This window comes from Equus przewalskii, chromosome 3 (assembly GCF_037783145.1).
Source record: "Equus przewalskii isolate Varuska chromosome 3, EquPr2, whole genome shotgun sequence".
Taxonomy (NCBI): domain Eukaryota; kingdom Metazoa; phylum Chordata; class Mammalia; order Perissodactyla; family Equidae; genus Equus; species Equus przewalskii.
Genome location: NC_091833.1, coordinates 33,626,467 through 33,769,011, shown reverse-complemented (window position 1 = coordinate 33,769,011; position 142,545 = coordinate 33,626,467). Strand labels below are relative to the sequence as shown.

At 52.0% G+C, this 142,545-nt stretch overlaps 2 long non-coding RNA genes across 9 annotated transcripts; one reads left to right on the top strand and one right to left on the bottom strand.

The window, feature by feature from the left end:
- Window positions 1-30,815: 30,815 nt before the first annotated feature.
- On the top strand, window positions 30,816-124,321 carry LOC139082254 (uncharacterized). Of its 8 annotated transcripts, none has more exons than XR_011538066.1 (8): window positions 109,802-112,017; window positions 112,180-112,316; window positions 112,897-113,000; window positions 114,084-114,144; window positions 114,543-115,382; window positions 120,500-120,666; window positions 121,477-121,970; window positions 122,804-124,321. It is a non-coding gene; the product is annotated as an uncharacterized lncRNA (long non-coding RNA). The 8 variants fall into 8 exon arrangements; XR_011538064.1 differs by having other exon boundaries at window positions 109,806-112,017; window positions 114,543-114,819; window positions 115,273-115,382; window positions 121,477-124,321; XR_011538067.1 differs by having other exon boundaries at window positions 110,578-112,017; window positions 121,477-123,020; window positions 123,332-124,321.
- Window positions 32,017-38,313, bottom strand: LOC139082255 (uncharacterized). Its single transcript, XR_011538070.1, has 2 exons — window positions 38,169-38,313; window positions 32,017-35,533 (listed from the first exon to the last, which is right to left on the bottom strand). It is a non-coding gene; the product is annotated as an uncharacterized lncRNA (long non-coding RNA).
- Window positions 124,322-142,545: the final 18,224 nt, after the last annotated feature.

Below are 142,545 nucleotides of genomic sequence, written 5' to 3'. Positions count from 1 at the left end.
TCATCTCACAGGGCTGTGATGAGTCTCAAATGAGTTTAATCTGAATAAGCTCCTAGAACAGCGGCTGGCCTGCAGTAGATGTTAGCTGCTTTTTAAGGTGGCCGAAAGCTTTTCTCACAGAAGGGTGGTCTTGCGAACGTGAGCTGACCCCAGTTTTCATAGCTTGACCATCACTTGTCAGTTCCTGCATTTTCTTGGAGGAGGAGCGTTGAGAATTGGGGCACCCTTCAGGAGGAGACCAAGATATTTTAGCTCCTGCTCTGTGTTCAAAAGAGGACTGAGTCAGTGCACTTCGGGCCCGGCAACCAGTGCCTAACGGCAGTGACTGCACATTTTACCACCTAATCCTCCTGCTGGAATTTCCTAAAGGGTTTCCTAGATTCTATCCTGATCATTAAGTTTGCAGTGTTTAAGAACAGAGGTGTAGGAGACGCAGGCGCAGCCTATAAAACACCCTCGCGCGGCCTTCAAATGGGAACGAGCCCGTTCACCGGGGCTCCAGCTGAGTTTATCTTGTGTGTGTGTGTGTTTTAATATCAAAAGAGCTGTAGAAATAGGTAATTGAGCAGGAAGTTGGCCAGGCCAGCGCTCCATACCACGCGGGCACTTGTGAGCGCTGGCACAGCCTCCGGAATTTGATCTCGATTGAAATATAGTCATTTTTCCACCTGCAAAAACAGTTTTCTCCAGCAAACCCGGGAGTGGGGAGAGGTGTATTCCCTCCTGCCCTCTCCGGCCGGCTTGGATCCTTCACTCTCCATTAGGCCCCGTGCCCTCATGTCGATGCTCGTGTGATGGAACTCCTGGAAAAGGGTCCGTCTGTCTGTGTTTGCCCCGGCATTTCCCGTCAGTCTGCGATGAAACGAGCCATGTGAAATGGAACTCAACATCGCTGCCGTCTTGCAGAATCACCAGGACCTAGGCGGTCTTAGCGAACTCTGGGCAACGCACACGTGAATCTATTTCAGTCCGTGTAAGAGGAGGATGGACTTAGGGCGGCAGGATGAAGACACCTGGAGAGCTCAGCATCACAGGTGTGAGCCAGGACCTAAACAGGCGGGACACAGGACATGGACATGGGCTAGCCTGGCACCAAACCCATGCCTTCCCAGCTGTGGGACAAGGGACAGGTCTCATAACCTCTCTGAGCCTCAGCTTTCTCATCTACAAAATGGGAACAATGATTTTTCCTATGCCTCTGAGGGTTTTCATAAGAATAAATTAGAAAATGCCGATAGAATGTGGAAGATTAAATGTGTGTGGTCAGTGCTCGGTATGTGTTAGTCATTGATGATGATGACGATGATGATGGCGTTGATGGCGGTGATGTTGATGACAATGGTCATGGTGGTGGTGGTGGTGGTGATGACGGTCATGATGGTGATGATGGAGGTGATGATGGTGGTGATGGTGGCGATGATGGTGATGAGGATGGTGATGTTGATGATGATGGTTATGGTTGTGGTGATGGTGATGATGGTGATGATGGTGATGATGGTGATGATGGTGATGGTGGTGATGATGGTGATGAGGATGGTGGTGATGACGTTGATGATGATGGTGATGATGGTGGTGATGCTGTTGATGATGATGGTGACGGTGGTGATGATGGTGGTGGTGATGGTGGTGATGTTGGTGGTGGTGATGATGATGCTGTTGATGATGATGGTGACGGTGGTGATGATGGTAGTGGTGATGATGCTGGTGATGTTGGTGGTGGTGATGATGATGGTGGTGATGATGATGGTGATGATGATGATGATGATGATAAGTATTCCTTGCTGGTCTGGATACTTTGACTGAATAGATGGTTGCCTTCTAGGATGATCTGAAGGAACTCAGCCACTCCCAAATGTTTTTTCTGCTTATCACTGAAATCCCGCCATTGATGAGCTGTTCACTGGGACTCCGCCTTGCACCCTCTCCATCACTGCCAAATTTACCAGCTGTCCCTTTATGATTTGTATCTTTACCTGTTGTTTAAGAAATTCTTCTCAAAATTCATAAAGCTCTTCTCCTATATTTCCTTCCAAATGTTTTAACAGTTTGCTTTTCATATTTAGCTATTTAATGCATCTGGAATTTATTGTTGTCTGTGAGGAGAGGTGGGGGACTTAATTTTTGTTACCTCGTAATAGGATTCCCGCATGGCCGCCTGTCCAAGAAGTCCCTCAGTTTTTCGTAGTTGGAATGATTGTCTGAGTATCAGATCTCTTTCCGTGTTCTGAGACATGAACCAGGCAGTGAGATGGGTTAGGGATTTATTGTTTGATCCTAGGCTGAGGGAGTCATTTCACAGTTTGTCATTATTCAGCTACACTGCTGGCTTCTTCCCCCATCCATCCATCCACCCCACGCTCCCTGGGAGTCAGTGAGCTCCTTCAGTCTGAATAGTCACCTCCACGTTTGATTTTAGAAAAATTCTAGGTGTTGTTTCACCTAAAAGTGCTTCTCTCTCCTTCTCAATTTTCTTCTTTAGGAACCTCGTTAAATATTTATGGAAACTTCTCATTCTGTATTCCATGTCTCTTAACTCTCCTTCACGTTTCCATCTCTTGAGTTCTGTGAATTGCGCTCTGTGTGATGTTTTAGCTCTATCTTATAACTCACTAATTTTCTTTTTCACTGGGTCTAACCTACTAGGCCAACAGAACAGGGATGGTCATGTGGGGGACAATGATATGAAGCATAAGTGGAAAACTTCAGCGCAAGCAAGAGCTTGGAGCCAGGCATGACCTGGAAAAAGAAAGAAGCTATGCCCACTTCCCAGAATCCTGGAGAGAGGTCAGACATGGGGCCCCAGGCACACGTGTGATGGGAGCTGAGCCAGGGTCAGTTGAGTGGAATCTGGTTACCCTGGTGTTTTCCAGAATTCTGTGATGTTTGACCGAATGTTAATATCCAGATGTTCATTTTTCATTCATGGTTCTTTGGAATTTTCTCAGGAAATTTAAAAAAATGATGGTTTAGAATATTTCTGTGTTTAAGTAGTGGATTGTTCTTGGAGAGCTTGTTGACAAAAGCACTTCCTTTGAATTTCAGACTGGAACATCAGCTTCAGAGATGTTTGGGACCAAGGATTCTTGCTCAATACACCTTTGTGCTCTACAACCTTCCTTGTGGTGTCCAGTGCAGGAAAGGCAGAAAACTTCCCTTGGGCTCTGCTGTGTGACTTGTTTGAGTAACTCTACCTCTCTGAGCCTCAGTTTCCTCATCTGTAGAATGGGGAGACTAATGGAACTTTGCCTGCCTTCCAGGAGTACACTGAGGGTCACCTGACATAGTCGATTTGAACGTGCTTTGCAAACTGTGAAGTGTTCTGGATGCTTGTAAGTCACGTGTGAGCAAGCTGTGGGGAATCGTCTCTCCATCAGACGCGTGTGTTTGATGTTGGCTTTTAATCTCAAACGGCCAAGAGAGGGGAGCCTTGAATGCCAATGGGATTTGAAACTCCTTCAAGGGTTCCGTATACTTTCTAAGTTCCAGGTTGGCCGAGATTATGCAACGGCTGTGATGAACCCTCCTCCTTTCTGGACTCATCAAGGGCTCATCACTTGTCCCATAGGCTGGGCAAAATCTTGAAGTGACACCATGTTGGGGGTTGCGGGAAAGATGCCTTACAAGTGACAGAATCTAATCCTTCGTTCCCACGAGGAATAATGATAATGGTACCAGCTTCTGCTTGCCGAGTCCCATCGATGTACTAGTCGCTCTACATGTGATGACTGCAGAGTAGGCACCTGGTGCCCACTTTACAGATGGGGAACTTGTGGCTTGGACAGCTCAATAAGAAGGAAACTTCTCTACGTCACAAAATTTGGAGGTGGCAGAATTGAGAGTGGGATCCATGCTCTTTCACCCAAAGTCCATGTTCCCTTTAGGACGCCATGCTGGTTTTTGCTTTCCGCCAGACAACCAATCAGCTCACCAATCAACAAATGAACAACCATCCACCCAACCAATAAAAACCAACCAATAATTAATCAATCAACTAACCATCCATCCATCCAACCAACCAACCAACCAGCTAATGAACAACCATTCACAACTAATCAATAATTAGTGAACCAACCAACCAACTGGTTAACAACCAGCCACCATCCAAGCAACAACATGCGTTGCTACCAGTCGTGTGCTCAGCACTGAGCTTTGGGACGGAGAGAACCCCCTGTCCCATCCTCAGGGAACTGCCGGCCTGTGGGAAAGCAAGGACCACGGTCCTGCTCACAGCACCAGCCCCAATTGTCTGTTCCGCATCTGCCTCCTCAGCTGGGTGGGACTTCCCCAAGGCGAGGGTGACACCTTGGTCGTCCTTGTAGAGTTAGAGCCCAGAACAGGAGCAGCACATGCATGCACACATTCACACATGCATGCACACACACACAACATGGAATAACTCAGAACACTATGGAATGAATGAAGGAGTCTTATCAGAAGTGGCTCGGAGGGTCAGATCCATCTCAGAGGGTTTGTGCGAAAGGAAGGTTAGACGATGCTCTGGTCTGGAGAATTCCCTGCTGGGTGGAGCAAAACAAATACTTCCAGGGACGCTGCCTTCTGCTGAAGAGCTCTCACTGGGCCCTGTCCTGGACGGGGAGCACGCCGTGGCGGAAAGAGCCCCAGATTGGGGTCAGGGGTCTGAGCCCAGCTGAGCCACTAACACCTTGGGTGGCCTTGGACGCCTAGCCTCAGTCACCCCCCCTCCACCGCCGCTCCCACATTTTATGGACGAGGCCACTGAGGCCCCAAGACCTGAGTTCGCCCCTCTCCAAGGCCCCTTCCAGCTCTGGCATTTCCAGCCTTTTCTGGCTGCTCATTAACGGAGTATTTTCGTTTTCCAATCCGCATTCCAGCCTCCTCCCGCGAGCCTCGACCCCTCTGGCAGGGGAGCGGGCACTGTGCGCAGTTCTCTGGAACGCTCCGGGGACCCTCGCCCGTCTCCCACCGGAGCGGCCAGAGGCTAACTGGCAGGCACGGTCGCCTCCCGTACGGGCCCCGCAGACGTGCGCTCGGGGCCGGGGAGCCGGCGCTGCCGGGAAGCACGCGCTCCATCTCTCTGTCTCTGTTACAGGCCCCGCGGTTCACCGTCTGCTCGGAAATTGGGTAAGTGTTTTCTTACCCAAACTTGAGTAACCGCCGCTGAAATGTATGGTTGGAAAGTCTTGGCTCTCAGAACAGACCACACAGTGACTCGCCCGGTGAAACCCAACGCCCTGGGCTTACTCGGTTTTACCTAAGACACCGCTACAGGAAGAAATGGGTTTGGAGGCGATGGAAGTCTTTCCATCCATTTCTGAGGGGTTTTATTAGCAGGAGGAAGGCAGAGGGGTGTCGGTGTGGCTCTGCTTCTCAGCCTGGGCTGGGCGTGGGGGCAGGAAAGCAGGTCCGAGAGGGGGCGAAGGGTGCTCCCCAGGAGCCTGTGGGCCCTGGAGGCTGGCGGCGGCTGCCTGCTGCGTGTGTTCCGTGGGATCCGGAGCCAGCGAGGATTCCAGCCCCGGCCCACCGTGTCTTGTGCCACATTCTGGCAGGCTGTTCGACATTCAGTGCGGGCCCCATTTTTAATCAGCCTCTTTCACCCACACAAGCCAAGAAAAAGCTGTAAAGTCAGAAGGAACGCTGGCATCTGTTCCAGGCCTCAGAACAGAGCAGATATTGTCCCGGCCGCGCAGTTCTCGGCCGCCCTCATTCTTGTCGACCACACAAATGGTTCCAGTCAGCTTCCAGAGGCTGTCCGTGGCGTTTCAAGATGTTTGCTCGCTGCCTTCGCAGGTCAATTCTCCTCCAGCCTTGGAAGTCACCTTCCCACCCACGCTCTCTGCCTGACACAGAAGGGAAGATGAGGCGGGAATTGCTCGTGTGTGTGTGTGTGTGTGTGTGTGTGTGTGTGCCATTGACAGATTTCAATTTTCTAAGTGAGCTGAAATGCCCTCCTGAGCAGCCGCCACCCCTGACCAAGGAGATGCCCAAGGAGAGGCCACGGGGCCTCTGCATTATGTGGGGAGTGCTGGTGTGGGCGGTTCTCTCCTCGGAACTCGGGAAACACGGCTGCAAGACCACGCCCCACCTCTCACGTGACCCTCACCTGTTGATGGGGCCATGCCCGCCTTTCCACCCTGTCCCCGGGGGCTTGGGGCTATCCCGTCTGAAACCCCTTTTTGGGGCTGACAGTGGCTGTGTCATTCACCTTCTGCAGAGGACACAGGGCCTCAAGGCCATGGGGGACTTAAGACGTTTTCCTCTTTCATCAGATTGTGTGGAAGCTGAAGGCCTTTTATGCCGACCTTCCAGGGAGCAGGTTAACAAGGCAGAAAGGACAAGGGTCTCGTTGCTACTGAACAAAGTCAGGTTTGTTGACACAGCAGCAGCCGGGACTCGGAAATCAAGTCCCACGACAGAGGACTGGCCTCCCCACCCCCACCCCCCGCAGAAAGAGCTGTCTGTGCAAGAAGGTAATCATTCCCAGTGGAACTTTCTAGATTGGAGGCTTCACGTCTGATCTGTTTCTGTTGAGTGATGGGAACAAATCTGGAGAAGCCCTCGTGGTGGGACAAACACGTCGTGCTGTGCTGAAAGCTGCCGCTGGCCAGGCGTGGTGCTGGAGACCTCCGTGTGATGTCTTTTCATAGCCTTTAAGGCCCTTCCTTTCCTGTGGGGAAAGGAACGATAAACTTCGATTTCCCACCGTGCGTTCGGCCAGGAGGGTAAGGTGTTGGCTCCCTCCCTCCCCCCGGGCTCTGTCGTCAGCCCGCTGCTCTGACTCAGAGACCAGGGTGTCTGATGTAGGCCTGGGGTGTCCAGCAGACATGCCCGTGACCCCCAGCCTAGAGATTGCATAATGAGGGAGAAAGGTCGAAACCCTCCCCTGCCTCTGTCGTAGGCTGGCCTTCTGGAACTGGACACTGAGACAGAGGTTGGGAACAGGATTGTTTGTGTGGTTTTTCTTTTGGATTAATTCTTTGGCGGGAAGGCAGAGGACGCAGGACTGGGCAGAGGGAGACGGTGAACTGCTCTGTGGCCTGGCACAGCCCGGGACGGTGTGATGGGGCAGTCGACGTGAAGGCTTCGTCAGAGTCCACACGGCCTAAATGCCCAGGTAGACATGCCGGCAAGGGCTGGCTTGGGCCAGGCGGCTCTCTGCAGCCGGGACAGACCTCGAAGGGGCTGTCAGCTAGCTGACCACACTCCCCGCAGCGGGCGACCTGAAGGCAGTTTAATTCTAGACCAGTGCTCTCTAACTGTGCCCTCGGACCCTGGGAGTTCTGTGATAAAGAAAGACCCGTGAATGGTTTCCAAATTGCAAAACATATGTCTTTATACCTGAAATAAAGCCACAGCCGAAGGTTGCCCTTGTCCGTTCTAGACGTGATGAGCAAACGTTAGCAGTGCGGGCTGCACGATGGCAGACGTGTCGAGGACGGAATCGCAGACACGTCTCCAGCCGGGGACTTGGGGCCAGTCACGTAGCTACTTACCCACTGTCCCTTGACCAAACTCTGGTCAGGCCCCTCTGGGCTCTTTCTCAGCCGGGCTTTGACCTTGCGCAGGCCCTCAAGAGCCAAGTCTTAGCAAGAACCCTGCTAAGTCAGTTTAGCCAGAATCGCCCAGCCTCCATATCAGGCTGCCTCTACATCCGCCCAGTCCTCGTCGCTCCCCCACCCCGGCCGGTCTGACCCCCCGGCCCGCCTGCAGCAGGAACCCTGTTCCGTCGGTTTGGCCGGGACCCTCTCCCTCACCCCTGAGGTTTCTCCTATTAATTTTCCATCCATGGACCCCCACCTGCGCCTTGGCTATAAATTCTCACTTTTCCTTGTTGAATTCAGAGTCGAACCCCATCTCTCTTTCCTCCTGCAAAATCTCCTTGCAGTGAGCCCTAACCGATTGTGACAGTCCTGAATAAATCTGCCTTACCATTTTAACAAGGGTCCTGCATCGTTTTTTCTTTAACCTCATCATCCTCACCATCATCCTCCCTACCATTCTCGTCGTCACCACCACCCTCCTTTCCATCATGGGAGGATGGATCGGACAGCTTCCGTGTACAGAGGGTGGAACTCCATCAAGCAGGGCCGAGGCCAGAGCTCACCGGACACAGAGCCGTCTGACAGTCAGACCGTGACAGTGGGTGACTCACTCAGCTGCCTATTGTTGGCGGCAGGTAACGTCCACGATTGGAATTGGGGGTGTGAGGAAATACGGCGTGGTGAGCTGTGACGGAATGCCTGAAGATAAGCAAATCCAAATTTTTACAGAACAAAGTTTGGCCAAACAAAACCCACACGAGGGGCGAATCCAGACCCCGGCCCCCACATTTGCACCCACCGGCCTGGAGGGCTGCGTTCTTCAGATTCAGTGAGTTTCCTCATCCCGGACAGGGAGACACAGACGGTCGCCTGTCACGGTGGGGAGGTCATGGGCTCTGGGGGGAAGGTCATGGTTTGGGAATCAGACGGATTTGGGTTTGAGACCCAGACCGCGACATTGGCCGTGTCAGTCAGTCAACTTCTCTGAGCTGCCGTCCTCTCCTCTGAAAAGCGGCAGCTGCGTTCGTGGTCTGTCCCTCCCTGCCTTCACCTGCCCCCAGCGGAGGACACAGCTGTGGAGAGCATCGGCCGCGCCAGCGCGGGAGGCACGCTCTGTGGGGGCTTCCTGGTCTTGTAATCGGCTTTACAGGATTCGTTGCCGAGACAAATTGCAGTCTCTATGCTCTTTCTCCTCCCGCTCGTCAATGCCACACACACTCATCTCTTTCTCCTCCTACAGCACACGCACACATTCACACACACACACCACCGTCCGTCCTGCAGCTCCCGTCATCTGCCTAATTCCAGAAACGCCCTCTAGCTCATCCTTACGCACATTCCTGGGGAATCGTTTCCTGCCTCCTCTGGAAGATGCCTCATAACATCAGTTGAGAAGAATGAACTTGACCCAGTGGCTCTCAGGGGCCCAACTTTGACCCCGTGGTTTGCCGGCTCCGGGCCTTTCTGAGGAATCAGACTCACCCCAGCACCTAGCCTGCAGGCCACCCAGTGTTCACCTCCTCTGCAGGAAGCCTGTGGGTGGGCTCCCTCCCATCGGGCTGCTCCTGCTCGTCCTTGTTAACCCCTTGTTCCTGTAAGGGAAGAACCGAGGAGGGAGTGTCTTCTCTCACCCAAGGCTGCGTGCACCCCAGCCTCTCTCCTGGGGGCTTGGCAAGAAGCCCAGCTTCTCCAGCTCCGCCTGGGTCTCCTGCAGGAGAAGCTCAGCCTGCAGCCTGGCCTGGTGCATCGCAAGCCCTCCATAGATACCAGCTGAATAGATGTCTTCCCCTAAGGAGCGGGCTTGTCCACGCCTGTGCTTCTCAGTGTCACGGGCATGCAGCGGTCATCTGCTGATCTCGCTCACACTGCCTCCATCTCTCCTTTGTTCCCTTTGAAGGAATCACCTTCCCTCCACCGCCAGCCCACCTGGCTCCCGTGGGCACGAGACCCGGGGTCAGCGGTGAGAATGCTGCATCCTTTGGGACCACAGTGATCGATTTGGAGATGTCTTGTGACACAAACGTGTCTGGTGAAAGCCCTCGATGAGGGCTCTTCTGCTGGAACATGGCGGAGGAGACACTCCCTGTGTCCTGGGATTGCCAAGCCGTGAGGATGTGAACTTGAGGCTGCCCGAAGCTCCTTGCCAGCCCCGTGGGAGAACCTGCCCCAAATGGAACCAGTGCGGAGGAAACAGCCGAGGGAAGGAGAGAGCAGGACCTGGGGACGCTGCTGAGCCTCTTGGTCCGTGTGAACCACAGCACGGTCTCTCTAGTTAGGAGAAGCAAGTAATTCCGTGATGGACACGAGCCAGCTTGAAACGGGCCTTTGTGATGTGTGACCTGAAGAGTCTTAACTAATGCAGGTCACGGGTTGAGGGATGCTTGCAAATCGACTTAAATTTCTTTAAAAAGTCAGATTTCAAACCAGAAGTTTATGACAATAGCAACAACAGTCGCAATAGCCGGCATTCCCCAAGGGCTTTATCATATGCGAGGAATTATACACAGGGGTTTAAATGTTTTTCCTGAATAGATCATTACTGTGCTGTGCACACCACTCCCATCTCTGTCATCGTCCTCATCATCGTTATCCTCACTGTTAGGACTGAACATTTGTGTTCCCCAGATTCACGTGTTGAAGCCGTAACCCCCAGTGTGATGGTGTCAGGAGGTGGGAGAGAATTAGGTTTAGATAAAGTTGTGAGAGTGGCCCCCCCATGATGGGATTAGGGTCCTTATGAGAAGAGGGAGAGAGAGCAGAGCTCTTTTTCTGTCTGCCAAATGAGGACACAGCAAGAAGGCAGCCGTCTGCAAGCCAGGAAGAGGGCCCTCACCAGAAACCGACCACGCTGCTGCCTGATCTTGGACTTCTCAGCCTCCAGAACTGTGAGGCGTATGTTGTCTATGCCACCCAGCTGATGGTGTTTTGTTATAGCCATTCTTACTGGCTAAGACAATCACCATAAGCAGCAGCAGCAGTATCATCACCACCATCGCCATCATCATCGTCATCATCATCATCACCATCACTACCACCACCATCGTCATCACCACCACCATCATCATCATCGTCATCACCATCGTCATCACCACCACCATCGTCATCATCACCACACCTTCATCATCATCATCACCATCATCATCACCACCACCGCCATCACCATCATCACCATCATCATTACCACCACCATCGCTGTCATCTCCATCATCACCTCCATGATTCAGGCTTTGCATATTCCCACAAACACGCATTCTCTTTCACCTCTCTGCTCCTTTGCTCAGTGGCCTCTTTAGCCTGATGACCTCTCTTCATGTGGGAGGTGGTGGAGGGAGTAGGTCCAGGCTGGGGCTCTGGGGTCAGGCTGCCCAGGTCCACGTATTTTGTATTAGCTGTGTGCGCCGGGAAGGTGGGTTAGCCACCCACCTTGGTGGGTGTCCTTGTCCTCACAGCGGGATGATAACAGGAGTCTAATCCAAGTGCAGACGTTAACATTCACAATTATGAATTATTTCAGGTGTGCACACCTGTGTCTTTCCTTATTTCTCTATACTTCAGACTTGTCTCTTGAGACTCCACTTCCACTGAGCACCTGGAGATCCGATCTGCCTGTTCCAAGGAACTCTGTCACATCTGGTCCAACATTCTCATTTTGGAGAGTCCATTTCCTCTGCATCCCTTCTCTTTTTTCCCTTTTCCCCTGGGGAATCTAAGTTCCTGCCAGAGCTTATGCATCCTTCTAGCATCAGAGGTGGGCACCTGGACCGTGTCTCATTCTCTGTCCTTGTTGCCTTTTCCTAAATGTAACTGCTGAAGTATTTTAAAAGTTGAGATGACATTCACGTAACATGAAATTAACCATTCAAAAGTGTTAATTCAGTAGAATTTGGTATATTCACAGGGCTGTGCATCTACCTCTATCAAGTTCCAGAACATTTCGTCACCCAAAAAGGAGACCCAGCACCCTTTAAGCAGTCACTCCCTATTTCCCCTCTCCCCAGGCTCTGGCAATCATTGGTCTGCTTTGTCTCCATGGATTTACTGATTCTGGACATTTCACATAAATGGAACTGTGCTGATTGGTGACCTGCTTCTGTTATTTAGCATAATGTTTTCGAGGCTCTTCCACATTGTAGCATGTGTCAGTGCTTCCTTCCTTTTCATGACTGACTAATATTCCACTGTGTGGATAAACACATTTTGTGTATCCATTCTTCTCCTAATAGACATTTGGGCTGTTGCCACCTTTTAGCTCTTGTGAGTAATGCTGCCATGAACATCCGTGTACAATTTTCCTTTCAATTCTTTTTGGGTCTGTATCTAGGCGTGAATTGCTAGATTACGTGGAACTGCTATATTTAACTTTCTGAGGGACTGCCAAACTGTTTCCACAGCGACTAAGTCATTTTACATTCCCACCAGTAATGTACACCAGTCATGTTCCCTTTCTCCACATCTCCTGAGATCCTTTTGCATGTTCTGTTTTGTAACCATTTTAAATCCACATTATCTGTGCTCAGCTGATTTCCTGAAGTCTTACTGGGTGTGTGGGCTCCTGGGGCTGCCAAAAACAATCACACAGGTTGTGCACTGCACAATCCCAGACACCATTCAAATATTAGTCATTGCAGATTTGTATACACATTATGTCAGCTTTGTAGAAAATGGCAACAAAATGTCTTGGGGAAGGGAATGTCGTTTTCAAATTTGCACAGGGGTGCCCTCTGGGCCAGCTGTGGTGCTATACAGCTGGATCCCACAGATGCCCAGCCCCATCTCCCCTTCTCCCCTTCCTACTCCCGCTGACCTAGAGCTGGCACTGTCAGCCAGCTCTCCCTCTTGCTGTTCCAAGACTCCATGGCAATGACTGCCATGGCACCTTCCCCCGCATTGCCCCAGCTCCAGGTTCTTGGCTCAGATTAAAAGTTCAGGAGAGGTGCCATCTCCCCAGCTTTTGCTTAAATAAAAAATGCTTCTAAACCTCGTTAGCCCCTCTCTAATTCCTCTCAGGTCTGCAAGGAGAGAGCCAGACCACGCATCCCTGGGGAAGCAGCACACTCCCGGGTAGGGCCTGATCTGACTGTCTCAGCAGGCTTGCAAGCAGGAAGGGATGTCCGTGCCTACCTGCAGACTAGGAGCTGGGGCTCAGAAGGGGAAACGGCTCGCTCAGAGCCTGCCGGCGAGGAATGCCGGTCAGTCTTGTTTATTGTTACCTCGGGCACTAGATGCTGTTGTAACGACAGGTTCTCACGCATCTCTTCACATGGTGAGCGTCACCCCCGTTTCACCAGCGAGGAGGGTTGAGGCACTGGGAGGGAAGGGGACACACCTGGGGCCCGGCCCGTACAAAGTGCTGACTCTGCTCTTCTAACCTGAACGGCGGCCAACGGGTCGCCCTCGGGCCGTGGGGCACTGGGACACCCCGGAGAAGTTCACTTGCATTTTAGGTGCTAAGCTTAGTGTCCAGAGGTAACCGAAGTTCAAGTGCGGAGCCCTGGGCTTGGTTCTTGTATTGAGAGAATGTTGAAAGGTGATTCCTGAAGGGCTGGCGACGTAATTGATGTGGAGGAGAAGACGCATCTGGCCTGGCGAATAAACTGGGGCTCGTACTGGCTCTGAATTTTGTGGCAATATTGTAGCTTTTTATTCCCTAGCAACACTGCACTCTGGCAGGCATTCAGAATCTTGTCATTTCAGGCTTTTTACACCAAACTGCTGCTCTCAGTTTCCCAGGGAGTGTTGGTCCATGTCGCTAAGATCTACTTGGTGAGACCTGCCAGCTCCACGGTGCAGACTTCTTGCTCCCCCAGGCTCGCCCTGAGCCTGGAAGCAGCCCACGTACTATGTCCGTGGCCCTGGTGGAGGTGCGGGGTACAGAGCAGAGGCGGGGGGCCCAGCATCCGGCCTCACGGTACTTGCATTCTCATCTGGAACAGCAGGACAACCAAGAAGGGGACAGAGACAACTAGGGTAGTGATAAAGGTGTGGTGGAGTCAGCAGGACACCGTGATGCAAAGTGACTGGGGTGGAGTCTACTTTGGGTGGGAAGGCACCTCTGAGGAGATGGCATTTTCCAGAAAACTTCTGGGACAGGAAGGAATCAGCCGTAAGGGAGAGTCTGGGAAGAGCATTCCCAGAAGAGGGAACAGCATGTGCAAAACACTGTGACGTGGGAAAGAGGTTGATCTGTTATCCTCATTTCACAGATGAGGAAACTGAGGCTCAGAGAGGTAAGGTGGTAAGGTCCAGGTCTGGAATTAGGTTTTCTGTTTCCAAATCTGGGGCATTCTCTGCGATCCCAGGCTGCCTTGCTGATGGTCCGAACCACAAGTTAGAAGGTCCAGATGCAGCCTTCCTGTAGGCTTGGCCCATGCGGTTCAGTCCGATGGTTACAGATCAGTCCTCAGAGGGCACCAAGAAAGGGAAGGCGCCGTGTGGTCAGAACCAGGACCCCTTCTTACACGTGGGGGATCCAAGCTACTGAGCATGTTTGTACAGGAACAGTTTGTATCTCATCACACGGCATTGCCTTGTCCCCCAGGACTCCAGGATGCTCTTCCATGTCAGGGTAAAGGGGGCAGTTGCTTCCAACTAGACATCACTTTCTTTTCCTGACCCCTTGAACACGGTCAATTAGGGCTGGTACCACCCCAAGCGTTGCCTGGACATACACGGTGTGGATGTTTCCGGCTGTCACAGTGACTGGGAGGAGCTATTGCATTTAGGGGCTGGGGACCAGGAATGGAAAATGTCCTGCAATGTGGGTGGCAACCCTGCACCATCCGGGACGGTCCCACCCACGATGGCGGGGTGCCATAGGATTTTACCCACAATGCCTGCCCTTGCAGCACACGCGGCTGCAGACTCGGAGGCTCAGAGCCTGCCTCCAGGGGCTTCACAGAACTCTCAATCCCGCGAGATGGGCAGCCCTGAGGCCTCTGTCAGGCTCGAGCGGCCCATTTCTGGGAGAACTTCTCCCTCGCTGGCTTTGCTTGGGTTTCTCCTCCATGCTGTTAAGATTCCTCAGGCTGTATAATTATTACCACATTCTAGGCTCAGCACTAAACTGGCTGAGCAGGAGAATTATGGTTATGCAATTTCCAGCAAACGTGAATTGTCTCCATTTTGAACAGGGAGGATCTCTCCCCTTTCCCTGGATGTCGACTGATGCAGTCAGGGTCATACTGCCCTGAGTCGGAGTCACATGGCTCGGGGGACGTTTCTCTTCATTGGCACAGGGTCTAGGATGGGGGGCCACAGAGCTCTAACACTGGTCACGCCTTCCTCCCTTATTATTTTTAAAAAATTAACATCCACTACAATTGACTTTGTTTTTGTTGTCCAGTTCTGTGAATGCTAACACACGTATAGATTTGTGTAGACATCATCAGAATCAGGATACAGAAGAGCCGCATCACTCTGAAAATCTCCCTCTTGCTACCCCTGCGCAGTCACGCCCTCCTCGCATCACTAGCCCCTGGGACGTCCTGTCATCCCCATCATGATAACTGTGTCTCCTCCAGAGCATCGTGTCAATGGGATCACAGAGTATGCAACCTTTTGAGCGTCGCTTCTCTCACCCAGCGTAATGCCCTTGAGGTCCAACCAACTTGTCGTGTGTACCAGTCGTTCATTCTTTCTTCTTTCTGGGTAGTATCCCACTGTTTGGATGGACACGTTTGGTTTATCCATTCACCAGCTGAAGGACATTTGGGTTGTGTCCAGTTTTTGGTGATTATGAATGAAGCTGCTATGAACATTTGTGTGCAGATTTCGTGTGGACGTATGTCTTGATTTCTCTTGGGTACACACCGGGAGTGAGATTGCTGGGGCATACGGTAGGTGAACGTTTATGTTTTTAAGAAACTGCCAAACTATCTGCCAGGGTGACAGCACTGCTTTACGCTCCCGCCAGCGATGGGCGCGTGTTCCCAATTCTCCCCGTCTCCACCGGCGCTTGGCATTGTGAGTGTTTAGAATGTTAACTGTTTTAGTGAGTGTGAGGTGGGATCTCAGTGTGGGCTTGATTTGCATGTCCCTAGTGGCTAGTGACGTTAGACACCTTGTCACGCATCTATTTGTCATCCATGTGTCCTCTTTAGTGAAGCATCTGTTAAAGTCTTTTGTTCATTTGTGATTGGGTTGTTTGCTCCAAAGATAAAAATGTCTTTGAGTTTAGCTGACATTCAATGAACTGCATACATTTAAATCGCGCACTCTGATGTTTTGACACACATTTCCACCTATGAAAAGTGCACCACCATCAAAATAATGAAAATGTCATCCTCCCCCGCCCACCCTGCCCAAAAGTTTGCTAGTGTCCTTTGTCGTCTCCCTCCCACTCCCCCTGCCTCATCCTCAGGCAACTACTGATCCGCTTTCTGTCACACACCTGTGTGAATTTCCCAGTTCTATGTTAACGTGCTCATCTTTTGCCTGGCTTACTGCCCTCAGCCTGATCGTTTCCAGACTGGTGCTGGTTGTACAGTGCATCAGTTGTTCACTCTCTTTATCACTGAGCAGTATTCTAGCATGTGGATATACCACAGGTTGTCTGTCTGCTCATCTGTTGACGAGTATTTGGGTTGTTTACAGCTGGGGGCTGTGACAGATGAAGATGCTGGCGACATTGTGTATACACCTTTGCGTGGAAATACGTATTCCTTTCCCTCAGGCAATTACCTAGGAGTGGTGTGGTCGGATCACATGGTAGACGAGTCTTTATATTTTTAAGAAGCTGCCAAACTGTTTTCCAAAGTAGTTACACCATCTTGCATTCCCACCACCAGTGCAAGAGAGCTCCCCTTTCTCCACATTCCTGCCAACACTTGGCGTGATTGGACTTTTTGTTTTAGCCATATTGTGAATACAGTGAGTTTTCTTTCTTTCTTTCTGGTTTGTATGATCTTGTCTTATTGCACTGGCTGAAACTTCCAGGACGATGTTCAATATGGGTGTTGAGAGTAGATATTGTTGCCTTATTCTCAATCTCAGGAGGAAAGTGCCCAGTCTTTCAGCATCATAAGTACGATGCTAACTGGAGGGTTGTTTTTTGGGGGAGGGAGATAGATTCCTTTTATCAAATTGAGATGGTTCTCTTGTATTTCTAGTTTGCAGAGAGTTTTTAAAAAATCATGAATAGATTTTGAATTTTGTCAGATGACTTGTCTCTATCAATTCACATGATCGTATAGTTTTTCTTCTTCAGACTGTTAATAAGGTAGATTATATTGATTGATTTTTGAGTAGTGAACCAGTCTCGCATTTCTGGGGTAAACTCCACCAAGTTGTGGTGTATTATTCCTTCTCTATATTGATTGATTCAATTTTTTAGTATTTTGTTAAGGATTTTTGTGTCTATGTTCGTGAAGGATATTGGTCTGTAGATTTTTTTCTTGTTAACTTGCGTTGTCTTTGATGTTGATATCAAGGTAATGCCAAACTCATAAAATTAATTGGCAAATATTTCCTCCTCCTCTATTTTTTTGAATAAATTGTATAGAATGGTCTTATTTCTTCTTTAAACGTTTGATAAAATGCATCGGTGAAACGCCCTGGACAAGGAGACTCCCTTTTTGAAAGGTCTTAAACCATGAATTCAATTTTTAAAATAGTTTTAAAGCTATTCATGTTATCTATTCATCTTGGGAGAATTTTGGTAGTTTCCAGTTTTTGTGAAATTTTTCCATTTTATCTAAATTGTCAAATTTATAGGCATAGAATTGTCATAGTATTCCTTTATTACACCTGTGATGTCTGAGGGTCTGTACTGACACACTTTCTCATCTTCCTGATATTAATGATTCGTGTCTTCTCTCTATTTTGCCTCATAACTCTTGCTAGAGTTTTATCAATTTTATTATTTTGGAGAACCGGCTTTTCATTTCATTGATTTTTTCCCTCTTATTTTTCTCTTTTCAATGTCCTTGATTTCTGTTCTTATTATTTATTTTCTTCTGCTTGCTTTGGTTTATTTTTCTCTTCTTTTTCCAGTTTCTAAAGACAGAAACTTTGATAACTGGTTTAAGCCCTTTCTTCTTTTTTTTAATATAAGCATTAATGCTATAAATTCCTCTCTCAGCACTGCTTTAGCTGAATTCCACTAACTTTATGTCTTGATTTTATTCTCATTCAATTAAAAACATTTTCTAATTTGCCTTGAGAGCTCCTCTTTGACTCATGGATTATTTAGCTGTGTATTAATTTCCATGATTTTGGATATTTTCCTGTTATCGTTCTGTAATTGATTTCCACTTTAATTTCATTATTATCAGAGAACATACTTTGTATGATTTCAATTCTTTTAAATTTGTTAAGGTTTGTTTTTGATGCAGGAAATGGTTGTCTATCCTTGTGTTCTGTGTGCACTCAAAAAAAAAGTTCCTTCTGCTCTCGGTGGAGTTTTATAAATTAGATTCAATTCCTGACGGTGCTGTTTAGTTCCCCTGCATCCTGGCAGATTTCCGGTCTGTTTCTTCCCTGGAACAGAGAGAGGAGTGTTCAATCTGAACTGCAATTGCCAATTTGTTTCTCCTTTCAGTTCTGTCAGGTTTGGCTTCATTGTTTTCCTGTAAGTCGTGTGTTGTTTTTCTCTAGCCGCTTTCTGGATTTTCTCTTTGTCTTTTTCTTCGAGCATTTTGATTATAATGTATATGGGTTTCTTTGAGTTTATCCTTTGGGGTTTCACTGAGCTTCTTGAATCCATAGGTTTTGCTGTTTGACAAATGTGAGACGTTTTCAGCCATTATGTCCTCAGATATTTCCCTGCACTGCCTTCTTTCTCCTTTCTTTCTCCATTCCTAGGACATGACTGCTAGACCTTCTGGCACAGGTCCCTGAGTCCCTGCTCATTTGTTCTTTCTGTTTTTAAAATTTTGTTTCTTTTTCTTTTTGTTTCTCAGACAGGATGCTTTCTATTAATCTAGCCTCACATTCAGTGGCGCCCTCTTCTGCTGCCTTGATTCTGTAATGGAGCCCATCCAGCGAGCTTTGAAATTTTGGTTATTGTACTTTTGAGTTCTCAAATTTCAGTTTGGTTCTTCTTTACACCTTTTCTTTCTTTGCTGAGACCTCCTGTCTTTCCATTCACTCGAAGAGTCTTTGCCCTTACTCCTTGGAGCCTTATTGTAATAGCTGCTGCATCTTTTTCTGATCCTGCTAGCATCTATGTCATCTTGCTGTGGGTGTCTGCTCCTTGTCTGTGCTGATACAAGTTGAGATTTTCCTGTTTTTTTTTTTGATGCTGAGTAATTTTCATTTGTGTCTGGGACATTTTGAGTACTATATCATGAGGCTCCAGGTCTTGTTTAAATGCCACAGATGACTCTGCTAGTTTTGTTTTATTGGGCGAACGATCTGGTCGGGTTCAGGCACAAGTTCCCACCCGCCTCTGCGAACTGTGGTCCTAAGGGCAGTTCAGTTCCCAAAGCTTCTGCCATGCCAGTCAGTGCTGCCCCGTGTGTGCACCAGCCGGTGGCCCGTCTTGGACCTGGGCAGTGCTTTATTCTGTGTCCAGTCCTCAAGGTCTTAGGGATGCTGTTCAGGGTCAGATACATATGTGGGCACACAGTTTAGGGGTGAGCCCAGGAGCTCATGAGCAGCTTTAAATGGTCCCTTTCGTGACCTCTTCCCTCTCTATGATCTCCTTGGCATCTTCTGGTTCCCTGGCTCCCTGCGGGCCCTGCATTCAGAAGCTGGGACTTCAGTTACTCCGCTCTGCACACACTGCTCATGACTGCCAGGTCTGGGCCAGGAGGAGCAGCACAGAGAGGTTAAAAAGTTCCTGGAATTCGCCCTGATCTCCTGGGACCATGGCTTTTTTGATCAGTGAGTCAGGTTCTGCTCCTTCTTAAGTTTTAGTGGCTGGTGGGTCACTCCAGTGGCTGCTGTCATTACCTAAGCCACAGGATTGTCCTAGAACCAAGTGCAAGGGAACAGAGGAAAATAAAGAGAGAAATGGGATTTTCCCAGCTGTCCCCCATCCCCGCTGGGGTGTTTGTGCTGTCTCCCTGTCTCGCTCTCCCTCTCTGAGCCCGGTACCTGTGTCCAGGTGTCAGGCCACTTTGAGTCCAGACTGGGGATGTTGGAGGAAAAAACAGGAGATTTTCTGCCAGTCTGGGGATACTTTGAATTTTTCTCTAATCTGCCTGCTTCTTTTTACTCGTTGTGGCCCTCGCGTGGCTGCCCCACACGTTCTGGCCAAATGTCATAGCTGGACGAGTTAGCGCATGGCTCCGTCACCGCAGGACCCCTCGTGTTGACCTCTTACAGCCGCGCCCACCTCCCTCCTGCCCCACCCCCCCCCGTCCCGCCCCCGGTAACCACTGCCCTGCCCTCTATTTCTAAAATTCTATCATAAATGGAATCGCATTGGCTTTTTCCACTCAGCAAATTCCCTGGAGATCCGTCCAGGTGTTGCTGTGCCGGTGGCTCCCTCTTTTCTCTCGCAGGGTGGTGATCCATGGCGTGGGTGTTCCATGATCCGTCTGTCCACTCACCTGTCAAAGGGCACCTGGGCTGGTTCTGCCTCTTGCTGTTACAGATAAAGCTGCTGTGAACATACCTGGACAGACTGTATGTGAACCTGTTGGCATTTCTCTGGGATAACTGCCCAGGAGTGCACAGACCCACGTGGCAAACATCATCATTCTTTCCACCTTACAGGTGAGGGAGCTGAGATTAGGGGAGGTGACCTGCCCAAGAGCACTCGGTGAATGCATGGCAGGTCAGTCTGGCATGCGGGTCTGTCTGATCTGGTTGAACTCCTAGTGTCCACTCATTGCCCCCTCTATGCCTATCTTAGCCCAGATCTGGCCCTGAGGGGAGGCAGGAGATGAAAGCCTCAATCACAGATGGCTGTAGCACCCTCTCAGGGTCTCCTCCTCCATCTCAGCTCAGGTCATCATCCATGCATCCTTCTCTCATTCAGGTTGCAACTCAAAAGTCTCCTCCTCCGAGAAACCCTCCTGGTGATTCTGGCTCAAGGACCACGTGGGCATATGAAACAAGGGGCCTCGTTTCAATGGTGTCCACAGTGCTAACCGACCCGTCCTAGTTATGTGTGGATGGGCCTTTGTCTCCCCTCCCTGACGGGAGCATGAGTTCTTTGCAGGCTGAGTCTCATGCGCTCATGTGTCCCCCATGCTTAGAGCAGTGCCTGGCACACAGGAAGTGCTTAATAACTGAATCCTGACTGACAAGGTGGTCTAGAGAGAGGAGTTCTGATGCCATGAAGTCTGGAGCGGCTGCTCGGGACTCTGAGAGGGTTTATTTCTGAGATTGAGCCCAGGAGTGACCTTTCAGTAATGTGGCCCCAAGGGTGAGACTCAGGGCCCTGGGAACCCCTCACTTTGTGCAAAACGTCATGTGTGGTCCCACGCGGTCAATACCCAGTATTTTAACCATATCTCATCATTTGCAAGCCTCCCCAACCCACCAGGGTCCTCTTTCATTTTCATTTTCACCTCAAAGCTCTGAGAAGTACCATTCTAGCCGAAATTGCATCAATGTCAGGCCTTTGGGCTTTGGAAGGGCCGTTCTCTGTAGTAATTGAGCCATGATTGGTGCTTCATTTCCAACACATCGTCTTCGTCCCGGCATCTGTTGCTAATGGTCTTGGAGAGACAATAAACCGAAGGATCCCTCGCTTGGGTCCTAAAAGGTGGCCCACAGCTCAGCAATGCTGCCAGCACTGAGGGGGCCTCGTCTACCCCCGAATGGCGGGCTTGGGGGGAGACTCCCTTCCCAAGGCCAGTTTAATCGACAGGAAACAAGCCGGATACAGCATTTCAGTTCATTGGGAAGAGACAGGAGTCCGTGCTGGCCCAGGGGTTAGGCAACGAATGCCTCCACGGTCAGAACAGGCTGGGCTCTGCTGCGGTGAGAAACAACCCCGAGCTCCCGGCCGCTGAGGACAACGTGTTGATTTCCTGCCTCTGCAAAGTCGACCGTGGCTGGAGGGGGCGCCCCAGGACACTGCCCCCTGCAAATTTGCTCAGCGTCCGGGCTGCTTTGACCCAGAGGTACCTCCAAACCAGCACATGCTTCCTCGCTGCTGAGGCTGGGCAAGGGAGGGCTGAGGAGTGGGGAGATGAAATGCTGTCACCCAGAAGGGACAGCATCACTTCCACTCCCATCTTACGGCCAGCTCAGGCGGTGTGGCCACACTTAGCATCAAGGCAGTTCTGGCCCATGGTGAAGCCCACCTGCAAAGCCAGCTGAAGGTCGAGGAGCACAGAGGCCTGGGTTCAAATCCTGCCTCTGCCAGTTGTTGGTTTTGTGCCCCGGGTGAGCTGTGAACTCTGCAGGCCTGTGGCCTTGGAGGAGGGGTCCCGTGGGCCTGAACGAGTTAAACCAAGTGCAGCACTGAGAACACACCGAGTGGACTCAAGAAGTGGGAGCGGTGAGAATTCTTACTGAGACGGTGAAGGCAAAGCAAGGGGATTTGTTGACTCCTGGGAAGAGCGGGTGGGGAGCTGGCTTAGAGGCACCCAGCGCTGGAGACACGACCCCCCATTGGATCTCTGCCTCTCCCTCCCATTTCTGCTTCTGGGGATTGGTTAATTCTCTCAGGATGGCTGTCCCCACGAGGCTCAGTGTGAGACTGCAGCCTTGTTACCAAAGAGGACTCTCCTCTTCTCCAGACCCACATAGAAAAATCCTGGGGAATACCATGACAGCTTTGTCACACGCCCATCACTCCACCAATCACAATGGCCAGGGGGCAAAGTCCTACAGTTGGCAGCCCTGCCACCTGTTGGGAGGGGCCACTCCTCAAAGGAAGCAGTGGGTTGGAAGAAGGAGGAGAAGAGGTGCTTGGCCCTTAAGAGGACCCCAGATTCAGTGAGTTTGGTTCAGCTAATAGGCCCACCTCCCATTGGTGGCTCTCTTGGACCCCCCATCTTGTCAGAAGTGCCCTGAGGAAGGGTGGGGCTCTCCCTGGTCATGTCATCCCTGTCAGTACCTCACAGATGTAGATTCAAATTGCAGCCTGCCCTTGCAAGCTGTAAAGGGGATGCTGGAGCCCAGCCCAGGCATCCATGATGATCTGTGAGATTCTGTAGCAGCCGAGACCACGTGGTGCTGTGGCCCCTCATCCTGGACCCGCCCGGCTGGGTCATGGGTCAGGGCTGGGGCTGCTGGAGCATCTCTCGGAATCCATGCTGTCAGCTCCACGCCCGGTACCCGCTGAGCCCAGGAGGAGAGGAGGTTGTGTGCAGCCCCACCCAGCCATCGACGCCCGGCCCGTGGTGCAGGTCAGACCTCGGCGCTGGGAGGGGAGCAGAGCCGCTGAGCGGGGTCCGGGCAGCCTCTGAGCCCCCTGCTGCTGAGCAGCATTCCAGGACGGGGAGAGGCTCTTCAGCAGAAGTGGCAAGAGGAGGCTCCGGCAGGAACGGGAGTCAGGACCCGGGGCTGTCCTGGAAGAGCAGGGCCTGGGGACTCCCGGCCCCCAGAGGGGGGTGTTGGGAAGACGGCCTTTTGGGAGTACTTGTTGAGCGTTGACTCCATTCAAAGCCACTTCTGGATCTACCAGTACCGGCTGCGGGACCTCAAGTATGCTGCATCGTCGCTCTGAAACTCCATTTTCTCGTCTGTAAAATGGAACCACAACACTGACATTTGCAAGTTGCTGTGAAGCACAAAATGGAGAGTGTGTGTGCTGAGAGAGGCTTTGTCAGGACCCGTTCGAGTGCACAGTGCAATCAATGGCTTGGCTCCCTCTGCCTTCTCCTGTTTCCTTAGGGCTGTGGAAAGTACTCAGATCGTCTCTTGAACTCTGATCATTAGGGGTTTGTTATCACTAACGATAAGTTGTAACAGACACCTGACACCCTGAAAAAAAATACAATCTCGCTTTTTCGAGAACCAGTGGGATATGAGACTCACCAGCCCTGAGCAGGTAGCTGGTGGGAGATGGTCCTGGTTATTTTTCCCAGTTTTCTATATTTAGGCATTAACACCCCATCCTCAGGAAGGGTGCCTGGAGAGGACTGTGGGCCCTGGCACCAATCCTCCCTCAGCCCCGCTGGGACCGCCTTCTGAGCAGGGCGCCCAGGGAAGCTAGCAGACACTGCGAGGCCACAGAGGCGTCCCCATGACAACTCTTTAGCTGTTGTGTCCTCATGGTTTCTGCTTTCCATTTGTGGCCCCCTCGATGCCAGGCTGCCCTGTGGGTGTGAGGTGTGAGAATTCGACCCAGGAGTTCCAGCAGAAGTGTTTGTGGGGTGTTCGTATTCTGTGCCTTGAGCCAGCACAGTGGGGCTTATGGGAAGGATAGAGAACCTGCCAACTAGGAGCTTCCACTCCAGTTGTGGAACAAGCCACACCTGCAAGTGGCAGAATCCACCCCCACATGCCACAAGAGGCATCAGGAAAGTAGGGGGACAAGCCCAGGAAACGGAGTCAGCTGGGCCTGGATTCGCATCCTGGTTTTGCACTTACTTGCTTTGTAACCCTGGGCAAGTTCCTTAACCTCTCTGAGTCTATTTCCTCATCTGGAAAATGGAGGTAGGAATATACATCTCAAGAGCAAATTGAAACCCCAGCGAAGTGTATGCATTTCTCACCTCTCAGACTGGCCAAGATCCCGAAACGGCATAACTCACCATATTGATGAGGTGCAGAAATGGGCATCTTCATCCATTGCTGCTGAGAGGTTAAACTGAGACCATCTCTAGAGAAAGCATCTTGGACATACCAATTGAAGTGTGAAAAACACATATCCTTTGATCCAGCCATTCTAGTCCTAGAAATTTGTATTAAGGGTGTGTTTACACACAGAGGGAATGACTGCAAAGATATATCAGTTTCAGCATTGTTTGTCATGGCAAAAAAAAGGGGAAGCATTGTAAATATCTGTCAATAGAAAACGTATTAGATAATTGATGGTCTAGCCGTACAATGGGATATTGTGTGGCTGTGCAATAAAATGAGGCAGAAATTTATGTACCGATGTGAAAGGTTTCCCCATCTTCCCCCTTCGAGGTCTTCGTGCTGCATCCCGCAGACTCTCATTTTGGCGGAGGGCTCCCTTGTACGCCAATTACATTCCTTCTCAGGACCCTGCACGCCTCCTCATTCTGCCTCAGGGATTTCTCCAAAGCTGCAGCCGGGGAGGGGGGGGAGGATCACCTCCTAGCAGGCGTCCCTCCACCTGAGAGGGGATGGAGTCAGTCCTCACCGGAGTCCTCGCCGGCTGTCTTTTGGTAACTCAGGTGACTCAGAAAGTTTCTCAGAAGCTCCCAGGGGCCTTGAGTCCCAGCCGCCTGACTGGGTCGTGGGAGGAGCTCAACACGAGTTCGCTGAATTGCACAGTTTGGCGATGTGTTAGTTGTTATGGTCATTTTTTATCTATGGCAGGTGATCCAGATCTTCTGTTGTTGATAATCATACAAAGTTTCCTTTTAAAAGATACACTTACTTCAGTTTAAAAAGTAACGGGTGAAAGAAGTGAGACACAAAGGGCCACACTGTATCTGATTCCATGTATATGGAATGTCCAGAGCAGCAAACTGGTGAGACAGAAGGCAGATCGGTGGTGGTTGGGGCTGGGAGAGGGGAACGGGGTGACTGCTGATGGGTACAAGGTTTCCTTCTGGGGTGATGAAAAGCTCAGGAACCAGACAGAGTTGATGGTTGCATGCTATCATGAATGCATGTAAGGCCACTGAGTTGTACACTTTAAAATGGTTAAAATGGTAAATTTTATACGATGTGTATTTTACGACAGTAAAACAGCAACGACAACAAAGCGGTGGGTGGATTCAGAGATGTTAAGTAAATAGCAGTACAGCTGCGCTCGTGTAGGTGTGATCCCAGTGGGGTGAGAGGACGGCTGAGGTTGGGCGGACTCGGCAGGCCATCTCTGGCGGGTGTGCCAGCTTCGAGATGCTCCCGCCCCGCTGTGCCTGGCCGTGCCAGCTCCGTCCTGTGGTTTCTAACTGGACTTGCTTTGATCTCCGTTCACGGTTTCTTGTTGATGTTCCGACACGGCAGCCCTGAGCGGGGAGCCCTCTCTGTGAAGCCCAGTCTTGAAAGCTGGCCCTGCCTCAAGCCAAAGGAAGGTCAAAGCAAACAAGATTTATTTGCACGGAGGAGCCAGAACCATGTTTGCTGTAACATCAGGCATCAAATGATGATGTGGTCCCCCCCACCGTGGAAAAATACTTCCATCTAGTTTCTTCTATTAATAACGGCGGTCAGCCCGTAAAAATTAATGTGTCAACCGCCCGAGCATGGAGCCATCTCAGGGGGCTTTGATCGCCATCCTCGTGGCTGCTGGCCCTCAAAAATGTTTTCACTCCATATTTTCCCTTGATGGGTTTGCAGGAAGGTAATTAAATTATTAAAACTTTAATTGCCTTCCTGTATATAATTATCGCCTGTTAAAGGACACTTTTTATTCACAGGCTGAAAAGCCCTATTTTTTTTTCACTTTTTCTCTCCAGAAATGACCTTGCTATGCGTGTTCAGAACCTCAATGTGTTGTGGGATTTTTTTCTTCTCTGTCTTTCATATTGGTCAGTTTGAAAGGGTGCTTTTTGATTCTGAGGATGAAGACGGATGTTCCTTCTTTCCCCTCCTGGTCCCCAGGCCCTTCCTCACCCGGCCCATGTACGGAAGAACCAGTCATGGCAGATGGGCCATCTTCCAGGGGGTCCCCAGGCAGAGAGGCATGATCGCTTCTTGCTAGGGACTCTGTGTTCCTTCAAGGTATTTTTTGATGGCCTCGCTCAATTCCTTCATTTTACAGACAAGAAAACTGAAGCTCACAGAGGGAGCCTGACTTGCCCTGGATCACACAGGAGTTAGGCAACAGGGAACGCAGCCCAGGTCTGCTCTGGGGGAGTCAAAGACACATTTTGCCAGCTAATTTTGACCTGTGCATAAACATCTCTGTTCATTTTGCTTGTCCTTGATACCCAGCAAAGTGCTACTCTCCCTCTTCTAACTATCTCTTCGTGTCGCCCTTGCCATCTTCACAGTCCTTTGGCAGGAGGAGCAAGCAAAAGGGATCACAGCAGCCACAGGGTCCTATGACTCTTTCAAGAAACTTCTGCCCTTCCTGGCTGGCTCCAGGGACCCAGGTCCACTTAGTACAATGGTTCTCACCCTGTCAGACCCAATGCCTCCTTTTTTATGATGAGTATTCTACAACACCTCCTTTCTTATCCTGAAATGGAAGTCACGTCGCATAACCCATCTACAAACACAATTTCAAAAACAATGCCGCAACTCTTATACAAAGGAGGGATGGAGGGGAAGTTATTTATTTAAAATACATGTTCCAATACGAGAGTGCTCGGGCTCGCCTCTCCCGGAAGGCTTGACCAAGTGTCCAATGCTTCTCCCCACTTAGCATTAATGCGTTTGGGTTTTAGAGAAGATACTGTTCCCTGGCATGTTGTCAAGCTCTTCTTTTCATTCTTGAGACTTTTGAAATCTGGACCAAGTCTGTTTTCTTACGGACTCAAAGACTTGTCAGGAGGACGAGAGCCCCTGAAGGAGCCGCTCTGAGGGCCGTGTGGATGGCTCAGACACCACCTGGGCTCGCCAGCCCCCGCTGGGATCGGCTAAAATAATTTTTAGTAAGGTTTTGAATCATGCACATTGTAGTCTTCCCTTGATTTATATGGTGGTTGCATTCTTGGAAGATTCAGGAGATGTGAAAACCATTAAAAAGTGCCTTATATCTGTATGTAAAAGAGTCATGTTCCAGGCTGGGAAAATTATAAAATCGACTTTTGTCGCTATGACTGTCAGAGCTGTACAGGACAGGGGCAGTTCTCGGTTGAACGAGGCTTTCCGGCCCATTGCAGGAGGCCGGCCATCCCTTGCCCGCACCCCTCCCATCAGTGCTACTAGCGCCCCATGCACGTCTCAACCAAATACACCCTGAGTTTTCAAACGCCCTCAAGGCAGCAGCCTCACCCTCACTGAGAATTTCTGGTGTAATATTACACAGTGCCAGGAATTTGGGTAGCAGGAATTAAGATGACAATGTTTTATTTTATCTCATGATTTTGTGGGTCGGGAATCGGGAAGGGCTCAGCTGGGTGGTTCTTCTGCTCTGTGTGGCATCCGTGGAGGTCACCTAGTGATATTCAGCCAATGGATGGGCTGTTCTGGGATCCAAGGCAGCTCTGCTCACATGTCTGGCACCTTGGCGGGGGTGGCTGGAAGGCTGGCTCAGCTGAAACTGTCACCTCTGGTGGCCTCCTCAGTGTGGTGGTCTCAGAGTGGTCGTATGAGCTCAGGGCTCCCAGAGGGCATGTCTCTAGAGAAAACACAGTAGCAGAAAGCCTTCTTAGATCTAGGCTTGGGCTTCCAACGTGTCTCCCTGCCATGTCCTGTTGGCAACCAGGTCCCCAGGGCTGGCCTAGATTTGGGAGGAGAGGAGTTAGACTGGCTCTCAGTGGGAGGAGCAGCAAAGCCCACATCTGTCTCTGACGGGTCACGGCCCCTCCTTTTAGGCTTTCGTCTATAGCATGTGGCTGATTTTCTCACTATGGCCATCACATTCTAGCTCATCCTTTATAACAGAGTTAACAGCCACCTGCACGTCTGCCTTTAAACCAAGCCCGAACACATGCATTCGCACTGCAATGTTGCAAGCTGGCAGCACCAGCCAGCTTTGTCCCACAGGCTCACTGAGCAGCCAGTCTGGCACCCAGTGAAAGCAAGTCTCACCGCAGAGTGACAGCTACAAGGGGATCCAGCCGGGTCCAGGTGACTTTCCTGGGGACCCCTGAAAAATGAATACCCAGCATGCGTCACTCTGCAGGAACCTGTCACACTTTGGGTTGTCTCTGTTGGGAATCAGATGTGTCTGTCATGGGGTCATGGCCACCCAGGAAGCTTCACTGACCCAGGGCCACCCAGGCAGGGGCTGGAGACGCTGCGACACAATAGGAGGCATTTTCTTGTTTCAACAGCTTTACTGGGATGAAATTCACCTACCATAAAATTTACCCATCTCAAATGTACAATTCAGTGGATTTTAGTAGGTTCACAATGTTGTGCAACCATCCCCACCATCTAATTCCAGAACATTTTCATCACCCCCGCAAAAAAACCCCTGTGCCCATTAGCAGTTACTCCTTATTCCCCCTACTCCAGCCCCCAGGAGCCACGAACTCCTATATCTATGAATTGACATATTCTGGACATTTCATGTAAGTGGAGTCGTGCAATATGCAGCCTTTTGTGACCAGCTTCTTTCACTCAGCATAATGTTTTCAGGTTCCTCCATGTTGTGGCCTGGATCACTGTTCGATTCCTTTTCATGGCTGAATAATATTCCATCATATGGAAATGCTGCCATTCATCCAATGATGGACTGAGGCATTTTGAGGGATGACCCGCCACTAAAATGGGTGCTGGTGACCAGCTTGCTGTGGACCCCGTGTGTGGGGCCGACGTGCTGAGGCCAGGAGTGAGAAAGGACATCTGGTCCAAGTGGTCCATGCGCCCACCACAGCCTCCATACCTCTGCACTTTTCCCTGAAGCATGGAGGGAGGGGTAAAAACCAGCACGCAAACCCAGTCTTTATTATTTCCCGCCTGTTCTCCACTTATGAAAACCTGTGCCTGGGCCCCTCGGTTCAAAAATCAGGACTGAGTGTTTAATTTCAGAGGATGTGGGCCCCAAAAGGAAGAATAATATAGATTTCGGTTTTTTCCCCATTAGTCTTCCATATAGGTATATATAAAGGAAGATGTAATTCATGAAAGTTATTTTGAGAACCAGAAGGTCATGAGATCTCTCTCTGTCCTCTGTCTCTCTCACACACACACATATACACGCTTATGCACTCACACACACATGCACACACACCCATGTGCACACATAGACCCTGCCACATGTCCAGATCACGCACACATGGGAAATAATGATGCAGCTGACAATCCGTCCAGACGTGCCAGGCTCAGAAAGCTCCATGAGGCGCATTGCTGATGGTGGTGTCACAGGGCTGGCAGTTTCGTGTGGGGCCTCTGTGTGCCCTCAGCTCACGACAGTGAAGGCCACCCACGTCACTGCTGGTCTGTTACCCTCGGCCGTGATGTCATGCTCTGTCCCAGTGAGCAGTGCGATGTGTCCTGCCCCCACGGGCGCCCTCCCAGAGGCCCCTGGCCTCATACAGGGCTCTGTTTCTCCAGGAAGATGATTTGTGTCACAGGCCCGGAGCCTCGGCTTGCCCCGCACGAATGTGGGGTGGAAAACCCTGTCACAATGGGCAATGGGCCGGACCGGGCCGGGAGGGAGGAAGCGTCCTCCGCAGGCCCGTTTGCTCTCGGGGTATGATTTCAAAGGTCCCTGTTTTGAAATTATGAGACCACCGAAAAAGCATGCCCAGGCCAAAAATGACTGTAAAAGGTAATAATTGTTAATAACTTGGCGTCTGCCTCGTCATCCGAGCAGCGTGGTTTTGGCAGACATAAAGGACAACATTGTCAGCAAATAGGAACGCAACAGCCAGCCCATAAAACCGTTAACCACACCATAACTAAATATTAAATGTGAGTTTTTAATTCAATTTGTAGCTTAAATAAGGATCTTTGCACCAACGTAGAGGGGAGGCGGGCATGCGAGGCTCGTGAGAGACATGAGCCACAGAGCTCCCAGCCTTCTGGCAGCAACCTTGACCCCACGATCCTAGAGGTTAGCCCCTGGCGTTTGCTGGACGTGGCAGGACACTTTTAATGAGGAGCCATGTGGTCAGAGGCCAGGGTGCCCAGTAGGGTCCCTGCTGCAGGTCGGCTGGCAGAGCCGTCCTCGCCGCCCCACTTTTGGCTCCTCAGGGCCTCCAGGTCAGCTGTCCCTCCTAGGTGGGCCCGCCTGGTGCCAACCATAGCGGGGCTTTCTCTTTACATGGGTTTGTGGCCTTGACCTTCAAGCTTCCCCAGAAGACCCCACACGGTTTCCTGGGGCGGGCTTCCAGGCGTTATGGAAAGAAGGCTTTTGCGCTGGGGGTGCCGGCAGCCTGCATGTGTTGCTGGTCTCAGGGGGCCTCGGAGGGGCAGCCTGCAGATCCAGCCCGCCCTGACCGCACCCCTCCAGGCCAGCCATGGGGAGGACTGCCAGACGCGGCGAGCTTCTGCTTAAGAAAACAACTCGCCTCTTTTTCTCCCATCAAAACTACATCTTTATAGTACAAAATCTCGACAACTCAGAACATTACCTCTAAGAAAATAAAAATTGTGTGTGACCCCAACACTCAGGGCTAAATCCTGTTGATGCTTTGGTCTGCCAGCTTTCATTCTTTTTAAGCACAGATATATCCTTATTTTGCAGCAACTATAGGTGCCACGGACGGGCTGCCCTCTGCTCACCGGGGCTGTGTGACTGCCTCGTGTGACGGGACTCCTCGGCCATGGGGACCGCCGTGCGGGCACACGTTTAAGGACCCACTAACCGGCGCACCGGGCGGCTACTCAAGGTCGCACAAGGAGCATGCGGTGAGGTCGGGCTTCGAGCCCAGGTTCCCGGATCCCGAAATTCGTCCAGTGTCGCGTCTGCCGATCCCTTAATCCCACGGCTTGTTCAGGCCGGCCCAGCCCTTAGTCATGCACGTGCTGTATTTACTTGCGAATTTGTCCCTGCGGCTTCACGGGACCAGCGAGCAGATGGATGGGGGGGCGGACAGACGGATGGACAGAAGCAAGGGTGCGTGAGTGGCATTTTCCAGCCGAGCCTCCATGGGGAGCCGCACGGGTGGGCATTTATCACGTCAGGCCTTCACCCTGGACAGCCAAGGGGGCACTCATTGGAGGAGGCCTCTGTCTGGAGAGGCCCTTCCACACCCACTGGTCAGGGAGACTGACCCCGCTCCTCCAAGGCCACCTCGTCCTGGCCCTGCTGGCTCATCCACCACTGCCCCGAGGGGTATGAGGAATCCTCCCAAGGTGCACGCCCTCCCTCCCCAGGGCTGGGACCCACAGACCCTCCAGCCTGAGACCCTGTGTGTGTGTCTTTATCCATCCTCTATGCGTGTACCTACCCCAGTCCTTTACATCCTGTGATCAGAGAGTTGTATTTGTGTTTTTCTTTTTTATGCGTTAGTGACAATTGAAACAAAGAGGGCTTTCTAATTAACCCTCAGTTCACTAGAAAATCACTTCTCTGAAGCCAGACAGCCTGGATTTGAATCTCGGCCCTGCCATTCAATAGCTGTGGGACCTTGGGCAAGTCACTCAACCTCTCTGAGCCTCAGCTTCCTCATCTGTACCGTGAGGATAAGAATTGTTCCTACCTCACAGGGTGGTTGTGAGGACTAAATGTGGAGCATGTAGAACAGCTCTCACTATTAATTAGCAGTTGCTTGTTAGTTACAGTATTAATTATCTGTCAGTTCAGTAACGATTACTGATGTTGCTAACGACTGTGATGACTAACATTGCTCTGTGACAGTAGTGTTCTTATCCAGCTGCGTTACCCTCCAGACTTTACTGTATCCTACGTTCTTCCCAGCACTGGCTTGAAATGAATTTCTGATACAGAAAAGGTGCCTCAAGTTTTATTGTTTGAATACGTAATTCGAAATAAGGAAGAGGCAGTGTCCTGCTCTTGCCCTGGGTCCCCCCAGTGTAGACCCTTCCCAGGCCTCAGGCCTCCATCCCAAGGTGAGAGCGCCCCCAGGCCTTCTGGTCCCAGGCCTTCCCCAGGCCTCGGGCATCATGACTCATCTCCCAGGGCTTTCGCAGAAATAGAAGCGAGTGTTTTCTGACGACCACTTTCTGAAATCTGTGACCTCTGTCCAGGCCTGAGACTTTGCTTTCTCACATCTGTGCAGGATATTCATGAGGAAGGTTCCAGATCGGAGACAGAATTCTCCAAGTGGGGAGCGAGCGCAGGATAGGAGCCCTCGGCCTGGCTGTTCCCTCTGGCTGCTGGGGCTGGGGACCAGGTGCTCGCTGAGCAGATGGCTTGTTCTTTTGGCACACGGGGTCCTGGGAGGCTGGCTCCCAGCTCCTGCCCCCACGGCCATCTCTGCTTCCTCCCCCGTCGGCTCTGCCTCTCCACATGGCTTGCTTTTCCAGGCCAGGACTTTTGGTGACACACCGAACATTGAATCACGTGGTCAGTTATGATGGCGTCTTTCCTCCTCCTCCCCAGACAATCCTGACATTCCAGCTCCCAACTCCTCTCGGCTCTGTCGTCCCCCTGCATTGCTGCCACGCTGGCCCCGGCCACCACCGCTTCCAGCCTGTGCCGTGTCAAGGCCTCCAGTCCTGTCGGCCCGTCAGGCAGCCAGAGAGGCCGGGGAGGTTTACAACCCATAGTGGAACACATCACCCTCCCACCCCAGCAAAGTCTTTCCCTGGCTTCCTCTTGCCCTTAGGAGAAAGTCCAAATGCCGCCAGTCTCCCCACTTTCATCCCGTGCACCCCCCGCCTTGCCCACAGCCTCTGCAGGGCCCTCCGTCCCCCCTTGGACCCGCCACACACCCGTCCCTTCTGCCTGGGATGCCGCCCCAGCTCTTCCCACAGTGGGTTCAATTTATCCTTCACGCTTCAGCTTCAAGGATGCCTTTCCTCGTCGCCCTGTGTGGGCCAATCCTCCCCTTTCTTGGAGCTTCCCTGTCTCACCTCCACTCAGTTTCTTGGTGGCATCCATAGCGCTTTGCATCAGAAGTTTTTATTTGTGTAATATCCGGCTTCCCCGCCAGACTGTGAACCCTGCAAAAGCAGGGATTTCTGTCTTTCGCCGCTGGTGCCTCTTCACCGCCTGGCACGTGACTCATGATATTTGTTGGATGAATGAACCAATGAATGAATGGACGTTTGTGGGGCTCACCCTTCCGTATGGGGCTGATCTTTGGATTGGATTCTAGCTGCCCAGAATGTTCTTGTGGATACTCAAGAGGAAAAGCTCTGGGTGTCCCGTCAACCACACGTCTTGGCTCCGACCTCTCACCTGTAGCGAGTTCACCTGGGTCTGTTGCAGGATTCCTCGGGCAGACCCCATAGCCAGGGCTATGTCGTGGTTGATGGACATCAAGCAGGAGAGCTGGGAAGGGCGTAGAGCACAGTGGCGCTTGTAGCTGGTGCCCTGAGAGCCCCTCCCTCCACACAGAGTCGCCAGTGGTCTGGGGCTGTGTGGGTGCCCACCGTGGGGTTTTGGCTCACACTGTGCCTCCTTTCTAGAAAGCTCCTGGACCTCTCAGACTCTGCTCTCCCAGTGCCCCCACCTCACAAGGCCCAGAGGATGCCCACCACTCAGAATGCCACCTGGATTCTTGACTCCTGGAGCCCTCCCTGCCTGAGTGCCCCTTGCCCATCTCGGTGGGGGCAGTCCCCGCCCCCTTCCTGTGGTTGAGATGTGGGTGGAAAAGTGTCTTTCCTAGAAGGGAACACCAGCCTTCAGACGAGACTTCATTTCCCCCGCCATTCCATGCCTAGGTATACATCCAAGAGAAATGAAAACACGTGTCCACACAAGGACACGTCCAGGGATGTTCCGAGCAGCGGTGTTCGTAATGGCCAGAGTGGAAGCAACTCAGACACCCATTAGTGAAGAATGGAGAAACAAAGTGTTGTCTGTCCATACGATGGAATATTATTTGACTATGACAAAGAAGGAAGTCCCAATTCACGTCACAGCATGGATGTGCTTCCAAACATTATACAGAGTGAAGGAAGCCAGACACAAAAGGTCACAGAAATGTCCAGAATAGGCAAATCCACGGAGACAGAAAGTAGCTTGCTGGTTGCCAAGGGCTGTGGGGGAGGGGACTGGCAACTGCCTGCTTAATGGGTGCAGGATTTCTTTTTGGGGGTTGAAAATATTCTGGCCTTAGGTAGTGGTGATGGTCGCACAGTTTTGTGAATACACTAACAAACCACTGAATTGCATATTTTAAAGAATTTTACGGTATGTGAATTTTCCCTTAAAAACCAGAATCCAGTTTTTCTTATTTTAGCCTGACCTCGCCCCCACCCCCGCTTCCCCCAATCTTTGCTGGGCACCGTGTGAACTGTGAGGCTTTTGTTTTTGCTGGTGAAACACGTCCGAGGTGTTTTCTCAAGACTTGGCAAGGAGGTTAAAACCTTACACTGTGAGTCCGAGGGCCCTGGGAAGGCAATGCCGGCAGAAGGAAAGGGGACCAGCTTTTACTGTGGCGGAGGAAGACACAGGCGCAGGCTGCCTCTGACCACGGGGATCCGGCCACAGTGTCCCCACCAGGTGCAGGGCAGGAGGACAGCCTGGGGATGTCCCAGTCTCTTGCTGGTTCCTGCAGGAGGACTACGTAAAGGGGCCCGCTGGCTGTTTCCGTGGTGGGGAGCAGAGCGTGGGTAGGGGGATCTGAGTCTAGTTATCTGTGCCTGTGGCCTCTGCAAGAAGGCCCATGACCCCTGGGCTTCCTTCAGAAGCAGCTGAAAATGTGAACAGGGAGACAAGTTGCCAGCCTGGTTCTCTGCTCCACCTTTCAGGAGCTCGGAGAAATCCTGGGCCTCAGTTTCCCCTTCTTTCAAATGGGGATGAAAATGATGATGGTGATGCTCCCCCATGGGGCTGTAATGAGTTGAGACGAATCAAGCCCTCCCCGCAAGGTGCTCTGGCCATGGCGGCTGTGACGGTCCCACCGCGTAGAGGCTCTCGGTGCATGGAGAGCAGCCGCCAGGGCAGTGATGGTTAGCTCCCTGGGACGAAGGTCAGGAGGATGCCACTCGGTTCCCATAATTTCATCACCTCCTGGTCACTCAGCCATGAGCCCTGGAAGGGCTTGGACCTGGGCTCAGGTGACCCGGGGTCCACTCTTCCATCAGCCTGGAGGAGCGAAGTGGAGTGCTTCTCTGCCCGGAGTCTGGGGGCAGGCAGACCCCTCAAATGGACATTGGTTTATTTTTGTATTAAATTAACACATTTGAGCAGGCAAATACTCCCCTGGTTCGAAAATCCAGCTGAGTTGAATTCCCGAGCGCATGCCTCCTGTCCCTGTCCATCAGCTGGCCCCTCCGCCTCTTTGAGAATGAGTGTCCATCTCTCTGCATCCTTCCAGCGCCCCCGCAGGTGCCTGCAAGACACAGCGTTTAAGGAAGCAGAGCCTAATTAAAAACAGCTTTATTGAGGTCTATTTTACACATCATAGAGTTTGCCCGTTTCAGATATACAACGCAAAGATTTTAGTCACTTCACGTCTTCCGAGATCAGTTTTCGAACACTTCCCCCCCGCAGTGAGACCCCTCATGCCCATTTGCAGTTAATGTCCCAGCCCCTGGCAACCACTAATCCACTTTCTCTCCACCAGTTTGCCTTTTCTGGGCATTTCATCTAAATGGAATCATGCAATGTGTGGTCTTTTGTGCCTGGCTTCTTATCACAATGTTTTCAAGGTCAAGCTTATTGTAGTGCGTGTCAGCGCTTCACTCCTTCTGATGGCTGAATAATTTTCCATTGTGTGGATGGACCACATTTTGTCTATCTGTTCATCTGCTGATGGACACGGGTCATTCCTTGCAAACAGATTCTTATTTTCTTCTCTTTCTTATACAAAGGATAGCATTATTTTTATATTTATGTATGACCATATACAAGAAGACACGCGTGTGTATATCTATATGTATACATATGTGTGTGTGGATACATGTGCACATGTACATATGTGTGTGCATGCACAGATACATGCACACCTATGGTCTTGCATCCCGCTTGCTTCCTTTAACAATACACACAAGGTTCTCCTTTCATTCCTGCTTTGATGTTGATTTCATGCTGCATTGCCCAGCTGTGGGCACGGCTCAGGGAAGTGTCCTCTGTCTTGATCCCTGGGGAGGGCACACAGCATCCGTCCTACTCACTGGCCTGGGTAACACACGAGGTAGTGTTGTCTTGTGGATATGACACCCCAAGCAGATGGCGAGCCCGGGAGGGCAGGACCCAGGAGCCCGCCTGGCACACGGAAGGAGCTCGGGGGCTTGTCCACCACCGATTAAAGGAAAAATACTCCCCAGCCCCCAAGCACGCCCCTGAGAGCTTTCCCTGTGCCGGCTCTTGGCTTCTTCGCGGGTGAAGGCAGTAGAAGGCCTTTGTCTAGTCGGCAGCTCCCAACCCCGCTCCCGGCCTCCTCGCCTGGCTGTGCTGCAGACGTGGGTGATTCCCGGAGAACGGACTCAATAGAACCAGCTTCGCAATGCTGTGAGTTTCCACTTGAGGTCAGAGTCAGTCCTGGAAGCCCCCAGAAACTCGGTGGGGAAGGAAGCAGAAACAGGCCCTCGGTCCAGTGGGTGCTCCTTAGGCCTGCTCATAACCAGGATGGCGATGAGGACGAGGATAGGAGCTCCATTGGCCGAGCACTGGCTGTGCCAGATGCTGTTCTAAGAGCTGTGTGTGAACCGACCCGTCTCTCCTGCCCCAGGACTGGTGAGGAGGGTGTCAGTGTGAACCCGTTGTCCAGGGAGGGAGACTGGATGCTCAGCGAGCCCAGAGCTCAGGCTCCTCCCCACCCGCTCGCTCCTCCAGAGATGGGGCTCCTGTCCCTGGGCCTCTGTGCTTTGAAGTAACAACAAGAAGAAGCATGATGCCCAACACCATGGTGCCACCCACATGCCCATCTGGCGTCGAAGGCTTTGCTGCAGACCAGACAGTGCCGCACGTGCCCATTGCATAGAGAGACAAATGAGGCTGGGCTGGGGGGAGCACGAGGCAGGATTTGAACTCAGCGTGGGTCAGAGGTCAGCCATGCCCCGCCATGAACTTTCGGGGGCAGCACAGATGGAGGGTGGCCGTGCCGCAGCTCAGCCCCTGGAAAGCTCCGGTTCCTGCGGGGGCTCTGGTCAGCGAGGGGGCAGGCTCCTGGCCCTGCCCTCCTGCCCTCCCTCCTGGCCCGGGGCCCAGCACTCCTGTCTGTTTCCCAGACAGGAAATATGAATCAAAATAACATGACATACTCAGCCACAATTAGAGCTGTGCTGTGAAGCTGGGCGAGCGCTAACGAGGAGCAGGCCTCTGCCGCCAAACCTGCCAGCATGCCCTCCTTGCTCCCCCTCCTGCCCCCGAGGCTGGCCATCAGCGGCTCGGAGGAGGGTTGAGGAGGGGGGGTGGGAGGCCCTGGGCGCCTCACTTGGCTTTGATGCAAGGTGAGCTCTGCGAACACCTGGCTTGCCCTGGCTTTTGCTGGGATCCTGTACTCTTTGGAGTCCATCAGAAGGTTTCCTGTGAAGGTCTCTGGCCGTAAGAAGGGGGCTGGCCCTGGCCCCTTCCAGCTCAGAGGCTTGCTGAGATCCGGCCCCCCCACCCGGCCTCGTCTCTGTTGTGTGTTTTTCTAGGTCTGTCGCCTCATCTGCTGCTTCTCTCTTGGTCAACTCGAGTCTCTCTGTCCCTTTCTCTCGTCTCTGCCGCTCTTTCTTTCCTGTCTTCATCTTCATGTCTCTCGTTCTTGTCTCTATTCGTCTCTTCGTCTTTCTCACCTCCCCCTACCCCATTTCTCTCAAAGGAAAGGACTCCTGAGAGAGGAGGAAGCTTACAGCGACTGCGAGGACGTCCCCTTCAGAGCCCGCCCCTTCCTGTGACCTCCCAGCTTGCACCCCCTCCCTGCACCCCTCTCTCCCCTCTCCGTGCTCTCAGCCCGCCCCTCCCTCCCAGGGACCCCCCAGAAGCTCCCCTCCTGGAGGTGCTCTCGCCCTCCCTGCGACCACCCCTTGCCGGCTGACCTCCGCTTCCCTGGTGGTCTTCCCTTTGGTCAGCTGGGTGGAAGGTCACGGCTGTAGGAGGAGGGCCCGGGGTCTTTGAGGGCATCTAACTGGGTGTTCCCCACATGAGGGCCTTGGACCCCTAAGGACCCAGAGGCCGCCCAGCCCTGGGGGGTGGGGTCTGAGCAATTCCCTCCTCCACTTACTTTCCACATTCCCTCTCACACGCGTCATTCGTGCTCCGGGGGAACACAGGCACGCCAAGCATGAAGCGCAGCCCAGCGGCCCCTCGCAGAGGAGCGCACTGCTGGTGTCCGATGCAGCCAGCAGGAGACGTGTCTGACCCGAGTCATCCTGCTTCCCTCACTCGGCAGCAGAGTTTGTGATGAAAAGCATGGTTCTTTGTGATCAGACGTGGGCCAAGTCACTCAGCACTGTTCCGCCTCAGTCTCTTCATCTGTTAAATGGGTACAGTGACAGTGTTGAGGCCTCGCAGGGTTCGAGAGCGCGTCAGGCTCTGGTCCAGGTCTGTAGAAGGGGCCCAGGGAATAGTCACCATGGTGTGCGTGTGAGGCCCGGGGCTGGCTGTGTGCACACACATTAGCTCACGGGATTGTCACAACAGCCCCCAGTGCAGATGATACACTATCCTCTCCTGGAAATAAGAGATCAGGCTCAGAGAGGTTGAGTAACTTGGCCAAACTCTACCATTGTGAGCTCGTATGCTCACTCATGCTTTTACGCAGTTATTTCATGAAGGGTGCTAGACACCGACGGCACCACGGTGAGTGGGGCAGGTGTGTTCCCTAACTCGAGCACTTTCAGTCCAGTGGGGGACAGATATTTCACACCCTCACGCAGAGGACTTAAATCATATGACACAGGGCTGCGAGCTCATCTGACCTGGCCTGGGAGTGACCAGGACTTCCCTGAGCACATGGCCATTGTGGTGAGATTTGCCAACTGAGAAGGGGTTTAGAGGTGAGAGAAGGAAGCACCCCAGGCAGAGGCGATAGCATGTGCAAAGGCCCTGGGGCAAGATAGAGCTTACAGTGCTTGTGGGAATGAGACAAGCTCTTGGGACTAAACAGTGAAACATGGAAGGTCAAGGCTGAGGAGCTTGGCTGAGGGGCTTGCAGGCCACCAAGAGGAGGTGGTCTTCCCAGGCCAGAGTGCCCCGGCCTTGTGCCGTGGCTCACAGCAGTACCAGCACAGACACTACCACAGGGAGCATGGCACACCCCCAAGCTAGTTGGGGAGGGACTCGCCAGAATCTCTGTCTTCACAGATATTTCCTGGGGGAAACCCGGCTCGCTCAGGGTGCCTGGATCGGGGATACTCGCACACTTTATAGGTCAGAGCTTCACCTTTATTGACTTTTAAATGGCTTCACTGAGTTGTAATTTACACTCGATGAAAGACACCCATTTTAGGTGTATGATGGAGTTCAACTCAGCAACGAAAAAGAACAGCTTACCTACGTGCCACTACATGGCTAAACCTCAAAAACATTATGCTAAGTGAAAGAAGCCAGATGCAAAAGGGCAGGTGTGCGATGATTCCATTCGTATGAAATCTCTAGAAAAGGCTACATCCTTAATTTGAAAGATCTGATATGGAAAAAAATCAACTGGGTTTGCAATCCATTCTTTTTAGCCGAAGACCTTTTTTCTTTTTTTAAAGTATTTGTCCACAATATAAAATGATGTGCAATGAGATTCTTTAAAGCAGTTTCAATTATTATGCATATTAAAATAGTCATAAAAATTGGTTACAAGTTTATTTATTTATTTTGGTGAGGAAGACTGGCCCTGAGCTAACATCTGTGTCAATCTTCCTCTATTTTGTATGTGGGACACTGCCACGGTGTGGCTTGATGAGCAGTGCTAGGTCTGGATCTGGGATCCGAACCCATGAACTCTAGGCTGCCAAAGTGGAGCGTGTGAACTTAACCACTATGCCACTGCGCCAGCTCCTGGTTGCAAGTGTTTTTAAACCACCTGCTTCTGCAAACAAAACGTCTCTTTGACAGTGATTATTAAGAGCTTGAAGAAATCATCATTAAAATGTCTCGACCAGTGGTGCGTGCTGTGGACACCTTGTCTGGTATCCCCTCGGCCCCTCAGTTCACATGAAGCTCTGGCAGAGGAGCTTCAGGGAGCTGGCAGCCCCCCACCTCAAGCACCTGAGTTTCTCTTCTGTTCTGCTTGGGAACTTTCTGTGGCACACGGGAGCTTGCTTCACTTTCACCCAGGTGTGACTTGGAAGTAAAGAGATGGCACATCTTTCTCCCATGGGAGGGGGGAGGGTGGCAGCGGGGCATGGGAGAGTGATGAGGGTTGGTGGAGAAATGCCCCTGATTCCATGCCCTCCAGAGGGGCAGTTCTGTGTATAGGTTCATGTTGTCTGCAAATAGAGATAGTGTTACTTCTTCCTTTAAAATTTAGATGCCTTTTCTTTCTTTTTCTTGTCTGATTGCTCTGGCTACGACTTCCAGTAGGATGTTGAATAGCGGTGGTGAAATCAGACATCCGAGTTTGCTGCTGATCTTAGGGGGAAGGATTTCAGTCTTTCACCATTACGGTGTTAGCTGGGGGGTTTTCATAAACATCATTTACCCTGTTGAGGAAGTTACCTTCCCTTCCTAGTTTTCTGAGTGGGTTTTTTTTTTTTTTCATGAAAGGGTGTTGGATTTTGTCAAACGCCTTTTCTGTGTCAGTTGAGATGAGCATGTATTGCCCCCTGCCCTGTTCTATTAATGTGGTGCATTACACTGATCGCACTCCATATGTTGAACCATCCTTGCCTTCCTAGGACAAACCCATTTGGAAATGGTGTATAATCTTTTTAGTATGCCGTCAGATTCTGTTGGTTGGTATTCTCTTCAGGACTTTTGCATTACTATTCCTCAAGGACATTGGTCTGCAGTTTTCTTTTGGTGGCAGTGGGACGATTCTGGAGCACGTTCCACCTGGTTTCTCAGAGATCTCCAGTGGGACTGAGTCCCATGTGCCCACAGTGGTCCCCATTTTTGATGCACCCCTTATTGCTTGTCTCCTTCCTCTGTTTCGCTCTCTTCTTTTCTGACTTGTGCTTCCCGGGGTCACCCCCTCATAAATTACTTCCTTTCAAGTCCTCACATCAGATATGCTTTGGGAAGAAAACTAAGAGAACCCAGGCTGGTGTGTAGCCATTTCAAGCATAAAACCTAATTCAAAAAATTATGTTCTCAAAAGCAAGATCAAGAGCTTACTTTAAAAAAGTGACACTGCCTTTATTTGTAAGTTTTATACTCTTTGAATATTTAAACATATTCCCCAGCTTTGAGTTTTATTATTTTTTTCCTTAGCATAAATAGAAAATAAAAAGAAAACACGGTAGTTTTTTTTTTACACCAAATCCAACATAGATGTTGCCCACCTCCTCTTGATGGTCCCTTGTGGGCTGCACAAATGTTACCATGTTTGATGGATGCTGAGATGGCAAAGAGCTGGGCAGGAAGCCCTGCTTTGGGCAGGGGAGGGCCAGGGGGTGGTGGGAGCTGCCTGGTGTCTGTGTGGAAGGAGTCACAGGGGACTTTGACCTTGTTTTCTGTTTGAAGGTGGGAGACAAGAGTAGCTCAGGGCTAGACTCCCAGTGCTGTCCCAGAGGCACCCCAAAGGAATGAATAACAGCCCCTCTCTGCTCATCCACCTGACAGCCCAGGAAGTCCCACTTTTCCCCTTAATGAAACTGCCACTCACCACAGGTAAGAGAGCTGATGGTTGGGCTCAGTTCATGGGAGACCCTTTCCCCTCCCTTCAGGTTAGCCCTGGAGAAAGCCAGTGAGCGAGAAAGCCGCCATTGCCCCAGTTATCCAGAACTGCCTCTGACTGTCTTATACACAGGCACGGACGCGCACGCAGAACCTGTCCTCAGCTTTGCTATGCAATTCCTGTATTTTGTAGCCATTAGAAGCCTGGGTCTGGGAGCCAGCCAGGCCTGGGTTTGACTCCCGCCACTTAACTTGCTGTGTTTCCTTGGGTAAGTCCTTTAGTGGCCTGAGGCTCGCTTTCCTCTTCTGTGAAATGGGTGTACTTAGTTGCTGGGGGAATTATGGGGAGGAAGCCATCGGGCACTCTGCCCGGCACCCAGGAAGCACACGGTTCGTGGACTGACTGACTAACCCAGCACACATTTGTCGGACACCTATTCCATGTCTGGGTCTACTTCAGGTGCTGGGGACACAGCTGTGAACAGAGCCTCACTCCAGTGTGAGATGCAGAGGGTGAACCAGCTTGTCATAGAACATCAGTCTAATTGCCCATTTAACCTTCGCGGGAGCTTAATTAAGGATGTTTAGTCTGGGCTGCTGCACTTGACTCGTTAGGTCAAGCTCATGGCCTTCCCTCCAGCCCATCAGCCGCCCAGACAGACAGGCTTTCCCAGGTGTCCCCCGAGAGGAAGGGGAAATGGTGGGTTTGCTCGGTGCTGCCCAGCCCATGGTGGCTGTGGGCTGACCAGAGGGCACTTGTGGGGGCGGGGGTGGGGAGGACAGCTGCCCCCAGATAGGGGCACAGGGCCCAGGATGGGGCAGAGCTGGACACAGGCTCGGATGGTTTCCTAGAGACAGTCTGACTGTGGTGTGTGCGTGTGTGAGCGTGTGCCAGGCCCCGTCCTTGCTCATGCAGTCGGGGATCAGAACTAGGGTTTACTCAGCGCTGTTTTAGCAAATCGAGGTAGGGAAGATGGCACACCCAGTGAGATCCCAGAGACCCTCACATACAGGTGTTGGCAAATGTTCTCTGTAAAGCACCAGAGAGTAAATATTTTAGGCTTTGCTGGCCTGGGTTACAACCACTCGTCTCTGTCGTGTAGCGTGAAAGCAGCCACAGACAATATGCAAATGAATGGGTGTGGCGGTGTTCCAATAATACTTTATTTACCAAAAGAGATAGCGGGCCAAACTGGCCTGAGAACTGAAGTTTGCTGATCCCAGATCTAGCAGAACTTTCTAGATGAGGCATTCAGACAACTCTCTTTCCACCACTCATGATAGCTCACAAGCTGCAACCCTTCTGGGGCCTCCTTCCCCAGCAAACTTGAGGTCTTTTTCAAAGCCAAGTGTCATATTTACTGTAGCATTTGTGTATTTCTTAACCATTTCACATGTGTAAACCGAGGAACCATTTTTGTTAGCTTCCTATTGTTTGTTTTTTGACACGTCACTGATGAAGTTTCTCAGCCTGGTGCTCCTGAATCCATTTTTTCTCATAAGCCCTGCGGTTTTTATTCGGCAGTTTGGCCCAGCACAGGATTTCAAGGAATACATACGCCGTGTTATAGAAGAGCTGGATGTATTTGTAACCCGGGCCTCTTGCGTTCTAGGCCAGTGTTTTTCCACCTGCATTACTGTGTCAGGTAGGGTTGGCTTGGCTTTGCTGCAGTCACAAATAAACCCTGAAATCTCAATGGCTCTTCCCATAAGGGTCTGCTACTCTCTCGCACAAAGTCCAGTTTAGGTTGGTGACTCTCCAGGGTGGCTGCCTCTGTGCTGCGACACAGGGATCCAGGCTGCTTTCTGTGGCCCCGCCCCCTTGTCATGTGGCCTCCATCATCACTGATAAAGTGGAGGAGAGACTGGAGGATCTGGGGGCATGTTTCCTGGGAGTAAGTGCTGGGATTGGCTTAGAACACTGCTGCCCACTTCCCATTGGTCAGAAATCAGTCACATGCCCCCACTCAGCTGCAAGGGAGGCTGGGAAATGTAGTCTTCTTGTGTGTCCAGGAAGAGGAACAGGATTTGATGAGCCCATCACAGTGTCTTGGTCACATCACCTCACCCCAATTCACTCACCTTTCAATAATTCACTGGCACTTTATGCCAGACACTGTTCTGGGCTCTGGGGATATAGCAGAGAAGAGTAAAAACAAAATAAAACAAAACTACAGAAACAAACCCTGCCTTCATGGAGGTTGCATTCCAGGGGTAAACAGATAATACACAAATAAACCAGTTAATGTAATGTATGTCCGCTAGTGACATGTAGCTATGGAGCAAAAAGAAAGCATCAATGTGGAAGAGAGAGTGTTGAGGGTGTGGGTGGCGTTACAACCTTAGATAGGATGGTTGGTCCGGAGCCATCTCTGAGGAGGTGGCATTTGAGAAAAATCTTGAAAGAGGTTTGACAGGGAGCCGTGTAGAAACCTGGGTGAGAGAATTGCAGCCAGACTAACAGTCAGGGCAAAGGCCCTGAGGTAGGAACATACCTGGAATGTTCCATGAACTGCAAGGGGGTCCGTGTGGCTGGGAGTGGCTGGAGGGGCAGGGGGAGGGGGAGGCAGGAGCAGATGAGATTAGGGAGCTATCAAAGGGTGGGTTGCCGACTATTCTCAAGACTTTCAGTTTGAGACCCTGGAAACTCGTGAGATTGCTGTACTTGAACCCAGGATACTCTGTTCCACCTCCGGGTTCCACCACTGACCTCTGGCACCAGGCCGTTTGATAGATGAGGAGAGCGGGCTCAGGAGGTCAAGGACTCCCATCTCCCAGAACCTTTACAACTCTGACACGAGAAATCAGTGGTTATGCGCTGGGAACTGCAGTTCACTTGACGGTCACGTGTAGTGAATAGCGAGGTTGTCTAGGAGGTGGACCCAGGAACCATGGGGTCCGCGGGTGACCCCTTGAACCCTTGCTCTGGCCGGAAGTTCTGTGGTTCGGATGCTCTATCTGAAGACAGCATCCTGCACGCTCATCTAGCGGTCCTGGATGGCGCTGTGGGCCAGGTGAAAACACTCTGCTGTTTTTCCCTCTGTGGAAAGGGGGCAGGCCGGGAAGCAGCAAATAATTAAATTGATGTCGACATTTATTGCTGTGAAGGCAGTAAAAGCATCACATGGCTTCCTCATAAAAAGTCATAAGGCCTATTTACAGTCCCACATTATTTTTCTCGTAATCTAAACCAGCAACTTTCTCTGAGGCTCCTACATGTTTAGCTGAGAGCTTTATGACATGAAGAACTGGCTGGGGAGCATCAAACCCTCCCTCTTCTGACGGGGTTGGAGGGAACTTGGTTTGTTTGCGTTCATGGGTTTTATTGATTCAGGGCAAATATCTTTTTTTTTTTTTCCTGAGGACGATTCGCCCTGAGCTAACATCTACAGCCAATCCTCTTCTATTTTTTCGTATGTGGGGCACTTCCATGGCGTGACTGGTCAGTGGAGTAAGTCTGTGCCCAGGATCTGAACCCACAAATCTGGGCCACTGAAGTGGACTGCAAGGAACTTGAACCACTCTGCCATGAGGCCGGGCCCAGGGCAAATATCTTTAGGCCATTACCCAAAGGGTCAAAAGCCACAATCTTGGCATTTCATGGGCAAAAGGCAGCCATGAACCCAGCAACTCTGAACCAACAACATTCCTTCAGTTGTCTACAATGCTATCTCATAGTTTGAGGCCACTTGTCAACTTTCTTGAGATGTGTTTGCATAGGGTATGAATTAGGGTTGTTTCTTGGGAGGACAAGTAGATTACATGTATCAAAATTTAAATTTCATGTGCCTTTTGATCCAGCAATTTTCTGTCTAGGAATCCACTCTGCAGATGAACTCAAACATGTGCCCAAAGACCCATGAATATTGAAATGAGTATATTTCATTTGAAATAGTCAAATAAATATGTGAAGTCAATATTGGATATTGAAAGGGTGAAACTGCTGAAAGCCAGTGAAATGTCTATTGGTAGATGATTATCGATAAATACTGGTACATATCTAACAGCAAGACTAGGTAGCCACTAAACAATTGGGCGTGGTTTGTGTTCTTCGAGCACAGCATGATCCCCAAGGTGCAAGGTTAAGAAGTAAGATACAGAAGACTGTGTTTAGAATAAGCCCATTTATCTAGATTTAAAAATACATATCTACACTGGTATATGCATAGAAAAATTCTGGAATGATGCACAAGTTACTATTAAAAGTGGTTCTGGTGATAAGGGAAATTGAAGGTCTTTAAATATGTACATGCATTACTTTTTCATAGCATAGTGGAAAATGCATCCACTTCCTGTGAAGGTGACCACCAGAGGGAATCCTGGACCTGGAGTCAGACCTTCTAAATCAGGCTGCCCCACTTGCTGCCTGTGTGATCTTGAGCAAATGATGTTTCTTGGGGTCTCAGTCTCACTGATTATAAAACGTTATCACCTCCTTGGCAGGGTGGGTGTGGTTTAAGTAAGGCGATATTTTCTGAAACTTAGGTGAGTTGTGACGCACCACCCCACGTTAGGCAACCCTTTTATTATTTCATTTTTATAATGTATGAATTTGGGGTGTTTTTGGTTGTTTTCATTGTTGTTGTGAGAAATAGAAATGGATTTGGCAAACAAGAAAACAAAGACACAAAAGAAGAAAATTTAATTGGAGGGCTATAGCAGGAGCACAGAGGAGGAGCTTGACAACTAGGTCTTGGAAAAGACTGGAAGGAGAGCAGGTCTCTTACTTGGGCACCAAGGAGCAGGATCCACTGATGAGATGAGCAACCTGCAACCACTTCTCTTCGTTTTCTCTGCTCAGAATCCAAAGGCCCAGGACAGAGACTGTGATTGGCTGACGTTGGGTCCTGTGCCCACCCCCAGGCTTATGGAGGGTGGGGCAACTTGATTGACAGTAGGATTAACTAATGAAGGAGGAGGAAAATAGAAAAGCAATAACCAAAAGGAAGAAAGATGGATTCTGGGTGGGCAAAAAGCCACAATGAAACATATAAAATAGTAGCTATTCTTTCACAGTATTGAATTGGTCACACAGGCTAACCGCTGTAATAAACAACCAGTGTTTCAACGGCTTCATAAATGGAAGTTTATTTCGCACTCACCCTCCCCTCTGCTGTTATTGCGTCTTGGTGGGTGGCTCTCCTGGTCTCTGCTCCACAGTCACTCGGGGACTCGGGCTCCTTCCTGCAGGCTCTGCGTCTTTCACCACATCCTCTGGGTCTGGACAGCAGACAAGGGAAAAGCTGAGGGAGGGTAGGTGCACTTATGGACCAGAGTCTGGTCGTGTGGCCGTACCCAACAACAGCTGGGAAACTGTCTAATTGTGTGTTCAGGAGGAAAAGGGAAAAACCTGGTGACGAACTTGCCCGGGTCTGCCATATGTAACACAACATAGAACAAGTCACGTTATTGTCCTTCCAGCCCCGAGGGCCTGTGCGTCTAACACTCTGACCTACGTGCAGTCCTTTCTCCTCCCTGGACCTCATTTTCTTCATCTGAAAAATGAGAATGTTGGAGAAGCGACAAGGTTTTTAAACTTTCTTTGTCCCGGATAAACTTCTTCTGTTGAGAGCCACTGCAGAACCCAATCTTCACATCAAACAGACAGCTGCAGCGGTGGGGTGCAGGCGAGGGCCCAGAGCCCCATGTCTTCTTCCCCGCTCCCTTGCTCCTAGGGCTCGATCGTAGATCCTGGGGCTCTGGGGATCACGCGCAGGCTGTTGTTGGCCTACATATCCTCCAGTTAGGACGTGACCCAGCCGATCTCTGGACGCTTTAGGGAACTTTCAAAACTTCACTGTGTTCTCACTTTGGAAACATCTGAAGACATTTGAAACCAGGGCCACTTGGCCTCCCTCCCTGGCTGGCCCTGCGATGTGCCTGCTCCCTGCTTAGAACCACCTGCTTGGCGCTCCAAACCTCCCTCTACCACAATTTATTTTCTTACCGAAGGGAAATGTTTAGCATAATAAATCGTGCGGTTCCAGCGTTCGTTGCCTGAGCCATTTCCATGAAAAGGGGCTCCTGAGCTGGTCTTCAGACCGGGCCTCACTGCTGGCAGAAGCATCCATCCCTGCGGTGGAAAGGGGAGCCCTTCTCTAGGACTTTCCAAAGCCAGAGGCACCGAGCAGGCACATCTGCTTTGATTAAAAAGGAAAAGCATCGAGGACGAAGGGGTGCTATCGCCTTACAGGGTGGGGAGACAGTTCCAAACCACGTTACAGATTTTGTACGACAATGATTTTGAAAGGGAATTCATATAATCCTGGCGATTTAAACATTAACGTTTCAAAGCTCTAATGGGCCCAAAATAAATATATACATATTTTCCACCAATTTCAAAAATAATCATCCTAAACCTGAAACGACTTTAGTCTCATTTCTTGAACTGGTTCACTTCCTTCCCGAAGCGGAGTAGGGTGAAAGAATCAGAGCCGAGAAGGGCGAGAACGCCTCGCGGCCCGCACTCGCTCCAGGAGCCTCTGACCTTCCACTTGAGTTGGATTCAAAACAAAAGTTTTACTTCATTTAAAACTGCTTAAGTCAACGTTTTATCCTCCTGGAGATGGCATAAACAGTAAGCGAGTTCCAAAGGACCCAGGAAATGGCTCTTTTGGGGTTATTATCTTTAAAATGGGCCAAGAATTTCCCAAATCTTGTATTCTCAAGTTCCCTTAGAAATAAATGCCTCCATAAACAGGCAATATCTGCACCACCCGGGCTTGTCTTAAACCCAGCTGGGACCGGACTTCGCACTTTGTCAACTGACCTATCTCCAGGTCTGGAGGGAGGGAAGGAGATGCCAATTAAACAAACGAAGGATGCAGTCTTCTCCCAGGTCCTCTGGGACCCTTATTCCTGGTGGTGTGTCTCTGCAGACACGTCCACACTCTCTGGGTTTGTAGAGAAAGAAGCTCCAGTTCATGGAGGAGTTCGACAGAGGTTTCACGAGGAGCAGCTGGAGCACCTTGATAAAGTGTTCATGGGTCCTCGCTGGGGAGTAAGGTGGACCTGAGCTGATCCCGGGTCCCGGCTGGGGAGTAAGGTGGACCTGAGCTGATCCCAGGTCCCGGCTGGGGAGTAAGGTGGATCTGAGCTGAAGTCCCAGCTGTGCCTCTCATTTTCTCTGTGAACTTAGACACGGCAGAATCCAAGATACTAACAGTCATCAGAGGCATCTTGCACGGTGACGTAACGCAGGTAGAACGTTGAGCTTGGAAGGCAGACGTGCTTGGCCATCATCAGCTTCTGTGATCTAGGAAGCAGATGGAAGGGTTCTGCCATCACTCAGAGAAAGGAGAGGTTTAATTCAGAGCATTGGGTGCTGTCACTTGTGCTCAGGTTTGCCGCTCAAGTTTGGCAAACCGGGAAGTCACAGGAACGGTAGGACATCACAGCGGCCTGGCCTGCGCACTGAGGCGGGAGCTTGGTGGGGACCCCCAGGCAGCTGCTGCAAACCCTTTTATCTGCCAGATCTCACCTGTCTGCCCACTGGGGCCAAGGCAGCGATGTCTTCAGGCTCTCTCCCACTTCTCAAATCTTGTGTGGGTGGCTTTCGTTGGTGGAGTCCAGTCTAGGACAAGCATGGTGGCAAGGGGTTCTGGGAAACGTAGTTCCCTATCTTCCAGCCCCGCAGTCTGAGGAATAGGTGCCGAGTGGCCGTCACTTCTGGTGCTGAGTGGGAAGCTTGACCATTGGCATTTGAAAATAAATCATAAACCACACAAGCGGGACCAAGGTGAAAACTCAAAATGGCTGGAAACGTACTTCAGAGGCTCGGATGTCAGAGGGAGAAGCGCTATCGGGGGTCAGAAATTGTCACCGCGGCCAAAGGTGGCGGCAGTCTGCCTCTGACACCAGTTATGGGACCTGGAAAATGTGGGGACTGGGATTGTCCCCACGAAGAGAGAGAGAGAGAACCTTTGTCGTTTGGTGCGCAAATTACCAGCCTGCCTCCCCAGCTCTGCGGAGCAGCCCCCGCCTCAGGGGCGTCTCCCTCCTCTGAGTTATTGTCGCGCACTTTGTCTAAACCACATGCCAGTCCCTGTCCCAGTGGTCTGCTCTATAAAGTATCATCTTCCTAAACAGAGTTTTTCAGCTTTTTGAGGGCAGGGAGCATGTCCCCAAATCTTCAGAACCCCCAAAGAAATGTTCCTTAAAAATAACAGAAAAATATATGCTTATTAGAAAAAAACCTGGAAGACACAGAGAAGTGCAAAGAGGACAGTGCGGATCTTCTGTGGTTGCACCTCCCAGAGGTGTGCTCTGCTAATGTTTGGTGCCACACTTTCCAGTTTTCCCCAATACTCACCCTTAAATAAATGCGGGATGGTTAACACACTAACAAAAAGTCGCCGAGCCCCTGCCGCCTGCCCGGCGCTGACTGCGCTCTTCATCGCTTAGGCTCGTCGTAAACGCACCCATCGACTGTCGTTGGGGGAACGTGTTCCCTTCACCGTTTTCGAGGTGGAGGTAGCCTTCCAGGGCTCTGGCCTCCTCGTCTTCACCAGCTCTTCCCTGCGGTCAGCTTAGACACGTCCCCTCCCCCACCGAGGGACCCCACGGGTAGGAGGCACCCCGTCCTGACCCTCCATGCCATATGCCGTGTGGGGACAGACTCCCCCAAAGGAGGCCTGGCAGCAAACATCGATGTAATTTGCTCATCCATAAACCGACTGAGCTAGAGTGAGGTTCTCACATCAGCTCGATCAGTAATAAAAGTGACACGTCCATCGCAGTTACCTGGTGTATGTGCCAATCTCTCTATGGTCCATGCTTGGAGTGGGAGAAAGGGGACTGTTTATTGAGCCCTAGGCACCACGCTTCCTGTTCACACACCTTATCGAATTAGTCCTTAGATGACAGAGCAGTTGGTGTAATTGTGGCCGTTCTTTTAGGGCAAGAAAATTAAGGCACAGAGAGGTTAGCCAACTGTCCAGGTCACACAGCTGGGGAGTGGTGACATTGGGTTTGTCCCAGCTCCGTCTGTCTTTCTCTCTTTTGTTAAACAGCTTTATTGAGATAGAATTCACATACCATACAGCTCATCCATTTAAAGTGTACAATTCAACGGTTTTTAGTGTATTCACAGATAAGTGCACCCATCAGCACAGTCACTTTTAGAACATTCTCATCACCTCACAAAGAAACCCTGTCCCCTCTAGCTGTCACTCCTATGTCCCCTTCCTCCCTCCCCCCACCCCCAGTCTCAAGCAAGACTAATCAAGTTTCTGTCTCCATGGATTTGCCTATTCTGGACATTTCATGTACACGGAATCAGACACGATGTGGTCTTCGCGTCTGGCTTCTGTCGCTCGCACGAGGTTTGCAAGGCCCACACTGCAGCACGATAGTGCTGCACTCCTTTTCATGGATGAATGATGTTCCACTGTGTGGCTCCCCATGTTTTGTCGATCCTTTGCCGGCCCATGGAGCCTGGGCTGCTTCCACCGTTGGCTAGGCTGGATGGACTCTGTCCTTCTGGACATTCTCTGCCTGCCTCCCTCCCAGGGGGTCAGTGGCTTTAACGGAGACGACACGGATGGCAAAGAGCCGGAGCTGCTTCTGCCTTCTCAGACAGGCCCTGCCGGCAGTCACTTTCCCAACCTGCAATTTAGGCTCTGCACGCGGAGAGGGGCGCGGCCCGGGCCCCCCGGGGCCAGACCACCAGGGCGGCCTCAGCTCAATTAAAGTTGTTATTCCCTCAAAGAGGGGGAGTAAAGAGTGGGTTCAGAAGCAATAAAAACAGATGTCACAGCCCTCTCCTCCTCCAGGAAATCGCCTCCGGGGAGCAGCGTCACTGCCCTGCTGGACCAACCCCAAGTGACACTGTGTTGTGATGTGGCCGCCAGACGGGAGCTCTGGTTCCTTTTGAAGCAGCGAGAGGTCCAGGAGGCTCTGGGAAGAGGGAGAGACGCTCCTCCAACCCCGAGGAGGCCCCGGTGCCTGTCGGTCAGGGAGAAACATTCCCTGGGAGAGGGCCCTGGCGGGGCCGCCCGACCCTGTGCCCCTGGGGCCCTGAGGTTCACATGTAATTGAAGTGGTGGCCTCCCAGAGGGAATCTGGCCCCCGCTCGGGATCCGTGTTCCTGGAGCCTGTGGTGAGCAGGAACGACCGAGTGACCCACGTCGCCACTGTGACCCATGTCGCCAGAGGGGTTTGCTGTGCTCAGCAGCAGGGGCGTCAGGCAGGCTGTTTCTGGAATAATCACCCCGCTCATTACAGGCTTCGGATGGGCTCCCAAGGGTCAGGCTGGGTTTGTGTGCCCATCTTGGGGGTCAAGGAAAATGTGGCCCTTTCAGCTGCGTCAGCTAAAGAGCAGCTCTGGGATGGCGTCGCTGCGCCGTCGAGGACAGGAGCGAACTTGGAAACACAAAGTGAGTCTGGGAAAGGAGAGGAGTCGATGAGGGAAGTAGAACAGAGAGGGGCTGCTGAGCTCCTGTCTCCTTCTCTAGGTGACGGCAACTTATAAACACAGAGGGGCCGTTCAGGGGAAGCACAAGAACAGCACAGCTGGGCGCCAGGTACGGTGATCCTAAGAAGTGCATGTCTTTATCCTCTTTCTACGCAGGGAGAGCTGACACTCAGAGTGGTTAAGCAACCTGCCTGAGGTCACACAGCTGGCTGGTAGCAGAGGTGAGCTGTGAGCCCAGAATGTGACCCCATAACCCAGCTTCTGATTACTGCATCTTGTCAGGGAGCACTGCGAGCTGCTTCGTGGCCCTCCCTGGTCAGGGTGTCGTGCACTAGGAGGCGGGGGTGGGGGGGGGGTCGTAGGCTGGGAAGGGCCTGCACTTTCCTCTGCTCCAGAAATTCTTCTTTTTAAAAAAAAATTGTGGAAAATACATATGACATAAAATTCATCATTATAACCATTTTTAGGTGTGCAGTTCAGTGGCGTCAAGTACACTCACATTGTGCGGCCGTCACCACTGTCCGTCTCCAGAGCTCTTTGCATCTTGTAAAGCTGAAACTCTGCCCCTGTTAGATAGCAACTCCCCACCCCCTCCCCCAGGCCTGGCCTCCCCGTCCTTCTTTCTGTCCCTGTGATCTGACCCCTCTAGGGCCCTCATCGAAGCCACTAAGTTTGTGGTTACTTGTTACAGCAGCAATGGGGAACAAATACGCTCTTCAATTCGCACAATACATTCCAGGGCTTCTGAACCTTCCGGAATCTCCATCAGGGGATTCCAGAGTGGGACCTGCTGACTGAGGCCGGCGTGTCTGCCTTCACATTCAAGGGCTGTGAGGACACATGTCCTCTCACCTCACAACAGCCTTGGGGCTTGGCAGGTGGACGGCCATTTTGATGGAGGCGAAAGCAACCAGTTTAGGGGTCTCTTCCTCATTGCGGCATCTTCAGTCAGTGTTGGTAATTTACATTTTCCATGGGAATGTCCAATTCTTCCACACATTTGAGCTTGTGTTAAAAGTTGTGTGGAGGAGTCTCTTATGACTTGTAAAGCCTCCCCCTGTTGCGTGGTGTACGTACCTTTCTTGTTCTCAATCTTTTTAATTTGTGCTTTCCCTTCTCTTTTCATTGATTATACTTACCAAGAGTATGTGTCTATTTTAACCTTTTTTTTTTTTGAGAAAGATTAGCCCTGAGCTAATATCTGCTGCCAATCCTCCTCTTTTTGCTGAGGAAGACTGGCCCTGAGCTAACATCTGTGCCCATCTTCCTCTACTTTATATGTGGGATGCCTGCCACAGCATGGCTTGACAAATGGTGTTTAGGTCCACACCCCGGATCCAAACCTGCAAACCCCGGGCTGCCGAAGCAAGGCATGCAAACTCAACCGCTGTGCCACTGAGCGGGCCCCTATGGGTCTTTTTTAAACAGCCTGCTTTCGGTTTTATTTTAATTTTTTTCCCGAGTGTTCCTGTATCGCAAACATTCCTGACTGTTCGTGTTCCCCTAATGTAAGAATCCAGAGAAATATTTTCTCCCCAGTCTCAAGATGTCTCATTACTTAAGTCCTAGAAATAAAATAGAATCTCAGTACGTATTTCAATTGAGTCTGAGTTCTATTTTTGGTGAACTATGACTCTGTGGTGAAAAATTTCTTTCTTCAGCTGCTTTCTCACAAAACTTGGCAGCAGTCTCCTCGAGTCTCCTGCACTGGGTTTTGCAGAGATTTGTCTTTTTTGCCTGAATTTCAAGCATGATACATGGAGATTAATCCTCAGCTTTAGGGCTTAAGTTCATCTGTCAACTACGTATTCTGTTCAGTGAAGCTGGCAAATAGCTTCTGAGGAAGTTGAGGACACGGTGACACACTTTAAGCACAGAGGGACTTGGCGCTCAGGACCCTGAGACGTCGCGAAGCCGGCCTCGCTCTGCTCTCTGAGGCGGAGACCAGAGCCCCGGGCTCCGGGGTGCAGCCGTGGTCTCCGAGGCTCAGTTAATCTTCCCGAGGGAAAGAGCGCCGCATTGGGCAGTTCCGTTAGCATCTCTCCCGCCGCGGATGGCCAGAGGCGGTTATGATGTACTAGCGCGAGAAGGGGTTGATGGAGGGAGCGACTGCTGAGGAGAGGTGGGCCCTGAATCCAGAAGGCGGAAGGGCGTCCACGTGGCATCCAGAAGCTTCCACGGTTGCCCTGCCCCAGGCTCGGCGTCTCCTCCAGTTACCCTCTCAGCATCTTTCCCACCTGCGCACTCAAGGCACAGTGGAGGGTCTGAGACACACGCCCAGCTAACTCAAGAATGGCTCTCAGAGAGACCAGCATCCCCGCCTCTCCCACGGAGCATGGTTTTCTGCTCCAGAGCTGTGGCCGTTTCGGGACAGGTAGAATTTGGGCTTCAAATGCCCGACCAGCTGCCTGTGAGTCCCCACTGACGGAAAAGGCGAACAGAGGCGAGGATTCAGGGGCCGAGTCCTGACCTGCGTGGCCCCGGAGGTTTGGGATGCTGGGCCCTGGGAGCGACAGCTCAGCGAGGCTGGTGGCCAGGACCCTGCACGCATGACAGCCCCTGCTGCTGTTGTCAGCCTTCCCCTTCTCCCAGCAGACCGAGTCCCCATGGGTACATCCCTCCGTGTCACCAGGGAGGGGGAGCAGACCTCCCGGGTGGGGTCTGGGGGACGCCCTGGTCGTCTGTCCTGGAGGTGGCTTGGCGAGGGGAGCCCTCTGCCTCTGGAGCCGCCGGGGGCAGGGCCGCCTGCAGGACGGTTCACATCATCAGTCACCTGGGCTCCGGCCCGGGAAGGCGGGGCTGCTCATTCTCGCCGTCTTCTCGGCGCCTCTGGAGCAGCGGAGGCCCGGAGACCTCTTCTCTCTGCCCTCGGCCCCCAGGCCCCCTGGTGAAATCCAGGGGCCAAAAGTCTTGGATATTTTGAGACTCAGTTCCCACCTTTAGAAAATGAGGGCTGGTCTGGGGGAGGCGGAGAGCATGGCCCGGAGACCCTCACTTGTAGAAGGCCTGAGCTCCAGTTTGCCCCGAGGGTGTCCTGTGAGGGACAGAGTCTGAGCAAGAACAGCTTCTCCTGTGACAAACTGTAAGCTGCCAGCTCCCGCTGGGGCCGGAGAGGGGCACAGTCTCTCTCTCCCTCCAACGGCCCCACTGCATCTGGACCAGACTGCAGTCTTCTCTACTGGCCAAGAGTTTGAGCCTTTTTTTTTCCTTTGGGGAAGAAGATTAGCCCTGACCTAACGTCTGCACCAATCTTCCTTCACTTTGCATGTGGGACTCCTCCACAGTGAGGTTGATGAGTGGAGTAGGTCCACACCCGGGATCTGAACCCGTGAACTCAGGCCACCGAAGTGGAGCGTGCAGAACTTTAACCACTCCGCCACGGGGCCAGCCCCTGAATTTGAGCCTCCTAATAACGGAACGTATCCCAGCCTGGGAGGTTTTATTTTAACATCCTAGAAAATGACTTTAAGCGGCTCCTTTCTGCAGAACGGCTAACTGAAGCCTGTGGTGAGGAGGGCGTAGTCTCCCCCAAAGACGTCAGGATCCCCCGACGCCGTGAATGTGAGCTTATCTGGCACAAGTGACTTTGCAGATGTGGTTAAGTCAAGGATCTTGAGAGGGGAGATGGTCCTGGGTTACCCAAGTAGACCCGAAATGTCATCACAAATGTCTTTTTAAGAGGGAAGGAGGGAGAGGGAAATCTGATGCAGAAGACAAGAAGGCCATGTGGGAGCGGAGATGGGAGCCGCAGGCACAAGCCAGGGAACCCGGCGCCTCTCGAAGCTGGACCAGGCCAGGAAATAGTTCTTCCCTGGAGCCTCTAGAAGGAACTAGCCCTGCCGACACCTTGATTTTAGCCCAGTGGGGCTGGTTTTGAACTTCCGGCCTCCAGAACTGCACAAGAATAAGTTTGTGTTGTGTTAAGCCGCTGTGTCTGTGATGATTTGTTACAGCAGCCACAAGGGGTGAACATCCAGGGAGTCGGGGGAGGCTGCGGGTCTGTAGGAAGGAGGAAGATGCCCCAGGGAGGTAAGGTAAGCAGAGCCACCCCCCTCCGTGGACGGGGAGACTGAGACTCAGGGAGAGGAAGCACCTCATGCAAGATCGCACAGCTGGTGGGCGGCCAGCGTCTGCACATGCTCCATCCCATGTGTGCTCCAGTCCACAATGCTGCCCGCCTCCTCTGAAGAAATGCATGGAACGGCCTGAGGGGCCCCCTTTGCCTAGAACCTTCCACACAGTCCTTCTGGGATCCTCAGGAGCAGGGCCAGCCTCCAGCGTTCACAGCCTTGGGGCTGCAGGGAGGGAAAGAGCCCCCACTGCCGCCCACCCCAGAGAGGAGCCAGCTCCCCACCCCGGAGTGTCCAGGCCCCACCAGGTGAGCTGAGGATGTGCCCAGGCATCGTGTGGGGGCGACCTGGCCTCGTCACACCCACAATCTTGAAACCTCACTGGGGTGTGGATCCCAGGGTGGGGACTAGAGTGAGGCCAGAGAGGCGCCCAGAGCACAAAGCTAAAGCAGGCCACTCGGAGGTGTTGACCTCGCATCCCACGACCCCGAGGGTGGCAGCCCCTTAGACTCTGCGCCCTGGGCACCTCGCTCCCTCCACTCCAGACAACTCTGCTAGCTGCTGCCTCCAGAGTCCACATCAGGGCCCCAGCCCCAAAGCAAGAGCTCTGCACTCTGTCAGGGGGCCTGATCTCCCCCTTCCTGAACCTGCTTCTGCAAAGACCCTCCAGTGCCTCCTCCCTTTAGACTTCCCCGCGGCCCTGCATGGCTGAGGGTGTGCGGTGTGTTGGCGTGGTGCAGGCAAGACGGACAGAGGTAGGACCTGACATGGCCAACAGGAGGCAAAGGGGAAGGAGAGAGACTGTGGAGGAAGAATTGCAGACAGTGGCTGCCTGCGAGCCTTCGGTGTGGGAGACGCTGGTGTTCAGAACAAGAATGGGGCCAGGAGGAGCTGGCTTGAAGGGAGCCGGGCTGAGGCAGAGCAGGCCCTTCGGCGTGTGAGCTGTGGGGCGGCCAGGAGGAAAGAGGGGTGCTGGATGAGTTGCTCACGAGGGTGCTCAGGCCTGTGATACAGCTGCGTGCAGGCACCACTCGCATCCTATGTTGCTGTTGGGGGTGACATACCCTCCGTGGGGGAAATTTGGTCTATTGATCAAAATTACAGATGCACATGCCCTGTTCCCAGCAATCCTACCTGTAGGACTTTTACCCTAAGACTAGACTTGTACACATGCAAAATGGCACATGCACAGAGCTATCAATGAAGCATCGCTTGTAACCTTAAAAGATTGGAAATAACCTAAATCAATTAAAATTATGTCAATTAAAAAATTGAATTATAATATATCCACACAAGGAAGGAATGTGCAGCAAAAAAAGAAAGAGAACATCCTTTATGTACCAGCGTGGAATGACTTGCTGATGAAGATGGAGATGATGGTGAGGATGATGAGGATGATACCAATAACAGTACCTACTATGTGCTTGGAACAGTGTTAGGCACTTTATCGTGGCAACTCGTTTATCTAAGATATGTTGTAAAGCGGACAAAGCAAGATGTAGGATTCGTGAATGATCTCCTACCATTTGGTAGAAAATAACTTTCCAGAAAATGTCTCCAGAAGGAGATATAGAGACGGGGGGTTGGAGGGGGTGATCGGGGAAAGGTGGAATGGTGGCGGGCAATTTTACTGGATACTTGGTTGTTCCTTTTGCATTTTGTGTCACGTAAAACTTCTACCTATTAAAACAAATCTAATTAAAATGAAAGAAATCAAGTAAGGACCACTGAATGAACTATTACTTTGGAGGGAACCATAAAAAAAGCAATTATCCTCAGCAAGCTGTGATCTCTGTCAGCCACTTTCCCTTTCAAGTCAAACTGTTTTCCCCTAAGTGGAATTAGGTGATGTTAAAAAAAAGAGAAGAAAGAAAGAAAGCAAAGGAAAAACAGAACTCTCCTTCTTAGTCTCTCTCCTACAGCACAGAAGTCTCCAGCACTCTGTTTTCCTAAGGACTTTTTAATGGGCTGCAACATGACACCCAACAGCTAAGGACTTGGCCTCAGAGTTCGGGGGGCTGGTACCATTGAAATACTGAAGAGGGAATTTGTACTGGCACGTTATTCATGAGCTGTTGTGGAAAGTATATCGGAGTAGCTAAGTCAGGGGGCTATGGAGTCAGACCAACCTAGGTTTGGAGGCTGGTTCTAACAGACTCACTAGCTGTGTGACCCTAGAGAAGTGAATCCACATTTCTGATCCCAGTGTCTTCAAAGGTAATGTGGGAAGAAGAATAGTGGCAGCCTCCTAGCGTTGCCGTGGGACGTGGTTGCTGATGTTGATGACAATGACTGCCACAATCAGACCCGTTGCTATGCTCATCCCCATCTCCCTGAAGGTGGGATTTCTCTTTGGTATCTAAACAAAATGCCCCTTGGGTCTCATGCTTGGACAGGGCACAGAGTGTGGAAGTGACACTCTGGCCCTGATGTTCTCATCTGAAGCAGGGTGCCGTCCTGGTGGCCTCCTGCTGTGCTCTTATCTTCTGGTCCAGAACAACCCTCCTTCCCCAGCCATCAGCTCACTCAGCCGCCGTATTTGGGTCTTTCTCGGTTCTTCGCAGCTGTGCTTGTGTAGGCCTTCTAAATATTTGCCTAGCACAGCCCAAATTCTCTTGCCCTCCTTCCCTGCTCGCTCCTGGGATGATCGCACAAGGGAGCTAGTTAGCACCACATTTTCCGTGGCAGCCCACTTTTCAGAACATGTGCTGTTTAATTTGATATTCTTGTTGCCACCCAAGCATGGAGTCCCTCCGGGCTGGGCTGTGTTCATTTCACTGCTACACTTTACATCCGTAACCCCGCCGTTCCCAGCGATGGGGAGAGAATTCCAGGGGATCCTGCCATTATTGCTTTGTGGAGAAAGGGAAAAAAAGTCCTTCAAACTTGAAAGAGCCAAACTGAGTTACCGATGGGAGACTTTTATATAATGTTTAGAATATTATGCTCACCTATGTACTATCTCTGTGGGTCCAGGAGCCGAATTTAAATTTCCTCCGGAGATTCCATCCCTCCCGCGCTGCAGGGGCAAGCACAGCTGCAGGTATTCGTCAGTATTCATCATCCATGGCTGTGTAACAAGTTATCCCTAAACTTAGCCACTTACGACAACAGTAAATGGTTACTGTCTCACAGTTCCTGAGGGTCAGGAATTCAGGAGCAGCTGAGCTGGGGGCCTCTGGTTCGGGGTCTCTCACGAGGCTGCAATCAAGAGGGCGGTGAGGGCTGCTGTGTCACCTGAAGTCTTGACTGGGACCTGGAGACCCACTTCCAGGACAGCCCCTCACATGGCTGTAGGCAAGAGTTCTCAGCTCCTCGCCGGCCCCACGGGCCCCTCCAGTGCTGGGCATTTTAGGTACAATGTTGCAGCCAATCTGGATTGGGAATTGTATTTCTGAGTTTTGCTTTTTTTTTTTTTTAAGTAACTTTTCTGGACATAAACTGTGAAATCTCTCTCCCCCGCAGTGTGCAGCCATGGACGTCTCTGCCCGACTTTCTGGAGTCTTACTTTTACTTTTCAGCCTGGCCCCCTGGTCGCCCTCTAGTATCTGCACAGCTTAGGGTTCAGTTAGTGAATTTGGCTGAGGTGGTGACAAAGCCTGGAGCCAGAAGGCTTCCGTGGTGTGCGGGTGGATCTCTGTGGCTGGGGAGCACGTTCGTGGCTCCGTCAATCCTCAAGAGTCCTTTGCTTTCACTGGCCAGTGGGCTTCTGGGTTTCGTTTCCCAGACAGGCAGGGATGCGGGGACATCTTGTCCTGACCTATGCTGCTCTCATTTCCCGGATCCTGAGCAAACTGCTGGCTGCCTTGCTGCTTGTCCCCATGAGCTCACAGCCTCTGGCCACTGGAGCTGGGGTTCCCCTGCGTGTGTCCAGCTCACCACTGTTAGCTGACCCCCACCCCCAAATCGAGTGTGCCCCTCTAGCAGCCCAGTGCTGGTTCCCAGAGCCAGACCCACGCAGGGAAAGCCACATTTCTTGCCCATGAAGGGGGTGGGGGTGTGGGATGGCAGCAGCTCTGGGCAAGAAGGCTGCAGATGCCACCCTTCTTACCCCAAACCAAAGCCGTTTTTCAAGAATAGATTCTTCTCAGTTTGTGGTCTGCCTTTGGTCAATGCCCAGAGCCCTGACCTGGTTGTTTGTAATAATTGTGTCCAGTTTTACACTTGTTTTGTCCAGTGAGAATTTGCCAGTCTCTTCACTCTGCTGTGGGCCCTGGTCTGCTCATGTAGTGACACTGGGCCACGTGGCTTTTAAGGCCGCTGACCTTTCCCAGCCTCTCTTGGGTTAGGGTTCATTCCTCAGCCAGAGGTAGGACCTAGGACCAGCTCCCAGTGGGCAGCTGAGTTTCACCATGTTGGCTCCTTGTAGCACATCTGGAACTCCTTCCTGACGACCATTCTACAGGGGCAGGGCCTGTGCCCTCCCTAGGAGTGGAAGGGCCAGTCAAAGGCCCAGGAAGGGACCACGGGCTCCCTGGTGGTCAGCTTCAGGGGCCTAAAGCTGAAAATGCTTCAGAGGTGCATCTGGGTGTCCTGGGGCTGCCATAACACGTGACCAAAAATTAGGGGCTTAATGTGGAAATGCGTCGGGGTCAGGTCATCACCATCCTATCCCCACACTGGGATGGCTGCTGTCTCTGTAGCTGAGAACTCTAGCAGCTTCTCACTGCCTCTGTGTGCTTGCCCTGATCGTGGACTTGTAGGATCAAACTCCTGACTTAAGGGAAACATCTTCCGGTAATTTCCAAACGGTGGCACCGCTGGCTGGGATGGCAGCGAGGTATGAACAGCGGGAGAGAGCCTACCCCTCACTGGCCGCTTTCTCTGCCTGGTCCCAGTGCCTCCGCCCCAGTGTTGTGCATACAGTAGATGCTCAATAAAATTTTCATGACTGGTTGAAAGTTTGCAAGGTCAGAAAATATAATCTGTAAGAACAAGTGTGGCCCCAGCTGTGGCCACTGGAGCGTCACCAGGACAAGAGTCCAAGCAGATGGATGCGGGTCCATACAAAGTCCTGCGTTTGGGTTAAAAGGCCAGTTGCCAGAGCACGAGATGAGGGGGACTGGGCTTGATTGTGAAGAAACTGCAAACTTCAGATGAATGAAGAGCAAGATGCTGGGACCTTATGGCGGCCCTGGTCGCACTGACGACGGCAAGACTAGCCTGCCTGACGTGAAGTTCCCTGAAGTCCACCGACTGTCAGTCACCAAGATGCCCATTAATCCACAAGTTCTGGGGTCAAATCAGCAGGCAAAATGCGACAACCCTGTGCCCCTCTCGGTCGTTCACATTTACAGGGCCCCTCGGCCTGGTAAAGTCACTGAGAAGGCCCGCAGAAGACGCGTTTAAATTTGTTTAACCCGGCCCTTCCACACTTGTTCGGCCATGCAGCCTTTTAGTACCGTGATGCCCGCAAACACCCCGCAGGACGCGTCTCCATGGAACCCACTTTGGAGAGTGTTCACTCATAAGGAGGACACTTTCAGGAGGGGTTTGGAGATGAGGATGAATGGTGGTTTGGGACCAGGGGGTCCAGAGGCTGAACAGCAGAGTGGGTTGGGGTCCCCGAAGGTCGGGCAGGGGGCCCTGCGGGGTCTGAGAGGGTAAGCTATGCCATCCGAGTGGCCGCTCAGAAGTCGGGGCCTGAAGGGTTTGGCTGTGAATTTGCACCCCATGAGAGAGTCAAGGGCACCCTGAAGGGAGCCCATACCTCGTCTATGCCTCATTGCCAGCCAGTGATGCCAGGAAGCCCTTGTCACTCTTGGCTACTGCCAGGTCCCACATGTTTGCAATTGCCCGGGTCACACCCGGGGAGCAGCTGGCAAGACTAGTGTGTGCTCAGGAGGTGCTGGAAGGTGGGGCAGGGTGAGGGCCCGAAGGGAGGGGCATGTCCACGGGCCAGGCCGGAGAGAGGCTCTCTGCTCACACCCCCCGCCCTCGCCTCCAGGGTCCCTGTAAACACCCTGGGCCTGCCCTTTGCAATCAGGATGAGTACATGCATGGACACCTCCGCCCAGCCTTACATGCTGGGCCCACAGCGGGGCATGGAACGTCCGTGTTTTGGGAAGCCGCGGGGGCCTGTGAGTTCCCCGGGGTCCCTGCAAGGGGCATGTCAGAGCCTGCGTGATGGAGGGCGGCCTGCAGGCCCCACCCCTGCTCAACCGGAGCCCAAGGAATCACGGCTGCGATGATCACAGAGCGCCCCAGCTGGAAAGAAGCCTAGAGATTCCTGTAGTGCAAAATCCCTCACTTGGACAGTGGGGAAACCGAGGCTCGGAGTGGGGAGGTGCTCGCCCGCAGCTGAGGCGGGCCTGGGACTCCAGGTCTGACCCTGATTCCAGGGCTCCTTCACCCACCCAGGGACCACCTGACCACCTGCAAGTGGAGCGCTGGGCACGGCTGCCTTTCCTGGTGTATGTCGGTGGGGAGGGCGGACGATAGGCTTGTTACTTAAAATCCCCTCATTTTTAAAATAAAAGGGAAACAGTGACAAACAGAATGGTTCTTCTTTTCCTGAGTTTTAAAAACACAAAACAATTTTTCTAGAAACCTGATTATCTTGTGTAATTTTCATTATTGCTACCTATCCAATTAATTTTTTAAAAAGGCTAGCTTTAAAAAATGTTATTATGGAAAATTTCAGATGTGTACAAAAGGAGAACAAAGTTCTGTGACTGTCACCCAACATTTACAACCAGCAGCTCACTGATCTTATTTCCTGTACTTCAACCCACTACCCCCAAGCCAGGGTGGCTTTGAAGCAAATGCCTGACGCTGTATCTTTTCATCTGTAATTATTTCTGTAGCTACGTATCTCTGAAAGATAAGGATCTCTCTTTTTTTATTAACTTTTTTTTTTTGGATGAGGAAGATTGGCCCTGAGCTAACATCTGTTGCCAATCTTCCTCTTTTTGCTTGAGAAAGATTAGCCCTGAGCTAACATCTGTGCCAATCCTCATCTATTTTGTATGTGGGACACCACCACAGCAGGGCTTGATGAGTGGTGTGTAGGTCCGTGTCTGGGATCTGAACCTGGGAACCCCAGGCAGCGGAAGTGGAGCATGCAACCTAACCACTGCACCGCCAGGCTGGCCCCCTTATTAAAATGTTTTTGTTGAGATAACTGTAGATTCACACACATTGTAAAAAATAACACAAAGAGATTCCTTGTACGCTCAGGATCTCTTCTGTTAAACATAACCAAAACATTATCACACCTAAAATATTTAATGATGATTACCTAGTATCGTCCAATAGCCTTACAATGTCTACATTTCTCAAAGGGCTTATAACTTTTCAAGTTTGATTGATTAACTTAATTAATTAACTAGTTGTCCAAGTCAACATGTGTGTCCAAGTTGAGTCTCCAAAAACTAGTTAATTAAAAATCTGAGCATCTTTATTGAGATATAATTCACATGCCGTATGATTCATCCACTTAAAGTGTACAATTCAGTGATTTTTTAGTAACTTTTAATTTAAAGTGTAATATGAGTCCATTGTGGAAAACGCCACCAGTCCTAAATTGTAGAATGCTGACATGAAGCTCTCTGTTTGCAGGCATCTCTATCCAGTGAATGCTTCCTTTTATTATACAAGTTTAATAATAATCATAAATAGTATTTGCATATAGAAGACAGATGGGCAAAAAAAGGGGAAAAAAATTTGCCTTAAATCCTATACTTAGACAGGACCACCAAATCTATTGCAAATTTGTCCCCCTCCCCGAGGGTGTTCTCCTTTTTTTCAAACATAAAGTTTGGAATTTCTTACAGGTCGTGTGCTCGCCCGAGGCTGTGGAAGGCTGCTTGCTGTGGCTTTCTCTTTGCTGGCGCTCTGAGTGGGATCCGAATGGCAGCCAGGGGTCTTAGGACAGATGCCATGGTTCCCAAGTCATCTGTGGAGAGGGTTCAGGGGCTCGGTGAACCTGGATGGAGAAATCTGGCTTCTTTCTTTTCTCTAATCTCTAACTGGGATTTGGCATTTCCTCCATTATGGACAAAGGTAAAGAGCCAGTAGCACTAACAGAATCTGTGACTTTGTTGCAATAAAATCCCAGGTGTTTTCTCATCATGGTGCAGTCATGGCTGCTACTTTGAAATGTAATTTGAGCTCTGTGTTCCTTCAAGTTAAAGAAGCTCTGGAACTGTCTGTGAGATCCATCTTTCCCAAAAAGCACATAGACGACTATATCACAGTTAAAAATAGTTTGACAGCTGTACTTCAATAGAAGTGTTTCTTTTGTAGTCCTGCAAATTTGATGTATTTAAAAGCATCCTAAGAAGGGGCTCGTTGGTTTCGTAAGACTTCCAAAGGGGTCTTACTTCCCCCTAAGGTTAAGAACTTCTGCATCAGAGAGAAACGATTTTCTCCAAGTCACTGATAATTTACTTTTAATTTTTAATTTTTTAAAAATGAGGGCCCCTTTGCAGGGCTCGATCGCCTCTGGCTTCCCAGCCGAGCCCTTTCTCAATTTTCAGGGCCAAACGCACACCCGGCGCCAGGGGCTGGGGAGAGAGGCAGCAGGAAGCGAAGAGCTTGGGATGTGTCTGCCGCAGAGGGAGCTGGGCAGGGCTATTTTCGATGGCTGCCTGCCCTTTTCTTAGATGAGTACACAGCTGGTTTTCACAGTGCTGAGCCTGCCCTCCCGGAGGGATCATTCCAGGAGACGATCCATCCCACGTGCACGTGTCCTGTTGCCCTCGAACATGGGCGGGATGGAGTATGGGCAGCGCCGCCCCCCCCCAACACCGACAGGACAAGGAAAAGCCCAGCTCCCCCACATTCATGAGGCGATTCGCCCGCCTCTTTGCTGCTGGTGGGGATGAGCAGAAGCCTCGTGGGCTCTGTGAGTTTACAAGGTGGCAGGTCAGAGAGGCGTGGAGGAACAGACACCGCGCTGCTGCATACACCTCCTCTGTGCCGGGAGGGGCAGCGCCTTCCCGTGTGTGTCCACGACACACCCACACGAGGGCACTGGATGCTTTATGCCAGCGGAAATTCTTACCCAGGTTTTCTGCCACCAGCCCCAAGCCTGTGGCTTCTCTGTTATAGCATAACTGCTGTTGTGCAGGAACCAGCTAGTGTGCTCACCAGTGCCCAGCCCAGAGGTCCAGGAGAGCAATGGAAAGCAAGGCAGGATCACTCCAAAAGCAGACCGCTAGTGGCTCTCTAAGCAGGAATCTCCCTATTGCCCATGGCCAGGCCCGTGTGTTGAGAGTTTTCTGCATGCCAGGCCCTGTGCTAAGCGTTCGCACCCGTCATCTTGAGAGTTCCATCGCTGAAGCTGCTCCGTGGAGGCAGGGCGCCGTGGGCACTAGCACGGACTCCAGGCTCACCTCCTGGTCCACAGCCCCACTCTGCCACTTATTAGCTGTGGAACCCAGGCAACGACTTAGTCCTCTGCGCCTCGGTTTCCTGATCCATAAAATGGGGACACCAGCCTGCACAGGGTTCCTGCAGGACTCAGATGAGATGCTTAGAGGAAGCGTGGTCACAGCGTGTTAGCGTCTTCTGGTGCTGTGACAAAGTACAGTTTGGTGGCTGAGAAGAGCACGAATGAATCTCTTACAGTTCTGGAAGTCAAAAGTCCAAAATGGGTCTCACGGGGCTAAACTCACAGTGTCGGCAAGGCTGCTTCTTCTGGAGGGTCCAGGCGAGAACCTGTTCCCTTGCTTCTTCTAGCTTCTAGAAGGTGCCTGCATTCCTTGGCTTGGGGCCCCTCCTCCGTCCTCAAAGCCAACAGTGTTGCATGTCTCTGACTCCTGCATCTGTCATCACGTCTCAGTCTCTGACTCTCTTTTGCCCCCCTCTCCTGTGTTTAAGGACCCTTGTGATTGAATTGGGTCCATCTGGATAATCCACGATGCTCTCCCCGTGTTAGGGTCAGCTGCTTAGCAACCTTAATTCTCCTTTGCCGTGTAAGGTAACATGTTCACAGTTTCCAGGGACGTGGACGTCTTTGGGGGAGTCAGTAAACCCCCAAACCTGTGATGTCTTTGGGGGCCAGTGCGTGACTGTTACGCCTAAAATGTTTCCCATTTTAGTGGCGACCACTGGGGGCTCCCCTGAAGGCAGGGGACTTCAGGAAGCCAAAGTCATTCACTCGTTTGCCAAATGCTGAGGCTCAGGCATGGCGTCGGGCTCTGGGAATGCACCGCGAGTGAAGCAGATGCAGCGCCTGCCTTGTGGAGTTTGAAGTTAGTGCTGAGAAAGGATGGGAAAGGAAACAAAAACTTCACGCTCAAGTCTGATAAGTGCTCTAGAGGAAAGACAGGGGGCCGTGCTAGAAGTTACTGGAAGGGGAGCTGGCGCCGTCCGGGAAGGCCTCTTCGAGCAGGTGACATCAGAGCTGTGCCCTGAAGGGTGACAAGGATCCAGAGATGAAGGGGAGAAGGAGAGGTGGACTTTGCAGGTAGAGGGCAAAGCTTCTAGAAGGGCCCAAAGGTGAGAAGGGACTGGGTGTGAGGAGAGTCCAGCACAGCTGGAGCACAGTGAGCGAGGTGCATGGAGGGAGGTGGGCAGGGGTCAGGGGTCATGGAGTGCCTGGCCTCCTAGGCCATGGGGGCGAGTTTGCATTTCATTCTAAGTTCCAAGCAGGGCTGTGGCCTAATGCAGGCTGGAGAGCCGCGGGGAGGGGCGCTGTGTCTGTGTGTCCGTGCTTCTGTGGGGCGGGAGGATGGACCCCTGAGCTTCTAGGATTCCAGCTTGTCAGCACCAAACCCTGCCTGGAAGCAGAAGGCTGCAGCTAGGTATCACTTTCTCCCTGGTGATGTTCTAGGTAGAAACCACCTAGTTGTCCAGACTCTGCTTCTGTGGTTCACAGCACTGGAGGCTGCCACTGCCCAGCCCTCGGCACTCACCTCCCGGTCCATGCTGGTGACTGTCTGCAAGTGCCCTGGATTTCCCACCTGACAGCATCTCTCAGCCCACACCTGGGCGGACCAGAGATGCTGGGGGTCCTCAGTCAGCGAGGGACAGAATTGGAGGATAAATACCCCACCCTTACTCCTTGAGGGGGATACACCAAGGCGTGTTCCACACCATCGCCTCGAAGTCCCCGGCAGGACTGAGCCGGTCAAAGATGAAATGGTTAAGAATTCCAAGAGGGTGACAGCAGAGCATTAAACCAAGTACGGGGCCCTTCTGAGCAGCCGGCCCTGGGCGACTGCGCAGGATGCAGTGGGGTCCCCGCCATCTTTTCTTACCATTATTCTGCTTGCTTGTTAGTTTTCATTGTTCTTTTATTTTTATGAGTCTTGGCTTCAGCTGGTTGAGTGGGTTTTGTTGCACAGCAGGCAGGTGTGAGTAGTTCAGAGGTCCCCTCCTGGCGGCATTTTCTGTTTCAGTGGAGCTGCTGGGGGAAAACCCCAAAGCGACTCTGATGGCGGGAGCTTCAGGAAGGCCCCTCTCAGGAGCCCTTGTGCGAGTGAACCGCCAGGCAGCTCCGTGTCTGGCCCGAGGGTCTGAGGGTCCTGCTCCCACCCTGCGGCCGGGGGCCCTTCCAGCCTCTAGACCACTATGCCTCAGTTTCCGGTTTTTAGTGAGACAGTGTATCTTTCTTTTTTGTTTTTGTTTTTTAAAAGATGGGTACCTGACCTAACAACTATTGCCCAATCTTCCTTTTTTTTCCCTTTTTCTTCTTCTCCCCAAAGCCCCCCGGTACATAGTTGTATATTCTAGTGGTGGGTCCTTCTAGTTGTGGCATGTGGGATGCTGTTTGAGCGTGGCCTGATGAGCAGTGCCACGTCTGCACCCAGGATCCAAACTGGTGAAACCCTGGGCCGCCGAAGCGGAACGTGTGAACTTAACCACTTGGCCACGGGGTGGCCCCACGTGTACGTTTCTAATAGAAAGAAATGGGTCATGGGGAAGGCAGCGTTTGGTCCAAAAGCTCAAGGCTGAAAACTCTCAAATACGACTGGTGCTTCCAGGGTTCCAACTGCGTAATTCAGAGAAAATAACCCGAATTATGGAAAGTGTTACCCCAGTGCCTGGAGCTCAGCCTGGAGGCTGCTGCAGGAGGCCAGGGAACCAAGTTTGGTGGCCCAAAGGATGGAAAATTATGACCATAAAGAACATAAGAGGGAATTAAGAGGGGAAAAAGCACTGAGTGGAGCAGGTATAGCAAACGGGTTTCGTTTTCTTGCACAAACTCTGATTGATTGGTAGAGACTTTCCAGAGGCCCATGATTGACTAGTGATGTCTGATGAGGACACACAATGGGAAGAATGAATGGTAAGTGATTGTCATTCTTTTTTGTTAAAGGTATGCTTTTTTTGGTGAGGAAGATTGGCCCTGAGCTAACATCTGTTGCCAATCTTCCTCTTTTTTTTTTTCTCCCCAAAGCCCCAGTAAATAGTTGAATATCCTAGTTGTAAGTCCTTCTAGTTCCTCTGTGTGGGATGCTGCCACAGCATGGCTTGATGAGCGGTGTGTAGGTCTGTGACCAAGTTCCGAACCAGCAAACCCTGGGCCGACAAAGCAGAGTGCACAAACTTAACCACTCAGTCACTGGGCTGGCCCCCATGATTGTCATTCTTTTTTTTTTTTAAGACTGGCACTTGAGCTAACAACTGGTGCCAATCTTCTTCATTTTTTCCCCCCTTCTTCTCCCCAAAGCCCCCCAGTACATAGTTGTGAATTCTAGTTGTAGGTTCTTCTGGCTGTTTTATGTGGGATGCCGCCTCAGTGTGGCCTGATGAGCGGTGCCATGTCCAAGACCGGGATCCGAACCGGTGAAACCCCAGGCTGCCGAAGCGGAGCGCTCGAACTTAATCACTTGGCCCCAGGGCCTGCCCCATGACTGTCCTTCTTGAAAGGAGATTTCTCACTGGTGTGAGTGAGGTTTTTGCAACATTCTCTGTAGCTGGAGAGGTGGGCTGTTGCCCCTTTCACAAGGAGAGCTCCAAGTGCGAGCACAGGAGACGAGGAATAGTTTCATACCCTAGCCTCTCAGTTTGCTCTTTTAACCTCTCCTCTCTGCCTCGGCTCTTCCCCAGGCTCACACGTCTTCCCCTCGACCCTTCCATCTCTTGCAGCCCCATTTCCCTTGGCAGTTTCAGTTCTGCCTCCTCCCTGATGCCTCCGCTGGTGGACTCTCTGGACCCTTCCCACAAGGGAAAGCATCCTGCATGGCCCTGGTGCTCGTCCTCGGCAATGCTGTCATGTCTGTGACATCGTTTATCCAATGTGATGGCATACACGCAGTGGCGCATGTCCATCCTCAGATTCAGCACCGTGCTGGTCACCAAAGGGAGACCAGAGCGGCTGCCCACTGGTCACTTCTGTAAAGTGGGCCTGCCCGCAGCAGCACCCTCAGAGTGTGTCGCCAGAATCAGATGAGAAAGAAGGCCCGGGTCACAGCACAGGCAAGGAGGAAGCGCCTTGTCCGCATCCTCTGTTGTCGTGGAGCCATGAGGTTTTAGCACAGGACTCGACACATCGTAAATTGTGCTAGTAACAACTGTGTTAATAAATGCTGGTAGGTGGAGTATTCTCAATTTGGCCTGCCCTGGGAAGTCTGGGGGAGCAGTCCTCTGAGCTCCCCCCCATTTTGAGGCTAATTTCCCGAGGAACAGGGACCCACGAGGGAGAAGAAAGCTCTGTTTGGTAACAGAAAATACCCCAGCCCACCAGCCCCGCAGAGAGACGTCTCGGTGGTGGTGGCTCACCAGCTGGTGGGGAGACCCCGGCCTGGGGAATGTCTTCTTTCCATCCGTCTCTAGGAGCTATTTCTTGCCTATCAGGACATTGGGAAGGCGGGCAGGGACAATGGAACTCGTTGTCCTGCCTCCCGCTGCCTTGGCCGCCCCGACAGAGTTCACTCAGTGTGTGATCCCCGCGGCACACAGAGCCCGCGGCAGCTGCTGAGGAGGAGAGCTCGCCCCCTGTGTCGGGGAATTGGAAACAGACGGCTGGATGGGCCCACGTGTCCCAGGTGGCCCCTCCCTGGGCCCCGGACAGGCACCGCTGCCATCACCTTCCCTGGGAGGTGACTGAGAGCACGTCCCCACTGCCAGGCTGGCGAGGACCAGGATGCTTTTAATGATGAGGCTGCTTGTCAGGTCAGCTCACCTGGGAGGACAGGGCACCCACCATGTGGAGCCCTTTTCCTTCTCGCCTGTTTGCAGGTGTTGACATTCATGTTAGTAGCAGAGGCTGCTCTCTGTGGCAGTGGAAAACAGCTCCAAGTGGGTTCAGGCTGGAGCTGGAACTCAGTAGAAAAGGGGCCTCAGGAAGTGAGCCTGGTCCTGTCCCAGGCTTCGTCAGTAACCCCCGCGTGGCCCTGGCCTCGGCACTCCCCGTGTACTCTGGGTCTCAGGTTCCCTACCTGTAATATGAAAACAAGGTACAGAAGCTGTGCTGGGGTTCCATTCGGGGGCAGGGAGGGGACTGTCTCCCCGAGAGGTGATGGAGGGCAGAATGCTGGAGGGGGAGACATTCAGGGAGAGTGCGAGCTGGCAGTCCCTCCCTTGATTCCACAGCTGAAACCCCTGGGAGGCAACACGATACCCTGGCTCCCGATGGACTAGCTTGGGAAGCCTCCAGGCGGGATCTGAGGCTGGACGCTGATAACCTCCCTCCGCGGCTCTAATGCAAGGCGGTTTGAGGGCATCTTCTTGCTTTTTGGTTTAGGACTCAAACATCGTAACAATTTCATCGCAGTTTTGTTTGCTCACCGCTGTCCCTGCACCGTCTGACCCCCGCTTCTTCTTCCTCCCCCGTCCTCCATCTCTGTGGGGCTTTGGCTCCAGGCACAGCCTTGGGTTGAATCTGGGCTTTTCCATGTCCTGATGGGGGGCCCTCTGTGCCTCAGTTTCTTCACCTGTAAACTGGCTACACTCAGCAACCTAACTCACAGGGTGGCTTTGTGACTAAATGAGTAAATGTAGGGCCCTTGGCGCCTGGCAGAGCCCAGGCTACCTTGTCACCAGGTTGCTCCTGGAACAAGCTTCCTTGGTGTTGGCTGGGCTTGGAAGCTGCAGGCGGCCAGTTCAAGCCGAGATGGAGAGATTGAGAGAGAGTGAGGGAGCGTGAGCACAGCAGAGGATGTGGCAGCAGCTGCTTCTCTTTGTGAGAAACCTTTAGGATGGCAGCTTGGGCAGGAAGGAGGGAGGCAAAGCGGGAAATGCAGGGGTTTCTACCTCCTCAGGAGTGGGCGTCCATGGGGCAGCCCCCGCTTGGCTGCAGGAAGTTGGTTGCAAACTCCCTCATCCTTTGGAGCCGGGGTTAGCCTCACGACTGTGGAGTTTCGGACTGACGTGGACTCTTTGTCATTAGCAGCAATTATTATCGTTTAATAATAATGATGACGGGGCTGCGCCTAGGATGTGCGGGGCTCCAGGCAGATATTTTTTGCAGGGCTCTTATCTTAACGATCTGAATGACTCTGAATCAGACTGTCAGCACCTTTCTAGTGGCCTGGTCTTAGTCTTACGCTATCCTGTGTGAAATAGACTGCGTCAGGCGGCAGTGCCAGGCCTGGCCCTAGAACCCGGGATGACCATAGGTGCAAGTCCCAAAACTCCTCAGGGCATCTGGTCCACCTCTCGCACAGGGTGGAGGGCTGGAGAGGGGGAGGGAACGGGGACCGAGGGCCCCACTCGGGTGTCCCACGTGAATGGCACTGCCCACCTGGCTGGTCCCAACCACTGGAGGGAGTTTAGAAGATTCTGAGGAGGGTGCTCCAGAGTGTGGGGCCCTCTGAGGTGTGGGTCCCAGGGTAGGGACCCTGCCTGTTCAGGTGTAAGAATGATGTGATGTTATAAGTGTATATCATTAAAAATGATATGACTTGAACTCTGATGTTTAGGACATTAAGGAACGTCTTTGTTATTTGCTGGTCACTATATTAGTTGGGTTAGACTCAGGTATGAGCGGTAGAAAACTGGAAAAATGGCAGCTTAGACATGGCAGATGTTGATTCCTCTCTCACGTGCTGGGAGTCCTGGAGTGGGCTGGTGGGTGCCTCTGCTCCACAGTCTTCAGGGATCAAGGCTCCTTCCCGCTCACCACTCTGCTATCCAAGGACGTGGGTCTTGTGGACCAAGATGGTGGCCCTCACGTCCATGTTCCAGACAGTAGGATGGAGGAAAATGCTCTTTTGTTCCTCTGCCAGAGTGGTACACTCTGCATTGTTTTTTTCGTTTTTGTTTTTGGTGAAGAAGATTGACCCTAAGCTAACATCTGTTGCCAATCTTCCTTTTTTTGCTTGAGGAAGATTGTCACTGAGCTAACATCTATGCCCATCTTCCTCTATTTTGTATGTGGGATGCTGCCACAGCATGGCTTGATGAGAGGTGTGTAGGTCCACACCCAGGATCTGAACTCATGAACTCCAGGCTGCTGAAGCACCACCGGGCTGGCCCCTGCATCATTTTTAATTAAACGGGCAATTAAACTCGATCAAGTCCACTTTGCGAGGGTCTGATTCGATTGCTCTGTCGGAATACACACAATCTCAGCCGTCTGCAGGAGAGCCTGCGCTCCCCGCTCTTGAGGCAGCCTTGTGCTTCCGAATCCCCAGAGGGCTCTGCCTCGCTCGTTCCCACACTCCCTCTCCTCCCTCTCCCGTCTCTGACTCAGGCTCTCTCTCCCTTGCCCTCTCTCTCTCTTGGGTGTTTATGGTTTGCTCTGCTGGAAAGTCCTGGCAGTGACCCTTCCACCCTGCGGGAAGAGGAGACCTGGGGGCGGGGGCTCCGGAGGAAGGAGGAGGGGTGACAGGGCGGCCACCCACAAGACAGGAAGGAATGTCCCTCCTCAGCCCTGGGCTTGCTCTCCCTCCTGGGGCTCTGGCTCTCACATTTGCTTATTTCCCTTCAGGGCGTGTGAGTCAGACCGAAGCTCACCTCTTTCTGTCCTCCTCTTCTTCCAGCCCCCTTGCTGCCTCGAGGCCCAGCTCAGTCCAACTGAGTGCCTATTTACTCAGCACCTCCCACGTGAAGTGTTTAGGATTCTTTCCCTGGGAGACTTGGCCAGAACAAATTACAGAATCAAAATGTCCGAGTGTTGTCAAGGCTTTTGGGCTGGTTGCCAATCTGCTTTCTACTCCCATGGGTAGGGCACAAGGCCGCTGTTTTTACCACATCCTCACCAGCACTGGGTGTTAGAAGTCACTGTGTTTTAAAAGATGAACGCTTGGGAGACCTGTTCATCTCACAGGTGGTTATCCTCCGAGATGAACAGACTGAGCGCTCCCAGGTCTCGGGCGCAGAGGTGAGGTCTGGCTGAGCAGGGCTCCGGGAGGGAAGGCAGAGGGGTGAAAGAGAAGGCAGGGGAGGCAGAGTGTGGGACAACAGTCGCCCTCATGCTCTGCTAGCTGCGGTGTAGACTGGTGAAACCTTTTGAAGCTCAGGCTGGTCCTTTCTGCTTGTGCACATTGAGCCCGTGCATGCTCAGTGTGGTCGGCAGGATGCTGCCCCGCCCTCAAAGACATCCACTAATCCCCCAAACCTATGAATATGTCACCCCACAGAGCAAAGGGGACTCTGCATATGTGATCAGGTTCAGCCCCTGAGGTGAGGAGACTATCTTGGATTACCCGGGTGGGCCCCATGTCACCACAGGGTCCTTAGAGGAGGTGTGATAGGAGTTAGAGGGAGAGAAAGAGCTGTGACCATGGAAGTGGTTAGAGGGATGCGGCCACCAGCCAAGGGATGCTGGCGCCTCTAGAACCGAGAATGGCAGAAACACATTCTCCCCCGGAGCCTCCAGAAGGAACCAGCCTTGCCCACACCTTGATCTTAGCCCAGGGAGACCTGTTTTGGACTTCCGACCTCCAGAATAAATTTGGGGGTGATAAACTTGCGGCGTGTGAAGCTGCTAATTTTGAGATACTTTGTTGCAGCAGCTGCAGGAAGCTAAAGTAGCCAGCAGTTCTGCTTCTGTGTATCTATTTGAAGCCAGTCTCTGGAGGCCCCTACCGGGGCGTGGATGAGGGCGCTCCCTGGATCACCGGTTGCGGAGGGAGCCAGAGACAGTTGGTGAGACCCTTGGGGAGCGGTGGGCAAGGGGGAGGCCCTCTGTGGAGCAGGCCACAGGGCTTGGGGACAGGAGACTGCAGGGGGGACCCACAGTGCTGAGCGGGAAAGTAAGGCCACATGAAGGACAAATGAAAAACACAAGCACGTTCTGAGAAGTCGGGACAGTGCGGGTCTCTGGGTTGAGCAGCGCCTGGGAGGGGGCCCCGGGGCTCTGCACGGATGCTGGAACACTTCGTGTTTCAGTCCAGCTGCTGGGTGCCCGGCCGTGTTCAGTTCGTGACAACTCATCAGGCCTGCACTTCTCAGTATGAATATTATCCTTCAATTAAGAGTTTTGTATAATCCATATAAACAAAACAGGGACACACACCTTTCAAGGACGCCTTCAAGTCGTGAAGCCGCCTGTGGTGGGAAGGGTGGGAGTTGGGGGCGGGGATGGAAGAGCGTTCCATCCGGATCTGTGATGCTAACGCACCACCGAGAGCTGAGCAGCCCGAGGTTTCATGTCCAGGAGGAGGAGGAGGGGCCTCGCTGGAGCCCATGTGCGGTTGAGCTGGGAGGCCCATGGGAGCCCCTGGGGAGCGGATCAGAGGTGCTGCCTGCCCTCCCATCCCGGGAACGTTCAGATCTGGCCATGGAAGTTCACACCCCAGGTGGGGAGCTCTGTGCACGGCGCAGTGGTGTGGATGAGGGTGAGACCCCTGTCTCTGCCCTAGGCCACCCTGTCACAGGGAGGGTGACCTGGCCTGAATTGGTGGTCCCAGGAGATCTGAAAGGGTTCCTTTGTCTCCTCAGCATGGGCAGAGTGCCAGCAAAGGGCCTGACTCCCTGATTAAGATGCTCATGCTGGGGCCGGCCCAGTGGCCAAGTGGTGAAGTTCGTGCACTCCGCTTTGGCAGGCCAGGGTTTCGCTGGTTTGGATCCTGGGTGCGGACATGGCACTGCTCATCAAGCCACACTGAGGCGGCATCCCACATGCCACAACTGGAAGGACCCACAGCTAGAATATGCAACTATGTACTGGGGGGACTTGGGGAGAAATAGCAGGGAAAAAAAAAAGATGCTCATGCTGTAATCGGACCCGTTGGAGGCCTGGTGTCCAGGCCTGCACACTGATGAGCTGGCCCCAGTCAGCCATGTCCAGATGGTCATCCCCCACCCAGGAGGGCCAGTGAGCTCAGGCTGGGAGCAGCAAGCCCAGCATCCCCCCAGACCCCGGCTGTCCCCCTGCCAAGGCCACCTGCAGACTTGGGAGGTGAAAAGCAAGTTGACTGAAACGTCAGCCTCAGCAAAGCCTCAGGGGCCTTCAGATAAACACAGCAGTGTGCAAAGAATCCACAGGGAGGGGTTCTGGCCTGGAGGGAGGGGCGTTTCGGGCCTCACTCTGAGCCGAGTCAGGACCTACCCAACCCCAGGACAAATTAAGGCCATCATCCACCGCATCTCCGTGCCATTTTCGGTCCTGCCAAGGTCTTGCAAGGGGAGGTGGCCCTCGACCTTGGAGCTGCATTTGGGGAGGCCATGGGTCCCCTCCCAGAGCACAGGGCTTCATGGAAAAATCGAGCCCAGGAGCTCACAGAGGAAATTCCAGGGAGCGTTTGCTGACGGACGCGTCCTGGAAGGCAGCTGGTTACCTTGGCTGGGTCCCAACACTCTCCCTCTCCCCTCTGCCCTGCCCTGCGCTCCCCAACTTCTCTCCTCCCTCAAACGAAAAAAATATCACAACCCGAGAGAGAGCCCTGAAGGTACAACCAAATCGACTGGAAAGACCCGTACTTACTCAAGAAAAATGGCAAACCCTTAGCGGGTGAAATCGCCAGGAGCTTTGTGGACGCTCGTCTGTCTCTGGTTAAAGGCAGGCGGTCATGCTCTGGGGGCCACACACACATTTTTTAAGCGACAATCGTTTGAGTAGTTACAATGTCCCAGCACTTTCTTTTTATTGAGGCATAGCTTAAATATAACCACGTGCACTGACGCGAAGCACACAGCTCGGTTAGTTATCATTACATGGGTGTCCCCATGAGACACACAGAGCATTCTCAGGCCTCCCCAGGCCCCCACATCCTCCCTCCTGGTCAGTGCCCCCTCCCCAGCATCAGGAGACCCATTTCTGCCGAGGGTGGTTTTTCTGCTCTGGAATGTCATATCCGTGGAGCCACCCAGCACGCCCCATCCCGTGTTGGCGTCGTTGGCTTGTGACATCCATCCGTGTGGCGGGCCATGGCAGTTGGCTCTTTTCTATCGCTGGACGGAATTCCATTGTGTGAGCGAGCCCCGGTGTGTTTACACGCCCCCTGCAGATGCACATGTGGGTCGTTTCCAGCTTTTGGACACTTTGAATAAAGCTGCCACGAGCCTTCTCGTGAAGGTCCTCTGGCGGCTCAGCTCTTTACCCATGTCGCAGTGTCACGATAACTCCTCCACCCAGCACACACACGGTTCTGAACATCCTCACCTCACAGACGGGGAAACCTGGGCTTGACAAGTCCTAGTGCCTTGTCCACAGTTCCAGAGTGAAGAGCAAGGTCGGGACTCCAACCAGATCCACAGGCTTGAGACCCAAGCTCTTAGCAGAAGACATGGCCTTTCAGGGGCAAAGTGGCTGAGGACCCCAGAGCTGCGAAGCTCGGGAGGCTTGTCCGGGCTGAGGGTCCCCCTCCTCCCCCTGGCAGAGGGGCACCTGGCCTGTTCCCCACTCCCCCTCCTCTCTGGCCCGCCCAGGCCCAGCTGTGAGCTCAGGCCCGAGGGAGCCCCTGACAGCTGTATTAAATGTTCCAGGGAAACGCAGGCTCTGGGGGCTGCAGGGGCAAAGCCCTGCAAATCCTGTGACAAACAGCCCTAATCTGGTGTTTAATGTGGAGCCTGACGTCGACCGCAGCCAGCGAGGGCGCCGGCTTTGGGAAAGACGACCGGTGCCAAGGCTGGGAGCGCGCATCTGGCCCTCGAGAGGCAGTCGGCCCGCTGAGCTCCCAGCTGAGCGTGGCGGAGGCTGGATGGCCTCACGGCGGCCGCGTGGGCCTGGGTGGCTGACCCCCGGGACTGTGAGCAATAATGAGATAATCCATGTGAAACGCCAGCACAGCCCCAGCGAATGTGAGCTGGCTTATTGTTTCTAATTGTCCAGAATGGGGGCTCATGGTCTGAGCAATCTATCCCCCAGGTCTGTTATCTGAGTTCCTTATCTGAGCCCCTGGGGCCCAGCTCTGTTTCGGAATTCAGAATCTGTTGGATTTCAGAATGTTAAATCATTGCTTATATTGTATCTCATTAGCAGCCCTGTGGGATCCTGGGAGCTGGGTACTGCAACTTGGTGCAGTTTCTGCAGCCGACGATGTGGGACGCGGCTAGGACAGCCCCCTGCTCCACTCTGCTTGGCTCTCCTGCCAAGTGAGCCTGCTGCAAACTGTGTGTGTGGGGGGCACTTTTGTGATCTGGGAACTGGTGATGAGAGGCTGGGACACCTCCCCTCCTGTCCTGTGTGGCCATGGGCAACACATCCCCGCCGGGGCCCCGGGGTGGTGCAGTCCTCGTGGCTGTGAGGTGGATGAGTTAGTCTCAGAGATGTGCTTGGGGCAGAGCCCCCTGGAGCAGACCCTCTGGAGGTGCCCTCCATACCCGTGGTGTGGTCATCCTTGCTCATACGAATCCTGGTGCTGCTCATTCCTGGCCCCCACCTACTGGGTGCTCACTTAGATGTGGGGGGGCCTCATCGAATGTGCCCCACCACCTGCAAGTTCAGCCGCACACTCTCAGCACTGGGTGTGTGCGTGTGTGCACGTGTGGTGTGTGTGTATATGTGGTCTGAGTGTGTGCGTGGTGTGTGTGTATGATGTGGGCGTGACTGTGTGTGTGTGTGATACAAGTGTGTGTGGTGTATGGGATGTGGGCGTGACTGCGGATGTGTGTGTTTTGTGAGTGTGTGTGGTGTGGGTGTGACTGTGGGGGTGTGTGGTGAGACTGCACAGTAAGTGGCAGCCCTGACTCAGACTCGGGTCTGCCCAGCTCCGAGGGCTGCTCGTAACCCCTGTGAGTTCCGGTCATCAATTGCTGTGTGACAAACCACCCCAACTTAGTGGATTAAAACAACACTGTTTGTTTGTCTTTGCTCGTGAGTCTGCAAGTTGGGCAGGGCTGTGTGGGGACAGCCGGGGCGGCTCGGAAGCTGGAGGTGAGCAGACGGGTGGGTGCTGGAGTCACCTGAAGGCTCGTCCCCTCCCGGCTCTGGCGGGGGATGCTGGCTGTCAGCGGGGACCTCCGTGGGGCTTTGTTGGCTGGACAGTCAGTGCTCAGTGTCCCCTGTGGCTGCCTGCGCTCCCCCAGCCTGCAGGCCGCCTTCGAGGTGTACAAGGTGGAAGTGAATGGTGTTTTTATGGCTTATGCTTGGTGGTCATTTCCACCATACTTTCCTGGTATAGACAAAGTTCCCCCACATTCAAGAGGAGGGGACACAGAACCCGCCACTGGGTGGGTCAACGTTGCATCCACAAGAAGAGCGTGTGGCATGGAGCAAGTTGTGGCGGCTGTCGCTGGAAGACACAGCCCGCCACAGGAGCTCTGTTGCCTGCCTCAGACGGCCTCCTGGCTCCCCTGGGAGACTGTCAGGTCCCCTGAGTCTTAACGTCTCTCCTGCTGAGGCGCCGACCGCCATTTGCTGCCCAAGAACCGGTGGTCGTTGCTAGCCTCAGGACATTTAGGCTACAGAGACTTAGTGGCCGCCTTATTAGCGGTAATCCTCAAAAAATATTTTAAATATAATTTTATAATATATTGATTTGTAAACATGGATATTAATTTCATATAATTATATTTTATTACTTATTTAGAATAAAATTTTCATATCTATATGTTATATATTTATTTTTATCTTAAAAATATATATATATATTTTTTAAAGATTTTATTTTTTCCTTTTTCTCCCCAAAGCCCCCCGGTACATAGTTGTGTATTCTTCGTTGTAGGTTCTTCTAGTTGTGGCATGTGGGATGCTGCCTCAGCGTGGTCTGATGAGCAGTGCCATGTCTGCGCCCAGGATTCGAACTAACGAAACACTGGGCCGCCTGCAGCGGAGCGCGCGAACTTAACCACTCGGCCACGGGGCCAGCCCCAATCTTAAAAATATTTTATAAAATTATATTTTTATTTATAATTTTCTATAACAGTTTTAATATTTTGTATAGAACAACTTGTATATCATAACTATAATCCTATTTATAAATGTAAACTATATCTATTTGTATATAAACATTTTGTAGTAATTATAAAACTTACCACTTTAGTTAGTAATATAGCGCCTCTAGTAATCCTATTGGGAGCGTCTGTCTACGTGTTGGCTTTTCAGTGAGAACTCCGCCTCTTCCGAGAGGGAGCATTTGCTGGGGATACTTTTGGGGGATATTTCAGCACAAACGGGAAGAGTTACTGGCAGCGAAAAAGGAGCAGTTGGAAGATGTGACAGCCGAAGTCACCCGGCCAATGAGTTATTCCAGGTTAGAACGGTTAAGAGAGAAAACAACTTTACACAGGCTCATGGATTGCCTAAAGGCAAAGGAGCATACTATCCACCTTCATTTTCTAAAAAAGCCGTGGGCGTCAGAGCTGGAAGGAAGCCTGGGCACCAGGTAATCCTGCGCATCCTAAACTGGGGCGTGCGCACCCCCAGGTAGACAGGGTGGGCAGAGAGCTACAGCGGAAACACACCAAGCTTTGATTTTTCCGAGACGCCAAGTAATCCAAAACATTTTCAATATTCAAACAAACATGGGTATGTTTTGGAGTAGAATGTAAAATCTCCATGTATTTTTAGGATAAAACAGAAGACTTCAAAGAAATTCCATACTGGCAGCAGCCTGGCTGGAGCGAGGACCACAGATGCCTCCCGTCCAGCCCTCCGAGGTCCGAGCCTACTCTCTCTGCGCTGGGGGGCGTTTGGGGGCCGAGCCGAGAAGCGGGGTGCCAGCTGGCCGCTCCTACTGCGAGCTCTCGCCAACGCTCACTCCTCGGGCAAGAAGTGCTGAGAAAAGAGAGAGAGGAAGAAGACGACGGGAGGAGGTTGTTGCAAGTCAGTCTCCTCCAGCAGTTGGAGCTGCTGCCTCAGCCCCCGCAGCGTGCAGCCTCAGACTAGAAACAGGGCCGGTTGGAATCACGGTGTCTCGTGCGTGTTAAAGACCCTGGCTTTCAAAAAAGACGAATGCAAAGCATCTCACTCATTATTTCTATTGATTACATAAAGAAATAATATTTTGGGTATATTGGTCAAATAAATACATTTGTTTCTTTTTACTTTTTTAATGTGTCTATTACAAACTGAAAATTATTCATGTGGCTCGCATTGTATTTTTATGGGATGCATTGGGCTAAAGTATAAAGTGACTGCTAATGTGATAGACCACGGAAGCCTGTCCTTCCCATAACGTCTTGGGTGACTAATTTTGGGCAAAACAGGCTGCTGAAAACACTGCTTTAGGAAAAGTTTTTCTCTTTACTGACCAGCAAAGAAACACTGGCCCTTCCCGCCTCCACCCTTCGGTTGACCCCGTTCTGCTGGGAATTCCCACTTCTCTTGACGGTTCCAAGCCAGCCCACCCTACAACACACAGCTCCAACCTCTACTGGGGAGAGCATTCTCCATGCCGCATCCTCCACCCAGATCCACAGATAATCTCTGCTTCTTGAAAGTCTTAACAAGCTCACTCTGTCAATAATTAACATGATAAATCGATGCTTCAGTCCCCAGTACTCTTTATTCTCTTAAGTAGTTAAAAGCAGCAGTGACAGGGCTGTTTGTTGTTTCTTCAGGATGTTGCTCGCAGCCTCTCGTCGTTCAGGGGAGGCTGGGAGGGTGAGGCACTCGCTCAGGCTGGCGCTGGAAGTTGGCGGGAAGGCCAGAAGCCCCGTTGTGCCAAACTTCTTCCCAGCTCTCAGTTCCTTCAGCTGCATGGGGCTGCATGTCCCCATTCTTTCCCACAGTCCAACGTCCCATAGCAGAAACTACTATAGAAACACCAAAGCCCCCACCGATGCCTTTCTCCAGCTACAAAGGCCTGGATGAGCCAGATTCGTGCTTAGCCTTTCATGAAGCCAAGGGTGTGAAGTGACTCCATTCTGGTCAATAAGCCAGAAGAAAGTCAACAGAGAGTTTCAGGGAAGAGTTTTCTTCCTTGGTAAAGAAAAGGAAGTCATGTGAAGGATCATGTGGAGAGATTCTTGTTTTTACTGCCCTGGCTCTGCTCTGCTTCCTGCCATTGAATGTGGTTGAGGTGACCGGCGTCACAGCAGCTGTCTTGGGACCATGAAGTGGTACCCTAAGGGAGAAAAGTTGAGGATGGCAGAGCAGAAAGATGGAAAGAATCATATGAAGGATGACTTGATTGTGTTGCCAAGCCAATCCCATGGCTACCTACTTAGGGACTTATTAAAATATGATACAGCTTCGTGTTTCTATCGTTTAAACCATCCTTAGCTGAGCATTCTGTTCCTTGCACCAGAATGCCTCCCAATTCGTATGCTCCCCACATTATCCCACAGAGAAAGAACTCACTCAACAACTAAAATATGCAGTGTAAATTAACCCTACCACGAAACCAGAAATGGGTGTTCTCGCCTTCACAAAGTGTTGACCAACCTCACTTGAACAGTCTCAGCAGCTAGGGCCAGGCCTGGTGGCAGGTGATCAGCAATGTCCCATTTAAGTGTCCTGACAACTCTGTGAGCAGGCGCTCTTACCACCTCTCCTTTACAGAGGAGAAAACTGTGGCTTGAGAGGGTGACGTCATGTGTCCGGAGTCACGGGGCCGGGACTGAGCCGTGGGAACTCAAGTCTGAGCCCAGCTCTCATGCGCACTTGACCTGAGCTGCGTGTGTGTCTTTCGTTTGTAACGAGGCCGCCACATACCCCAAGCCTAGCTCCTCTCCAAGTAATTCCAATGAAACCGTGAAAAAAAAATAAAGAAAACAGAGAGAAGACCTGAAGTGCCATTTCTCAAAAGACACGTCTCTTCCGCTCTCCCAGGCGGGCTACCTACTGTTCATTCGTCAGCTGTTGTAAGCTTTTCTCTCCTGCAGGTAGGCAGTTGCTAAATGGACAAATCACGTTCTTGATCTGAAAATAACACATGAAAGACACAAAAAAGAAAAAATATCCAGCAGGTTCATAATCTCTCCCTTGTGAACAATAAACAAAGGAGGCAAGAAGGTCACAGTAAAGACCGGAGGACCAACCTCCCAACATAAAACGCACTCATCAGAAAAGGCGAAAAGTGTTCGTGGAAAGGAGCTTCGTTCTGCTGGAACTTAGCTTTAAATGAGTCTGCTCAAATTGGGTCTGGCCTGGGATAAGCTTGTGGAAGAAATCAGTGTTCTTCAGAGAGAGGAGGTGAATTTGCTCCTCCAGAAAATAACCTAATCTTACAAGCATCTTTCGCAGTGTGTGGTCTCTGTAGAGAAACAGATGAATGAAAGGGAATCTTTTCAGCCAGTGTTTCAGCATTTTCTTCTGTTGTTGGTACAATCAGATGTCGTGAGAACTACCTTCTCCAACATCCTCGGTTCCAAGCAGAATCACGGATGAATTTCTTTTAAACACTCAAAAAAAAAAAAAGAGCCACAGACATAAAATATTAGAAATAGTTTGATTTCTCTGTGTTGTGGACTGAGCATAACTTGATTCCAGACAGACTTGATGACAATAATACTATTTTTAAGTGCTGACTATACGCCAAGCATTGTGAAAAGTGCTGCACGTGCATTAGCTCGTTACAGCCTTGCAGAAATCTTGCACGCTGGTTCCAATACTCTCCTCATTTTACAGATGAAGAAACTAAAGTTTAAACCCCTTCTCTGAGATCACGCAGCCGATATGGGAAGAACTCAAATGGAATTTTAGGTCTGCGTGATTCCCCAGCCCTTTTCCCGAACTGCTAGTCTATTCCGAAATGAGGCGTCTCTCTTGGGGTTCCTACAGGAGCAGACCCTGAGACAAGGACTTAGATGCCTTCATTTCTCATGGATATGTACGTAGGAAGAGAATTGTTAGGCTACAAGGTAGCTATATATTTAGTTTTGTGGAAAATGACGTGCAGTTAACCAAAACAGTGGCACCATGGACCCTGGTAGTGCAGACAGGTCCAGTGGCCCCAATTGATACCATCAGTCTTTTTGGATTTTAGTCATTCTGATGAGTGTAGTGTTATCTCAGTATTTGCATTTTCCTAATGAAATGTGATGTTTAGCACTTTTTCATATGCTTTTTGACCATTTCCATCTTTTGTGAATTGCCTCTTTCAGGCTTTTGCTTATTTTTTAGTTGGCTATTTTTTCTTTTTCTTATTGATTTGTAGAAGTTCTTTATACATTCTGGATATAAGTCCTTTCTCAGAATGTGCATGGCAAATATCTCCTCCCATTTGTGACTTCCTATTTTACTTTTTAATGGTTATCTTTTGATGAACAGAAGTGTTTAATTTTGACAAAGTCCAATTTACCAGTTTCCTTTTTGGTTAGTGCTTTTTGCATCCTGCTTAAGAAATCTTTGCCAGTCCATTGATTTTTAAAGCAAAGGTGCCGAAACGCCTGGCCTTTTCCTTGAGAGTGTGAGTGCGGTCGGCATTCGCGAAGAATAGAATAGCTTGCTTATTCGCTGGCCCCAGTGCTCACCATGGATTCTCACTTGCAGTGTCCTCAGAGGGAGCCCTCCTGGGATGAGGCCTTGGGGAAGAGGCGTAGCTTCTGGGTTTTGGATGAGTGGGTGAGATTCCCACCTCGGCTGGAAAGTACATCCATTTGGATGAAAATTCTTTTGAGGAGAGGTTTTGCTTCATTTTCAGATACAAAAGTGGAAAGTAGTTAGGTTTCACTAGAAAAGTATGTCTTTGAGCTACTGGAGTTTTCAGACACTGTGTCTCTGTTTGCAAAATAAACAGTGAAAAGACGAAAGGGGAGAATGAATTTTAATGTGCTCCTTTGCCGGGAGGGGGCCGCTGGCATTCTTTGTATTTCATTGCTATGCAAAAATGAGAGAAGGAAACCCAAAGCCACCCGTCTTGTGAAAACAGGGCCATGTTTAGACGGCAGCCCTCCCAAGGTTATCCCAGCGACAGCTTTTTTAAGGAGAAGAAAAGTTTGCTATGTAAGAACCCAGAGTTCTCTAACCATAGAGCTGGGGTTGGTGGAAGAAGGGTCTATGCCTCCTTCTCAGTGACGCACCCTCAGGCTTCAAAAGAGAAAAGGAAAGGAGGAAAGAAACTGCAGAAAGCCCAGAGGCCATTTATTGTCTTCCTCCCCGCTCTCCCTCCTTGTTTTCCTCTTGTTTTGCTCTCTCCACCTGTTCCATCCTCACTGAGTAACGTCCTTTGGCCTCTGGCCTCAGTTTCCTCATCTTTACAATGGGGATGATAATGCTGTCATCTCACAGGGTTGCTGGAGGAATGGCCGAGTTGGTCCATGAAGGCTGAGAGCCGTGCCCAGCACAGAGTGGCGTCCAAGAAATGCCAGTTGTCATTGTCACCATTACTGTTGTATCTTCAACTCAAGAACGGGTGAACTCTATTTTGTTACACCTTTTTTGGGGGCACCTTTTCAAATTACACGCTATAGAGATTTGATTTGTCACAAGAAAATTAACTCTTTATCTTGGAGTTTTGTGACTAATCCTGAGGCTGACGTTTGACTTGACATTTTCCTATTTGATTCTTGGAACTACTTTTCATCTATAGAAATGAACCACAGCCACCTGCTTATGACTCTTTCCAGCAGTCAAACTGTCTTCCAAGAAACACCAACATCCAAAAGCAGGAAAAGTGTTGAGAAGTGGCCAGTGAGTAGGTGCCGACACCAGACAGACCGAGGCCTGAGTAGGATTCCCTTTTAAGAATGTAAACAAATGAGAAAAACGTTGTTTCTTTTCAGTTCCGTTTTGTGAAATGCTATATATAAAATAGAGGTAGGAAAGAAAGGAAGAATCTGGCTAAAGCATTTTTGTAGGACATTTTGTATCAATGGCCTGATTATAAATATTAATATCTTCAGTTTATGGATGAAGAAACGACTGAGAGAAGTTACAGGACTTACTGAAGAACCCACAGCCATTTAAGGATGGCCTGGTGGGAAGTTGCCAACATATCTTGTGATTTACCTAAGTAAATCTAGAAACCAGATCTTTTGGTATGTAAGGTCTTCTGACCTTCTAGAAACTTCCAGGATGAGATGTGATCAGAGTGCAAGGCTTGCTCCTCTTCTGGGAGTTTCAGGACCCTCCTTGGACTGGGGAGGGTCCACAGATCAGAGCTGGGATTACGTAATCTCTCTGCCTGGGCCCCACTGCCGGTTCTTCTTCTTTGGGTAATGCATCCTGAGCCTTCTTCCCCAGTTTCCTTCCTTGCAGTTGAGTCAGGCTGTCCTCACTCCTCACATTCCCGGGTCAGCCACTTCCCCAAGACCTATCGATAACCAGTGTTCAGCCCCGTGAAAGCATGTGTCATCTCAGGGATGCACACATGACCCATGGTCATCAACAAGGCTGGCTACAGCATTTTGGCTGGAGGTATTGGGGATGTCACCAACACAGAAGAGCTGGGCCACAAGGTGGCAAAAGTGAAAGGCCGAGCCTTGATGACATCGTGTGAGCCCCTGTCGCTGAAGGAGTCCAGGCCAGTACTGGGTTTGACCTGGATAGTTGAGCCGAGGCTAGAAAGAACACCACGCAGAACTTCCTGTCACCGTCTATCCTGCAATAACAAAGTTCTTAAAATGAAATTTAAAGTGCAGGGAATGCCACGCTTTAGAGAAAACCCAGGCAATGTACGGGACCATCCCAAGAGGTCGGCGATGACAGTGGGGCAGCGGTGGACTCTGCCTGGGTCTGGCTCTCCGCCTCCTGGGTTAGGATCAAGTCACTTTCTGACGTCGTTTCTTCAGCTGTGAAACGGAGACCACAGCACCCCCTAGAAGGGTCATTTCGAAGATTGGATGAGAAAATGCTTGGAAGGTTCATGGCTCGGAGAGCTGAAGAAGTATTTGCGGGGAAGAGATGACTTAGGGGCCAATCAGCCAGATGAATCCTATTACTACTAGTAAATAATAGCGATAATAACGACTGCCACCAGTTGCTGAATGCTCACTGTTTCAGTCAGCTCTTACTGCATAACAAGCAGTCCCAAAACACAGCAGCTGAAAGCACCGTTTTCTTGGCTCGTGATTCTCCGGCAGTTAGGGCCCGGCTCCGCTGGGTGTTTCTGCTGGGCCTGGCTGGGCTCATTCAGGCATCGGTGGCTGTCTGCTGGGTCAGCACAGGGCTGGCTGGTCTGTGCTGGGGCGAGCTCAGCGTGGTGGCCCTGGCGGCCTGTGTGGTCCCCATCCTTCCGCAGACTGCCTGGGCTGATCTGCATGTGCGTGCCAGGCTCCACAGGGACGCTGCGAGAGCTCTCGAGGCCTGGATTCAAAACTGTTGCACCACAACTCCTGCTACACTCTATGGGCCAAAGCAAGTGACATATCAGCCCGCGTTCAGGGGGTGGGGACACAGACTTTTCTTTGAGGCGGGGGTGGCAACATCTCATGTCTGAGGCCATGAAGACCCTGGGCCACTTTTGTCCGTCTGTCACATTTACCTTGGTTCACACGCTGTTCTAAGTGCTTAAGACACGTTTCCTCCTTCGGTCATCCTCTTGGGCAGCTGTGTTGCTGATGCTGTTGTCTCTATCAGCCCCAGGTGTTTGGGTGTGTGGCTGTGAGGGCTCAGCGTGTTCTCAGGTGAGCATGGGGAAGAGGGACCGACACCCGAGCTCTGTTTACGTAGCTGAGTCCTGCGTGCCTCCAGCCCACTGTGTCCTGTGAATGACAGGACAGGTACAGGCAGCAGCCACGATCGGCTGAGGGCTGGCTGGGAAGTCTCACAACAAAGTTACCCGTGCCAGGACCACGGTTGTCTCCATTTTCCAGAAGAGGAGACCGAGGCACAGAGAGGTAAGTGCTCTGTCCAGGGCACACATCTAGAAAGAGAGGAGACGAGACCACCTGTGCTGGACGTCTTCTATTCGCCCGCCTTCCCCACCTGCTCTCTGCCCCAGGAGCCTGACTTCTACACGCTGCATCAATGGCCTCCTTACTCTCCGGCTCCTGCTTCGGTTTGGCCAACAGGAGGCATGGCAGGGCCCAGAGGGCAAGAGGAGCCAGGTCGGAGGATTTGTTCCCTCAGCACTCTTCCCGCCAAGCCCCTCCAGCGGTGGCTGCGGCCCCAGTCAGGTGACCCCGAATCTGCGGCTGCCTCCTCTGCACTCTGGTGCCTGTTCCTCCTCCTCTCTCTGCAGCCCTGCAGGTGGCACCACCCCTGTCTCACTACCTGGGGCTTCTGCGCGATCCCTCGTTGTCGGTTTCCTTAAATTCTGCCTACACCTTTGGCAGTCCCTTTGTTAAACTTTCCTCAAATTCCCTCCTCCTTTTTTTTTTTTTTGAGGAAGATTAACCCTGAGCTAACATCTGCTGCCAATCCTCCTCTTTTTGCTGAGGAAGACTGGCCCTGAGCTAACATCCGTGCCCGTCTTCCTCTACTTTATATGTGGAACGCCCGCCACAGCATGGCTTGCCAAGTGGTACCATGTCCACACCCGGGATCCGAACCAGCGAACCCCGGGCTGCCAAAGCGGAATGTGCACACTTAACAGCTGTGTCACTGAGCTGGCCCCTCAAATTCCCTCCGTTTATGTACCATCTGAATCTTGATGGGACCCTGAGTGAAACACGAGCTGACTCAGCACTCTCTGTTTAACATTTATTGAAAAGGGGAAAAGACTAGAATACTAACGACTAAAGGGCTAGGTGATACCCAAAGCTGAACTCCTTGAATGATGAAATCAAAAGTCCGAGATGAAAATGAGAAGAACGTGGTCACCTCCATGCTGGCCGCGGGCAGGAGGGTCTGCTTGTCTCTGGACGGACACCGAGCGTTGAAAGCTGTGCCTGTGTGTCTTCCAAAGAGCTTGGATAGCATTTTAATTAACTTGCCTGGAAATTAACATACTCCCCTTTTTCCGGAGCCAGGCTCCAGAAAAAAGAATATCCTATTGTAGGGAAATGCTTCCACAAATCAGGGCAAATGTGGCACTGGAGACAGAGGAGAGAGGGACATACTCATATATAGGTGTTTTATATTCTGCTCTTGTGCAAAACTTTAAATATATATTTGCAAGAGGCATTTTCCAGACCGGCAGCCAACAAATCCTGAGGACATTCTGAGTGAGGTTGTTCCTCTGTCTCCAAGAGATATGTCACAGCCGGCACACCTGTTTGTGCTGGGTTGTAGGCAGAGGAGAGAAAAGTCAGATCAGGCCCGGGGTCCGGTCCAAGTTCTGCCATCCACTGACTGTGTGACCTGGGCCATGATATTTCACCTCTCTGAGCCTCAGTTCCCTCATCTGTCAGCTAAACCAACGTTCAAAGGGGAGGCAGGCAAGGAGGGAAAGCTCCCAAAGCCCTCAGGCCCCCTCTCCAGAGTCCAGCCACAATCTTTTCCACTGGGTGGTCCCTGGCTGGATCGCAGCAGCGAAGGGGACCCTCAAATTCTCAGACCTGCGCTTTGCCCCGAAGCAGTTGGAACAGCTAATGGGCTGCCCGCGGGACTGCATCTTCTTATGGGCACGTCAGGAAGTCTGATTTGCAGCAGGACTGAGAGGACGTCTCTTGGAAGAATGCGTTCAAACCCGACTCTATCTCTTGTTGGCTACGTGCCAACTCTGGGGAGCCGCCCTCACTTCTCTGATGCTGCCTTTCCTGGATGGTGGAACAGGATGAGAACGGTTCTCTTAGAAGAGTGCTGGGAGGGCTCGATGAGATGCCACACACACAGAGCCCTCAGCCACTGCCTAGCACGCAGTGAGTGCTCAAAGCACGGCAGCAGAAGCCGAGCAAAAGAGAGAAATATGGACTTGCAGAGCCACCAACTACTGACGGGCGCCTGCCTGCTGGGCTGTCCACCGCACTAACGGGCAGCAGAGGGAGGAGTGAGGCAAACAGTCTCTGCATCTGGGAGAAGAAAGGCATTTTATCAGCGACACAAATAACTGAAGAATTATAATTTTTAATAAGGTAAGAAGGAAACAAATGAGAAGCAGGAGAATCAAGGACAGGCTCCTAATTTAGAGAGGGTATAATCGAGACAGGCAGTGGCGTATAAGCTTGAGATGGTGTTGGCCAAGGTGATGGCAGCCGTCGCGCAGATAACCCCCCAGTGTCAGTGCCCAACACAACAGGTGTCTATTTCTTGCCCGTGTGACACTCCATTGTGGATTTCCCAGGCATCTTCCCACGCGGTGGTTCAGGAACCCAGGCTCCCTTGCTCTTGGGCTCAGCCGCAATGATAATAAAGAGGTCAGCAGGTTTGCAGAATACAAGATCCATCTACAAAAGTCAGTTGTGCTTTTATACACTAGCAATGAACAGTCTGAAAATGAAGTTAATAAAATAGTTGCACTGACAATAGCATCACAAAGAATAAAATACTTATGAATAAGTTAACTGAGGAACCACAAAACTTCTACCATGAAAACTAGAAAACATTGTTGAACGATATTAGTGAAGACCTAAATAAGTGGAAAGAGCCTATGTCTCTACCCTGGACATAGAGAAATAAGGTACACGTATGAAAATGCTTCCTAGCTCATAGGATAGCTTGGGGGTATTCAGCGATGCATTGTGTATGGCCACATGTATACAAAGACTATGTATGAAAAGTACTTTTCAGATCATCGGACAGCTGCGGGGGGAGTCAGTGATAAAATGTATATCTGGACCTATGGAAATAATATTTATGTAGGAAAGCTTCTTCCTACATCCCAGGAGAGCTGGGGGTTCAGGATACGATGTAAATATGAACATATGTGTACGATGTTTTTCTATGGAAACTTCTCGCTAGATCTTAGGAGAGCTGGGTCTCCAGCGACTCAATGTACCTGACGCTACATATGTAGACGATGTACGTGTATGAACACTGTTGCCTGATTCAAGGGCCAGCTGGGCGGTCAGTGATACAAGTGCATCTGGACACGCCCACACGATATGTGTGCACAGAGAGCGTGTGCACAGTATAACTGAAGCATGACAGTTCCTTTCCAGTGCAAGCTTGCCCCCGAATTTCTGATTGTTTTAATAGTAATTGACATTGATTGAGGGCTGACTATGTGTTAGTTACTCTTCTACGCTTTTTACCTCTGTTATCTTGTTTATTCTTTCCCAGAAACCTTTGCAGTTGCTCTTGCAGCACTCAAAGGCTCAGAGAAGATAGGTCACTTGCCCAAGGTCACACAGCTAGTTATTGGCAGAACTGAGACTTGAACAAAGTCTGTCTGACTTGCAAGCTCCTGGCTCCAGCTGAAAGGACAGAATTGTTGTCGCTGTGTGCCGTGCTCCCTGCTTGAGTTCCAGAGGAAGGGGAAAGTGCTGGCCGCCTCTGCCACATCTGTGGGACATGGAGCCTTCACCCCCACCCCCCACCCAACTATGGTCACTCGTGAAGTATTGCCCTGGGCCCACAGGGCTCTGACCGTGAAGGTGAGAGTGGCACCAGGCTGGCCCCCGCCTACCCGGTGAAGCTCTGGAGCAGCCTGAAGGACGACGTCCCGGGGTGGCCATCAAGGCCTGTGGCTCTTCCTCAGGGCGCGTGATGCCTGGGAAATGCTTGCTGTGAGCTTCCCCAGAGATCGCCACCTTCACAGAGCCCTCTGTGCAGGCGGGCGTGTTCGAACAAAACAGAAAACGAGAACCAAACTCCGAAGAACTCAGGCCCAGGGGGCTGCAGTCTGTGCCCTCGTCCCGATTTGCCTTCCTGTGAGTTAAGCTCAGGGAAAGCCAGTCCTGACAGCTGTCCCGGGGGTCCTGATAGAGCGGGAGGAAGGCGGCACCACGCTGCTGGGCGCCCCCTCCCGGTCGGTGGTCACAGCCCTGTGAGCGCTGCTGTGGGGGCAGAGGCGCCCGCCTGTGAATCTGGCGCTGCCTCCGGATGGTTGAGCAGCCTGGCAAACCTCGCTTCTACGACCTGAGCACCCTCACCTGTGACACGGGGCTAATCGCCATCTTAACACTGTGTGACACAGCCGTTGTGAGCATTGAGTGAAATCTAGAGGGTTCCAAGAGGTTGGCACACGGTGGACAACTGCTTAATGAATACTTTTCCTTCTAAATGGTTAATACATCAGCAGGAATAAATATAGATGACCTTGGGCAAGGGTGCTGGCCTCTCTGTGCCCCACACCACACAGGGTTCCCCTCTTTGTGTTCTAGAACACACACTCTCTGCACGCTGGGACTCATCTTTGTTGTCCTCGGGAATGCACCCTTTCTAAGCTCTAGAGGGCAATCGTCTTTATGTTCTAGAATGGTGATTCTCAGACTGTGTGCTTCCTATGCAGACTCGGGGTTCTGCGGCAGGGACCTGGGGTCGTCTCAGAGAGCATGGGGCTGCGGGCCTGTGGGCTGAAGGTTTCTCACCCCGCCGGGGCGGCTCTGGTTGGAAGATCTGTTTCACACGCTGGGAGAGATTTTATTGGATGAAAATGACCCGTTCTGGGTTATGGACTGAAGCTGCAGGGTTAACATGTTCTCTGAGCGCCAAGACACCGAAGTTGGAAAATCAGCAAGTTGCAGGGTTTCGGTTACTCTCAGAAGGAGTGAAAGAGGGGCGGTAAGCAGGGGGTCGGCTGAGCCGTGTCCGGGGGGTGTCACAAGGCAGTCTTTGCATTTACCTCTTGGTGCCACCAAGTATCCACTTACAGGGTTAGTTCTTGGAGGCAGGGTGGAGAAAACCTTTGCTGGGTGCTCACGGGTCCCTCACAGCTCTCAAACACGTGAGAGCAAGGCTCAGCTCAGAGTCATCAGAAGGCAATTGTAGCTAACTTGGTTTTTTTGTATTTATATTAGCTTATTTTTATAGGAAAATGATACTAGTGTTTCATTTGTGGCAGGGGTATGGTATTTCCTCTTAAAATAGTTAAGCAAAAAGTGAGTCGATTTAGAGAAAACATCAAGTTGACTCAGGCAAAAATCACCGATGGATGCTGCCGGCAGGAGTGAGTTTGTTGGGAAGGGCCTCGGCCCTGCTCAGTGGATGCCCCGGGGGTCACTTCTTAATTACAAAGGAAAGAACAGGTGCTCATACAGAGGAGAGTCCTGGGGGCCCCCACCTTGGCCAAGTGACCAAAATCACAGCACCATTCATGGGATAGATGACACCATGGGCCCCTGGAAGGATGCCCCAAGAAGGACACAACGTCACTTCTGGAGTGTTCCTGCCCAAAATGCACAGCCTGAGTCTGAGGATGAGGAAACATCAGACTAAGCCACACTGAGGGACATTCTACACGACAATTGGCCCGTACCCTCCAAAAATGCCAGTGTCATCAGAAAAGACCAGAGCATGTCCCAGATTTAAGGAGACTGATGAGATGGGACAAGCCAAGAGATGTCACATCACCTGGGTTGGGAAACGTTGCTGTAGAGGACATAGTGGGGACTCGTGGGGACGTTGGGATATGAACTGTCCATGTGAGACAGCAGCCTATTAGTGACAACCTTCCAGAGTGTCATCATCGTGTCATGGTTTGTAGGAGAATGTCGTTGTTCTCAGGAGTTGCGTACTGAAGGGGTGTGGAGATATGGTGTCTGCAAACAACTCTCAAAAAGCTCAGCCATAATGCATGAGTGTGAGCGAGTGTGAGGGAGGGAGAGAGAACCCTAACGTGGCAACGTGTTAACAGGTGAATCCAGGTGAAAGGCATGTGGTTCGTACTTGACTTGCAACTTTCCTGCAGGTTTGACATTTTCGAAAATAAAATCTTTAAAAAAAAAGACAAAGCACACACCCGGTAACGAAGCGGGGTGTGTTATGAAGCGGGGGGTGTGCATGGGCTTGAGGTGGGTGCAGCACTGCTCAGTCCTGCAGCCAGGAACAGCTCTCCCCGCTTCTCCTTTGAGGGTGCCGTGCCCACCAGCAAATAAACTGCGTCCAGATATTCCACCAAATAAAGCGCGTTACAGTTTAGCTGGGAAAGCAAAACAAATCATGAGATTCAGCAAGTACCACACAGGGGCCTATAAACGTGCAGGTTCCTCTCGTAAACGGAGCCCATGAGAACACATTCTGACTTCCTCCTTCACCAAACGCTCTTGTAACTCAACAATCTCTCGGACCCGGTTCTTTTCTTTGTTCTGCCCTCCCCCTGCCCCTTCTGGTGAGGTTTACTGGTGAGTTCTGTTTGGTTCTTGCCATCCTGCAGTCAGAGTTTCTCCAAGTGCCCGTTGTTGTCGCTGGCTGTCTATTTGTTGTATCTCGGGCAGAATAAACAGCCCCCTGAGAGGTCTGTTGAGTTTCTAAGGCGGTCCTTGTGAAAGGCTGAGACCCCGGCTGCAGCCTGCAACCTTCGACAGCCAGGCAGCCCCAGAGCAAAAGACACCTGTGCCTGGGCCTTGAAATGAAGCCCGAACACAATGTCCTCTGCCATGAGCACCCAGAGAGAGCGGCTGTGTCTGTTCCTGAGCCTGGCAGGGAGACGGGCCACCGGCAGGCGCTGTAACCGCGGGGTGCGCCATCCTGTTGTGCGTGGGCTTCCAGGAGCAGCTACATATTTGGAAACGCCTTAGAAAGAGGTTCAGGTTACCAGGGATGTGGACCTGGGACGGCTGCGATCAGCTTCGAGATCCCTCTCTCAGCTGCACCCGCTTCTGCTTTTCCTTCCTGGGTGCTGACTCCCCTGCCCTGGCTCGGGCCTCTGCAGTGGAGAGGCCGGCTCAGGAGTCAGCACTGGGGCTCCTCAGGAAGTCAGCTTCCAGTGTATTGGGGGATGGACGGCTCTATATCTGCCTCCCAGGTGATTGACGGATGTCGGGGAGGCTAGGCGTCTGAGGTGTCTGTGGCTAGGAGTACGCCTTCGATGTCTCAGCTGAGTTTGCCAAGGGAAAAGGGCCTGGGGTTTTTCTAGGACCAGCTCAACCACTTGCTCTGTGCCCTTGGACCAGCCGCCTGCTCTCTCTGGCCTCTGTAAACTAATGTGGTTGAACTGGACTGACGGCTTGTCCAACCACGTCCCATGAAGTGCAAAGGATTACAAACCCATAATAGGGTGTTGTGAATGGGTCTAGTTCCTCTAGGGGTCCACGGAAGCTTTCTAGGAGTTACATGAATATGGGTAGTTTTAAGAGAATCAACTTTCAGAGAATTGAACTTGCCTGCTTTCCTCTTCTCCTCATTTTTTTCACCTCCCCCTTCGCAATGCTCTTCCCATATTTTATTGGTGAAAAATATAGAATTTTACTATGATAAATTACTCCCAAGGTTTAAGACAAAAGGGGGCTTCAGGAGTACATGATCTCTGAGGGTGATCCTCAGGGAGGCAAAGTGAAGAGAGCTTTCCTACGACATTTTTAAGCCTTATTTTATCCAGGCGACAAAATCAAGGGAAGTCTGTATTCCTTGCCTTTCCATCCATCCATATATCCATCCATCATCTCTTTCTATCCATCCATCCATCCGTCCATTCATCCATGGATCCATCCATCTATTTACCCATCCATCATTTCTTTCTATCCATCCATCCATCCATCCATCATCTCTTTCCATCTATCCACCCAACTGTCAATCTACCCCTCCGTCATCTCTTTCTATCTATCCACCCATCCATCCATCCATCCATCTATCCATCAGGCTATCTGTCCATCCATCATCTCTTTCCATCTATCCACCCAACTGTCAATCTACCCATCCATCATCTCTTTCTATCTATCCACCCACCCATCCATCCATCCATCTATCCATCCATCAGGCTATCTGTCCATCCATCATCTCTTTCCATCTATCCACCCAACTGTCAATCTACCCATCCATCATCTCTTTCTATCTATCCACCCATCCATCCATCCATCCATCCATCTCCATCGATCCATCAGGCTATCTGTCCATCCATCATCTCTTTCCATCTATCCACCCAACCATCCATCCATCTATCCATCAACTCTTTCCATCTATCCACCCATCCATCCATCCATCCATCATGTGTCTTTCTATCCATCCATCCATTTGTCCTTCTACATTTCTATTTAACTAATATCTGTCTTCTATTTATCTTAGAATTAGAATTCCCATATGAGATGATTGTTCTTGGCGGCATCTATTAACACATGTATTTGAATGGACAAAACAGAGACGATTTGGTTTTCAGTTGGAAAGGACGACTGATTTGAGTGGTTGACTGGAGGACTAGCTCTGTCCTTCTAACGCACGGCCGGCATTTCCCTTACGTTGAATCAGCTCCATACGCTTGCAGCTCTACGGTTTTGATGAAACATATGGTACACACTATGCTGAAGAGAACAACTGCTTAACTCCTGATGAGAAACTTAGAACTGGATGTTGCGTGCTTGCACAGAGGCACCGAGAACGCAGCAGCTACAGGGGAGGGTTGAGCACAGGGGTGTCTGTTGGTGACTCAAATGCCACCAGAAGGATTGTTGTTAGCAGTGTGATTTTCTCACGGGGTGATTATCCTTGGGAAAGTTCGGAAGGAGCAAAGTACAAGCCTCCCTTGATGTGCACAATAGTTACATTTCCGAGAAATTTAATGCACATTGGAACATTGTATTTATGCGTAAAACCAGGTTACATGGACTCAGATAATTATGAATGGGATTTTAAAATTCGCAACAGTCCAGGGTGTATTTGAAAGTTCTGTGGGACCCAGGACAATTCAGCACTGCAAGCTGCTGAATCGGGAGGTAAGTTGCTTTGCAGCAATAAGAACTAAACACCTACCGTGCGAGGCTTCTGAAGCGGAAGGTTACAAAACAGTCGCCTGCTTTGGGATGCCTTTTACCAGATGGGAAAAGTGGAGCTGGGAGAGGGTAAGGACGCTGCTCTTCTCACACAGCGAACGATCTGCAGGGCTGGGTTCGGGGTCAGCGCCCCCTCCTGAGCCCGCGCATCCTCCTGAGCAGAGCTCTTGGACCCCAACACGCACTGGGCTCCCCGGGGACCAAACGCAGCTTCCCAGTCTGCAGGGCGGGGTGGGCCCGAGAACACGCGTTTCTGACAACCTCTCAGACTGAGGTTTACATTCCAGGGGACCACCTTCCAGCCCATTCTGGGGAAATCAGTCCCCAGGACAAACCTGGGTTTCCTTCATGTCATAAAACCCATTTCTATTATTTTTTCCAGCTTTATTGAAATGTAATTGACATACAACATTGTGTCGGTTTAAGGTGTGAAATGTGATGATTTGATACATGGGTATGTATAAAGGATCGCCACAATAAGGTCGGTTAACACTTCCATCACCTCACATAGCTACCATTTTTGTGTGTGTGGTGAGAACATTTAAAACCCACTTTCTCAGCAACTTCTGAGTGCACTACACAGTATTGCTAACTTCAGTCACCACGCTGCACATTAGATCCCAGAACTTATTCTTCTTAAAACTGAAGTTTATACCTTTGGCCAATGTCTTCCCATTTCCCTCACCCCCAGCCCCTGGCAGCCGCCATTCTACTCTCTGCTTCTGTGAGTTTATAAACCCACTTCTGACTTGGGGGATCCCAGGGCGCCGAGGGAGACACTATTTTCACACATCTCACACATTTCCCCACAAAATGGAGCTGTCGCGGCTTATGACAGGGCCCCAGGCTGATTCCGTCAAACCCTGTTTCCAATCAGGTTTAATAGGCAGGCGGGGGAGTGCTCCCCGAGATCGGGAGGGAGGGCGCTTTGTCAGTAACGATCAATGTCGACAGATGGACGCTGCACAGGGCATGCCTGATGGGAACCACATGCGCTCTCAGGGACCGTCTCCAAAGAGCCTGTGGCATTTGCGTCTTTGCTGCTCCTGGCGTCCCAGGGGCTGGGACTTTGCCATCCTGTGGGCTGGTGGGATTTGCTGTTTTCCTCACATGTGGAGTGCCAGGTAGGCCAGAAAAGAGCCTCCCAGTGCAGCAGTGCACGCCTGCCCACAGCCCTTCTAAATGGCGCTGTGCCACGTGCCATTAAGGCAGCGAGCCCTGCGGGGGAACAGACTTTTTAGAAGGGAGACTGGCTCAACTCTGTCCTTGACAAGGGCCTACCCTGAGCTGAGGAGCTGGGCAAGAGGCAGTCCCGATGTGGAGAAATCGGAACCCTCAGGCATTGCTGGGAGGGAGGCAACATGGTGCAGAAGTTCCTCAGTCATTTCAATGCAGAGTTTGCTTCTGACCCAGCAATTCTGCTCCTGGGTATATCCCCAAAGAAGTGAAAACAGGTGTTCAAATACGAACTTGTACAAGGATGTCCATAGCAGCGTTATTCACAATAGGCAAAAGGTGGAAACAACCCAATGTCCATCAACTGATGAATGGACAAACGCATGAGATCCATCCACACAATGGAATATTATACAGCCATAAAAAGGAATAAAGTACTGACGCATGCTGCAGTGTGAATGAACCTCAAAAACATAGAGAGTTAAAAAAGCCAGTCACAGGGGCCACATACTGTATGATTCACCAGAATAGGTCAATCGATAGAGACAGAAAACAGATCAGTGGCTGCCAGGGGCTGGGGGTGGGGGGGATGGGAGTGACTGCTGACAGCTGTGGGTTTCCTTTTGGGTAATGAAATGTTCTGGAACCAGATAGTGGTGATGATTGCACAACACTATGAATGTTCTAAATGGTGAGAATGGTAAATTTTATGTTATGTGTATTTTTCCAAATTAAAAAAAGTTTAAAAAGAAACAATTCTTACCATAGTAGACACTGCAAGGGAGCATTTCCCATTGACAAAGGCAGAGTTTGGACTTGCTTGCTGTGGGCGTCCTGTTGACAGCGGGGTTCCTTAGACTTAGGAGGGGCGTTGGAGGCACCCCCAATGCTAAGATAAAGCTCTGATCACAGACGGTGAGTACTATGTACTATACACCAGGTGTGGATCTAAGTGTCTAGGTGCATTATCTCTTTTAACGCACACAATCACCGCCCCAGAAGGAAGGTTCTATTTTATTGTCATTTTACATCTGAGGAACCCAAGGCACAGAGAGATCAAACAACCCACCCTAGGTCACAAAGCTAGTGAGCTGCACAGCTGGGATCTGACTGAGAGGTCCACTCAACAAAGATCTGTTCAAGCGTTGCTGTTGTTGAAGACAGCGAATGTGTGGCAGAGTCCTGGACTGGGGCTCCGCGGGCCCAATGTTGCTGGCAAGAAGATGTCACTCTTGGAATTACCAAAGTGTCGTGCATTGTCAAGCTGAAGAAACTGCAGACAGCAACTCCCTTAGCTTTGGTTTCTTCTTCCAGGAGACAGAAAGCCCGGATCTGAGAAAGCCAGTGACCAAGATGGCGGCACTGGGTCGAGGACAGGTTGGGGAGGGGAGGCAACCAGCGCTGCTCAGTCATCCTCCCAGTGGATCAGTGAGAAGGTGCTGCCATCCCTCCTACTCTGTAGGTTCGGGAACAGAGGCTCAGAGGGGCAACAACACTTGTGCAAGGTCACGCAGTCAGAGTCTAGTCTGACTGAGGTGGGAGCGTCTGCTCTTCACATTGTGCAGTGCGCCTCTCCTGACTCCGCCGGTGATATTTTGTGTCCTGTTTCTTGTGCTAAACTAACATATGCTCATGTGGAAAATTAAAAAATACAGAAAGAAAAAGCCACTTAGAAGGAAACAGAGATCACTCATCACGTTACTATCCAGAGAAATCTACCATTACCCCTTCGATATATTGCCTGCTATTTTTGTCTATGTTGATGCGTAAACACACACATGTTCATCTATCCTTACAAAATTAAGATTGTATAAACATACAGTTGTTTCATACTTTTTATTTAATATTTTGCTATGTTTTCTATTGTTTTTTTATGGGAAAACTTGATTTTTGATATCTGCCTGGTCTTCCATCATCTGCATCTTCTGGAATGTAACTGTCCCACTGACGATGGACGTGGAGATGGTTTCCTAGTTATTGCTCTCAAAATCAACACTGCCATCATGGTCCTTTGACATAAATGTTGTATTTGCATATAGTAGATACTCAATTAAAATTTGCGAGTTAATGAACGATGGATGACTGAAGGAATTTCTTTAGGATGGGTCCTTGATGTACACTTGCTTGGTCTAAAATAGATTGTCCACAGCTCCAGCTTGCCCATATAGATCCTGTTTCCTCCTGTTTTCCTGATGTAACTAGTAATGGTACTCCCTGTTACTCTCAAAAGTGTCCTGATTTGCAGGACGAATCATAAGGTCATCCTGATCAACTGGTATGAATCTTTTTGAGGTTCTTTGTACACATTGCTAAATTGCTATACAGACGTATTGTACCAATTTACACCTAATCTGTAATCCATTCGTAAAAGAAGGGGGCTTGATGAAAAAGGTCTTGATGAAAAATTTGGGAAATGAGATTAACCTTGTAAAAACGGAATTAATGTTGTGGAACTCAAAACTATCTTGTCTATTTTCCCCCTAAATTTTCATGGTCTTAGAATTCACATAGGTCACATGTTGAGTTTGCTATTTATTATTAAGCATTTTAATAAAAAGATATTCATTCTAACGATTATAGCGTTTGGATGGGAGCAATCACGATCCGGAAGCTGTCTGAGTTTGAACCCCAACTCTATCCCTTGCCATCAGCTGTAAACTTTGAACAAGTCCCGTGACTGAGTCTCACTGTCTTCCTGGGCAAAGTGGAAATGGACATATGCTCATTTCAGAAAGTCACGAGGATTGGACATCAGTGTTCAAGCCGGGAAAGCCAGTCTCATGCTGACTCTATCCAAATCCAGTCTTTTGCCTGACGAGCCCTTCACCCCATCCATTTAGCAGGAGTACCTCGCCCTTTCCTGTTTTCCACGTACTTGTTGACTTCTCATTCTTACGACATTCCAACCTGGTCCCAGAGCCTGAAGGAGTTGCCCTGCTGGGTTAACTTATTGGAGGACTAGTCAGGCACCTGACAGTGGTGAAAGGCTCCTTGCTTGTTCAAAATGCATCCCACGTGCAGGTTGTCCCTGTCTGAACCCCACCCTTTCAGGGGGTTAGCCCAGTGAGTCGTGGCCGAGAGGACTGCAAGATTAAGAACATGGTTGCCTAGGAGATTGTGGGCAGGGCACACCTCAGATTGACTTACCCTGTAGCGAGAACGGAATGTCACATTTAGGGAGCTGTGGTAACTCCTATTTCCTCACCCTAGCAGGGCAGTAGCCCTGACACAGAGTCTAGTCATGATCAGCTGGACATGTGAATTTTGAGATGGTCCCTGGCTGACTTTCGGATGCCAGAGGCCAGGGCAGTTCTAATGCTCAGGAGTAGGCTGTGGGTGGTGGTATTGGTGGGTGAGGAAGACCACTGAACTGCCAACTCTCCTTCTCAGCCCAGGGAGCCAGGGGAAAGACGCCAGGGGAATTTGACCATTCCCATATTGGCTGTGGTCTCTTGTGTTTTGGTCTGTGTTGGCACCGGGGGCCTTCATTTTGGCTGAGCTGAATCAGGAACCCTGAAGTCAGAGGCAGGTCGTGCCCAAGGGAGCAAACACATGTTCTCCTGGAGGCTTGTATGTGCCAGCATCCTAGGAGGCAGTTTCCTGGGACACTTACATACAAACTTATCTGATCCCATAATCGATGGCTTAGCCACTTCTCACGGGCCTGACACTGTCCCAGAGTGGGCCTGAGTTGTGCAGACTTCCACAGCTGTGGGAGTGACCATCTGCTCCCTCCCGGAAAACAGGAATTTTCCTTTATCCAAATGAAGGAGTGACTAAGCCAGTGGCCAAAAGGGTGTTTGCACTGGTGGAAAGAGGAAGAATGGCTCATCCTCCTGGAAGTGAACTCAACCCCCTCATCCAACTTCTGATTGCACAGAACCCGGCCAGCTCCAGGGCTCTCAGCGGAATCCCCTCCTTTGGAACTTGGACTGGGGATGGACTCCAACTTGAAGCCGGCATGGAATACTTCCTGGGTCAAAGGGAAGGCGGAAAGAGCTCTCTGTGCAGCTCAGAAACAGGCATTTTGACAATTTAAGCGAAGTGAGTGGAACCCTGGCATTGAATTTCTCTTGGATACCATGGCACCTAAAAACATCAAGGAAGGGGACTGAGTGAACATGGAGTGCGTTTGGCTATAATGAAAATGTTCTGAAATGACCTTGGGAATGTTCTAGCTAAACCCAAATTGGGGCAGGCGAGAAGCAACCCAGGATAGAATCAGCCACCTAGACCTTCCAGCTTCTACTCATGCCAAGCGTAACCTGGCCAAGGGCTTCTCTTTTACAACACCAGAAAAAAATTACCTTGGTGATTGGATGGGGTAGACATCTTCTACTCCAAAAGGTAATTGTGAAAACACAATTTCACTGAGTCTTCATGTTTCTGAAACTAAGCAGGGAAACTGTGATGAAAGTGTGTCCTCACCTCCTGCTCCATTCCTCCCCCAGGGGGACAAGGTGGTGTTGTCTCAGAGCCACCAAGTCTGGGAAAGGATTTACACACAAATGTGAGCCTGAGTTGGAGCCAGAGCCATCGTGCCAGGAGCGTCTGCTTGGTGAGCGTCTCTACTGCTGAGGAGCCCGCTGGACGTGAACCGTAGTGACATTCCTCAAGCTGGTGTTTCACAGGATATGATATAAGTATTTCCACACCATTTCAAACCTTTGTCACTTTCCCCCAAACTTGACTTTCCTCCTTCCTTCATTTGCAGGAGTTGGATTTGTTCCCTACTTCACAGAAGCCATCAGGTGGGAAACTCAACTTGTGCTCCCAAAGAGGTTCTGGCAGATTGTTTGATTGTGACACAAATTCTCATATTCCACATTCCCAGCCCCCAGCTGGAGCACACTGCCCTCTCCAGGGACTTTGAACTTGGTCACCTGGCCTGCTTTGACCAAAGGAAGGTGGGCAGAAATGACAGGGCACAGTTGCAAGAAGAGGCTGTGAGAGTCACTGTGAGTCTTCACTCCACCTTTCTGCTCCTGCCGTCTGCCACGAGAAGACCATGCCCAGGTATCAGGTGCTCCCTGGAATCAGGGACACATGGAGCAGACTGAAAACTGAGCCCAACTGAACTCAGCCAAGCCATAGACTCAAAAGTGAGAAATAAAATGTCCATTGGTACAAGCCACTGAGATTTTGGAGTTGTTTGCTATATTGATTATCCCAGAAAAACTTGACTAATACAGAAACCAACCTATACACACCAATATTTATTCCATTGCTACTCCCTCCTGTTACAACGAAGAACGGTCCGTTCTCATATCTAATGCCCATCCTTCCACTTGACTTTGCATCTCATCTTCTTGGGAATCTTAGTAATCAGGAGCCTCTTCTTTCTCTTGTAACCTCCTTACCATTTACTATTTACTTTACTTTACTATTTACTTTTTAAATTAAAATAGTAAAGTACTTTTATTTACTTTACTATTTACTATTTACTAGTCCTTCTCATCATTTTAAGCATGACCAACTCCCCTGACTTTCATTAGGACATGGAAAGCTGAGAATTGAATATAAAGAGAAAAACTTAAAGGCACCCAAGGAAAAAGGACACGTCACGTACAGAAGAGCAGAGATTAGAATGACGGCAGAGTTCTCCGCAGAAACTGTGCAAGCCAGAAGGCAATGGAGTGATATCTTTAAAGGGTGGAAAGGAAGAAAAGGATTAACCTAGAATTCCACTTCCGGTGAAAATTATCTTTCAAAAATGGAGGATAAGTAAAGGCAAAAAATGACAGAATTTATCATCACTAGACTTGCATTACAAGAAATATTACAGGAAGTTCTTCAGGCAGAAGGTATATGAAACCAATAAGAATCTTGGATCTAAAGATTGGATAAAGGAAAAAATTAAAAATCTTGAAAAAAAAAGGGGGCCGGCCCCGTGGCTGAGTGGTGTAGTTCGTGTGCTCTGCTTCGGTGGCCCAGGGTTTCGCCTGTTTGGATCCTGAGCGAGAACTTGGCACTAATCATCAGGCCATGCTGAGGCAGCATCCCACATGCCACGACTAGAAGGACCCACAACTAAAAATATACAACTATGTACCAGGGGACTTTGCGGGGGAAAAGGAAAAAAAAATAAAACATCTTAAAAGATTGAATAAAGAAGTGAAAAGCACTGGGCACGGCAAAAAGGAAGAAAAATGTGAACTTTATTTTGTCTTGTGTTTAATTGCTCTAAAAGATATTTGAGTGTCTAAAGCAAACGCAGTCACAGTGTCCAGTGTGTTATATCATATATGAGTGAAACGTACGACAGGAGCGAAAACAACGTGAGGGAGGGGCTGGGAGTACACTGTGTAAGACTCTTTACTCCACGTGAACCCATACGAGATTATTCGAAAGTAAGCTCTGATCAAACAAAGATATATATTGGGTAACTACTGCATTTTTTAAAAAAGATATATAAACTTGACCAATTCTCTCATGTTAAGAACAAACATTCATCAGCCCCACACCGTCCTCCAGCTACCCCCTGATCACCCCACTCTCCTTTCAAGCTACCTTTCTCAGGAGTATGGCCTCTCACTACCTGCTGTGTTCATTCTCTAACCTTCTATAGACTCTTCAGTCAATTGCAATCTGGCTTCCACTTCCATTGTTCTAATCAAACAGCTTTTGCAGAAGTCACCAACGACCTTCACGTCACCATATCCGGTTAGGCATTTTTTGGACCTGACTTCGGACCACTGGCCACTTTTGCCGCTGTTGGCCACCCCACCCTTCTTGAAACCCCCCTCTCTCGGCTTCCATGGTGTGCACTCCCCTGGTTTTCCTCCTGCCTCTCTAGATACTTCTGCTCTGTTCTCTTTGCACGTTCTGCTCCTCTGTTTGACCACGAAATGTTAGGATTCTTCGAAATTCATTTCTAGGCTCATTTTACTTTCTGCTTGACACTCTGTCCCCAAGTAAACTCATTCCTACCCACAGCTTTCATCGTTCCCTTTACCCAGAAGAATACAGCTCTGTATATTCACCCTGCAGCTCCCCTCTGAGCTTAATTCATATTCTAAACTGCTTAACTGTTGTCTCCTGTGCGCATCTCAAAGGTGACTCAAACCTCAACATGTCCAAAAAAGGGTCATCCTTTCTTCCCTTAACCTCATCTTCTTTGAGGATTCTCTATTGTAGAAAATTCTACTCCCGCCATCATTTATTCGTTTAAAAAATTGTTCGTTGAGCACGCACTTTGTGTAAGGGACTGAAGATCTGACGAACCACGGACAAGGTTGCTGTCATCAAGAAATTTATACCCCAGTGAGGAGAAAACGTTAAGCAAGCAAAGAAACAAACATACCACCTCACGTCAGGAAAGGTGGGTGCCATGAATAAAACAAACACCTGGCGAGGGTAGACTGGCAGCTAGGGTCCGTGGGTGGCTGTATCAGACCGAGGCTTCAGGGAGGACTTCGGGAGGTGAGAATTGAGCAGAAACTCCCATGCCATGATGAAAAGGCCCAGAGGAAGAGAAGAGGGGAGAGCGGGTACCAGGGCAGCCGAAACCTACGAATTATTCTTTGCTCTTGGCTCTTCCCCAGCAAACTTCATCATCATGGACTCTTGAAAACTCTCATTTCTCCTCACCTCTGTTTCCACCCCTGGTCCAGAGCACCCTCACTTCTTAGACTGTGGTCCCAGCACCCACCTGGTCCCCACGGGCACCCTGCTCTCCCTTCGCATCCGTTCCCCACAAGGCAGCCGTAGTCATCTCTTTGTAAAGCAAGTCTATTCATATGATTCCTCATCCTTCTCCCCTGCTTTTCCACTGTGCTGGTGTGAAAACAAAGGGTGGAATCTCATTTTCTTCCATCTGAATATGGGCTGGCCTTGGGGACAGCCTCAGCGAGAAGAATGTGGCAGAAATGATGCTGCATGACCTCGGAGTGTAGCCTGCAAGAGGTGACACGGCTTCCATTGGGTTTCCCCGGGGACAACCGCCCTTGGAATCCGCCTCAGTGTAGGCAGGAAGCCCAGGCTGCGTGGAGATGCCGCGTATGGGTGTTGTAACTGGCAGGCCAGCCAGGCCCCAGCTGGCAGTCAGCACTGATCAGCAGACGTGTGGGGCCCAGCCTTCCAGCCCACCTGCCTGATGCGGAAGTGGAGCAGAGACAGCTGCCCCCGCTGAGCTTCGCCCAGATTACAGGCTCATGAGCAGAATAATTATCACTGTTTTAAGCCATTAAAGTTTGGGATGGTTTATTTCACTGTGAAATAGAACCAGAACATCTGCTTGTCAGTTAAAAGTATATTTATAACCTGGCCTTCCACCAAATGCAAGTCTGATCTCGTGACACCCCATCCCTGCTGCCCAGCGACCCTTCCAGCCACGTGTAGCTTACAAATTGTGACAGATCCCTGCCCAGACCATCATGTTACTAACTCTCATCCCACAGAACCCTGTAAGCATCCTTTCCTGACTCCCCAGTTTGAGATTCACGTAGTTACTCTCAGTGTGCTCTCCCTTGCTCATCAAACTAATAAACCCGACATGGTTGCCTGTAGCCATGTGTCTGGTGGACCTGGACAGGGGGCTGGAAAGTAATAGTGCACAAAATGGGTACTATGGTTGCTAAGAGTCCCGTGTTCTCTGCCCCATCTCCTTTCCAGCCACATCTCCAGCCGTACTCGTCCTGACTCCTTTGCCTCCATTTTCCCAGCCTCTGCTGGTCCTCAAATCTGCCATGTTCTCTCCTCCCAGCTCCTGAGCTCTCGTGGAGCTCTCTGCTTGTATCGCTCTCCACGGCTTGAATAGTTACCACCTCCTCCATTGATTTGCACCACCAACATCGCTTCCTCAGCAGGGAAGCCGTCCTGGATTTCTCAGGTCAGGTCAGCTCTGACGACTTTAGGATCCTAACACTTACTACAGTTGTAAGTGTACTTCTGTGTGTCTGAGTTTATTGATATCTATTTCTGTCGCTGGACGGAATTCCAGGAGGCCAGCGGACGGGTCTGCTTTGCTCACCACTGTGCAGCATGCAGTGCTCACAAGATGTGCAGCACCTTGTTGCCTAATGCGGCAAACTCGTGTCCACCCAAAGTGCAAAAGCCCGACCTGTGCCGGAGATGCCGCGGGACACGGGTGAACAGGTGCTTTCACAGGAAGAGCTCTCGGAAGCCTTGACCCTCTGTGAAGCAGCTCTGTGAAGAGTGCTGGAGGAAGCAGCATTTCCCAAATTAATGGAATGCCGCCTCCGGGTGCCCCGTTCCCGCCACTGGGATCTTCTGCACACGGCTGGAAGGGAATCAGAGCCCAAACTAGTCCAGGGGCAGCGAGTGCCGCCTCTGGGCTCAGACGTGACTAAGATATGAATTAGGGGCTGATCCAGACCTATGAAAATGCAAAAGATGGTGACACCTCGGGCTGGCTGAGGTGTGGGGACACGGCCACTCATAAGTTGCTGTCGTTGTGGACATGGCTGCAAGTTGGTGAAGGAACAAAATCTGGCATTTGTCTCGGAAATTTGAAATGCACATAAAAAGTGACCCTGCACCCCGGCTTGGAGGAACCTCATTTGCACAATCACAGCACCAGGGTGTGCTGACACTGTAGGATGTCTACCACGGTACACATAGTGGCACAAAGCTCGACACGACGGGGGTCCCTGTCATTAGGGGGGTGGCGGCTGGATTGGGCACATCCAAAATATTGACTGATGCGCTCCTGTTAATGGGTTAATATTAACAGCCCTGCACGTGTTGGTGTAGCACACGTGGTGTGTCAGACAGCAAGTAGTTGAGTGGCCTTGAAAATAAGCAATACATGACCCACGGATGGGTTGCCAGGGTCAGAAGAAGGTGTGGACGAATCCTCATTGCCCCACGGGCCCTGCCTGCCTCGTGCGGTGGGGCTGGAGGTGAGAGAGACAGACGGAACAGTGCAGGCTGGGGGAGAGGCAAAGAAACACTTGTTCCCGTAAAAAGGAAAGAGAATAACGCAGGTGACGGCGGGGAAAGTCATTATATTGTTGATCACATTAATGTGGCTGATAATTTGGGTGGGGAGAGAGTTTGTTGGGCAAGAAGAAAAGGGGGTTCTGTGATGGTCTGGCCCCTCAGTTCTGAAGGGGTGAGGCCCTGGGGGCGTCCCCTTCATCTGCTCACAGCGTCCAAGGGTCTCAGTTGTCATGGGTCTTCTCTGACATTAGTAGATGGTGGCAGTAGGGCCTGCCAGGTCACTTAAGATGCAAAGTCCCAGCTCAGCGGGTGACTGTCATCTCCTGACTCGCTCTGCTGCTGTGTGGCCCTGATCCGGTTTAGGTAACACTGTTGGTTTCTGGGCCTGGCATTTTCCACTTGTGAATTCCCTTTCTAGGCCGCGGTGTTGTTCGTCCTGCTTTGCGTTTGTTTGTGGTGGTTACGCTGAGTCCCGCGGCTCCAGCTGAGGCCCTGACTGATGATGGAAAGGAAAGGGACCGAATGCAAGGAGGCCAGGCCTGTCGTGCTGGCCGCCAGTGCGGGCTGATTGTCATCCTCGTCACCCTAGAAGTTTAAAACGAAGTGAACTAAGTGACCCCGACTCCCCCCGGCTCTGGTCCTGGCTCCACGGGGTGCGGCGTGCAGTGTGGGTTGTATCCTCCGGTGTGTCTGGTGTGTACTCACCCGCGGTGCCAGGCTCTCTTGTGCACGAGTTTACTAACTGCATCACTGTTTATAGTTGCAAATTTGATACAGTAAACATTTTCTTATGCACCTTTACCCGTTGACGAGAACATGTGCTGGGCAGTCGGGATAAAGGCCCCCTGGGATCCTGGAAGGACCGTGCCGAGGGGAGAGACTGCCGAGACCCCAGGGCAGGGACAGTGCTCATTGCTAAGGAGAAGTGAGTGAGGATGTGGGGGCACGGCTGCTCTGCTCTGCCCGTCGCTGCAGAGGCCGTCACACACCGTCACACAGGCGCCATAAACCAGGTGTTAGGGTCCTGGTTTTGCTGATGAAAGAGCTGAGGCTGTGCAAGGTCAGCAATTCACTGCAAAGCAAGAGGCACAACTCAGATGCCCAAGCCAGGCGTTTCTGACTCCGAGGTCTGAGTGCCTGCCCCACCTTGTTCACACAATTCCTCATGGATTGTGCTGGAAAGCTGTCCATCTTCTCATGGAAGTGCCCAGACAGAGGGACTGCACCTCCAGGGTCAACCTGTTCCAGGCTCCCCAGGAGAGGGTGGGCGCTGGAAGACAGCGCCAGAGGCCGCCCCGTCCTCGGAGTCGGCGCATTCCCGCATCCTGGTGCCCGCTCCTGTGTGATTTTTGGCTGAGCTGAGCCTATTTTCATCACAGTCTCCTCTGGTTCCAGCATTTCAGCTTGGGCTTCCTGTTTCCTAAAACAGTTCTGGTAAAGAAACAAAGGGAGTGAAACTTTTTCCCCTTAGCTCTTGGGTTTTCATAACCAGCCTCAGAAAGAGGCGCCCCTAATGTGGCCTGGGCTGACAGGAGGCCGGTGGAGGCGGGGCCTGGCTGTGGGCTTCAGACCCCAGCTCAGCCGCTTCCTAGCCATGCAGCCACCGAGACTCGGCTCTCTGATCTGTAAAACGGGCGTGCGATGGCACCTCCACAGAGGGGCCTGGCGGAGTGTGGCGGGTCATCTGTGTTAACCCCTGTGAGGTACTGAGCCTGGCCTGTTGGAAGTCCCCGGTAAACATCAACTGTGACAATTACTGCTCATGCATGGTTAGTACCAGCTGAAGTTTATTTGTCAGTGCCAACCACCAGTTAAGAAGTGCCATAAAAACATCCGTGCCTCGGTCTAGAGGACACCGCAGAGGAAGGATGGGGATGGGGTCAGGTGTGCTGGGCATCCTTCATCCTCAGCACCTCTTGACTGCTGCCCCCCAAAGCCCCCAGCTGCACTGAGTGTTAACGAGCCTCTTTGCTTTGGAGCGTGTGTTTTCTGCAAGACATCCTCTCTTCCCCTGTCCTCCTAGCCCCGTGAAGTAGGAATGAGTCTGAGGGTGAGGCGATAGAGCCAGCTTTAGAGGTCTGGAGATTGGCTGGTGCTGTCTGAGCCAGCAAGGGCCAGGAGAGAGGCTGTGACTCACATCGCTGGGTCTGATGCCCCCAGACCTAGTGCTCGGAGCCCCTAATTGCCCAGTTCCTTGGGGGCATCGGGCAGTGGATTCGCTCCCTGCACTCCTGCGGCTGGATTTCCGTAGCGCGCGGCTCAGGCTGCTTGTGAGTTCACTCCAGGCGGAACGGAAACCGGCACAACCCACGGATTCACGGTGTCTTTCTCTCCGTGCGGGTTTGAGATCACGGGGCAGCCACCCCCATAAAGCTCCCGCAGAGGAGCCAAAGGGCAGGAAGCTGAGTTTGTCCTGTCGCCACCTGGTGGCGCCACCGCGGCTGCAGGACCCAGCCGCTGCCGCCTGGACTCACGGCGTGTGGCGTGCGGGCCGGTGTAGATGAGGCCATCTGCACTGTGGCCCCTCCCAGCGTGAGGCTGCAGACCCTTGCGGACCGGGTGGACAGGGCGTGTCTGGCTTACGAGCACCTCTCTCTGTCTCTCTGTCACTGTCTCTGTCTGTCTGTCTGTCTCTGTTCCCCCATCTCTTTCTCTCTCTCTCTCTCTTTCTCTGTCTCTATTTCCTCACTCTGTCTCTCTCTTCCTCTCTCTGTCTCTCTACTCTCCCATCTCTCTTTCTCTCTCTCTGTCTCTGTCTCTCTCTCTTCGTCTCTCCCTCCACCTCTCTCTCTGTCTCTCAGCAGGGACAGGCCCCTCTTTTTTGTCAAGGCTGGTAGTGAGGACCCCATTGAGGCAGCAGGCCCCCCCAGGTCAGCCATCACCTCCCAGTCTGCACCTCAAGGTGGCTTCCTCCTCCGTAATCTGTGTTGGGTTTGCAGACCCATGGGTGGGCTCAGCCCTTCTTTCTGCCTGATCTCAGAGGGCAGGGCCAAGTGATCCTGGTGACCCTGGTGGACAGGCTGACACTTGACTGTAAATTGGATAGAACCGGCTGCGAAAGGAAAGCAGGTTTTCGGTTTATTTATAGAGATCATGATGCTACACTCAGTGCAGTGGGACGTTGGTGTGAAAATAAAAAATGAACGAGAAGACTATTAAAATAACTGGCTTTTCTCGCTGTGACTGCAGCACAAGAATCGGGCCACCTCTGTCTGCTGAATCCGGTCTCAGAGCCTGTCCCTCAGGTCCGGAGCCAGCACAGAAGGGCCTCCGATGGGGGAGACCAAATAGCTGTGTGTGTGTGTGGGGGGGTTGTTTTGTTTTGCACTTTCCTACTTTTTGAAAGTCCTTTCCCAGGAAATACCAAATGGGAGGAGAGCAGGCAAAGGAAAATTCCTCCTAGCGCTTCAGCAGTGAGGTTTCTGTTTATCAGTGGGCTTCATTTTTTGCAGTGGTTTTAGGGTTACAGAAAAAACGAGCAGAGAGATGGAGTTGCTACCCCTGTCCTGGCCGCTGCCTCAGTTTCCCCACCAGTAACATGCTGCGTTGGTGTTTGGAACATTCGGTGCAACGACGAGGCAGGATCGATACATAGTTATAAAGTCAAGTCCATAGTGTACTGGAGGGCTTGCTCTTGGTGATGTCTGTTCTATGGGTTTGGACAAACGCATGGTGTCACGTACCCCCCCTTACAGTGTCAGCCGTATGAGTTTCACTGCCCCCAAAATCCCACAATATTTTAAGACAACTTAAAAAAAAAGAAATCGGAGCTGTCCCAATCTCAGAGCTACATAAATGTCCTCGGAACTGGGTACCCGACAAACACGCACATGAGACCCCATCCTCCACAGGCCGAGCAGGGGCCGGCCGGAGGGTGTGTTAGGGGCCACCGGAGGCTGGAACCGGCTCAGGAAGGAGTGGAGAATAATATGGGGGCCCGTAGAGATAATCATGTTAGTGTATGTTCTCATCTTAGAAGAAAAGGAAAGGAACGTCCTCAGGCAGGCGGGCGCTGGCCCACGGAGGAGGGCTACACCGCCCTCCTGGATTTAGGAGGGGAGCTTTTGGGGTGCGAGGGGCTTACTGATTCTCGTTTACAAAGCATCTGCTGTTGACGTGTTGCCACATGGGCGACACGTCTGCTGCCGGAATGTGTCCTCCCTCCCCGGGCAGCGGCACGGTGCGAACGCAGAACCGCCAGCAGCCTTTGCTCTGGGATGGAGAGGTGACAAATCTCTCTTGCTTTCTGTGGGTTCAGGCGAAGTGAGGGGTGGGCTGGCTCTCAGGTCCACGTGGCAGCGGCTCACTGAAATGGCACTTGCCGCTCCTGGAGCATCTTCCGGGAGAGCCAAGAAGCCTCGGCTTGTGCTGGCCTCTGTCCTAAAATAGACTCCCACAGTCCCCACTTCCAAAGTTTAGGGCCCCCGGTGGTGTTTGTGTGTAAATGAGACCTGTCGCGTCTGCGTGTGCCTGACTCACGGCTCTAACTCATTATAAGTTCTCTCCTGCGAGGCGGGGGCTCTGCGGTTCCTGGGTGCCGGTGCCTTCCTTTCCCACCCAGAGACAGTCGGGCAGCGTCCAGACTGTTCTCCAAAACCTCTCTGTGCTTTGAAGACATTCATCTCTGCCATTTTTCCTTCCTGCACTCCATGGCTTTGGCGTTGAGTAAGACGAAGAAGCCCGAATTCGTAATTCGTCCCTGAGACCCTGAAAACACGCACCCCTGGCTTTCTTCAGACAGCGGCTGCCTGTCGCTAGCAGGTCAGCTGAAATCAGACATTAGGGATGCAGGGTCTGTGGGGGGAGCTGCTGTTGGTGGCCAAAATGGTTCTAAATATTAAAAATAGGTTAATTTACTATATTCCCTGCATTTGCCCTTCCAGCTGAAATTTTCCTCACTTTTTTTCCCTTTCACTTTATTAGGTTAATAAAACTCCGTTTTCAAGCATTTCGCTGCCCCAGGAGGGCAATGAGCCCCACGTCCAGTGCATCAAGTTCCTAATGAGTGGCCCTGGAGGCGGCAGCCCATCCATTCCAGAAGTTCGCTCTGCCTCGTAAAGGTGAGACCCACGGGCGGCGGCACTGTATATTTGGTCTGTTGGTTTCCCAAATTCTCTTGCCAGCTCAACTGTCACTTCTCGGGATTTATACGGGGCCGACAGCACCACGGGGCAGCTCCCCTCTGCAGCGGAACCCTCCTCCCCTGCCCGCCCCTCACACACACCACACACTACGAGCCATAAAATAATGTTACTGCAATAAAATGCAATAGAAATGTGTCGATGCCAGCAGTTTGGAACATTCCAGCAAAAGGGCTGTGGGAAATGCCTTCGTTTACATTAAGGAGGGAAGCGCTGGCAGAACAGGGGATAAAATAGTGTGAAAAAGGCTTTTAGTAAGAAGAAATAGTCTGGTATTTAAAATAAATAAATTAAAAATAAAATGGTGTGTGTGTGTGTGTGTGTGTGTGTGTGCAGTCTCTAAATTCTTTTTACACATACATTTCTGCTTTCCCTGGTTCATTTTTGGTGTTTCAGAGAGAGACTGGTGAAGAAGAAAAGTGGATGTCACTGGCCGTCCGGGCCTGGGGACTGGGTCTTGTGTCTTTCTAGAACATTCTTCTTTTTCTTCACCCTGCAGTCTCTCTTGCCTTCGCCGAGTTGTCAGGACTCAGCTGCTCCAGGCTTGGGGCCGTGTCTGCCCCGACATGGTTGGAAGACCAGACTGAGCCCCGAGAGCTCCAGGTACCCACATGAGCTGGCGGCCGGGGAACCAGAGCGAGGCGGTGGGTGGGGCGGGCGCTGGGTGTTGGGGTGCCCCCGACAGCCCTGCCTTGTAGGCTTTTGTAATTAGTGTCCTGGTTCCTCTTCTCTGGTCGGAGCCTCCAGGAAACAGCTCGCCTCTAACGAACGGCTCTCTTGCGGGGCATGTGCTAATAAATGGCTCCATGCGCCCTCTAACTGCTTCTACCTCTCCTTCCAGCTGCCCGCCGTGCCTAGAGTGTGGGAGGGACGGCGCATGGAGGGGAGGTGGTGCTTCCTCTGCAAGCAGTAGGGGGACAACGGGACGGCCGTCTTGCCTTCCCGGGGGTGTCCGCTGCGCTTAATCACCCACTTGGCCACCAGGCCAGTGAACAGACCCCATCCAAACAGTTGGCTGGGACCTAGGGGACTTCTTTTAACCCCTGGGATGAGGAGCGATGAGACCTCTCCCAGGCTATGCGGGAGTGGTAAGGATGGCTGTCGGTCTTCTGCAATCTCCTTGCACGTGTGGAGGAGGAGGATTCTGGAAGGTGTCTGAGGTCGAGTGGAGCGTCCGTGGCTGGCTCACCCACGGGGAGACTGGCACCAGCCGGCACCTCCGTTCTTCAACGTGAGGAAGACACAACGTAAATTGCATTGCCCTCAGCAGTGACCTCAGAGTGTCCCCACACCCCAGAACTTGCACCCCAGCCTTGCACACTCTTGCCTGTTCCCGCCAGGCCCAAGGATTTCTCGGCCGTGTCGGTGCCTTAGAGTCCGCATACGGGAGGCCAGGAGCAGCCGTTTGGATTGGGGCTCGGAGGGAGCAGGCCTGGTCACGCCCCTGAAGCCCCTCCACCGGGGGCTGCCCTTTCGGGGTCTCCCCGGTCCCATCTCCAGGCGACAGGGGCCTGGCTCCTGCGCACAGGTTCCCACGAGGGGCTCCCCTGCTCCCCCGCACGCCCCTCTTCCCGGGCCCTCGCTGAGCATTAGATTATCTTCTGAAAATATACTCTGAAGGGTCTTTGTTTTGTTTTATTTTCACTACTTGACACTCTTGAATAAAGGAGGCCATTTGTCTTTTAGGCAGAAGGATTTCAACAGTTAAACTGCACACTTTGAGAGGATTGAGGCTCCATGCGCAGAGGTAGTTTTGATTTTTTTCGTCACGAGTTTATTCTTGTCTCCGCTTCCCCCTTAACTCTGCAGCTTCTCCCCCCCCCACCCCCCAACTAATCCTCCATCTGCAGTGCCCTCCAGCCCCCTCGGGTCCAGCCCACCTCCAGCTCCGCAGACTGAAAGGAGCATTCACGCCCGGGCCATCTGTTTGTTTAAGCTCACCCGTGTTAGTCCATGTTAAATGCAACAGAATGGAGAAAAATGTAATTCTCTGTCGGCTTTTGATCAAAGAGAGGACTTTAAAAAAAAAATTCAAGATGGATTTCTGAAGGACAATGTTATACACATTCTGTGTGTTTCTGAGCTTCAGTGTTTAGTTGATTTGGGGGGAAAAAACCCTTTTTTTAAATCTCTTTTTGATCCCAGGGAGAAAACACTCTCACAGACACATCTCGGCACCACAGACGTTGCAGGACGGCACTTTTCCCCAGGCTCCTCAGCTGTGAAGCGTAAGGGTGTTGCCTTTAAATGGATCAACAACGCGAGAGAATTTGAAAGACGGCCCAGCAGCAACGTGCAAACCCTGTCTTGCTTCTGTGGGCATTCAAGGCAGCGTCACTCTTGTTTGGGGCTAATTCAGGACGAGGATGCTCGCCCCCGCTCAGAAACACGCACACGTCCACGCTCGCTCCATCCATCTCGGGTTCGCGACCAGTCATTAAATGTACAATCTCCCCCACTCCCTCCGCTTCAGAGCAAATGCAAATAAAAATCGCTTAAAATGGTTAACATTTCCTGTCACTGAAGGCATTCGTTCGAGGTGGGGGTCGCTGAGTTTTAAAGTGTATTTTCATAGGAAGACTCAATTCAGACCCGTGGCAGGAACTCAGACCGTTTGGCAGAGGGAATTTCGGGGTTTTCGATAAGCCTCCATCCGTGGCAGTCAGTCGAATGATCCTTTATATTCTGTGGTTGTAGGAGAGAAATAGCCAAATTCGAACTTAGATTAACCTGGGGCCCAGCTCAGCTCACAGGAAAAAATTAAAATATGTTCTCTCCCCCCACCTTCTCCTTCCCGCACTCTCTTTTCCTTTATTGGAGAAAAACCCCAAATTTGGTGTTTTAATTTGTGGTGTTTCCTCTATTGACTGTTTAGCTAGTGATTTTGCCAACTTCCTGGATGTTCATTTCTGATTCTGCACAAAAGAGCCACATTTCCTTTTGAAATCAGGACCAGGAGACAGACAGCTGCAGACACTGGAAATTGTGAGTACCCGGTCTTTCTCCTGCGCCTCTCTGACCCCGTTCGCCCGCCCTGTCCTGCCTCTCCTTTCTCTCTCTACCAGTTAACTGTCCCTGGGGCTCCCCGCCGGAGCCCCTCCGGTCAGCCCTCAGCGCCATTCCCCACTCTTAGGAAAAGAGACTCTACAATTTCTACACAAACATGGGGAAGGAAGGGCGGGCGAGCGTGCTTAGCAATCGCAGTGACTTCAGTTTTCATTTTAAGGCTCCGAAAGATGGAGAAAGTAAACAGGAGCAGGCTGGTTTATTTCAGGGGCGAACAGTGAGTCCCTACTGAATTTGCCTAATAAAGTGAATTTTTAAAATATTCCTTTTCTCATTTCATTCCAGCAGAAAACGAGTTTGCCTTTATAATGTCCAGACCTTTCAAACTCTATTGAGTGAGAAATTAAGTTACAAAATGTAAATACTTTGGTAGATACACATATATATGAAATGAATATATATCTGTGAAATGAAGTAATTTGTGACTGTAACATAACAGTGAACCTGACTTTAGGCTCCTAGGACGCTTAAAAATTTTTATGATCTGTAATAAAGGAAAGTAAGGTTCAGCGAGAATGCTTCTTTTTTAAAATGGGGGAGTTGTGATACTTAAAAAATTTAATTGTAATTTTCATTGAACATAAATTGTCTATGTTTTTAAATCTCCCGAGCATCTTGTCAAGGATTTACAAGGGAGGATTGTAAAGAAAACATATGTTAATATTCTGGGCCACAATTGACTTCTTTCCTTTCCATGAAACTATTCCAAGGGGTATGGGAAATTGTAAAACAATGTTGTTCTCTCAGGAAACAGATACCCTGACTTTAATTACCAAGAGAAAGCAATTAATGCTCAAATTTCAAGGCAGATCCAGTGATCAGCGAGGAGCAGGAAGGAGGGAAGCAAGACACTTATTTGCATAAGAAAATCCAGAAATCGACATCAGGCAGATGTATAATCGGAATGTGATTATATTTATAAGGAAGAGTTACATAAACTTCAAAAATGGTAGTTGTTTTGCTTAAGTGCCTGAAAAAAGAATTTAGAATAATATTTGGGTTATCCCAGTTTTGTGCTCTTGTGTTCGAGAAGCCTTGTTAGGTTAAAGAAATCCAAATGCGCGATGTGTGTGCGAGTGTGTTTGTGCGAGTGTGTTTGTGTGCGTCTCCTCTACGCCCCCAGCCCTGAGGAAATGCGGGGAGAAAAACGTGAGAGCTGACCAGTGCAAAAACCCCTTCTCTGCAGAAATTTATAACTGACATAAAACTCTTAGAAATTAAAAATAGCACTTCCCTTACTTTTTTTCCTTTTTGTGGGGTTATCGCGGGGATAGGGCGATGGGCTGGAGACACTTTTCAAAACTGCTCCAGACCAGAGGTGTGAAAAAAAGGCTATTGCCACTTTCCTGCACTTTTGATAAGAGCGTCTTGTTCTTGTTCTCGGTCCGTGAAGCTGTGTCATGGTACATCTTAAATATATTTTCTAGGCTTTCTAATTTGCATTGCCGAAACAGAAACCTTTTCCTTCTCAGGGAGGGTCCCCTGTTGTCCAGTAGATGGCGATGTTACTTCTAGAGTGATCATGGGGGTGGGGGTGGGGAGGGTGGTTTAGCCCGAATCGTGTCAGGTCCCCCCTCACCTCTCTAAGAGGGTGACCAGTGAGCTCTAAAGGGAAGAAGAGAAACTTTCTGAGGCCTCGCCTGAAACGTGCCACACCATCCAGGAGTATTTAAGTATTTAAGCCAAATGTTAATTACCAGTGTCTCTCCCTTGACGGCGCCCAGCTAGAGTTCAAAGAAATACTTCCCGGAAATGTTCGAGATAAAGAAGGAAGAAGCTTAGCCGCTATTTCAATATTTTATCCATTGCCTGTCTATGTTTTAAGAAATAAAAGATATCCTTAACGATCTTCCTATAATAGCTATGAAGGATGTACAGGTTACAGTACTTCATGGAATTTTATATGCGTACAAATGGCCAATTAAAATCAGGAATGTGCACATAATGATATTGGAGTCTCCCCTTCTCAAAAAAGTGTCTCCTTTTGTTGTGGTGAACGTATGTGGGAACATCCACCCTGGATGCTGTATTTCACTGTATCAGCACCTGCTAAAATGGTATCACCAGCTTTTTACAGCTTTTAAACCACCTCCCAGGAATGACTGCAGGATAACCCCTCCTCCGCTCCCACTGGGAAAAGTTCCTGCTTTATTTCAAAAGCAAACAAACATTTTTCTATCCCCATCTCTTGCTAGAGCGAATCTCAAATAATGATGAACACATTCGTCAACATATTTAATGCTAAAATGGTTTTCAAACATTTTAAAACATGATTTCCACGTTTTGATCCTTCAAGGGAGAACGCGATGTGTTTTATGGAATAATTTGCCATAGCATTTTTTTAAATTTAAACAGAAATAGTGCTCATGTTGACAACTATTTTAAATAAACTGAGATTCCGCAACAGCAACAAAAAGATTTCTTTCTTTTCCTAAAAATGATGCTATCATTTGTCCTTGGAAAAGAAAAAGATGCAGGGGAATTCATTTGGCTCCAAATGTAAAATACTATTTTAAGACACAGAAATATATAAACGGGGTACCGCACACCGACTTACTGCAGCACGTGTGGTAGTAATTAATCATGTATTGTTCTTTGAAAATTTAATTGAATGACATGCCAACTTTTATACCTGTATGTATTTCCAAACTGGGAAGTGACCCACTATTCATAACTCAAGTCTGCGTATTAATAAAATGATCGTGCAAAAAACCAGCTGTTTAAATAAATTCTGTTCTGCTTTAAAGATTTTGCCCTTTGGGGAGAGAGTCATTTAAGTATTGAGTGGCAGTGACCAGGGAACAATAGTTAAAATGAAAATAAATCTTCCTGAAACTTGTTCTAATTTTCTTGAGCAAGATACTAACCCATAAAAAATAAACACTGTTTATTGAACCATGTTTGTATCAAGTGAACCTCTGTAAAATGATACGACGAAAATCTGAACTTGCCCGTCCCCAGCACTTTGTTTCCCCAGCAGAACAGGGAGCGCCATTTGAGACACAGAAACTGAAGAAAATAAAATTAGTCATTCTGGAGAGAGACCCATTCAGACTTGTGCAGGCCCAGGGAGGTGATCGTATTAGAATTAACACAAAAAAATGTGTGTCACTTGGCACCTTGGCTTACGGGATAATTTAATTACACCACCCATTAATGTTGACTTACATTTCTGCTCCGGCCAACCTTCTTATGATCTTGTTTATTTCCAGAAATCACGTTTGTGACAGCTCTAACAGGCCATTCAACAGCGAACATTTTCTCATTTAGTTGAAAATATTTCAGGTTTCAGAAACCCAGCAAGGAAAAGCACTTTCAGACCATGTATATGAATAAACTTGTCCGGGGCAAGATTTTTTAGAAAATGAATTCAACCAGCCTATTTGACCAATTTCAGCCTAAAATATTTTTATGTTTCGATTTGCCAATCAGGCTGATAGGACCTCAGCTGAGGCAAAGATTATTGCCTCTTCTGGGCTATATATATTATATATATATTTTGCTTTGTTTTGTTTTTGGTGGAAGGGTATAACGTGGACTGGGTACCATCTTTGCGCATGGGTTTACAGAGATGCACGGAAGCCTGCGTTGCCAGCCAGCACGTCGGACTGACTGCACACAGCACCAGCTGGAGTGACGGCCCTATTGTAAATTCCTAGTCCTGTATTTGTAAACTTTCCGTTTTCTGTTTTTTGAGAAGTCACGTTTGATCTCCGCCAGTGAAGGTGGGGGGCATATTTATTTCTCTCTTAACAGCTGAATGCAATCAGGGTGCTTATTTTGTGTTGTGTTTTAGTTAAAAGGTAAAAGAGAAGAGACAAACACACCCAAACAAACCAGAAGACGCATTTAGTACCCAGTCTCCCATCCCGAGCAGACAGTGCCGTCAGCGGGGGAGTCGTGCTGGCGGGCACCACGCGTTTCCCCGCCTCTCCCGTGAAATTCCCCTGGAAGGAGATGGGGAGTTGTGGGGATTCCGTTTAAGGGTCAGCTAACGTGTTTAAGCTGCGTGTCAGGAAAAAGGAGGCTGAGATCCTTTGTGCAAACAACCGCCAGAAACGCAAACGCCTGCCTGTCTCTCAGAAACGAGCTTGCCCAACGTCTTCCGAGGGGTCTGGAGAAATGAGCACTTGAGGCCACCCTTTCAGTGGCCTTGCCGTCACAGCCTCTGTGGGAGGCATCCAGGCAGGAGCTATGCGAGGGCCCAAAACATTCCGGGGTGAATCTCCTCCAGGAGAGGGTCGGGCACCCAGGTCTGTCCCCGGGCTGTGGCCGAGCCTGCTTGGTGAGGAGACGGAACGCATCCCCGTCCCGGCAGCTGTCGCATGTCCACAGAGCAGGAGCTCGCCCAGTTCCACAGCGCTGGAGGCCCAGCCTGGACACGGGCTCAGACAGTGCCCTGCTGCTCTTACACGGCAGTGGCACGCCCTGATGTCCCCATAGCACCACACTTTCTTGGAATCCTAATCTCGGACACTCGGTCATTTAGCAGATTCCTTACTTTTCTGAGGTGTGAGTTGACTGTCTCCTCCACCTGGAATCTGGGCGTCATGATCGCTGCATACTTACAACAAGGGTTGATATTTATCCAGAGGCTGCGATGGGACAGGTGTTGCCTGGGATAACAGGATGGCGCCTCCCAATAGGTCGCTGGGGTAGGGAGTGTCATTATCTCTATTTGACATTCAGGAACTGAGTCCCCGGGAGGTTGGGTGGAACCCCCAAAGTGCCACAGCTCATGTGGCCTGGTGGGGAGGACTGGGCATCTGAATCCAGCTAGCTGGATCACAGACCCCACTTTCTTAACCAGGGCCTCCGAGTGCATTGCTAAATCAGTGTTTGTTGAGTGACTAGATGAATGGGTGACTTTGAGAGGCAGTGGGGTGTAATGCCCGGAGTGAAGTTTTCAGAGCAAGGCAGATTTGGGTTCAAAGAGGGCTCCACTCCTCATTTGTTGTGACCTTGGCGAATGCCTTAAATTTTCTGAGCCTCGGTTCCTCCTACATAAAATTGAGCTGGTCATCTTCCTTTTTCAGACTGTGAGGCCTTAAGGTTGTGAATGAAGAGGCTGGGACCATATAATGTGCTGGATAAAGACTGCGTCACCACCGTCTCTGGGCCAGTTCCCGGAAGCCCGGAAATAAATGGGCAGATGGGCTGCCCGGCATCGCATCTCGGCCACCTGCGACCTGAGCGACCCTGGGTAAGTCTTTTGGACTTTGCTGGGTCTTGGTTTTCTTTTCTGTTTCTGCCTCAAAGGCTGGCAGAAGGAAGGAGAGCCAGGCACATAATAAATACCAAGCACACGTCCGCCCGGTGGCCCCACGAGGGCGTTTCCACATCCCTGTGGCGCTCTCTGCTCATGGCTGCCACGGGAAGCGGGGCCCACAGACCAGCAGTGTCAGCACGGCCTGGGAGCCTGTTGGAAATGCAGAGCCTCAGGCCCCACCAGCCCTCCTGAGCCAGAACCAGGGCCTGGCGCACACTGGCCTGGCCACTGGAGATGCGATGCCCTGGAGCAAGTGGGGGACAGAGGCCACCTGTCTCTGAGGGGGCTGTGGCCCTGGAGCTCCCTCTCTGCGAGCTGCCCGCCCTCAGCCCCTCCCTCATCCTCCAGCATCTGCTCTGGCCGCAGGGGCTGCATTTCGAGGCTCTGGGTCACCCCGCTTCTGGCAGGGTCTGGGCTGAGAGGCACAGGAGAGAGGCCAGAGGGAGGGCTGGAGGAGGGGGGGGGTCCCTCCCTCCCCCTCCCCCCACCGTCTCCTCCTCCCAGCTTGCTCTCAGCAACGGTGCTGCTCGCTCCCTGGGACAGGCCCGGGCCAACCCTGGCTGCTCTCTGTCCCTCCAGCCCAGGGGCGCTACCTGCTTCAGGACAGTGCTTGTCCCCCGGGCTCTGCTGGTTGCCGCTGAGCTTTTCCATTGCCAGAGCAACAATTTCCACGTATTGAATTCTCTGTTCTAAATACTCAGCGAAGTTTCTGTTTTTCTTGGTTGGATCTTGTGTTCCACCCAGGCTCACGCCGCAAAGGGTAGGGGTCTTGGAGTCACATGGTTTGGACAAGTCCTGCTGACTTGTGCTGCGACCCTGGACAAGTCACTCTTCAGACACCCAGGGAGGAACCGGGCTCAGTGAGGCCCCTTCTCGCCCACTCCGAGGCCTCCTCTGGCCCTGGCCCAGGCCGTCCTGGCCCGCAGCAGCTGGAATGCATGAATGGCCTCAGGTCTTCACCCTTCCCTGGTCAAGCCCTTTGCCGAGGGCTCTGTTGCTCCTTCTACCAAGAGGCGGGTAGATTTCCTCGTCCCCGGCGTCTGGGTTTCACCATCTGACTTGCAGTGGGATGTGCAGACATCGTGCGAGCAGAGGCTTGGAGAAACACTCACCTGTTCCCACTAGCCATCCTGCGCCTCTGCCGTCAGCGTGAGAAATGCGCGTGCTGGCCCGAGGAAGGACGAGAGGTACGCAGAGGGAGTCGCCCGTTCACCCCAGCGGAACTCATGGCTGCGTGAGTAAGTCAGCCCAGCCAACGTCAGCAGGGACACCTGGCTGACCGCCCCAGATGCACCAGCAGTAAATGCCATCCTCACACGCCCCGAGGTTTTGTGCTTTTCTCACGCAGCATGAGTGTGGGAAGAGCTGACTGATGCATCATCGCCAGGGGGATGAGCAGCTCACTTCCTATTGCTCCAGAGGCAGGAGATGTGGGATAAACTGGCACTGAGAACAATGTGTGTGGAGCCAGGCAGACCTAGACTGGGATTCCAGCTCTGCCCCTTCCTGATGGGTGTCCTGGGGACAGTCGGTGTTTCTCTGGGCCTCGGTTTTGTCCTCTTTAGAATGTGGATAATAATAGAACTTACCTCATGGGGGGTGTAGGGATTGAGATGATGTATGTAAAGTACCTAGAACATAGTTAGCACTTAGTAAATGTGATCATTATTATAAGCAGAAGTAATGATAACACTGTTATAAACAACCACCACCACAATCCAGCCTTTGACTTCCTCTCTCCACTCCCTGACACGTGCCCACAACTTGTCATTCCTCAAACTCTCTATGTACTCTTATGCCTCAGTGCCTTTGCACATGCCATTCCTTCTCCTCCGACTAGTGAATCTCCTCCTTTCTTCAAGACCCCACTTAAGTGCAGCGAAAAACTGAAGGTTGATTATCTGAGCATTTCACTCTCCCTCCTGTCCTTTTTGGGTTGTTATATGCAAGAGCATATTTTTCCTTTAACTCTGGGTCATCTTGGGTTAGCCATCTCTCCGTTGCGGGGTGTGAGAGTTCTCTCACACCTGGGCCCACGTGATGAAACTCTCACGGTTGCATTTCCCCGAAGGTACGAGATGTAAGGCCACAGCATTGTGGCAGAAAAAACACTCACGTGGCAACACGAAACTTTGCTCTGCCAGATCTCCAAACACAAGGCCGCCAGGAAGCCCCGGCACTCACCGACTGTTCGGCTGGCCGGCCGCTCAGCGGGCAGCGGATCTTCATGGAGCAGCTGCTCTGCGCCAGGCCCTGGGGCGGCTCTGGGTTTACAGCTCTGAACAACAGTAAGGTCATTCCGTGGCGCCCACAGTCCCTCGGGAGGACAGACAGGGCCTGGGCCGCTGCAGGCAATGGGGGAGCTGTTTGATGGGGCAGTGGGCGTCTGAGTGGAGATGTGAGGAGTCAGCCTGGAGGGGGGCGGGGCAGGGGTATCCCAGGCACTGGGGAGGGGGGCTGGGACCTCCCAGTGGGCCAAACGGGAGAGTGGACTGTGAGGGGCCGTGCTCGGAGGGCCTGGTGAGGCCAGAGCACAGAGGCCAGGGCGGGTGACTGTGCAGGAGCAAGCAGGTGAGGTCTGGTCGCCCCCATTCTGCAGACGGAGACACCCAGAGCCTCTCCTGTCCTGAGAGGCATCTCCATTAGCCACCACGTGGGGAGGAAAGGACAGGTCCAGGGGTGCTGCACTGGGTGTCACATTTTGGGAAACCTGGAGGCTGGTTTCACCAAGGAGATAACCAAATAACTAAAATAAAATAAACAAATAAATAAATAGTGAGTAGAGGCAGCTCACTTTCTGGCGTCGCCAAGAAGACAGAGAACATTGTGATTGGATGGCATTGCTGTCAATCACCTCAGATAGGCAAAGGGGAGGCGGGGCCCTGGCCTGGGTGGGAGTTGTTTCCATTGAGACTGGCTCTAACCCCTTGTGTTTGCTCCTCAAAGATGCGGGGGTGGTGGCAGCTCCTTAGGTTCAGATGCACGTGGGTAGATCAGTTGGGAACTTGTTCAACCGAAAACGACAGCGGGGCTGGTCGTCTCAGGCAGGGGAGGCTGGAGGCAGGTTGTCGGGCAGGGACCCCGGCTTCATCCATCTTTTGAGCTCTGTGCCTGTAGGCACACATGACAAGGTGAGCACCACAGCTAGGAGGCTCATGTCCCAATCCAGGAAGGATAGAGTGAAGGGGGAAGACGCACTGTCTTGTTCTGCAAGGACTGTCTTTCGGCAGCTCACCTCCACCGCGTTGGCTGGGGCCATGTCACCTGACCACTCTCCACCGCAAAGGAGTCTGGGAAACTGCATATTTTCAGTCGGGTTCATTGCCAAGCCAAATAAAACCGGAATCCTGTCAACAAGGAGGAATGGGGTGGAGAGCAGATGTGGTCCGGCGACCAGCAGAGGGCCGAGACCGGCGTGGGTCAGGGCTGACTCCTGCGCGATGCTCCCTGGATGCAAAGATGAGAGTGACACTTCTCTTTACAAAAACCCTTCTGATGAGGTGCTTCTCTCTTAGCATTCTGAATATTTCACTCACGGCCTCATTATAAATAAAATGAATTAATGTGTTTCTGCGAGTTTGGAAAATAAGGAATCGGTGTTTTTGGCCAAGACGTCCCTTCAGGTAGGTAGCTTCTTTTATAGCTGTCATTTTACAGAGAAGGAAACTGAGGCACAGAAAGGTTGGGGGATTTGACCAGAGTTACCAGGGGGTGAGCATCAGAGTGGGGTGTGGACTGCAAGCGCCCGCCCGCCCCATAGCCCTACAACCCCAGCCTGTGGTGGTGAGGGCGCCCTGGGGGAAAGGCTCAGGGTGGCGCCCCTGGGTGCATGCGCTTGCTCAGGAGGTGGGTGCCGGCCCTCTGCATCACAGCCCTGGGGTGCCCACTGCTTCCCTCCTCTCCTGCTGCCCCCATGCCTCTTCTGGGCTCCCAGGTGACCCAGGATTTCCTGCAAGTCAGTTCTGTGAGCTCAGAGCCTGGCCCCGGGAGAGAATTCTCAGTGCTTCTGGCTGAGAGCCTCCGCCTGCCCTCGCTGTGCTCTGTGGGGCCGTGGAGAGAGCCCCAGGTGTGCCATCAGCCAGGTGCTCACACACACCCAGCTCCACACGTCTCAGCATGGTGGGCAAGACGCCGAGTCTCCCTCCGTTGTGTGAGTGGTCAGCTCAAGGCCCCTCACAGGGATGTTGTGAGGAACGAAAGAGGAAAGTGGGGCCCAGGGAAAGAGCACAGGAGCTGTGGTCACCATGGCAACGCACGCCTAGGTACAGGCCCTTGGGTACCATGAGGAGGCATCTATGAGAGTTATCATCTGTGGTCAGCATGGCAACGCACGCCCAGGTGCAGGCCCTTGGGTACCATGGGGAGGCATCTATGGGAGTTATCATCTGTGGTGACTACGGCAACTCACAGTCAGGTACCCTTGGGTACCACGGGGAGGCATCTATGGGGTGTGGGAAGATCAGCCCCTTTCTCGTGCTGTCACTTAATCCCTCTCAGCCTTGGATTCCTGGCCTGTATGTGAGAATGTTCCCCAGACTTCCCGCAAAGGGTTACTGTGAGTACTAGAAAGAAAACCATTTTGATAGTTCAGTTACTGAGCACTGGTCATCAGCCAGGACCTCTGCTAAACCTCTCTGGACCATCTCTTTCATACGTCCTGGCATCAGACCACACTTGCAGCCACGAGGAAAAAATGTCTGCCCAGCTTCTCCAGCTCTTTCCTGCCCAGCGAGCCTCTCTGGCCCTGGTGCCCTGTGCCCGGCACCAGGAGGCGGGTCCCAACCAGCGGCCCGTGCCTTCCCCGCTCACGGTTGATGCACACGTCTGTGAATGGGCAGGGGCAGTCCGGCCTCGTACCGCAACTCGTTCCTAGAAACCCAGTGGTAAAATGGGTGACAAAGCAGATGGGGAAAATACACTTAGAAATTACGCGACTGTAAAACTGTGTTCCTGAAACAGGGCTGTCTCTCAACGAGTGTGTCACTGATGGACAGCCCGCCAGAACCCAGCCCCACGTGGGGGCTTCACCTGGAGAAGAGTCGCCCCCAGCCCTGCACGGGGGCAGCTGGGAGCACATCCATCACCCCAGGGACCCTCCTTGACTGCAGACAAGCGCACTCTTCTGTCCCCCGAAATAGCTTTTTTGTCTTAGATCCACTTTATGATACACGTGGAGTTAGCAATCAGGCTCTCTTTGTAGCATATTGAGGGCTTTAAGGCATTATCTGGAGGAAAACGTTTTCTCCAGAGAACTGCTCGAGAACTCTCGTCCTCCTATAGCTTGCTTTCTCGGATGAGGGCCCAGAGCCTTCCAGAATTCATCTTCAGACCTCAGGCTCCTGTCCCAGGTGTTGAATTCACGTTCTTAGCTGCTGATGCTGTTTCTCTGTCACGAAAGGAATTTTGAAATAACAGCTTCCCTAGAGGACACAGGTGCCCATCAGGAGTGTGTTCAGCTTCAAGTCACACAGAGGTCATTGGCTCATGGCTCCTTCCTCCGTCTTCCACGCCAGCAACGCTGCATCTCTCTGCCCTCCTTTTGTCATCACTTCTCTTTCTCTGATCTCCTCTCTACCTCCCTCTTCCACAGTTAAGGACCCCCTGATTACATGGGGTCCACCCAGATAATCCAGGATAATCCCCCCATTGCAAGGTCAGCTGATTAGCAACCTTGGTTCCATCTGCAACTGTAATTCCCCTTTGCTATAAAACCTAACACTTCACAGGTTCTGGAGAGTAGGATGTGCATGCTTCTTGGAGGACATCATTGTGTCCACCACATTGCCATTACCTGGCCTGTCATGGTCTCAAGATGGCTGCTGCATCTCCAGACATCACGTCTGCGTTCAAGGGAAGAAAGGAGCAGAGGGTTTCCGGGACTATATCAGCTGGGTCTGTGCTTTTTGTCAGGAAAGCAAAAGCCTTCCCAGAAGTGTCCCAGCAGACTCCCTTTACATCTCATGGGTCACAACTGGGGCATTTGGCTGCCTCCAGCTGCAAGGGAGGCTGGTAAGTGACACAGTAGGCTTCTGGCCTCTAAATAAGGAGGCAGTGAGGGAGAAGATGGGCACCGAGCACTCCAGGAGGCACATCATCCGTGTCTGCTGCAGCCCCCTCTGAGCTCCCGAACTTATTTCAGCAAATCCTCACAGACTGGGCCCCAGGGGGCAGGAAGCGGTGGCCTCCAGGGCACGTCTGCAAAGCTTTCCAGCGGAATGTAGTTGACTCCCAGGGTCTTCTGGGGTTCCTACAAGGGAACTTTAAAGTCTGCCCCTGGAACTGTCGGGGAGGCTCCAGGCCTTGGAACGGGCTGTCCTGGGTTCTAGCACCTTCTTGACTTGAGAACGAGAGACACCGTGTGCAAGGCGCCCAGCACGTCTGGTTGCTGCTGGGTGCTCAGTACAGCACAGGTGCCACCCGGGGCAGGCGTGGGACCATGGGCTGGTGTGGCCGCGGGCCGGCCCGAGATGCAGGAACTGTTCTGGCCTCCACACGGCAATGGAGAAGGGGGTCTGCCCCGGGGCTTCCATTTGATGGGCAGTTCTGTTCTTACCAAAGGAGTCATGCACATATCCAACAGGGTGGCCTCATTAGGGGTTGTTAGCACATCAATGCCCTGTGTATTCTGCCTGGACACCCGGGACACAGCTCTGTGTTCCTGGCTGGGTTCTAGGACCCCTCACTGTTGATTTCCCCTCAAAACACACCGGCTCTACCCGAACTCATTCAGCTGACCTGGAGTTCCAGAAACAAATCTGGGGGCAGTGTGGGTCCCTCGTAGAGGCAGGAGCTACTGAGTACCCACTAGGCGAGCCCCTCGACCCCCACATGCCTCAAACAGCATGGTGCCTCCTCCAGCCCGTCTGGACACCACGTCCTCGAAACAATCTGGGAAATAAAACCAATTTGACTTACGCTTTTCAACTCTCCATCCACTGGTCACTGTGCCGCCATCCTGTGGGGACACAAAGAGGGACATGGTGAGACCCCACCCTCAAGAAGGAAAGGGACTCACAGAAAGAGAGAGAGCTCCCGAGTGTCAGGTCCTGGCACTGTGCAGGCGCTCTACTCCCATTAGTAACGCTGGGTGACGTTGGGCAGGTGACTTAACCTCTCTGAATCTCAATTACCTTGCCTTCGAGATGGGGCGACTAACAGCACCTCCCTCCTAGGGCCACTGTGAGGGACCATTGTATGGAAAGTGCACGGAAGGCTCCTGGCACGTGGAACGTGCTGTGCGGGGCTGGCTTTCACTCCTGAGCTCACTATCATTTCTGATGTACACTCAGCATTGGGGTTGAACCGAACCTCATGGCACAGCCCCACAGAGTGAGAATGGAATTTGAGTCAACTAGAGTCCTGCCTTCCAGGGGGCTCTCAGAAGGAGCCTTCCGCGGCAGTGGCGAGAGTGGCCTCTGGCTCCAAGCCCGGCCCACCTGGCTCCATCAGCTTCTTCTCCAGGCGGCACACTGGCTTCCTCACTGAAATGATGGAGCTTGTGCCAACGCCGGGGCCCAGGACCACAGGGACGTGCTGGGGACACGGTGGATCCTCCACAGACGCCAGCGGTTGGTCTGCACGCAGGACGGCAAGAATCCTGGAAGAATTCGGGAGGTAGTTCCCACCCACAGCCCCATTTGCAGGTGGGGAAACTGAGGCACAGAGAAGCCCAGGCCCCACAACCAGTGCGAGGGAGGGCGGGCTTGCAGGAATGGGCAAAACAGGTGACTGGGGTCCCAGCTGGGCATGAGACCCCCTACCCCCAGGTCCCCTCCGGAGTGGGGGAGGCGGAGGGGGGCGAGAGCTCCCCAGCAGCGAGCGAGCCCGGGCATCTTTCTCACGTTCCTGGAGCTCCTGCCCGCCCGCCCCGCGGTCCCCAGGGGGAGGCAAGAACCTGGGAATTCTCTTATCTCTGCCGAGCAGGATGCGGCCTGTGTTGTGTCCCCACCGAGGTTTCCAAGCGCCGTGATGAGCTTGCAGATTTCGCGGGCGATTGCTTGGCGCCCTCTGGTCCAGCTTTGGGGGGGCTGTGGTTGTTTGCCAGGCCCCTCGCCCGCGGCCGGGCGCCCCGTGTCCCTGGCCTCTTCAGCTGCTCCCGGGCCCTGGCTCCTCGCTGGCAGGCCCGTCCCAGGACAGCGGTGTGAAACGGCAGGGGGAGTTCCTGCCCACGGGGCCCTTTCCGCCCATTCTTTGTGGCCGGGGAGGGGGCTGGGGGGGCGGCAGTGCTGACGCTGTGCAGGCAGCCGGGGCAGGGGAGGCCTGCCTGTCTGGGCTGGGCTTCTGTCCTCCCCGATGCCACCAGTGCCACTTCTGAAAGATGCTCTACTCAGCCACGGGTGGATGGAAAGGGAATTAATCTGGTTCTGTGATGGAGTGTGGGCAGTGGTGCTCCATCTCACCTCTAGTGACCGTGACTTCAAAACGCAGACTCTCAGGCCCACCTGTTTCAGAGTCAGGCTCATTAGGACTCGAGTGGGACCCATAGTCCCTCATTTCCACCAGACCCGGCTAGTTCTTCCGACATGGCATGTTTGGGGAAACGCTGGCCTGGCAGCTTGGGCCAGGCTCTGGAATCAGGCAGGCCGAATTTCTCCTTCACGGCCACCCGTCCTGGTCACTGTGCATCTTGGAGCTTCTCAGAACCTCAGCCTCCTCCTCTACTGACTGGGATGATGTTGTCTCTCTAACAGGGTTGTTGGGAGGAATCCCAGGATGCTCTGCACACAGCAAGCACAGAGAGGGTGTTCGGAAAAGGAGGAACGCTTACTGTCAACACTGACGTTCAAAGATGTCACCCGGGCAAAGTTTCTGATGATCGCAGACCCTGGGCAGACCACACTGAGCTGACAAGGTTGCAGTCCGAAGCAGAGACCTTGGGTGGTTTATTTATTTATTTATTTTTTGAGGAAGATTAACCCTGAGCTAACATCTGCCAATCCTCCTCTTTTTGCTGAGGAAGACTGGCCCTGAGCTCACATCCGTGCCCATCTTCCTCTACTTTATATGTGGGACGCCTATCACAGCATGGCGTGCCAAGCAGTGCCATGTCCTCACCCGGGATCTGAACCGGCGAACCCGGGGCCGCCGAGAAGCGGAATGTGCGCACTTAACCGCTGTGCCACCCGGCCAGCCTCGTTTTAGGTACCAGTGCTCTTTGCCGTGGAAACTGCCACACGTTGGCAGATGATACAAAGGACTCAGCTTCCCCACTGCCCCTGGGTCCAGGATCCCTGCCTCAGGAAACGCTGAGCTGCTGGGATCCTCAAGCTGAGGGCCTCGGGGCCCCAGAGGGATTGACTTGTCTCAGGACATAGCGAGTAACAAAGGGACTAGGACAAATGCTTGAGTTTCCCATGAAGAAAATTTACGACAAGGAGAGGGCCCTGCAGGACCCCTCAGAGGCGCTCCCATCTGACGGGACCAATGAGCTTCCTTCTGGAAATGTCTGCAGAGGTGACCTCAGGCATCTCGTCACGCAGAGAAAATGCAAGCCCAGGAGAGCTGAGGAGTCGGGGTCATTGTTCCAGCTCTCATTCAGCTCCGCCCCGGGCCTATCACGTACCTGTTGTGCCTCAGTTTCCTCCTGCCGGAGATGGGGGTGTTACCAGCCCTTGGAGGCCTGAGTGAGATATAGTGTAGGAAGCGCCCAGGGCGCACGGGGCCGGATGCGCACTGAGAGTCAGCTGACGGCGGTGGTGGGGTCTCTCACAGACGAGGAGAAATTGCTCACTTGCCCAAGGACCCCCGCTGACCAGTGGTGCAATCTGGGCACGTCGGGAGAGCTTCACCGCCATCATATCAGCAGTGGGCAGGGCTGCGGGGACAGTGGCAGAGGCCTGGGAGGCAGCCGGTTCCCGGGCCGAACCAGCAGGTTCTCGGGGGAGGTGGTCCTCGGACGGGTCTGCCCCTCCGTTTATCCAACTCCTGCCGTCCTTTCCCAAAGTCGGCATGGAGGGGAACCCGGCGGGGCCCTCCGAGTTTGGGGCCCTTGTCTTTTGTGAACTTTCCACTTTGTCACAGGGACGCCCCCCCACCCCAGTAGCCCCTCATCCTGGGTTTCTGTTGACCGGAAGCGGGAGGCTGCAGGCTTGGAGCTGGGCTGACGCTCATGGCGTGTCTTCCCGACGCAGGACTGCAGTGACCCGGGGAACGCGGTGGCCCCCGGGTGGCCTCCTTCTGCCCTCTTGAGGCTTTTGTTTTTTGGGCAGGAACATAGACACACGTGCACACGTTCATTCACACGCACACACTTGCATACACAACACACACACGTGCTCATGCACCCACCCATTCACATACACATGTACACATACCAACGCACATTCACACACGTGCACACATCACACACACACATACACTTGTAAGTGCACACATGCACATTCATTCACATGCACCAACACACAGGCGTACACACGTACACGTTAACACAGGTCACACACTCCCCCACACATACACACACCACTCTCAGAAGGAGACTGACTTTGGGCCTTAGAAAGCACGTCAATCTATTTCCCCATCCCACCACCCCCAAGCTCGTCCTTCCTTCGTCTCGGGGACAGGGGTGTTTAGGGGCGTTCGATAGGTCTGTTCCCACTGAAATTCAAGTTCTACTGCTGTGTGACCTTGGTCATTTTGCTGACTGTCTCTGATCCTCAGTTTCCTCCTCTGTAAAGTGGGCACGGTAATAGTCCTTACCTCATAGGCTGTGTGGAGACAGGAAAGCGTCTGGGAGAACAGGTGGCCCACCCAGCCGAGGCCCCCGAGGTCGTGAGCACGTCTGAGCCGCATCCCGGCTGCTCTTTCCCACCGGCTTCTCTTCCAAAGCCTCATCCGCGTCACCAGCCTGACGGTCGTCTGGTTTTGCTGGAGCCACACGTTGAGCAAGTCACTTCGTCTGTCTGTGTCCTCCTGTGGTAACAAATGCGGTCTCATTTTAACTTGGGGATAAACAGGGCCCTGGACCTCAGCGGCAGGTCTGCGGAAAAAGGCTTATTGAGGAATGGAACTGGTGAGGTTCATTTGTTCGCATGTGGATGGCGCCTGCCCCCACCAGGCACAGAATACACCCCATCCCTGCCCCCTGGGGCCCATGTTCTGGGGGGTACGAGCAAGTGAGGAAATGAGCGGTTACGATGCTGTGCGACCTGCATCCCCAGGTGCTGACCACCAGGGGCCAAGTGGCTTTCTGGGCCTGGGGCAGAAGGGTGAGTCAGACAGCTCCAGCCCCCATGGGCAGAGACACGTGGCCAGGGCAGTCGCAGGGGGACGCGGCTGTGGCAGAGGTGAGGACAGTGTGGGGGTGCAGAGGGACGCCTTCAGTTCCGAGCCGGCGTCCTCCCAGTGAACAAGGGAGAGTGACACCTCAGGCTACAGAGGGGCCGATGTTAAGGCTCAGAGGCAGGAGCTGTGAGGCGCATCAGGGGCTGTAGGTGGCAGCTGTGGCCGTGGTGTAGGAAGAGGTCCCTGGGGGACAAGATGGGTCTGCCATCGAGCTCCCTGCTAGCAGACGCTTGGCTGGCCCAGAGGGTTCTAAGACAGGTGGCCTTTTTGTAAAAATCACAGGTGGCTTCTGAGTCCTAGAGTTGTCACGAGGAACCCCCAGCTCATGCTGAAACAAATTTGTTACCTGCCAGATAATGTCACCATTGAAATGCACCACTCGCCTCATTCAAGGCCTTGTTCCGCAGGACTTTCTATCACAGAATTTTTCACAGAGTAGGCTCCCCTTTCCGGGAGTGTGGACCAAGAGGAAACCTGCCCCAACTGGGCCATTTTGGTATCTCTTTACATTAAAAATTCGTACCATTTTTGCTTTGCATTCCAGATTACAGGCAGAGGTATTTTAAAAAGCCATTGTGCCCCTCCCACTATTTTAGCAAAAATGGTGATTTTTCCATGCATTGTATTTATTTTGGGACTTCTTATAGTCTCTTCGTTTGAAAAGCCAAGGTGACCTTAAGGTGATAGATAGCCTGAAATGCAATCTCAGCTCCTAAATGTCAGTCATTCACACCTTAGTAAGAATGGCAACACAACCTTAGCAGTAGGTTCTCAATGACAACATGAGATGAGACCGTTAAAACCCAGGATGCCTGTAAGGGTCAGGAAGAGGGAATACTGACGCCCTAAAAAGAGTCAAATATAATGAAGGAGGCGGAACAAAGACATTTTGCCAGTTTCCCTCTTGGGTCGCATTCTCTCGTAGTTCTCTGGTCTGTGGTCTGTTCTAACCAGAACCTGGCAAAGATCAGGGACAAGATTCTCCCATGGAAACTTCTCTCCCTGTCCAAGAGCTCGAGTGTCTGGTGCCTCCTCCATCCCCGGCTGCTCCAGCCCCTCACGGAGAAGCCTTCTGGTTTGCCCTTCTCTTTGCCTCTATCCACTTTCTTCAGTTTGCCAGGGCACTGAGAACATTGGCGTGGGGGGCTGTTCTTGGAATAATCGGCATCTTCCAGACTCTTATACAAACCCTTACCTGGGTTCAAATCCCATTTCTGTCCCTCGCCCGCTGTAGGACCTTGGGCAAGTTACTCAGCGTCTCTGGGCCCCAGTTTTGTAATCTACAAAAAGGGGGATAAAACCAGCAGCTGGGCTATCGTGAGGATAGAGCAGTGAATGCCTGGGAAGTCCTGGGCATGGTCCCTAACATGCGCAATGGTAGATGTATGTTAGCTCCAGGACTGTGGGAGGAGTTGCCCCGTGCTGGGAAAGAATCATTTAACTTTTCAAAACAGACGGTGCAGTTTGATCCTCTGCAGTTCTAGATGGTTCTTCCCTCTAGCAAAACCTTCACCAAGGAGTTATTCCAGCTCGAGTGTGTTCGAAGGGTCTGAGTTGATATAGGGCTGCATGCAGCCTCGTGGCAGCACGGTGATCCCCACACTGGTGCCCACCTGTCGGTGCTGTTTCGGGGGGCAGCACTAGAAACAGCTCCTCCCTGGGGGGCTGCCTGGGGGCAGACAGCCCTAAACAGCAGCCTTGGGGGACACGGTCGGCTTTGAGCCTCCGGTTTGCCAGAATTTGGCTCCTGAAACAGCCCACCTGAGCTTTCGAGCTGCCTGGCCCCCCCCCAGATGCACTCCCGGGCCTCTCAGGGCCTCTGTGATCTCCCCAGGCAGTCCTCCAGGGGGGCTGTGCGCGGGAGGCCCCTCCGTTTGCAGTGGGACGCATGCCATTTGTCAGTGGCGTGGGGTGACTCGCTGGGCACCCCTTGAAGCGAGCTCGCAGAGTTCAAGGCTGGTCGCCCGGGCACTCATTATCAGATCTAATTGTGGGCTCAGATTTCACAAACCGGGGGGCTGGGCAGGTGGAGGACAAGCGGCAAAGGTCACGCCTAAAAGCTTATTAAACCGCTGGTGTGAAAGGTAAGACCATCTGGATGCCATTTGACAACTTAAGTGGCAATTACACCGTTTGGCGCAGGAATTAGCGAGAACCGTGGCTTGAACTGTGGCAGGGGGGTGGTTCGGGGGCCGTCCCATCCTAGCACGTCGTGGTCCTCACCCCCACCGTGGCTGGAGGCTCTGCGCCGAGCTCTCCGCACAGACGGCGGCAGCGGGCATCCCCGGCGGGCAGCCCTCGCCCGGCCCTCAGCCCCGATAACCAGGAACACCTGCTCCCCAGCGCCCCCGGCCGGGAAGGGAGGTGGGGCGGCTCCCAGCAGCATTCCACCCGAGCAATATGGAAGTGTTTAAGCGGGGTTTGCACCAGGCAGGGTAGCTGAGATCTGAACCTTTAAATTACAGCCATTCCCGGGGCCGAGGAAAAGTAAATAAACAGTTGACAGCTGCAGGCAGCTCCACAGAGAAGGGGCATCTCTGCTGATTGCCAGACGAGTAATTAAGTGGGGAATGTGAGCCCTCGCGTCAGGGGAGATGATAAAGGTCTGGGGCAGTAAATCCACCCAGCTCCGGAGGCCTCTGCTTAACCCTCGCGGGGCCAGCGGGGGTGCGGGTGAGGGCCTGGAGGTGAGAGCCTGGAGGCGAGGCCCGGGCAGGAGCCCGCGCTTGGGACTGTCAAGGGCTCCCACCACTAAGTGCCAGGAGCCGCCTCGCTGTGCCCTGATTAGGGCACTTAAGTGAGGGCATCTGGATTCTCAGCATCAAGGCCAGCAAGCCCTTCCAAACAGGTGCGTGCGGGCTGCGCTTCCTGACCCCTCCGGGCGGAGCTGTGTCCTCCCATGTTCTCACGCTGATGCCCTGACCCCCACGACCTGGAATGGGACTCTGTTTGGAGATGGGGCCTCTAACGAGGCGATTCCGTTAAACGAGGGCACTGGGCTGGCCCCGATCCACTAGGACTGCCGTCCTAATAGGAAGAGGAGATCAGGACGCAGAAACGCACAGAGGGACGAGCACGTGAGGACCCACGGAGAAGACGGCGGGGCGTCCACCCGCCAAGGAGAGGCCTCAGGAGAAACCCACCCGCTGACACCTCGACCTCAGACCTCCAGCCTCCAGGACCAGGAGGAGAGAAATCTCTGCTAAGCCCCCAGCCTGTGGGCCTTTGTCACGGCGGCCCGAGCTGGCCGGTCCCCTAGGTCTGCCCGTGTGCAGAGAGCGGCATGTGCTTATATTAAGCACTGACAGTGCCGGGGTGGATGGTCCGTGCCAGGTCCCTGCGAGGTGTGTACATTGTGTATGGCTCCTTGTGCTCACCAAAGCAACAGACTTCCCACTTCACAGATGTCGAAACTGAGGCCCAGAGAGGCTGAGCAAATAGCCCAGGATCCCACGGCTGGAATGTGTGGAGGGAGCCTGTGTCTGAGAGCTGGGCTCTCAAACCTGGCTGCACAGTGGAATCGCTTAGGAAGTCTTAAAAAGCACCCCAACCCAAGGGGATGAGAACCCAGGCCGCAGTTTTCAAGGGGCCCCAGGTGACTTTCACAGAGAGTCAGGGTTCCAGACCACTGCTTTCTACACAATTCCACTTGCTGGAATTCTTTTTGAAAAAAGTGATGGCTTAGCAGGGGCTCAGGGCTCCTGTGTCACCTCCCATCTTCCCACCTTTCCCCTGGAGGAGCCTGCTCCAAGGTGACCCTCACATCCACTGTCAATGAGCTTGTGTTTATGGGACTCCCAACACAGGCCTGGGTTCAAATCCAGACTCCACCACGCGCTTGCTGTGTAACCTCAGGAAAATCACTCGACCTCTCTGGGCCTCAGTTTTCTCGTGTAAAATGTGGATAATGAGAGGACCTACCTGCTAAGATTGTTATTAACCGAGCTAACGTTTGTAAAGTCCTTAGAACAATACCTGGCACATGAAGGGTGTGAAAAAAGTGTCTGTTAGAAATAAAGTAACTGTCTTGTATATTTACCCCCAGGTGGGGAGATGCTGGGTGGGGGTAGGGGTGGGAGACAGAGGCTGAGTCTGAGTGAGCTCAGTGTCTCCCCAGGGCACAGAGGGGCCTCAGGGAATTTCTGTGGGAGGGACAGAGCACCCTCGGTCCAAGGTGTCCACTGCCAGCGCCCCCCCCCACCCCCATGAGGGGCATCCCGACCTCGACTCGTTCTGATCACAGGTAAACCATGACACTGGGGTCTGGAAGTCATAGGGGGATGCGCACAGCATCTGTGGTGTCATCGCAACATGGTTTTCTCAGTGGAGAAAGAGGAGGAGCGCGAGGCGCGGGGTGGCACTGGCCTGCGTGGGTGCTGGCCGGCTGGCAGATGAGCCTCGTGTTGTCCTGTATTGTGTGTCTTCCCCCTTTTCCTCCTGCCCCGAATGTGTGCCCCTTTTGTGATAAAACATAGTCGGTTTTTAAAATTTTTTTTAATTTATTTTTTTGAGAAAGATCAGCCCTGAGCTAACAGCTGCCGCCGGTCCTCCCCTTTGTGCTGAGGAAGACTGGCCCTGAGCTAACCTCTGTGCCCGTCTTCCTCTACACGTGGGACGCCTGCCACAGCGTGACTTGATGAGCGTTGTGTAGGTCTGTGCCCGGGATCCGAACCCACAAACCCCGGGCTGCTGAAGCAGAGCACTCAAACTTAACCGCTGCACCATCAGCTAGCCCCATACAGTTATTTGTTTTTGAAGAATGATATAAACGTTGGCTGAGTCACCGCAGGCAGATGCTTCCCTGGGGCAGGTTTTAACACTGCCTGGACGTCCTGCGGCCCGGGAGGGCTGGACGCCCCTCTGCCTCGCCCGGGGAGCACACGCCTGCCTGTTTCTGGCCTGTGGCCCTGGAGAGGACGGGTGTGTGTCACTCAGCTGTGTGTCTCTGGAAGCCACTGCAGGGGACTGGGCCACACGGCCTCTCTCGAGGCGCTGGTGTTGTGGAAGCGTGGGTCCGGGCTGGTGGGGCCTTGGGGACCTGCTGTAGGACACTGGGTCCTGAGGACAGCGGCAGTGGGTCTGGGCCCCTCCTGTGGGCACCAGAGCCCTGGGTTCACTCCCCGCCTGCCACGTGGCTGATAAGCTTGTGTGCCTCAGTTTCCTCTTCTGTAAAATGGGGTAATAGCATAGCCTGCTTTACAGAGCTGCCGGGAGGATTAAACAAGTTAAAGAGGTAACAGCAACTGCCGCTTAGTTACGAGGCTCTTTTTATGATGGGAACTGCTTTTCTGATGACCACTCTGAGCCGTCTCCACTTGCAGGTGGGGACGTGGCGCTCAGGCAAGCGCATCTCTTATTCAGTCCTGCAGCCACTAGTTCCAGCTCTGGACCAGGCAGTGGTGCCTGACAGGAAACAAAACAAGATTCCTGCCCTTTTGAAGTTCTCCATCTCCCGAGGGGGCAGCCGTCAGTCAAATGATCATGCAGACAGATAATCGCAAAATCCGGAAGCTTCCAGGACGGGCGAGACCAGGGAGAGGAGAGCATATAGCAGGAAGCCTGTTGGAGACCAAATGATGGGATCTGAGGGCTGTGTAGGAGTTGGCTGGGAAAAAGGAGAGGAACAGTATCCCAGGCAGAGGGAACAGCCTATGGGAAGAACTTATCCTGTCCAGAGAAATAAAAGGGGGGCGCTTGTAAGGCAGCTGGGATGCAGAGAGGGAGGGAGACGCCGCTGCTGATCGTCTCCCACCATCGACTCCCCCCCACATAGTAATGAAATGTTTAATGAGGTCCACAGGAACTCGGAATGTGCACTGCTTTTCCCGGCCTCTGCTGCAGCTGTGATGGGCATGGGACAAGCCCCCGCCAATGTGATGTGAGAGGGGACACGTGTGTCTCCATAAAGGGATGGGCGGCCTTCCTCTGCTCCCTTTTGTGTCCTCCCAGTGGCTCCATGCAGACAGGGTGATGGATTGTCACAGCCCCCGTGGGTGGACCCCGCAACTTACAGGACAGAAAGAACCCCGGCGGTTTAGAGGGCGGAACTCAGAGCTGCATGTGAGAAACAAATTCTATGAACATCTGGTTTCCGCCACTGACATCTTGGCTTCTGTTGGGTGCAGCCGAGGCATCTCGTAGCCCAGGGCAGGCTCTGCTGGTGGGGCTGGAGGCCGGGCCGGGAATCCCCCCACACCGCTCTGTGGCCTGCTCTGGGAATTCCTCCTGGCCACTGAGCCTCCAGGCCCACCCCAGCGCTCCTGGAGACAGTGCGAGCCATGCAGCATCCTCTTAAGTGGCTCTTTTACTTAATTCGGCCCAAGGGATCTCCAGTTATGTGGCAATAATACTCTTGTCTGATACAGCCTTCTGGGTCAGGACACAAACTCTGATATTTTCCCTGAGACCCACTGGAAGCCGACGAGAGGCTGGGGGACCAGCTGACGGTCCCACGGGCCGCGAAGGGCAGAGCCAGGGCTTGGAGGTGAGCGCGAGGCCCTGGTCCTCTCGCGGGAGTCCTGCCTGTGCTGAGGAGGGCGTGGGTCGGCAGAGATGCTCCTGCCAAGCTGCAGATGCTCCACTCTCTTCTCCCCACCTTCCTGGCCGTCCTGCTGGCAGCGGCCTGGGGATCTGCACCCGGCGAGAGCGGGAGGCTGGCGTCCTGCTCGGCAGAGTGGGAGGAAGGAAGGTCCCGAAGGCCTTTGCTGAGCTCTCCTCACGACCCTCCTGCACACTGGCCTCTCCTGGGATCAGTCCTCATGCCAGTTTCCATCCGGGTTCCTGCTGCTCGCCCCTGGAGAGCCTTACCCGGGCGGCTGCGGGCCAGCCGTCCTCACTGGGTGCTCTTCCGATCTTCACAGCCCCTCGGAATGGACGCTCCTGACTTCCTCGTCCTTTGCATATGACCCCACTGCCTCTGCATGAGGCCCCCCGCCCCGTTTGCTTGGGGTTCTTGGCTGTGTTTCTGATGCTGCCCGGCAAGGCACAGGCTGGAGTCGGGCTGCTCCTCCTTCCCATGGAGACCTGATCCAGTTACCGGGGCCGCAGAGTCTGGGAGCACGTGGCACAGGCCCGAGTGGTGCAGGGCCGGGAGCTCGCTGTTCCTCATCCTTGTGAGGCCAACCCCTTTGGAAATCAGAGGCTCCTGGGGGGCCTGGTGACCCTGGGCAATGGCCCAGGGCCACAGGACCTGACCTCATGGGGCACATCTTGAGGGGGGAAAAGTGGAAATTAGGAGGACAGGTGAGAGGAGAACCCCCAACACTTGCAGAGCCGTGGGGTGTCTGTGCCTCAGCCTCCTGCCCCACTGATGCTCCCCACGGGGGCCTCGCCCGGAATTTCTCTTCTGGGACAATGACTCGGTTCCTCCTTCCCCTACGAGGCCTCTCCCAGCACCGCTGAGCTGGCCTGGGACCCCCTCTCTGCTCGTCTGGGTCTTCCTCCCCACTCGGGGCAGGAAAGATGTGGGGGAGGACAGTGGGCTCTGGGTTTAGAAAAGCGTGCCCAGGGTCCTCGGGTCTGTGGCTTACAGGTGGTGAGGGTCAGGAGTCGCTTACTATCCCCGCATCCCGGTGTCCATGTGTGTAAGAGGGGGATCAAAGCTAGCCCCCCACAGCTGGGGTGGTCTGGAGGATGTCGGGAGATGTGGGCAGAGAGGAGGTCCTGCAGGGCGTCCGTGGGCCTGGGAAGGGTCGGCGCTGGGGCAGGACCAGGTGTGGGGCGTGGGCAGTGCTGGCTGTGTTACCTGGGGGGCCTGGTGCAAGATGGAAATGGGGCCCCTTGTTCAAAAATCACGAAGAATTTCAAGTTGGCAGCAGCAGCGCATCGAGCCAGGTGTGGGGTCCCTCCGAGCGGGGCGCTGTGTGCCATCTTACACTCGCTGGAGTCCCTGGAATGCTTACGTCACGGCCCACGGAGAGCCCAGGAAGAGGCAGGACCCCTCGGATACCTGGAGGTCAATGGCTGGTGATGAGCGTTGTTTGTCCACTCCGGGGACCTTTGCGTTTCCGCCCAGGATCCTGAGTCCACAGTGTCCAGAGACGTGACTCTGTAATGGTGGAGATCCGCCCGAGGTGGGAAGGCGGCACAGCTTTTGGACAGTCCCCCTTGAATCCTGCCCAAGGACTCCCAAGGGTCACAACCCCTTGTAACCAGAAACAGCTGATTCCTGGTTCTGGGTTCCAGAGCGGGCGGCAGTCCAGCCCGGTGACGTCAGGCCAGGGAGGCCGGCTGACATCACTGTGACAGCGGCGATTTTCGTGGGAGCGGGTGTGGGGCGTAAAGCTGTCATCGCAGCAGACATCTCTCCATGGCCCCCTCACGCTTGTCCCTGTGGTCTCACCTGCGAGGCCTGGGCCTCCGTGACCTTGGGGTCCGTGGTGACCACTCTCGTGCCGTGGGCGAGCCTGGGGCACTGTGGGCATTTTCGTGCTCTCTGCGCGCTGCCACTCGGTGCCAAGGGTGCTTCCAGGTTAAGTCTCGTTAAGGTAATAAATGGGATGAAAAAACAGTATTTCACTGTATTTTTTCCTGGGGCGTCATGACAGATTGAGGGTCTATGGCTCGAGGCGTGCCGGCTGGTTCCAGCTCCTGTGACCCCGAGGCAGGAGAGCAGATGGACACGTCGCAGACTTCCCCTGCCCTGGCCTGGCCTGACTCCAGGGCCCCCGGCCTCCACCTGCTGGCGGCGCCTGTGGGAATGTCACCCCCCGCAGAGGAGCCCAGGCCCATCTCTCCTGCCCTGAGAGCCTGTTTGGCCTCATGGGTCCCAGGGGAGCGTGTCATCCAGTTGGCAGGCTGCCGGGCCCACAGCTGGCTGAAGCACATGGGGAACAGGCCGCTTCTTCCTCCGGTGCCCAGGATGCGAAAGACCCCTGCGGGTGGGCATGTGGTCCCCTGGCCCCTGACTGGTCCATCGAGAAGAATGGCTGTTTCTTTACCATCTACTTGCTGATGCTCAGAGGAGCCAGGCTGGGTCCCTCCTTCCTGATAATGATGATAAAATGGTGGTTATCTGCTATCCACCCTCACTGTCCAAACTCAGAAATGAAACCGATTCAGGTAGCAAGGGACACCTGTAACTGTGATAAATACGACACTGGTGCTTGCTCTTGGAGACCTCATTCTGTGCCAGGCGCTGTATGTATATTATCTAAGCAAATTTCCTAACAGCTCCATGGAATAATAGCAATAAAACGCCCCACGCCTCCTCTGTGCCTCTTCCAGGAGCCTGACATGGAGTGACTCTCAACCCCAGTGACAGCCCTACGAGGGAGATACTTAATCATCCTCACTTTGCAGATGAGGAAATGGGCCTCAGAGGGGTTAAGTGACTTGCCCAAGGTCACACAGCTGGTGTGTGTCCAGAGCTAGAATTTCACCTGGTCAGTCTCCATCCAGAGTTCATACTTTAACCACTAACCTTTTCCGTGTCTGCAGCATTCAAGCAACATTTGGGGCAAGACCATGCTGTGGATCTTATTACTAGAGGCTGGTGCTCAGATGGGAAAAGAGCGTATTCACCGGGAGGCTTCCTGGGGCCAATGGCGAGATGGGAAAACCCCATAGCCTGCCTTTAGATTTAAGCAAAAACAAGAAAAACAAAAAACGATCCTCCCGTCAGACCATTAGATGACGTTGGTGGATTTACATCCTACTACTTAGCGCATCAGGTGCTTATCCAGCACTTACTCTGTGTGGGGTGCTGTGTTAAGTGCTTCACGAGTATCAACTCACCAGCACCTGTTTAACGGGAGGTGAGCTCGCCTGCCCAAGGCCACCTAGTAGGTACGATTAGTGGGTCCAGGATTGGGATCCAGGGGCACTCGGAGCCCCGTCTGCAGAGAGTCTGCCAGCCTGGACCAGGGGCTGACTTTGTCAGCAGGAAGAGGGCACCCGCTGTGTGGGGTGCGACTTGTGGGCTGGGGTGGGCGGGCCTGGCGGACCCCTCCCCGGGGGGCTGTTTCCCAGGGCCTGCCACCGTGCCCTGAAGACTCACTCCCTGACGGAGAGGAAAGACGCGGATCCCGCCTGCCCCACCGGCAGGGGTCGGGAGAGGCCATCGGTGCCACGTGAGCAGAAACAGAAGCTCTCTTCCTCCTGGGACAAGTCAGTCTGCACAGCCTGGCCTCCTGGGGTCTGGATGTGGCCATTGACTGACTCACATCTGCAAGTGAAGTGTGCTGGTGAGGCCCCCAGGAGGCGGAGGAGGGCAGATCCACAGGATGGAAGGAGTGCGGGCCCCGAATGACTCCTTGGAGCAGAGCACTGCCCTGATCCCACAGGACATGAGGTGAGCAAGAAGTCAGCTCTCCCCGTGCCAAGACTCAGAGTCGTCAGAGCACGTCGCCTGTCCCGGCTGACGAAACCACCCAGCACCTTGGTGCGTGCGAGAAGGAAGATCTCAGACCCCTTCCCGGCTGCAGAGTCTGTGCCGTTCGGTTTTGTTGATATTTAACTGAAAATAACAATGGGATCCAGGAAGCGGGGGAAGCAGTGTTTACTTCTCCAGCCACATCTCAGTCCTCCTCTCCC